The 123822-nt window shown below is 38.6% G+C and overlaps 2 protein-coding genes across 6 annotated transcripts; one reads left to right on the top strand and one right to left on the bottom strand.

Moving 5' to 3' along the window:
* Positions 1 to 8094: 8094 nt before the first annotated feature.
* FNBP1L (formin binding protein 1 like) lies at positions 8095 to 60264 on the top strand. 3 transcript variants are annotated; one of them, XM_054285779.1, is made up of 17 exons: positions 8095 to 8290; positions 32537 to 32652; positions 39180 to 39233; positions 40696 to 40843; positions 41255 to 41317; positions 42569 to 42673; positions 43904 to 44032; positions 46100 to 46246; positions 46903 to 47106; positions 49434 to 49592; positions 53051 to 53065; positions 55127 to 55236; positions 55797 to 55929; positions 56381 to 56475; positions 56971 to 57119; positions 57501 to 57659; positions 58705 to 60264. In XM_054285779.1, exons 1-17 carry the CDS (start codon positions 8267 to 8269, stop codon positions 58710 to 58712), a joined length of 1818 nt encoding a protein of 605 aa, XP_054141754.1. In that variant the 5' UTR covers positions 8095 to 8266; the 3' UTR covers positions 58713 to 60264. The 3 variants fall into 3 exon arrangements, with proteins under 3 accessions (XP_054141754.1, XP_054141753.1, XP_054141755.1); XM_054285778.1 differs by having other exon boundaries at positions 57501 to 60264; XM_054285780.1 differs by lacking the exons at positions 49434 to 49592; positions 53051 to 53065 and having other exon boundaries at positions 57501 to 60264.
* A 1137-nt stretch (positions 60265 to 61401) lies between these two features.
* Positions 61402 to 123133, bottom strand: BCAR3 (BCAR3 adaptor protein, NSP family member). 3 transcript variants are annotated; one of them, XM_054285768.1, is made up of 13 exons: positions 123047 to 123133; positions 121379 to 121493; positions 107495 to 107819; positions 94719 to 94758; positions 72822 to 72950; positions 71294 to 71736; positions 70616 to 70716; positions 68175 to 68809; positions 65388 to 65503; positions 64410 to 64581; positions 64092 to 64215; positions 63035 to 63247; positions 61402 to 62312 (listed from the first exon to the last, which is right to left on the bottom strand). In XM_054285768.1, exons 1-13 carry the CDS (start codon positions 123131 to 123133, stop codon positions 62125 to 62127), a joined length of 2688 nt encoding a protein of 895 aa, XP_054141743.1. In that variant the 3' UTR covers positions 61402 to 62124. The 3 variants fall into 3 exon arrangements, with proteins under 3 accessions (XP_054141743.1, XP_054141744.1, XP_054141745.1); XM_054285769.1 differs by lacking the exons at positions 121379 to 121493; positions 123047 to 123133 and adding an exon at positions 113991 to 114123; XM_054285770.1 differs by lacking the exons at positions 94719 to 94758; positions 107495 to 107819; positions 121379 to 121493; positions 123047 to 123133 and adding an exon at positions 82043 to 82120.
* Between the last annotated feature and the right edge of the window lie 689 nt (positions 123134 to 123822).

Raw genomic sequence — 123822 nt, 5'->3', positions numbered from 1 at the left:
AATGATCACTGTGAAACAGCCAAACCCTTACTCTGAAATGTGTACCTCATTTTCGTTTCCTAGGGTTGGATTGTGATTTTGTGTAAGCCATGCACCAAACAATGTGGAAGGAGGAGGAGGGGAGGTTTATATGAAAGATAAAGCATGCTATGGTGAAATTTACTTTTGGTATTATACTGTTTAGCTGTCTAATCTGGAAAAGTTGTACTCTGCAGCTTTACAGTGAGAGCACATCAGTGGGATGCTGGCCAGTGTTCAGATGGATTTTACTTACAGTCAGTACTGGCTCTTGGAGCCCTCAGACTTGTTAAAAGGACACTCAATACATGTGCCATCTGGGACTAAAGGATGCTGGATGGATGCAACTCACTGATGCAAAGGAGTGTCTTTGAGCCTTGCTGTCAGCCCATTAAGGTTTGCTTGCAATCAGGACCAATATGTTCCTTTTCAAAATACATTTGTGCTTAGTTTGAATTTTTTTCCTGATTTAAATGAGTGCTTTTTGTTTGGATTCCATGCCACCATTGCTACAGAAATCTGTAAGAATTTATTAATGGCTTTGGAAGTACTTGCTACAGTTGTTGGGTATGTGGGGCAACAAATGTGCTAGAGCTGTGCACTTCTGGAAAGAAGCAGAGTGAAAATGTTCTGTTCTGTGGTGCTGTGCTGTAATACAACTGAAGCCAATACCTGGGGAGTGGAGGTTTTGCAATAAAATAATTAGACAGTGAATCCAGTTGGATACACCTAATCCCATACATCAGTCATGGATAAATCCAATAAAGACAGGTTCTGCTGTGTGGGTGAACCTAGCAGAAACTTCAGTAATCTGGAAATCTGTAATAGATGATGCTCCTGCCTATGTTGGGGAAAGAGATGTTTCATTTTAATTTGTCACGGTCATGATTTCTTGTTGCATCAACTGCAGGAATACATGAAGACTTCTATCTCACAGCTTGAACCAAAAGTTCAGGTAAGGATGGACCATACTTGTTAAAACCAGTTTGGGTTTTTTCCTGCATTTTAATTGTGAACAGCTACTATGCTTTATATATCTGGGGTGAAGATTTATAAGAGGTATATTAAACTATGTAAAGATTACACTTAATTTTAAGGCTGAATGTTCATATGGTTAATTTTTGTAATACTTCAGAGATTTTTTTTGTCTTTTTTCAAAGGAAATAATTGGTTTCTCCCTCAGCCCCCACCCAGGGTGACTAACATTGGAGTAGTAATATTGCATGGTATAACTTTGAATGATTTCCACACTCATTTCAGTAGTAATTAGTCCAGTTTTGGTATTAGTTCAAAACTTACTAGTCAGTAATCATAAACTTTTACATCTTCAAAGCATAATACAAGTAGTAATCAGGTGTGGGCAATGTTACACTGTGCTTTGAAGTTAACACTTTCACATGCTACAGAACTAAAAGGTGCTGCACTATGTAAAGGAAAAAGATGTTATCTTCAGGGTTGGGTGAATCATCTAGAGAGCAAATAATTGGGAAAACAAACTTGTAAAAGTCATTGTCAGAGATGAAAACATTTATTTGTAATAGCATAATGCCTGGGATTTCTGGTTATGGACTAGGACTTGGTTTCATTAATGTTGTGTTCAAGTTTCATTCTGTCAGCTCAGAGTGAAAAACCACAGCTGAATTAGAAATCAAATTCAATGTTGTTTTAGTTTCAGGTAGTTTGTTTTCTCAGTTAGGCAGCAGTGTAATCCATGGAAGAGAAGTAAATTTGTCAGGGCAGTGGCAGTGTTACCAAAGCAAAATCTGACAGTCTTCACCATCCCAGCCTGCAATAAAGAAGACATCACTGTAAAAATTTTAGAAAATATATATGAAGGAGTCATGTGACCAACACATATAATTTTTTTTATTCTGCTGTAATGTAAACACCTAACTGGTGCCAGTTTCACACACAGATAATTAATATTCAAGCAGGTAAAAATCAGAATTTAAATTCACTTGCATCTTAAGTATGTACTTACATATATCTTCCATATTATCTGATTAGCTATTCTATACCTGTGGTAATTTAGTTGTCTGGGATTGTTGGGCAAGTTGTATGCAACTAAACTCATTAAATCATTAATAACTTGTTTTTGTTTTCAATATGTTCTAATGTTGGAAACAATAATATTTTCATTTCTACAAAAAATTTACAGTTTTTGAGATGCCTTTGTTTAAAAAAATACTATGCTAAAATTGTAAACAAAATAAAATGTTACGGACAAAAAATTAGTTTATCTTGGTACATTATATCATTCAAATGTAGGGACAGTTTTTGAATGAATAGGAAAAGGTATTTATCCTGTCTGCAGGATGTGAAAATGGGTCTAAACTCAATGTCACTTCTGTTAATGAGTTATCTTTTCCAAAATGTGTAAAAAATATTAAGTAGTATTTTACCTTTATTAAAAAGTGCTAGTGGATGTTTTGAGGCAAAGCTCAGTGCTCAGACTTTGCTCTCAGGAAGGCGATGGGCTGGCAGGGATCCCTTCCCAGTGGGAGGGTCTGGGCCATGAACCACACAGTGCTGTGGGAAGAACTGTGGGAGCAGGCAGGGCTGGAGGGGGACATTGCACTCGCTGTAGCTGTGGTTTTGGTTTACTTGTGTGCAAAAGGGATTGAGAATTCCCCCGTTCACTAAAATGAAATCTCTAGTATTGACTGCGTTAAAATAGCATAATTAAAAGTTTCACTTTTATGGACACAGGATAAAGCCTCTGAATGCTGAGTGTTTTCAAACACATCTGTGTTGGGATGTATTTCTGTAACCTGCTTCAGTGGTGTCTATATTCCAAGCCAGAGGGGCAATTTATTCCTCAAATTGAATCAAATTTTTAATTCGGTGCTGAAAATTGTGCATTTTTTAATGTGAAAAAGGACATAGGAAGTAGTGACATGATAACCTTTTTTTGTGGATTAGGTATTAAGGACACAAAGTAGCAGCACAACTCAACTCTTAAGTTCTGTGTCTTTAATTGTTTGAAATTTATCAGCTGATAAGATCTGAACATAAGGTAAGTTCTGTCTTTACTAAGATAGTGGTAAATCCAAAGGGAAAAGCCTTGGCTACTGGAAGATGAGTGTGTTAGGGAGGGAAAAGAACAGTCTCAGTAAGTTGTGTATATTCTTCCCTTTCATGTAACCCTGTCTCAAAGGGAAAAATGTACAAAGGGATGTGGAGGAAAAGTCTCTTACTAGGATGCAATTGGCTGTTGGATTTGATCTGCCTTTGAAATCCAAAGAGCAAGCATTGCACTTTGAATTCTGTTAAATAGAATGTGTACTGTCACAAAACCAAAATTCTTTAATCGTTAAGTGATTTATTTTTGGATTTGTTCCTCTGGGATTATTTGAAAATTTCTTTAGTTAGTCTCTGATCAGAATCTCACTTGGAACAAATGAGAGTGATAAACTGAGTTGTAGCTATCTTTACTAAAGTGATATGGAGAGATAGAAATGTAAATAAGGATTTGCTTAGTGGGATATCTATTCTGTGCACAGCACACTGTTCTCATTCCCATTGTTGATTTATTTCCTGATTCCTGTTCTTTTAATGTGATTAGTAGTGGGAAGGAAATATTTTTCTTTGACATGTGAATAACTTTTGAGTTTTCCTACAGATTGTGATCCTTTGGAATTTTTTCCACGCATCAATTAAATGTGGTATTATGGACATCAACTTTCTCATGAAAGGAGGAACCACCCCAGACATAAAATAAGGGAAGTAAGCGTGAAATTAAACCCCTGGGCACAGAAATGAAATCCTCTAAGGGAGAGAAGTGACGACGTGCAGTTGCATGGAAGGTAGGACGATCAAGGGGTCGCTGGCGCTCTCGGTTTCCCGTTCCTGTAACTCGCAGGCGTCCGGTGGGACGGGACCAGTGGTGGCAGCAGCGGCGGTGCCGTGTCCGTGGCGCTGCCGGGGCTGGCGCTGCCGGCAGGCGGCTGTCGAGCCCAGGATATGGCCATGGCTTTGGGCTGTGCGTGCCCAAACTGCTGAGGGTGACCCGAGCCGCTCTGTGCTGATAATGCTCGAACCAGTTCGAAACTAAAACTCGCTAGCGAGATTAAACAGTAACCTAGGATGCCGAGCGTAAGGCACATTTTGCACAACTGCGCATACATTTGTTTCTGATTGTAATTCAAAGTCAGATGATAGTAAAATATTGCTTAGCAAATCTTAAAATGGGTGGTGCTGATCCTTTGCTACACATTCATCCGCTATTCATTTTTCTACAGCTTGAATTGGTACCATGACAGTCTCCATCTTTCCTTATTGATATGTATGTCAATCCATACACTCTGCTTGGAAGCTGCTATTGATGCTGAGAGCAGTGACTGTTCAAGCTTTTGGTTATTATCTAAAAGCTATAATCTTTATGCCTGTAGATAATATGGTAATGAAAAAAAATTGAATATAGAATTCACCATGGCCATACATAACTCTGCACAACAGCTTGGTGTTCTTTTAATTTAAAGAAATATGCACGGAAGGGGTTGGTGGGAGAATGGAGAGGACATGGGTTAGGTGAACTGGAGGTAGCAGAAATTAAAGGTAGCAAAGCCATTTATGGTTATGTTTTGATATAATTCTGAAGGGATGTACAATGGAAGTGAATGGATTTATAGTATTCAAGCAGGCAATGAAAGCATTAGAGAGTTGAAAATCATATTTTAAAGTAATGATTTTTGTGTGTTCCCTGATACTTTGTGATTGTCCAGCCTCTGGGTTGGGAAACAGTTTATATTACCAAAAGGAAATGCTGAATTATCATGTGATAGTCTTGTTTCACTGGGACAAAAAATGGCTGTGAAATAAGGCTGTTTGTACTTATAATATTGCTAGTTGATGCTGATTGACAACACATTTTCTCTGCTACATATGGCAAGGAAAGATGTGCTCTTGGTTATAGTGCAGGCAAAAAAAAGTCAGCACAGGATGTTTTGTAAAAGCAGATGGAAGTTCTCATTTTTCCTCCTATTTATAGCTGATGTTTGTAGTGTCCTTTCAGTTCTGTTATCCAGTCAATGTTGATGTATTTCTGTTTGCTGAGATGAGAGGGAAAAGAAAGAAACAAGCCTTTCTTTTGCTATGTAAAATTCATTTCAGTACAGGAACTGGATTTAAAAAGATGGAGGGGTACAATTCTTCCCACAAAAATTCAGAGATAGGAGAAAAATTAGAATTAGGGCATTCCAAGCAGTGGCTGAGTTTGCACTATTAAATGAAATTTTCCTTCTGCCTTGAAGCAGAAAGTCTAACTAATGTGGTCTCACTAATACAGTTTCCTGGTAATTTTCTGCTTTAAATAAAAAACAAATCAGTACTTAGAGTAAAACCATAAGTTTACTTTGCCTAATAGTTGAACTAGGAACTGAGTGGTAGTAAGTCTCTAGGCAGATGCTGAGCTCCCAACACTTTGCATTCTGCTGGTTATGGTTAACCAGGCTCTGGGAGACACAGGAAGTCTGTGGGGAGCGGAGCACAAGCTGAAGTGTCAGGACACCTATTCTTTTGTCTCAGAGTATTTCCTGAGCTGTGAAGTAATGATTATCCACTCACCACATGGAAGTGTTATGAACATCAATATTTTTTTAAATTAGAGCACTTAGAGTGCTGGTGATGGGGGAAATATATGTGTAAAGGAAGAAGGGAGCTAAATTCTTTTGGTTTTGAAGCAGAAAGGGATAATACGGTTTTTGCAACCCTTCTTATTTTTTGTGAAGCAAAAATCCAATTTTAATATGACAAAGAGACTGCTGGCTAGCAGAGAAAAGGATTAATGGCACCTCACACTGAGACAGAGATATTTGGAAGTAATTTGTTTGGTCCTGCTGAGTTTTGTGGCAGTGGAAAGCTAAGCTGCTTCTGTCTTTAGAAAGTGCACCCACAGGGAGTGCCAGACAGCTTTTCTGCCACTCCAAATTAATGATTCAGATTATTTTTCTGCCAAGATAATATCCTTAGGTACACTTGGAAACTCAAGTAGATTCTGTTGAAAAGGGAACAGAATTAACAAAATACACAACTACTGTAATAATTAGAATTATGTGGATTCAGTCCAAATGCAGAATTGGGCAGTTTTCTTTAAAGCCTGCATTAATGAGTCAGTGTTGGGGTGAAACATCTAAATATAAAAGTAAATTTTCTAAGCTAAAAATAAGTTGTCATCATCTGTCAGAAGAAGGTAGTGGTTCACGAGGCTACTAGAACTATTCAATTTATCATGAAGCCTTTGCTGTGTTTAACATTACTTGAATATGTCTTTAATATGTTCTTGAGTCCCTTTGGTTGCATCCCCTCCTCCAAATGATGTTTTGAAGGATGTGACTAGAAGAGTAAAAATATTTAGGGTAATATTTGTTTAATTATTTCTAGGCTTAGGTCAATTGCATTCCCTGATAATGGAAACAATGTCACAATTCTCAGTGATTCATTTTTCTGTTTCTGGTAATGTCCCACAGAGATGTGGTAGACTCTTCCCCTTGTTTTACAGCTTGCTCATTTCACATCCTCAACTGCTAAACTGGAGGAGGGCTCAGAATTTATATGGGAATCTCCTAAAGCAAGAGTTTGCTTAAGCAGGAAAAGGGGGTAACAGTGACTGGTGTCAGATTTCTCACTAAGCGGAAGTGGTAAGTATTATGCTGCTAAGACTTCTGCTTCATTTTCAATGAATTAAAAATTTGTCTCAGTCACATGGTCTTAATATACTGTTCATGAATTCCAAATCTTGCAACAATTTGTCTAAATGCTTTTTGTCTCTTAACTCCAAATTCATTATCTATGTAGTTTATTGTGATCTATAATCTTTACTGATTGACTTTTAGGTAAGTAAAGGTGAAATGCACATCTCTATGTATGTACCTGATACATATATGTGTGTTTTTGGAAGTATGGGTTAAAAGCCAACTAAAAATCAGAAAGCAATCTTGAAAATAGTTGTGCCCATATTTAAATTCAAACACTAATAAAACTACTGAAATATGTTGGGAAGAAATAGGCCTTGCACTTGACTTTTTGGAATCTTCTTCATCCTTTGAGGCAGATTTTGTACTAATTATCTACAAAATGAGAATCACAATGCCTGCAGAAACACTAGGTTGGGTCCCAGAAACAGTATGTTACTGTGTACAGTTTTTAATCACCCTGATTTCCCAAGTCTAACTGCTAACCTCCAAAGATGAATAATTAGCCAGACTGCAGCAGTGCTGTGGTACAATGATAGTCTCCTATTCTGGTGCTAGCTTGTTCAAAGCCTGCTCTGGAATATCTTTTGGTTGCTCCTCTTTATCGTGTACATGTGCTCTCAAAAGGCAGGAACACCCAGAGCTGCTGTGCTAACACCGGTCCTATTTTAGAGTATTTCAGAGCAGCCCCTCAATCAGTTCAGGAGGTTGTGAAGTTACTCAGAATCTCTGGAACATCCCGATGCTTGCTTTACCTTTGTGTTTGTAAAGGTGTTTTTCAGGGAGAGCTACCTGGAAAGAAGGAATCCTGTTTATCCTGGGAAAACCTCTCATTGCTAAAATTAGGCTTTTTAAACGCTACTGAGTAGCTAAATGTTGTATTAATGTACCCATGATACAGGCTGTAGTTTCCGTCTCCTAAAATGTCTACAAATTACCAGAAAACATTTGATTTTGTTACATTGCCCTAAATAAATGCTCTAAATTCTGACTGTTTACTTCTATTTGCAGAAATTTGCACCTCACCTTTCCTACCATCTCAATTTGTGATTTACATATAGAGCTGTGATGTAAACAATACAAAAGTCGTTGTTTACGTCTGTGTGTCGGCGCGGTGCCCGGTGAGGAGGGGGCGAGCCGGGGCCGGGCCGCTGCCGGCCGTGACTCAGCGCTTTGGGGAGGCGGGGAGGCCTCGCAGCCGGCCAGGACAAAGCCCCGGGGCCTCGCCGTCGCCTCGTTAATGAGTAACAACGCGGGGCCGCTCCGGGCGCGACACCTTCGCCCCGCGGCCGCTCGGGGCTCCGGAGCAGCGCCGGCCGCTCCCGTCCCGGCCCCGCCGCTCCAGCCGGACCCGCCCCTCTCCCAGTCTCCTCCGCGGCTCCCCCTCCCGAGCCAGGCGGAGCTGGAGCTGGGAGCGACGTCGTTCCTCGCCGCCGCCGCCGCCTCTCCCCAGTGACCGAGGGCACCGGCGCTGCCTGAGGGGGCCCCGTTGTCCGGCCGGCGCCCGACGCCTCAACCCCGCCTCTGCCGGAGCCGGCACTGCCCGCGGAGCAGCCATGAGCTGGGGCACGGAGCTGTGGGTGAGTCCCGGCTCGCCTCTCATTGTGTCTGAGATTCGCCGCCTTCCCTTGTCTGCTCGGGCGGCTGCCCCGGGGAGGCGCGGAGCGGCCGGAGCCGAGGCGCTATGCTTTGTTCGGCGCAGGGGCGGCGGGCAGGGGCTGGGGCGGGGCGGGGGTCCGGCGCGGGCGGAGGGCGGCGGCGCTGGGCCGGGGGCCGCGGCGGGGCGGGAGCGCCGCGTCCGGGGTGCGGTGCGCGCGCCGCCTGCGCGGCCATGGCGTTCCCGGGGCGGCCCCTCGCCCTCCGCCCGCCCGGCGCGGTCACGGCGGGACGGGCGCTTTGTGTGCGCCGGGGAGCGCCGCGCTCGGGGCCCGCCGGCGCGGCCCTCACCGCGCTCCCGGCACGGCTCGGGGCGGGGTCCCGGCGCGGCTCGGGCAGCGGCCCGCACCGGGCAGCCTCGGGGCGGCGGCACTACTGCTGCTCCCACGAGAAGCGCCGGGCTGCTCGGAGCAGCGAAGCGTTTTCAGCTGCCGGCCCGAACTAGGCGCAGCTCCTGTGTAGCTTTGTCTTTAAAAGTACCGCAGAATATTGGCTAACACTGCATTGTGTTTGTTTTAAATACGAAAATTGGCAGCAACGAGACAGGCAGTTTCTGTCTCGCGTTGGCTCTTTCCTTAGAGCTCCCCTCTTCCCTCCGAAGGCTCCTTGGCCGTGCTGGGGACGCAGAGGGGCTTCTCCCGGGGGAGTGCCGGAGCGGGCACGGTGGTGTCTGCTCGCAGTGGCGGGGTGCTGGATCTCCTCTGCCAGGCTTCCTGCTGCCGGAGCTAACGCTGATCGTGGGAATGCTTAGGCGTGAAATAGAATAGTACCAAGGAGTGTTGAACGTCCCCGCTTTAAATGCCGCCTGCCCTGCATTTATTTGCTTTTAAAAACTGTGAAGCAGAGACTTGTGCTAAGAAAAAAAATACAGAAAGGTAAACGTTGCAGCTTGAAGTCTGGTCCAAGAATTCTTAATCTGGACCTAGCATTACAGGTGGTTTTTGGGCTTTTGGGGGTTTTTTTGGGTTTTTTTTTTTGGTTTTTTTAGCATTGAATTAAATACCTTTATCAGTATTTTGTAGTGCAGAGCCACCAGTCTCTAGAGGAGCCAGGATCTGCTCCGCACGCAGACAAGTGGTTGCCCGAGGAGCCGGGGCGGCCGTGGCGCTGCGGGCGGGGTGCCTGGGTGGGGCGCGGGACTGGGAGCGCCCGCGGAGCTCCTGAAGCCACCTGAATTGAGTTGTGTCTGATTATGCAAAATGAAGATGTAATAGCATCACGTGTACTACGCGGAGAAGCCTGATTTAGTAGTATTTAGGGGTTACTTTAATGTTTTGCATAGTACCTTGTACTTTACTAGGATTTGTAGGCACGCTGAGAATTCAGACAAAATATGCTTTTTAAGTACTGATGACGCTGCTGTAGCAGGCCTGAAATCTAAAACTGTTGAGACATTGGCAGTGAGCAGTAAGTAAAAGCTGGAATTTATATTGGCCACACAAGAGTGTGTGTGTAGCTCATGCCTGTATGAATTTCAGGTGAGGGGTGAGTGCCCCTTGAGAGGAGTGGGGTTGGCATTTGGGTGAGCGCTGACTGTAAGCACTCAAATATGTATTGCTGTAGAAAACAGAGCTTTAGCTTACTCAGATCTCATTTTTGCAGCCTCTTAATTGTTAATTTTTTTTTCTTTTTTTTTTGTTCAGCTTGTAAATGACAGTTGAAGGTTTTATACTCTGTCTTGTCAGTTTTGTGTGAAAGTGCTTGTCTTTGTCCTGTGTTTAAGAAACATATTGAAAAAGATGGATTTTGACCCCAGACTTCCTTTTTATGACAGGCATTTAACTCATGGTGTTATGAAACTAGTTGAAGTTTATTTTGACCTACTGTACTTCTTTTAAGTCACTAATTCTTATGTATTAATTGGAAGAAATAATGCCAGAATTTTAAGCTAAAAGTTTTACTTCAGTACTTTTCTTTTAGCAAAATTTAATGTCTTTTTTGCTTGATACCTGGAGATGGCCTGCAACTCTATACTGAGGTAACTTCTTGCATAAAATGGTCTGTTTGTAACTATGTAACTAGACTGACAATTCAAGTTTTTGCATTATGGGATACCTTTATTTTTTTTTTAAATTGAATTTTACCATACTTTAAAAAGTATACTCTGTTATGATTCAAACCAGTTTTTAGCTGGAAGAATATTCAGTGCTTCACTTACTGTAAAAAGCACAAAACTTTAATTGTTGTTAACAACTTGTGCTGGGCAAGTAAAGATTACTTTTTGGAGGTCTGGCACAGAACCAAATTCATTAAGAATTATCTTAAATCTAGGTTAAAAAACACAAGGAAAAGCAGTATTGCGAATCTTCAAAGAAAGCTCTGAACAAGATAAAAATAAATTCTTAGACATATGTATGTTCTGGTGTAGCAATTCCTCCGTCATTCCCTGTTGTGAGCATCAGTGGAGCTTCGGGAGGCAGCCTGAGCTGCTCTGTTTGCTGATGGCAGCAGGGCATGAGGTGTTCTGTCCCCAGCTGCAGAGAAAAGAAAACCTCTTCTGCTCAGGTTTTTTGGACACCTCATTGTGCCTAAAGCTCTCCTTCATTAGTGCTTTCAGCTCATAAAGGGTTAAGTCTGGTATCTAGATCACAATTTTTAGAAACATTTGCACTTATGTATGTATGCTTCGCTAATTCATTGAAGCAAATTTGATGATTCTGTATCATGCTTTTTTAATATCTCCTTAACTCTGCCTTCTTAAGTTGTATCTCTTTATGCTGTTTTTTGATATTTTATGCTGATTCACAGTTCTGAGGATTTTTTAAAATTGTTGTGGAGTTTTATACTGTGTACTATTTTGGATACAGTAAAAAACTGAGCATAGATGGATATAGAAACAAATAAGGAGCCAGAAGAAAATTTAGGAGATAAGGAAAGCAACTCATGTCTGGTTTTTATGTGGTAATTATTAAATATAGCAATTTTGTTATTGAAATGATACATATGCTAATTAAATGGTTACATCAGGGACAGGACAAAGGAAAGATTTTCTTTGATTGGCCAGTATTTTCTAATTCTTTTAATTAGGTAGCTGTTTGTTTCCAAGCAAGATTTTTTTTTTAATAGGTACACCACCATTCTCTGAAGTGAGTGTGCATTGTACCAAATGTGTATGTCTTGATTAGATTAAAGCATGTGGTGCTTTTCAGTGTGTCTTGGCCAAAAAGCATAGTCTTTGTTGTGTTTCTTTTGATAGCATTGTATGAAATAATGTAAATCAATAATAACAAAATAAATGTCAAATCAAGCCATCCTGTGATTAGAACTGTTTAATTCCACAACATTTTCTGTGCTGTGGGAAATATGCTCTCCTTTTCTGCTTTCTTACTACAATAAAAAATTTTGATTATGCTTTGAAAGTAGTATTCAACAAATAGTTTTATTCTAATTGGTGTGTGTATCTTTGTGGTTACTCTGTAGCATGTTCCTTATGGTATGACCACACGGGACGCAAGATACTTTAGTGAACTGCTTTGTAGAATATTCTCTTAAGGGTTAGAACAGGGTAGAGAGCACAGGAAAGTGTTGTCTAATTCAGTTGAAATGTATTTTAATATTGGGTGCCAAATTTTCCTATCTCTGATATATAATTTCTTTGTAGATAACATTTGTAAAGCAATAATCTGAAAAAAAGGTGGCAGGTAATTGCAAAGTAGCATTGCTGCCCTTCATTAGTAATACAAAATTGCTGCTGTTTATTTAAGTAGAGATACTTTTCAGAATTAACTTTTTGGAGTTTGTTGAGCTTTTTTCAAATACTGCACACTTATGTTCACTTCATGAGCAGTAGAAGGGTTTATACATTGAAGTTGTGGTTAGATTCACGTTTTTGCTTTATAAAGTGCCATGACTTCTATCACACTGTGCTGCAATATCCAAGGCAAGAATGGATAGATGGGACTAAAATTGGGGTGGACTTCAGTAACTTTAAATATTTGGAAATAAAAATGATAGATTGTGATATGTTTAAGAATCTTCTCAGCATGAGCATCTGTTCAGTGTGTATGTTTCTGTACATCTGGAGTTCTTTTTGTGGTGGGCGTGAAGTGTACAAATAGCATTAACACAGGATATTTAAAAGATACATCTGGTTATTGCCATCTTGGGGTATTGTGCTGTTAAATCGAATATGTAGTGCATTTGCTTTGATGCTAAAGGCTTACTAAGCTTTGGAGACCGGAGTGTAGCTGATAATGAAGTTCTTGGTGTAATGAGAGGAGACAGTGTGATTGGCACTCTGAAGTGGCTTCTTTGGAAATTAAAGAGTTTGTGTTGTCTCTTTAAAAAAAAAACAACCAGGAAGGATAATTTTTAACTTTGGATGCACGTTCTGTTGTTCCAACCTCTGTGAACTCCTTAATAGCAGTTGGCAGAAAAAGAGTTTGAATACCATGTCAGAACATTTTCAGTCTGTAGAACCAGTCTAGCCATCTGTTTCTCACCTCTTGATAAATATTTAAAACAGAAATTTTGCTGAGGGCTTTTTGTGCTGAGATTTCATGATTAAAAAGAAATGGCTGTAGAAGATTTAATGATACTATTGTTGTGAGCTCCTTGGGGCCAGAAGCACACCATCTTTTATAATTAAGAAACCACTGGCACTGTAGAGTAGTATTTTAGAAATTAGTTATGTTGGACCAAAGAAAGATCAAAGTATATTTGGTGGTGTGCTCTTTTTAATCTTTCCTTAAACAAAATTCGTTCTGTGCATAAACCCAAGTTCTGTTATTAAAAATATTAAATAGCTCGGTTGCATCAGTAGTTTTTCAAAAGCTGTTAAAAATTTTCTTATGCTTTCAGTACTGCTTTCAGACATTGTTTCCTCTTGCTTTAAAATCTTAGTCTTTTTTTGTAGAAGATAAATCATGTGGTGATGTTGCCTAATCTTAAAAGTTGTCAAGTGTAATTATATATGAAAAACATCCACAGAATGTAAATATGAAAGAGTTAGCTTCAAAAAGTAGCTAACTATTATGTAGCATACTTCTGTTGTAGTAATTTACTGTATTTTTGTTCACTAGATTAGAAAATTTATTTTTAGCTAAATATAAGGTTTTTTCCAAACCAAAAAAAGTTTCTCTCTTGAAACTGAGAAACCTTTCTTGTTAATGTGGATGTGGTTATGTAGTTACTAGCATTGTTAATACACATAAAAAACCACTGTAAATAATTCTAAATATCAAGCCATATCCCATATGGAAATTCTTAGGTGCTTTTGAATCTTAATATTTTGTACATTTACTTTCCAGTGTGCTAACATATACTCTGTTAAAGACAATATGTGGCTATTTTTTGTTCCCTAGATTTCCCCATCAACTTAATCCAAAGATTGTAACAGCACTCTGTATAGATTGTCTCTTCAGTGGGTACTCCTGCTGCTGTGGGCTGCAAATGTGTGCAAGGAATGTGTCTTGTGGCTGCAGTATAAGGTTACAGTGTTTTCCAGATGCACGGGATGGTTACACGTTTCCCTGTCTTGGGTGACATGCTGGATAAAATGCCTGATCGCTGGGAGGTTCCAGTCTTTCACAGGCTGTGTTGTGTGGCTCACCTCAGCCTTGGGAAGATCTGAGATATCCAGCTAGAAGGTTATGTAAGGATCAAATACTTGGTTATTGAAAGTAGTTACTTCTGGCTTTGGTGTGAAAACAATTGTACTGAGTTTTGGTTGGAAATGTTTGTCCATATTTTTCCAGCAATTGTCTGGTTCATAAACATCTGACCTTTTTGCTGTTTTTTCCAGGAAGGGGTGTGTCATTGTCATGAGACTTTATCAGTTTGGATTTGATGTTGAACATAGTTTAAGAATGCATACATGTGCCTTTGACTGTCTGTTTAGAAAGTGTGTTTTTTTGAGTTTTGAAAGCTTTATCATCTGATATCTATTAGAAAGGCATGTGTTTTTATTTATGGCCCCACTTGTTTACAGACTTGGAAGTGTATATGCTTTTCAGTGAAGCTTGTACAAACATACATGGGACTTTAGTAATCTGGAAATTCTGAACACTGGAAAAGTATTGCTGTCTTGTAAAGGATGTATGCAGTATCCTTGTTGATAGTACAAAATCTGAGAGTTGCCTGGATCAAGATTTTAAAGGCTGCAGCTCTCATTTGATTTCCTGAGTGAGAATAGTAAAAAGGTTATTGGAGATTGCAGGATCTTTATCTCAGCCAAGCTGAGGAGTTCTTTAAAATGTGTATCTGTCAAAGTAATGATCTCTGGAGTGGTAAATCCCTCAGAATTTGTGATGGAAAAAATCATGGGAAGATAAAAGTGTGTTGGCAATGTGCTCATGAGCTGAGGGTTGCCCCAGCAGGTATGATTGGTGCTTTCAGCTGTTTGCAGGTAAATGCTGGAAGACAGAAGGTTTGTTGTTATTGCTTGTGTAGATTAATCACTGATGCTGTAGATGTCCTGATATCTAAAAGTTAATTAGTGTTGTATTTATATTAGTTCTTACACTGGATTGATCTGGGTGAGACCCTCATTTGTTAATATAGTATCTTTAAATACTTGAGTCCTTACATTTGCAGAACGCTATTTAATGTTCTTGGTAAAGCTAGTAATTGAGTAACATAGGGTGTTCAATTTTTTTTGTGGAGGGGAAGTTACTTGACACAATTCAGATTAAATTGTCATTGTTCATGCAACACGTGTGCATACTTTTTAAAGAACTTGAGTTCATTTTGGTAGAGAAAAGAATTCCCTGAAGTCCAGATATGTTCAGCTTTTTCCTTGTAATGGTGAACAAACTGTTCAGTGAAAGCTGAAATTCCAGTCAGATTGTTTCATTTTGCCCCTAGTGAGTTTACGTACCCCAGTCCCAGTGCTCTCTTGGCAGAAGGTTTAGAGGTTTGTCTTCAGATGGATGTCAGTGCTTCAGTTGGATGGGACAAGAAGGGGAAAAAAGTATTATACTAATAAAAGCCTTCTGGTTTTCATTAAAATGCAGACCCTCTGCACTGACTTTGTTTATGGAATTATCTGCAATAAGTTTCTGTGTTGCTGCGGTTTTTTTCAGCTACAAGTTCTGGTCTAAGAGGAAAGTGGAAGGAGTATTACATTTTGTAATGAGCTGAATTGTAGGTGTACTGAATTTTCTGAAAATTTCTACTGTGTGGAAATTTGAAATAGTTACATGTATGATTCATTAATACCTTTTTTTTTTTTGTCAAAACTCTGCTTCTGCTTTGTCATTTGCAATGAACAGGACATTGGACTGATTAAACTGTTTTCTGGCATTGTGCTTTGTACGTTTCCCTGTAGTTTTATTGCTGTTCACATCTTTTGAAGGAGAAATGCAGTCTTACTGTGAGCTAAAAAGCTAATATTGCAGGACCTGAATTTTTCTTGGGCTTTAATGTGGAACTCTTGTGTCATCTTGGGCAAATAAACATTTTTGTCCCTGTTAGTTGGGTTGTACAATTGGATTATACTTCATTTGTTTTAATCAAATTAATATTGTAGCAATATTTGTAGAATACTTTATTATTCTTTATGTGTAAGGGTAATATGGTGTTTTAAAGTGGTGAAAGTAACCCGTGCACTTTTATCCTGGTTTTGGAGGGGGTAGAGTTAATTTACTAAGTAATAGCTGGTATAGTTGCTGTGATTTGAATACTCACAAATGTTTGTTCCAGAGGCAGGTACCATGTGAATCGCTTCTCCCTGGCTGGCACACAAAAATAGTACAACATTCTTTTTTGTAGTTCCATATTAAGTAAAAGATACTTTTTCAGTGTTGTACAACAACATTACATCCACTGGATTTGAGTTGGGAGTTATTTAAGTACTAAAGAACTTCTGAAATATGACATCAATTGCACTGGAGAGTTGAGAGGGAGCCTTAACTTTTGGCATGCTTGAGGTAACCAGATGTGGGTGCAGGTGATGAAGATGGGTGTGCCTTTTGGATCTCCATCTGCATTGTAAATCCTTTGTAAAGAAAGCATTTGATTGCTGGATTCTTTCTCATGGTGGATGCCCAATTTGAGTGGGTGTGAAAACCTCACTTTGTATATTCTGGTTGGTAGAGTAATTGGAGGATGTTTTCTTTGAATATGGGTATGCTTCTTGTACACTTTGTTTTTAGCCCAGATGCTTCATTTCTTTCAGAGGAGGCCAATAATAATATTTTCTAGTAATGTCTTCAAATAAGCATTTGGTCTAGGTGGCATGGGGTTTTTTGTGGCAGTGAGTGGGAAAGTAATTGATGTGTGTGAACCCCAGAGAACACCTGTGCTCCAATACAGTTGGCTGACTCTACAGCGGGGGAATACTCTGGAAGAGGAAATTGCAATATTTATTTGCAGATACTTTTTAATCCTTATGATTAATAGATAAGGTGTTCTTCAGCTATCGGTTATGGCATCTAATTGTCCTGCATTTTCCCCCTGTATTTATGTGATGCCAGTCACAATTAGAGGAATATTTAGGGTGTTTGACATATGAAATCAATCATGGGAGCGTATTTTATGTTTGTATTTACATAGAACCTACTGCTGTTAGTCACACAGTGTCCTTGTGTTGTGCAGCATTCTGCACAAACTCGGTATAAGGAGCATCCTCAGTGCAGTTAACTTGGGGTTCCTGCAGGGGCTGGGTGACGCAGTGCTGGTGCCCGGTGAGGGCTGTGCAAAGCCCGGTGTTGCTCGGCACAGTGGCTGGGCATTGATCGCAGCTGCAGCCCCCGAGCTGCTCCTTTGGTCAGCCTGGCAAGCCAAGGGTGCCAGTGGGCAGACCTTTGTCATGTTTGCAGGGGATGAGTGCCCAAACAACCTGAGAGAATGCAGGAAATACTTGTTGAAAAGTACAAGGGAGTGTTGGTGTCTCAAGTGAAGCAACAATAATCCTTTGGTATGATGAGGTAATAAGCGGGGATCAGCCAGCAGTGCCCTTGGAAGTGAGGTTAAGAAGCTAATGCGTGATGGGAGAGAGATAATGCACAGATAGGGCTGGGTGAAAAACATGTGGGTGAGAGGATAATCTCTCAGTACAGAGAACAGGATGTGGTGTGGTTGAGAAATGAGATGGGTAGAGAATGCCTAAAGATTGCTGATATTGGAATGGCTAGAAAGAGACTGATTTAAACAAAAAAGGGGAAATTGTTCACAAGTTTTAGGATGGACATAGATTTGAGATTCAGGAAAGAAGTCATAATCAGGTGAAAGAGAGGTTAAAATTTGAGACTTTAGTGTAAAAAGCATAAACCAGTAAAGTACAGTAGCTGCAAAGATATGATGTGCATGATATGCTTTTAAAGGAAATGTTTTATCTTAGTTTTTCCCTGAAAACAACTTCAAATTTGTGATTAGTAAGTGGAAAACTGTTTGAAGATTGGCTATGGATGACTGATGAAACAATTTTTGTTCTGGAGAGTCAAATGCGGGTTCCCTCATGCCCCTAATACCTACTTTATTTGGACCCTAATAATGCAGGTACTTATTTACATATTTAATTTTACCGATGCTTGTTCACTTTATGAGCAAAGATCTCACAGGATCAGTGGAACTCATTAATGTGTGTGAGACTAAATACTGTATTATCAGGAAATTTTCCAAGGCTTGTTTTGTTTTTGAGAAAGGGAATATTTGCAAACTAGCTCTACCAGTAGCTTGTAGTTGATGCACAGCATTATTTAAATCAGCAACAATTACTGATGTTATTTTCTTTAATTAATGGATCTTTTTCATGAGTTGACTATGAACTGTGAGTTAGAAGAATGAGGATATGTACTTGGATTTACAAATGGTGAAAATTATATTTTCAGACTATTTATAATTAATGAAAAGCTTTATCTCATTAAATGTGGTTTTTATTATCTGGGAAATTGGCTAAACAACAAATGATGACATTCAAGATCTGTGCAATATGGTCAAAGTGTTACAAATTTGTTTGGAGGAGGGCAAGAAAAGGATGAACTTGTCTTGAAAAGTTCTCCAGCATGTTGTAATAAAATGTTAAAAAAGACTGGAATATCTGGTTAGGTTTCGTTTCTAAGAAGATGACATGTTTAAAGAGGAAAAATTAATTTCTTGAAAATACATAGTAACTTATCAGGAAAATCCAAATGTTTAGGATTTTTCTACATTGTAGTAATGTGAGGGGAATGTAGACTGTACAGTTCCATGAAACTTAACTAGAAATGTCACCGTGTGAGGCAAGCTGAGCAGTTGTGTGAAGTATCCTGGCTCTGCATGATACTCAAATATTTACTCCTGCAGCTAGAGGTGTGGTGGTCTGATTAAGTGTTTAGGTTGAGATTGAGGAGACAGGGTTGTGGGTTATTTATTTTGGTTTATCTTGATTGCTTCTTTGTTTTGTAAAAGCTGTGAGGTGTTTTGTGTTATTTCTGCTGACATTTCGCAATCACATAAACTAGATCTTTTAAATTATCTCCCCGAGTTTGAGACCCTGTTAGTATTAAGACCTCTCTTAAGAACAAGGGTAACTTCTTTCCAAAATGGCTTTTAAGAAACGTGTTCACTTTGGTGTTGGTGGTAGGGAGAATAATTAATCATCTTTCCAGGTACAGCGTTGCAGTTCTTCCTGTGCTGGCCTGGCACTTGAGAGATCCCAGTGGATTTCCCCAAGTTCAGCTTTATGTTCTGCATTCTGAGACAGAAGCAGTGAGGTAGGACTAGTTGAGTGCAACAAGAAGTTTTTACTGGAAGAAATACCCACTTAGTGGATTGGAATAGGAGTTTTGTAAAACCAGGGATTGGCTCTGTGTATTAAACTGCAGTAGGTGCAAACAAACGTGGGGTTAGGCAGTGTGTGCTAGCTGCCCTTCCTGCTTGGATCTCGTAGCCCCCAGTGACTTCCAGTTATTTTGGTTCTGCAGGGTTGTCGTTCAGTTCCACTGGAATCTCAATCGTTGACCTGAAATAATTTTCTTAAGGGAGTTAAAATAGTCTTAAGTATGAGATACTGGCGGTATTTAAGCTTAGTGATTCTAAGATGAAATGGTTTTCCATGTTCTGTCTGCTTTATACTTCAAGGCTGTAATTGTGGGCTGTGTAATGAATACATTTTGGCATCATTTGTAGAAAATCCCTTGCAATTTTTGAGAAAACATGTAATTGTCTTAAGGTGGTTGTGCTGAACAGCCAGGATTCATGCTTTTTACAATAATGAGGTAACCATATCAGTGCTCCAAACTCAAATTTCAACCTTGAGTTTTAATTCTGAAAGGGGAGCCTCTACAGACCTTTATGCACACATTAGGTGGGAATACTGCTATTAGTTTATATATACTTGATGCTGGGAAATGTGAATTTTAAGACCTTATATATAAGTGTTTCTTATGATCTTGATAGACTATTTGCAGTACTTTGTACTTAGCATTTTAACTTCTAATCATGCAGGCATAATCAGACTGTAAGTCAAACCTGAAACTTGTGGCTTCCCCGACTGCTTTTCTTCATTATGTCATTGGAAAAGAGGTTTGATTTTTTTTTTTTTTTTTGCTGACTTGTGATCGTTTGTGGGAAGAGGATCATGCTCCCATATCTCCCTAGTTAATCTGACAGTTGCTTGGATGTTGCTTTTTTTTGGTTATCCTTGGTTGTATATGATATGAAAACAAATGCTGTTTTCCCAATTAACCTTGCAAATTTTTTTTAATGCAAATGGTGCATTCTGCTCCCATAAAAGAATAATAATTTTGCATATTCTTAAGCATTTTAGGACATCTGGGAAATGAATACTCCTTGTGACTGTTTTGTGATATGGTACATGATACCATAAGAAAAACACTCAAAATTTAGTCAAATATATTTTGATAAATTATCTTTCAAATGTTTTAAATATTTAGTATTTCTTTGAGGCCGATGGGAACAATAGTATCAAATAGTTTCCTTTCCAAATCATTCTCTTTAGAAAAAAAGTAGTTGACTGGTGAGTGTCTTTAATTTTCCACATATGCTAAAGATGCACTGAATTCAGAATGCTGTTACAAGTTAGTTACATTTAATTTTAGTTTCATTAATTTTCTTTCTAAAAGATATGGATGGTTTTACACAATGATATGTAATGACATAAAAACTAAAAAAAGAAATACCTGGGGAAAAGGCACTTGCTATAATTTTTTCTACCACAAAATCATGGTGGTTTTTTGATTACAAGTTGGCATGCTTTAATCACTGATTTTTAAATGTTTTTGCTAAGATATTACATGTTAAGGCTCCCCAGATATGAAACATCAATTTTCAGTGTTTTTTTAAATCAAGCTAGTAATGTTAAAAATAAAGTTGAAATTCCCATGTGCAATTAGATGGTTTCAGTTTTATACTCAATGTAATAAAATATATAACAGTTTTATGTACCATGGAAGAAATGGGTTTTGATTTTCTCATTATGTCACGTGTTATTCAATATTTGAGGCTGTTTGCCAGAATTTCTTTAGTGTTTCTTTGACAGTTCCTAGCCCATTGCTTATTTACAGAGATTTATCCTGGTGTTGGCCTCTCCTCCCAGCTTTGTGTCAGCAGTGAATATGCTGAGGAGGCATCTGCCCCTTCATGCAGCTCATTGATAAATAAATATAAATATAAATGAAAATACTGGGCCCAATTTTGAACCTTGAGGTCCAGTCACAGATAAAGTACTGAGATTTGGTGCTTGTTCATCTGTATTGTTCAGATTTCCACTGGATTTTAGTGTGAATACTCTTCTATTTGTATCAGTTTAGTCATGAAGGAAATAACTGCTGCTGCTGAAGTACCTTTTAATTTCTACATTGACTATTCATTTGACTCTCAAAAAGAAATTGGCTCTCAAACAAGAAATTGATGTGGTCTGCTGTCACTATTGCCAGTCTGACCCTGTGGTTCATGTTTATTTCTGTCCTGAATGTGAGTGTTGAATTGCTTCAGAAGTATGGACGCTGATTATGCTATAAATTTGCTAACTTTCAGTATGGAGCTCCTGAAGTGGTGCAGAATATATTTATGGACTTCGCTGTCTTTTTAATATGCTGGATTACAGAAACAGTATGAAAAATGAGCTGTTAAGAGTTTGGACTTTGTACATGTTTTTAAAGAATGAGGAGCCTAGCTATGACGGTTTAAAAGTGTGGATTTTCTTCTCAGAACACTGACGTTTGTACTCAGCTTTTGTGTATGCAACTTCAGTGTTCAAATATGCTGTAATAGGGTTGTTTTACCTTTTTAAAATGGTAACTTTTTTAATGGAGTGCACTTATGGTTAAATTACATCACTCCTCTTGTTTTCTTTGTAATTTAAGAAGAAATGCCTTGTTAACCAAGGGAAACAGTATGTGTTTTTGTACTATTTGATTTATCAGAGGAAGTACATTTCTACAAGAAATAAAGGTTTTATGAATAATGTTATTCCTACAATCCGGATTAGGATTCCAAAGGCTGTGGTGAAATATAGGGGGACTTTGCTGTGTATTTCTAGGCTCATATCTTAAAAACTCTGAGAGAAACTGATACACAGCACAATTGTGTTACATTTTAGTGTTATATGAATCACAAAATCTTGAAAAATTCCAGTGTTTTGGAGGTGCCAGTAATAACATCTGATTTTAGTTTAAATTCTTTATTCAGTTATGCTAATGTTACTATGAATTTTGCCTCAAAACCAATGAGTACAGTAGATTCCATTGCAAATAAAGGACATGGAGGGTGGTGGTGGTTTTCATTTTGTTTTGGGTTTTTGAATTTGGGTGTTGTTTTGTTGCTTTTGGGGTTTGTGTGTGTGTTTAGTTTGTTTTCTGTCAGGGTATTTATCTGTGTCTGAGATAATATTACAAAGAGTAGAGAAGGCTCTAATTTACTGCCATGTTAATTTCTTCTGAAGTGTAGGGATCTGGTTTTGTAATCAAGTTTGAGAAGTATTTACTGTTGTTAGCAAGATATTTGTGAAGGGAAGAAGATGTGGCTACTATAGTCTTGAGCACTGAAGTGTATTTACAGGTGACACTGGAAAGGGAAGTTCACTTTTCAGTAGGACTTGTTACAGAAAAATCTTCTTGTTCATTGGGTTGACAAAACAAACAGCATATGGCAAATCAGTCAACAGCCTTCCAGTTCTGTAACTATTTACGTAACTGGTCCCGTGATCTCTGGTCTTCTGAAGTACTGAGCAGTGTCTGCTCCCTTTTAGTGGGGAGTGTGCACAGAACAGTCCCTGGTGATTAACTCTGGGAGTATTTGCAGCCCTTCCTACACCATAAAAGGCTAATGATTTAATTCAATAAAATTGAAGGGCTGATCAAAATATCTATGTATAGGTATCTTACTCTGGTTTAGAAGAGCAAATATTTGTTTACAAGCTATGAAGTTACAGTTTTGTCTTTTGAATATCAATAGCAACAAATGTAGGGTTTATGCCTTTGTCTGAAGTTTGTCTGATGGGAGCTGTTACTAACACTAGGAAATACCTTCTCATATTCCAGCTGCATTCACTATAGCTTCTGCATGTAGGAGGAAAGAGTAGCTGAGACAGTTTATCAGAGCTATGCTGAATGAGGAATTTTGTCTGGGTCTCTGTGCTTGGAGCTAAAAGATTCATGTTACAAGAAGAATCACTGTATATTACTCCTGTACCAAGTTCTTGTAGGTTTACTGGGTATTTTAATTACAACTATTGTGAGAAATGAACTTAAAGTTGAGAGCAGGATATGTTACATTCTTGTGCTGTAAGTTTTATTTTACGAGTTCATTGTTCATTCCAGTTGCTGTGTAGAAATAGTGTCATGAAATGTGTTTTTAGGGAGCTGTTGACAACAGTTTAAGATTCTAAATAATGTGCACTTGCATTAAATACATATGAGGAAAGTTATCAGGAATATACCATGGATCTATACCTCGCTTTCTGTGTTAAAATGAAGTTCTACTGGTGATACACAGTGTCTGGATTCTCTATAGATATTTTTACACCATATTTGCCCTAATTGTCAGAATCATAAACAATATGATTCAACCCATAGGTTCAGTTCTTTCTCACTATTCTATTGAGACAAAGCCTAAAGATGCATCTTTTAAGAGTGAAACACACTAAATTCACTTGTCTGCCTGGGATTTCTCCATCATATTTGTTAAATAGTTTATAACTTTTAAGTCAGTTGAAAATGATATCCTACAGTCTACTTAATAGCTGAGCAGATAAATACAGGGAAGTGATATTTGGACGAGAGGGAAGTTGCCATTCTCGCTTCTTTTTCACCTCCCCCATCTGGCAGAAAGTACTTCCTTGTTTTAAATTTGTATCAGGCATCTTGGCTTCTTGATGAGTTCAGAGCTGTGACACTGGAATAGTTTTAAACTGTAGCAAAGTCTATAGAATAGCCTCTAATATGCAAACAAAGTTATTTTGAATGTCACATTTCAGTTCAGTAAAACTCACTAAATGGTGCAGTGTGAGGTGGGTCCCATGGTATTGCAGCTGGGCATGTTGTAATACAGTTGGTACAGAGTTTTGTGTGCACATGCAGATCTTGTTTTCTGAATTTGTGATGTAGGGCATCTCGGTGCTCTGTAATATTCCATGTGCAAACCTTCTGTCTTTCCCCTGTTGCCTCGCTTTGTAACATCCAGACTACTCCCTTCTTGTCTTGAGTGCACTGTTCACTCCCTTAATGTATGGAGAGGAAAAAAGCAGTGCAGACTCTGCTTGTTTGATGCTGTGCCAGACTGGCCAGAGCAGGAATTTAACCCTTCACTGAAGAAGTTGTCAGTGGGTGAGATCCCTTTCTTGTTTGTACAAGTTTGGAAAAAACAGATCCTCCAGAATGCAAAAACAGATTCAGTCACATGTGCAAGGACTGGGGAGTGTCAGAGTTGCTTGCTCAGTCAGTCTCCCATGGATGCATTTTTAATAATATTGTGGAAGTATCTGTAGTTGGTGGAGAGGCATTTAAAAGTTTTGAAAGGCTTCAGTAGTTTCATCAAGGGTTCTTTAGTCATACACTAAAACATTAACCTTGTACATAGAGTGTCAGGTCATGTAATAATATTTTGTAACTGAAGAACTAAATGGTTGTTTACACGGGTTTTGAAAGATAAAAGTCTTGCATTGGTGTTTTCCAAGGCAAATAATTTGTTCTTGCAGACTTTCTGCAGGCTACCATTAATCATGCAGTAAATGTGCTGGTTTTGCGCAGAACTTCTGCTTCACATGAGGCCTCACGTGCCTGTTGGTCATACAGCAAATTCAGTATTCTACTACTTGATTGATTTATAGCCTTACTACTTTATAATCTGTTATTCTAGTGTTACTGGAAAGATGGGATTTTCTCCAGATATTTCTTATAATGAGCAACAGCATCTCTAAGCATTGTACAAACAGTAGTAGCATTTTTTCACTGTGATGCATGATATCGCACTTACTTCATTTAGGGTTAAACATAGTCTTTCTGTCTCCTATTTCAAGTGACATAACTAGGACTAAAATGTACTTATGCTTCAGCCTGTTTATTAACAGCCTTCAGCCATTCCCAGAAGACTCAGGAAGTGCCGGTTTTCTGGCTTGGCTATGGTGAAAATAAGATTTCGTGGTGTTTAGGGGAATGGACATAATTATATCCTTTGTATATACAAGGCAAGTGTAATACTGCCCCTGTGTTAAGACGGCAACTATTTTAATCCAATAATGCTAAAAAATACATGGTTTGTGATCTGCTATTGTCTTGTATAGAGATGTTTGAATATGGTCTGTTTTAAGTTAGTGTGGGAATTAAGCGTAAAATAGAACGTGTTTCAGAATTAAGCTTTGGTTCAAATGCAGATGAAACTCAAGTATTCTAACAATCTCTATTAAGAACATATGTGAAAAAAATCTGACTAAGTTTCTTTTAAAAAGGATCTTCCCAATTAAAAGGTGAATGAAATTAAGGGGATGATTGAAAGCTAAGTGAGTGGGTTCTGATCCAGTTTACAAAGAAGGATTTCCTGATCTCTATTTTATGTATGCTTGTATTCTAGTGATACTTCATATGAGTGTGTGTGTGTTTGTATTTTCTCAAATGGTGGTGGTAAGGGAGTCCTTACTGACTGCTTGGGACGCAGTTCTTAGCTCCTTCCTAGCTTGTAGGTAAAGGTACACACCCACAGGGGAGAGCCTGTTCATTGACAAGCACAATGTGAACAGGCTATGATAGGTAGCAGAGAGGAAGGAGGCCTGGAGGTGTGTTCTGGCTATTACACACTGTGTTGGCAGAACTTTCTGGGGAGGAAGGTGTGGTGTGTTTAGGGAATAGCCCTCCCTGCCGTGTGTGGCAGGCTGTGGGACTACGGAGGGGGTCATTGAGTGAGGAAGAGAGCACACCTGCAGGTACTGCACAGAAGTACTTCAGTTTGCATCATGGTGCAGTGAGGCAGATCTGCTGTTCTAGTCCTTATGAATGTGACCATCTGTTAAGAATCTGAAGAATTCTGGAGATTATTCATTAACAGGGCAAATAGGAGTGGTCGTTGAGATACCCTCTGTGGCAGCGTGTTCCTTTCCTCCCTTCTTTTAACAGTGCTGTTCCTTGTCCCAGCTGGGAAATTTTTCAATCAGTTTGCTCTACTGGTAGGGAAATTGCTGGTAAAATCTAATGATTAGTCCAGCTCTGATCCATTCGATGGCATGGGTGAACTGGGGTGCACAGCTGCAATCTTTAATGTTTTTCAGCTGATCTGGTAATCTCTAGAAGCAGAACTTGATTCTTTTGTAATTATGGCTGCTCTTTTCAAAAGCAGTCTAAAATGTTTGCACACATATTGTGTCTGTGGCAGATTCCTGCTCTTTCCTGGAAACTAAATGTGTCACACCTGTGAAGTTGGTAGGTCTCAGACAAGACATCCCCTCCTGCCAGACCTGACTTTCATCTGGAGTTTCCAAAGCAGTTCCTTTGCTGCTGCTCTGGGGACATCTTTATGGAGAACAACAGTCTTTGTCTTTTTCTTCCTCAATTGCAGCTCTCCTTTTTTAGCTTTGCTTTAGAAAGCTGACTTGCTGTATGCATTCTCTTACAGCGTCGCTGCATCTCCAGTGGTTCAGTACTTTTTTGAGCTTTTTGCTCACTTTATCATGCAAATGTTTCTCTCTTCATAGAAATTGACTTTTTAAAATTAAAGTTGACAGTGATACTGCTTTTCAAAAATATGTACTAAAGCTTAACGGGCAAATAGATTTTTCATACTGTGTTGTTACTATGAATTTATTAATTCTTTATTAATCAGGGCAAAGTAGTCTTTTGTCCAGCTAAAAGTGATTTTGAAGTTACTGTTGTTTTCCTTTTGCATATTAAGCACTGTGCATTTCTAGCAGAGTTTCTCTTTTAAATATTTTCAAGCTATAACATAGTGTACTGTTAATACCAGTGTCTGAAGTTTTGCAAGCAAAATAGCTTCATGTCCTGAAGGTCAACCTACAGACTGTTTTCTGAAATTCTTTTTAGGAATTATTCCTCTTTTCATGACTCAAAAAGACTAGCAGATTTTCTTCATAAAATCCTGTACAGATGCCTGTACAATCAATAGTGAACTTCTGTTTTAATATGAAATTAAAATGTGAAGTACTGTTTTTGTATATGAATGTGTAACTCTTTTTCTCATCTTAATCTGAGTGCCTCTGCTTTATTTCCAGTGTCACTGTGACTTTTGATGTTGCCACCCTGAACCTTCTAATTGATATTAATCTTTTAGTGTGTAAAATACTTAGTGTTTAAGTTTGCTCACAGCACATTTTTCCTCTCTCAGCTGTAATACCTAGATTGTTTTCAGGGGGGAATGAGGTACAATTTGCAGATTAGTCTGGAGCTACAGTGCAGAACTCATAGAAAGCAGAAAAGCAAAACACTTTCTTTTTTGTTCTTGATATAGAAACAGCTCTTTGTTAGTTTTCAGATGTGAAGCTAACAGGGTGTTTTGAAAAGATAAAGTACTGTTTAGCTGGAAGCAGCTTTTGTCTGCCTGGTTAGAAGAGGCACATTGCAGTTGCAAGGAAAAAAGAAAGACCAGACCAAATTGATAATTATGAAAACAAACAGGCAGGAATACAGAGGAATGATAATCAGTTCATACAGTAAAATAAAAGAGCTATTCTCCAAAGATAGAAAAGGAAGCAGGAATGCATAAAGATAGAGACAAAAGTAGAAACCCAAAACAGACAGTGAAAACGTATCCACAAAGAGAAACTGAAATGTATTGTCAGAAGTAGATTAGTGTGACATGCTCTAATTAAAATACAGTTTTCTAATTAACTTGTCCTGAAGACAAATAGGGAAAGGTATACTATATTATACTGGTCAGTTCTCATTAATATATTCATTGATGATTATGATTCCCATAACTTTTAATGTAGCGCATCAGGTAGTTCTTTGTACAAACACTGCAAGATATTTATTTTGTTTTGTTTCATTTTTTGAAGTAAAACAGGGAATAATTTGAAGACCTTGATAATTATCTAAAAATAAAAAAAATAAAACTCAAGCAGCATAATGTTTCATAATTCAGCCATTTCATAAGAGTTTTATAAAATCTCAATATGTTAAATAGTCACTTAATAATGCTTTGTAACTTAAAATATTTAACTTCTTGAATAGAGTTGAGTGTTAAGAAGCAGTCTTTTTTGCCTGCATGAGCAGCACTGCAGAAGAAAAACAAAGACATTATACAGAATTTAACCTATTATTTGAATTTATCCGTAATTCAGGTTCATTTGATAAAGCCTCATGGGCATAAATTGAGTAAACAAGAACTGCTGAGATGGGTATTAAGTTATCTAATCACCCACATTTTTTCACTTGGCTTTCTGTGGACTTGTAGTTTTGTGGTTAAGTCATAACTTTTCATAAGGTGATAATAAAATACAATACTTATGTCCACAAATGCACTGGGGCTTTTTTGATGCCAAATGTTTTGATTTTTTTTTTTCCCTCAACCAAGACCTGGTTGCTGCTTTTCCATGCTCTGAACACTGTCATAGTACATATTACCTTATACCAACCTGCATAAGGGTTAAGAATTTAGAGAGCAAAAGACAGAATTGAGTTTTTAATCTCCCACTCACTGACTTGGAAGTTTAGACTGGCTGTGCTGCCTGGAGAACAAAGAATTGGGAAAAAATCTCATCTTGAGCCAGTGTTTCAGAAGTGCAAATAAGATCACTTGGGTAACTGCAGACTAAAATTGTGGTCAGATAAAAGTATGGAAGCAATGATGAGCAGTTGAGTCAATAGAGAATAAAATGATGGTAGAATAATTAATGCAAAGTATCCTAATTTCAAATAAAATGTTTTATTAAGTAGATATTGCAGATGTAATTAATTGAGATAGGTTTCTGAAATTGTAAGTCAATGTACTTCAGTGTTTAATGTGATTCTTAAAACTTTCAGCTGTATTGTGTGGAGGTCAGTGAAATGGGAGACTAATTTGAAAGCAATTCAATGTTAATGCAGTTAGCTAGTTTACATACTGTAAAGGAATAAATTAGTGAAACAGAAGGATTTTTTTACAGAATGATACCACAATCGTAGCTTTAAATGCAAGTAGAATTGCTTTTTGAAGTTCATGAAACCCTGTGAAAAGTTCATTAACCCTGTAAAAATCTCAATCTTGTTGAATGCCTTTTATTTGAAACTCCCACACTAGTCAGTGTCTGGACTGGTAGCTTTGGGAAGACTAAACATGCAGTATTTATGCTGTAGCATGCTCATCCCTCTGAAGAGATCTCCCATGTTTTTCTTTTTATTGGTTCTTAAGGCTTGTTTGGAGAAAAAACAAGTGTCAATAAGAGGAGGAGAACAAACCTTGAGTTTAACCCAGGAGAGTCTGTTTTGTCTTGGGTGCAGGTTTGAGTCAGGTTCACTCTTGCCTTTGTTGCTTCAGCTGCTAGTTTTGTAAAGCAGCTGGTAGCTGCAAACATGTGATAAGCTTAGAGCTGCAAACCTGGAGTGTTTATAACATTCATGTGTGGTTCCAGTAAATACTCTGGAAGTAGAATTTGGGTAGGTGACATTTGTTTTGGAATAGTCTGTTTTGACCTACTACAAACTTCTTGTCAAGTGTCAGATTTGTTTGTTTGTAGTGGAGAGGCTTTGGACTACATTCCACTTTTGAGTGGGCAGTTTCTATGTAGGGACACCATCCATTAACTGACCTTAATCAGTTTAATAATAATCAGCTGCAGTTTTAATAAAGTTTTTTACAAAAATTTTCTGCTCAGCTAGCAAGAGGTGTGGGCAGTTACTAGACAAACAGCAATATATATGTGCTTGGAAATATTGTTGAGAACATCATTATCAAGGTGTAGACAGCCAGATGTTGTAGGACGTGAATTTTTTTTTAAATAACATTTTGCTGATCTCTAGTTAATGCAGTTTTCGTATTTCTTATAAAGGAGGTAGCCAAATTGCTACACTGATGTATTTATTCTGAAATTACAGACCTAAATTTTCTTGAAACTGTTTGGTCTATTTTCTTATTTGTACAGCATTGCCTGGTTTTTGATCTTTTTTTTTCCATTGTAGACATCACTTGTATCTCAGTGCATTAGTTTGATTTCCTTTGTAGCAGTCTGGAAGATTTGCTGTTTCTGTTCAAAAAGGAAGCTTTTTGCTTTATTGAGGCCCAGAGCTCAAATGTGAGCTTCTGGAGAGAGATTGAAAGTAAATAAGTGAATTTGTGACTCCTCTCTGGAAGCCTTTCTGAAAAGGCCAGGCCTTTTTGCTTAATCTCTGATGTTGCCTTTAGCTTTTGCTCATTTATCTCAGTGGCTTTACAGAGCAATGTAAGGTGATTCTTATGGCCACAGACTTTAATTCAAAGGTTTATTGTTTATAGAGAATTTGAAAAATTGTGAAGCTTGTGGGATAATCCAACAAAGCTGTCTTTGCATAGAACATACTGTTTCTAGAATCACATGAAGAAGAGGAAATGAGGGGAAAAAAGAGGTTTTGTTGTATGATCAGTGGTGAAATCCTTGTAGTAAAGCATGATAGCTTGTCAAATGTAATTTTCATATTAACAGCAGACCTTGAAGGAAGTTTGAGCAGTGGAGTCTTTTTTTGTTTCAACAGAATATTTGGAAAGCCACTGTCTCTGGTTGCATGTTTGGAAACATAAGTAATGTGGTGTTCCCTAATGCTAATGAAACCTTAGCAGCAAATGAGAGCTTTGTGGTCTAAAGAGCTTAAGTAGGACAGCAAAGGCTTTGTTCTGCTGTGTGCTGAAGGAAGTCAGTTCTTTTTAATGGTATTAGGTATTGACTTCATGCCAGAAGCATCTTTTACAAACTACTTTTGGATGCTAGGTTAATTTTGTAAGAGTAATTACACAAATGAAGTGTAAAAAAGAAAGGCTGCTTGAGATTGACGGATTTTTACGCGTATTTGCAAACGTGGTTTGATGCCACAGCCTGGTCTCTGTCTGCCTATTCCCACACTCAAACCATGCATGTGCAGCTTCTCTAAAAGCAGTAGCAGAAATGTCACTTTATTTGACATAAGCTGTTTAGAGTGGAAACGTCCACTTGGTGCAAAGTGCACACATCAGAATAATGTGAGATACGGGCCATGGTTTCCCAAATACATGAAAATCTCATCTTCAGTCCCTCTCACATCTCTTGGCTGTTTCTGCGGTTCTGTGGTGAAACATGAGGGAAAGTGGTTGTGATTTTGGTGGAGAGAGTGGTGCAGAGGCTGGTAGAGCAGGATGGATGTTTGGTGGCAGTACTTGCATGCCATTGGACTGAAGTGTTCAAGGCACTAATGGCTGTGGCTGAGAGTCCGGGGTGTAGGATGCTGGCGCCTGCACGGCAGCATTGGAGAGCAACCTTAATCTTGTAATGTTACATTTATTTTTGTTGGTTATATAGCTGTGTTCACCTGGTATCTCTTTAAGTGAATATGTGTTCCCTGAGTCTTACAGCATTTTAGACATTTTTTGATTTAGCTGTAGATCATCCTGCTCATTGAAATTGAACTTAAGTGGGTAGTGCTAGAAGTCTACATCATTCATTTGGTTCAGGCAAGCCACTGAATCTGCAAGAGATAGCCTCTGATAAACAGCCTTCAGAGCTTTTTTTTTGCAAGTTAATTAAACTTTGAACTTAATTACTGCCTTAGCTTTTTTCTTTTTTTGATTTTTTTTTAAGTTTACTGTGAAGTGTATTTGGATTCAGCCTACAAGATGCAAACTTTGATGTTTCAGTTACTTGCCTTTTTGGATTATTAAATAACTGCTAATTTTAAATGCTATTGAAAGCTGAAAATCCTTGATTTTCTCACTGTGGTGGATTATTGTAACATAAAATGCAAATATTTGCTAGGTGGTATTTTATACCTTTGTTTTCTCCTGCCTAATTCTTTAATTCTTATCCCCTATATTTCCACTTGCTTTTTGACTTTTCAGCTTGTCCTAATTAGTGTATCCTCCACCTGTTGATCAGTACAGAGTGCAGTGAAAGATTGGTTTTGAAGATGGTTTAATGTATTAAAAATTCCCCAAGTTTTTCTTTTTCAGAAATGTTGTTTATTTTTTATTGTTTCTCCTTTCTGTTTTGTGCCTTTAGTTTGCTATAACTTTCTTAATTACTTAAGGACAGGTTTACTTTCTTTGGAATCTCCTGTTAGAGCTGATCATGAGCTGTGTATATAGTTTTGATTTAGTAAATGTTTTTGATATGCAGACTACCCCCAAATTTAATCATGCTGCTAAAATTTATGTTGTTTTTATTTCAGTGGGTAATCCTAAGAGTGAAAGTAATTTTTTGTATCCAATGAAATTATAATTTACTGTGTTTCAAAGCTACCAGACATCTCTTCCGTGAGCTGTCTCTTATTTCTCTAATAGAGATCTTTGGTTGGGTCTGTTATCGTGGTGGAAAAGATGCACTTTTGAAATAAAGGGTTTTGAGAAGAAAGAAAGAAAGATTTGCATTGTGAAAGTGATGAAAGGCTCCTTACAGCTTAACCTGCAAGTATTTAGAGCTGTTTTTATAGAAAGAGGTAGATCTGTTCCTGCACATGAAACCTACTGTTCTGGTATACATGGCTGATATGTATACACACATTTGACTGATTTATAACTTGAATGACTTCTACCCCAGTAGCAAGCATTCCCTCAGAGCACAGTTTACTAATAAATGATGTGTAAATCTGGTGCTGCTGTGATTCTTAGCTAATTCTGGGTAATTTTGTTTCCTTTTGTTTTTAAAGGATCAGTTTGATAACTTGGACAAGCATACACAGTGGGGCATTGACTTCTTGGAGAAATACGCAAAATTTGTAAAAGAAAGGATAGAAATTGAGCAAAACTATGCAAAACAACTGAGGTAAGGTTTTCTTTCTTTGCAAGTGGATCTTAAAAGTTACTTAAAATCACTGTATCACTTGGTGGGCAAGTATGAAATGTCATGATTAATGACTGTTTTTCATTTACAGAGTGAATTAGATCACTAGCTTTTTCACAGCAGACCAGTCCAAAACAAAATTATCTTTGGGTGTGCACTTGCTTGCTTGTTTTTGCCTTCTCTCTCACTCTTCTCTCCCACTCACCCTTCAGATCTTTGAACGAAAAAGGTTTAAGGTTTAAAATTAAAGATTCAAAACAAGGAAAACCATAGTGATTTTTTGCACTGACTATCAGCATGTTTGCTGTAAAGTGCATTATCTGTATCTACACTTGAGAGAGTGTGTGTGTGCCTCTGCTGCTAATTAATTTCTCATGTTGAATTGGCAAGAGCAACACTACATTGTGTTAAGAAATCTGATGGAAATAATTGAATTGAACTTGAGAAAACAACAAGACCTTCCTGTCCTTTCCATAGCAGGTCTTGTGCCTTTGGGTGAGACTGTAACCCAGCCACCCTTTGTCTTAGCTCTGTTCTGTAGCTGCCAAGTGAAACATCTTTTAGGTCCAATAGGAATTTCCCTTCAGGGATCATGCAAGGAGAGTAGCAGCCATGAAATGGCTGCTTCAGAATAACGTTATTTCTTCTTCATAAAGTAGGTTAATTTTTACCAACAGTGCACACAGTGCTTGAAGAATAAAATTGATAGTAAGACAATCTTGTGAACTTGGCCTTCACTGCCATCTTTGCCTTCACCTCATCTTTATTGTCCTGAATTCCTTTGGGTATTCAACTGAAGCTGCAAGCCTACCCTTGTCAGACTGAAACTGATAGCAGCTTCTCTCCTGTGGTTTCTTCCATCATTTGCAAACCAGATTGTCACTAGATAGAGAGCTGAGAAATCCTTCCTCATTAATACAGTAATGAGGTTCCCAGCTGAGGACATGGATGTTCTGTATCTGGGCTGCTCATTTCCTTTTTGATTTCTTTATCAGTTTCTTTTCATCCAGTTGTATATATTCACCTAACATAATAATCCATTGTTTTACTGAAGGAATTTTTTTCTTGGAAGGAAGAAAATAAGTACCACTTTTCCAAAGCTGGTATAGAAGAACTTGAGGAGGTAAAGGAAGGTTGGAAGCATGCACAGCACAGTTGGCAGCCCTGTTTTAATTTGTTTTCAGTTGTCTGTTAAAAAATAGAGATATATTTTGTTTCCACAGATCTCTGTCAAGATCTTTTCCTTAAATAGTATTAACAAATGCCATTTTGCTTAATTGTATTTAAAGGTTCATTCCACAGCTAGCAAGATGAGACAGCCCATTATTACTTCAGGATTTGACTAAAAATAGGAAATTTTCTCTGTTGAGCGTTTTACTCTGGGTAAAACTATTGATTTTTCTCGAAGTGTCTTTCAAAAATGAAAGAGTTTTGTCGAGTACCCGTTCTGTCAGATGGCTGGAGTGGCTGTCCCTGTGCAGTAAGTATGACAGCTCTAGGAAGCACAGGTCTTGCTGCACACACATTACACAGTGCACGTGCACTTCCTGCCTGCTTCCCACCAGGGGCTGTTCAGCACACACACCACAGGGTGACTGATTTTCTGCCAGTAGACCAGTTCATGAGTTACTCTTTGATACTCTTGCATATATATTCTTTGGGGGAGACTTGACTCTTTAGTAATGAACTGTCTCATGGTAACACCTTGATTTCAGCCATCATTGCTCCTGAGGACATGCACTATTTTTAATTATGTGACATAGTTGTGAGGCCCAGGGGGGAATTGAGATCAAGCAAAATTGTCACCTTCAGAAGAGTTAGCCAGCCTGCATCTTGGTCCTGGGAAGTTTTGAGAGAGAAGGTTTTGTGGGTTGGACTGTGGTTCTGGTAATTTTAATATTGGCAGCATATGGCCTCTGAGATAGATATTAATATCCCTAATAGAATTTCTAGTATATCACTGTTTCTTCCCTTTGTAATGGAAAACAATCTGAAAAAGTGTTTGAGACTCTTTTAATATTGAACTTTGTACCTAAGATTAATACTGCTCTTGGTTAGTAGAGTATAAACAGTACAGGAAGTGGTCACCTCTTGGTACTTCTGCAGCTCTCAGTACTGGGTTGGGAGACCAAGGAAAGCCAGGTTTAGTCAGGAGATACAGCTAGTGATGTGTGGTGGTATTTTTTTACTGTCTTGGTTTCAGTGTGGACCATGAACATCCTGTTGAGATCACTGATGGATCTTGTTCTCATAGACTTCAAGGATGAAAGCTTGAGTGAACTTTCCATAACAGGCTTCACTTACTAGCGTCGGTCTCCTGGCAGAAATTCACATTCACTTTGTGTATACCCTTGCATTTTGAAACCTTTGTTTTTCTTTATACTGTCACAGCTTAGTGATGAGCCTTTCCCAGGTGCAACAGCCCTTCCATGTTTTCTAGGAGAGGGCAGGTGATGCATGTACAGGATATGAGGGGCTGTTTGAGCTCCTCATATATTCTTACTGTATGCAGGTGTTGCATCTCATGGTTGCCAAGTAAGTCCAGAAGTGATAACTTTTCCAAATGCTGGTTTTAGGTTTAATTCTTTGCTATTCTTCTTTGATACTGAAAAAATTACAAAAAAATTGGGGAATCCTCAATTGTCTATGGGGGGAAAAAAACACCCTAGACAGTTTGTCTTGTCTTTGCCTGCCACATAATGTGTTCTGAAACAAAAAAGGATGTGTTATTTGATTTTGTTTGAGCTAACTTAAAGGAAAATCTAAACTTTTATGTGGTTAGGTCTCAACTAATGTATTGTGTTACCACAAGGTTTGCAAAGGTTTTTAGAGGCTATTACTGAGTTACAGGGATGTGAATCAGGACAAAGATATTGCAGGATACATTAACACATTGCATTTTAATGATATGACTGTTTAATTAGTTTTTATTTTGTAATTGGAAAAAAATGAGATTTAGTATATGCTAAACTACTGGGCTCTAGGCTGAATATTTAAATTGAATTCTCAGATGTTGTTTTTGACCAGCATTGTTTCCTAAAAGGGGCAATGCGAAGGTCAGTTTTGTTCCATATCATTGCACACAAAATAATTCTGGAGGTTCACTCCCTTTTCAGCCTGTCTAAAGCATTATGACACTTGAGCAGACAGAGGAGTTCCACTTTCTGTGGTGTTAGGCAGTAATACAAGTTATACCTGCTGCTGGAGATGAGACTGCTATGGAATAAAATTTCTGAATATGGTCAGCTTCTCTATTGTTGGTTTAAAGCAAATAGCTATGATTGCTCCTAAGCCATTTGTTGCCCAATAAAATTGTGCATTGTGGTTTCTGGATTTGGTTACTCTGATCAAATCTATTTTTCATGTTCCTTCTGCATACTGTTGTGTTCAAGTGATATTTGTATAAATACATTATGAATATATGCATATGTCTAGTCAAACTGAGACAGCTTCAACATTTTTATATGCATAATCTTGGAAAGATTTTTGAAAATGGGCGTAAGCTCAACTGTAAAGCTGGGTACACAGATTATCACCACATGTGATCATTTCTCAAAACACTCTTCCTTTGATTGGAGCTGAGATTTTACACTGCTCATTACTATTCAAATATGGTTGTGGCAGGTTTTTTTTATAGTCCTGTTGCTGTAAACTTAAACATGTGATTTCTTAATGATTCTAAGGATATTCAGCTTTGTAAACTTGAAATCTAGGTTACGCTTTTTTAAGGTTGATTGCTCCAGTGTTTCTGATGAGATGTTACTAAGCACAGTTAACTGTTATTGTTTTCACCCAGTCCATAATACTGATGTGCTGTCATTGAAGGCATCAGAATTGTATTGAAACTATTAAACAGAGATAGGAAATGCTTTTAAGTACTTACTGCAATTTTAGCTACTTATATAAGAAAAAAATTTGTGACCAGGCTCATTGGTAATATGATATAGGGGCTGTAGTGATTCAGTATGAGCAGATACGACAGTACCTGAGCTGCCACCTTCATAGAAGTTGTGCTGTGTTGATGCTGCTGCTTCTGTTCTTTATCTGCTATATTAATTGACTGAAGAAAACTTAGTTTTTGTTGATAAACACAATTTTTAACACATCTGTAAAATTTTGTGTGATGTTCTATGTACCTGACTGTAAGTCATTTTTATCAGCTGAAGTGCTTTTTGAAACTTCTGCCTAGATGGTTGAGGTGGTACTTCTCTTAAAAATCAGGTTCCTGTCTCACTGGTGTTGACCTGAGACCAATTTATACCAAGAAGTGAGGTTAGTAAAATTACAGGAGCAGCACAATGGGATGTGGTTATTCCTGTATAAAATCTGCCTCCAAATGGCTGGCTGTAAGACAGAGTGTGATAGAAGCCATCAAAACTTTACTACCAAAGAGGATTAGAGTGTCATCAGCTGCACTTTTCATAGGAAGCAGAGGCATTAATCTTATACATTTGTTTCTGTTCTGATGATCAGCAATTACTTGTACAATTTTCTTATAAACTAGTCCAGACCCATATCTGAATTCTGACAATTAGGCATGGATTTAGACTGAAATGTCAGAGGATGTTATCCTCCCTTATAAGTGTCAGCTGGCTCCTCTTTGAAAGAATGCTTCACTCTTCAAATCTGTGCTCATACTGGCTGCTTGTCAACCTGTGCTTTTCAACAATTCAGATTTAATATCTCTGTTTGATTAGGGGTTGGTATTCACTTATTGGAAAAGCTATCTGTGCATAATTATTCACATGAACACTGTCTTTTTCTTTGACCTTTAAAACCTGCATTTGCTTGTCATTTTATATTTATTGCCATTGATTACTGTACCTTGTGCTGTTAAATCCTGATCAGTGTCTCAAACCTGTGTGTTCCTTTGATCCAAAGGTAGATGGGATTCACTAATGAATCTGGCAGTTATTTGGAGAAGGGATTATATAATATTTATGTCTTTCTAGAAATAGTAAACAATTGCATTAAAGAATGAAACCAGAACAAAAATTAGCACAGTAGTAAATAATCTGTATTTATGACCCTTCTCTCCTGCTGTTTTTAAATGTGTGGCTTTAGTAAGTAATTTCTTTTCTCATTTTTAACAACTCTGAAAATCTTCCCTTGAAAAGGCTCATGCATGGTTGCTTAGCTACAACATTGTATGTGTGTTATGCATTTCACCTTCTGAATAAAAATAACATGAATTTTAGGAATTTCCTATTCATTAATAAGTGCTGAGGAACAAAGCAGAAATGTAAGGGAAAATGGAACACAGGAATGTTACTTAGTGAATATTTTTTCCCCTATTTTGTTTATGCATTTTCCTAAAAATGTCTACATTTAATCCCTCCCAAGTAGAATGCTACAATAGGCAGTGGGTTCTGGGGATAGAGAGAAGAAATTCTTACGTGAACTTCAATAAGCAGGTTACTGTAAAACGTGTAGGTAATTTTTTATGAAAAAGTCAGTGCTTATTCTCTTTCTTAGTACATATTGATATAAAAATGACCTTTCTTATAACAGTCAGATTTTTTTTGGTTGTAATCTCAGGGGGTATAGAAACAGGCAAAAGATCCAAGTTTACTATTTCTGCACCAACTGCCTGCTCATATTCTGGTGTATCCTCTGTGACTGTACATAATCTCACTATGTGGGCTTTTGTACCATAGAGAAGACTTCCAGATAAATGGATTTGAGAAATTGTACAAGGTTATTTTAGATGAAAGTAGAATTAGCACCTTTGTTTTAATGGTAAGGTAGTTCGTAATTAGTAACAACTGAAGTTACAGAGAGAGAGAGATGAAATACGCAACATGCATGCCAGATTTTTTTCTCCTAGAATCTTCTCTTAACTCCTCCATTCCTTTTTTTCCTGCGTTCTATGATAAGCTGGTCATTTCGTATCAATGTTTTCAAAAATTGGACTGTGATACTGTGCTAAGTTCTGGTCCTGTGGATTCTAGAGATTTGCTTGGTTTCTAAAATCTGGGTATTGGGAATGCTGATGGGAGGACAAAGTGTAAAATCTCTTTTCAGAAAAGACATGTTGCCTCTCCTTATCTGGGCATGTCCTTATTAAAGATTTGGAAATAGTGTGGTTAAAATCTTTGCCCTGAATCTGTTCTCAGAGCTTCCATCAGGGATGGAGCTATGTGCTGGTGGCACAGCACGGTGTGCACTCTCTGTGTGACACAGTGATCGTACATTGGCCTTGTCTTCGTCTGCTGCTGCCTTCTGCATGTGGCAATAGGATGTTAAATAACAAACTCTGCATTTCGTGTCTGCTCACTGCAGTAGAAGTTTTAAAATGTTTGCAAATTGCTCTAGGTCAGAGTGGTGTAAAACTTTGATAATACTGTAGATTTCAGCCTTGTGTTATCTGAAGGACCCTTATAAGTTGACAGAGGGAATAGATTTGTTTATAGAACATTAAACAGAAATAATTTGTTCATGAAGTTTTCTTTGTGTGTCTTCTCAAAAGAGATTCTAAAACAGGATCTTGTTTTTTTCTTCTTTAATAGAAATCTGGTAAAGAAGTACTGTCCTAAACGCTCACCAAAAGATGAGGAACCCAGGTAAAAATGTCCATTTCAAGTTATGTGTGTAAAAAGTGAAAACTAACTGTATATGCTGTCCTTTTATGGATTTTTTAAAGATAAAGTATTTAATTGGTGATGACAACAAAAGAATTGTGCTTGGCTTCTTGCAGTTCTGCTATAATTCTCAAGCATGTTTACTTCCATTGGTATTTTAATGTAGTAGACATGGCAGGTTGTATTTGCTCCCTTCCAAAATAATCTTTAGATAACTTAAATTTTGAAAGCAGAAGTTTAGCTTACTATGTACAGACTAGTATTGTTTTTTAAAGAAAAGCAAGTGTGTGTCCTTAGGCTTTAGTTTTTTGCTTAGTAATAGAGATTTTCAGTGCATTTTTATGGCAATACAAATGTAGCTATGCATCTCTATAGTGAGACATGAGTGTACACAAATTGTCATGTTATGGGCAAGAGGAGCTCTCAAAATGCTGATTTGCTTTGACTTTGGAGACAAAATAAGTGGATGTCTACTGGTGGAGGAACAATTTGTGCTAAACAACTTTATTTATCAAAAATGTGCTTGTTTTGCTGTCCATTCCACAGCCATTTAAAAATTTATTTGAAAAAGCACAGTATTTTTTTTTCTTTAGAGGTAAGTCTTAGGAAATAAAACAAGTGGACAAGTTTCAGCTTGCAGCCAGAGCACATACTGTGCAGAGTGCCTGAGAATTCACAGTAGGAATTCCTCTAGCTCTTTAAACTATGTAAAGATCCTGAGCCTGAGGGAATAGGCCTTCTAGTGCTAGAGTGGCATTTGAAATTCCCAAAAGCCAAGCCTATGGAGATGGCAGTATTCCACAATTAAAAGAGAGAAAGATGTATATTTTAATGTGGTGCCTGTTTTTTTTTTTCCCCTTTCTTCCCTTCCACACACACTTTCTACCCTTTGCCCCTCCTCTTCCCCCCTTTTCAGTGCCAGCCATAGTGGCACCTTACTTCCAGCCAAGAGGTGGGCAGGCACGCAGGCAGCTGTCTGCAGAGCTGATAGCAGCTTGTTCAGTAAACCCATCGGCATGCATAGCAGTGGCATGGTTGGCATGTTGCACCCGGAGAGCACCAAGCACATCATCTGCAGCAGGCTCAGCTCCCAGCCTAGGCACGGGGGTATCCCTTCCCAGGCTCAGGCCCCTCCTGGGCCAGCTTAGGAGATACCACTATACTACAGGGCTTGCCAGGTAGTATTCTTCTTCTTTCTTTTCCATCCACAAACCCCCTGTTCTTGTAAAACGTGTTTGAACAGACGTTGCAACATATAGTACATGCTAGGCTTAACTTAGGCTTTCCCAGCTTGTGTTTTACTCTAACTCAATTAGCATTAAGATAAGGTTTATTGTCAAATGTCTGTGTTTTTTTTAATTTAATCAGGAGTACAGGCTATACTAAAATAAGTATATTTTAAAAAGCTGCCTAACTCTGTGTGTGTGTGTGTGCTTTCTGTCAGGTTTACTTCGTGTATTGCCTTTTTTAACATCCTCAATGAGCTGAATGACTATGCAGGACAGCGAGAAGTAGTTGCAGAAGAAATGGGACACAGAGTGTATGGAGAATTGATGAGATACTCTCATGATCTGAAAACTGAGAGAAAAATGGTAATTTCTGTGGTTTTAAAGTTGAAAATAGCATATCAAAATGTATGCCTTTTAGTGAACTGATGTATTTGTTTACCCATTTTGATGAACATAGCAATACATAGGTTTTATGATACATTTATAAAACACATTTAAGGTTTTTATATAATATATAATGTTATATACTATAATACAGTTATTAAACCTAAAAATTTTTTTCTTGGGAAGACATTGTTTGCTAGACTTTTTTTTTTTGCCAGTGTACTACAGTATCTGGGATACAATTCTTGCATGTTGAGTAATATCTTCCAAAGAGTATGGGTAGCTTGTGGAAGATACTGCACATCATAGGCTGTCAACTAGAGCAGGGACTAATTATTGGTAATAATACTAAAAATATAGGCAAATTTAATTTATTTGTGGTGTTTTTAGCATCTTCAGGAAGGGCGAAAGGCTCAGCAGTATCTGGACATGTGCTGGAAGCAGATGGATAATGTGAGTTTGTGTTTGGATTTTATTCCTGTTGAACTTAAGTAAGATATACTGGCTGTAGTGGAATTGTTTTCATCTCTCTTGCTTAGATTTAATACTGAGGTATATTACTAAATATACAAATAATTTAGTAACATAATACAATTCAATGTATTTATAGTTCCCAGATTAAAAATCTCCTGTAAACAGCTTCTGTGTTTGTGTTTGAGAGAAGCCTTGGCTTTTATCCAGCATAACCAGCATAAAGGAATCTGGTTTTAGCATGGGTACAGACTTTTATTGCTTCTCCTTGGGCTACTAAAATTGATAGTTTATTTATATGAAGATGAAATCTTAAGTCACTGAATTTGACTTGAGCTTGAGGGCTTGTTCCAAGGTGTATTCAAGAATACCACTATAGACTATTGTATTTTTGGGAGATAGAATTACTGTTTAACAGATAAATGCAGGAAGTGAATGTCTCTAGGACAGACTATAAGCTTCTTTTTCTTGAAACAAATGCTTTTAAAGATAAGAAAATATAAAAATCAACCAAGTCTGTTCAAGATGCATTCTGATATTCTGGTTGTGTGTCTTAAAAAATTATTATACCTTTGATTCAGATTATTGTGAAGCAGTACTGCAGAAGTGAATTTCTGTTTTGTTGTTGTGGTCCCAGATGAGCAGGTTCTTGCTTCCCTATCATGTCAAAGAGTTCAGTTCATCATCAGAGGATCAGAATACAAGCATATGTGGTAGTTTTAGATGTTATCTCTTCACCAAGATAGTTCGCACAGTTCAGCTCAAACAATACAGTGCTGTATATTTACCTGAGTGCAAAGTCAGTCTTTTAAATACATTTAGATGCCTTTAAGGGACACACTCACCTCAGCTGCCTGACTTTGCTGTGAAGCAGGAGCTCAGTGTCTCAGTTGCAGTTTCTCTCTAGAGATGTGAAATTCTGCAACAGTTTTTCCTACAGCAGTTGTCTTGACAACAGCTGCATATAGAGAACATCAAGTATATTGAGTACTGTTGTCTGTGCTACCTGCAGCTGTGCCACTTGACATGAATACTGATGATGATTGTAGTGTAGATACGTCCTTCACACTGCCTTCAAAATAATTCAGTTGACCTAGTTGCTGTGCTAACAATGTGCTCCTTTAAAGGGACTTAGTGAATTTAAGGTACTTAAAAGGAAGCTTTGATATTTAGAATTCAGAATTAATGTTGGAAATAGTGGCTGTTGAAGCAGTAAGTTTGTGCCTTTTGTAGAGCAAAAAGAAATTTGAGAGAGAATGCAGAGAGGCAGAGAAGGCACAGCAAAGCTATGAGCGACTGGACAATGACACTAATGCGACAAAGGCTGATGTTGAGAAGGTAAGGGTGTGGTGGCTTTACTTTATTATCAATTGTATTTCATTTACATGTTAATCATCAGTACTGAAACAATATTCATTGACTGTGTGACATTGTGTGTAGAATATGGTTTCTTGTTATGTGCCAAATCAACGTTCCAATGAGATCTAAGCCAGCACATGAAAGAAGTGTGCTTCAGAATCGGGATGGTTTGGGTTGGAATGGACCTTGAGGACTCCCCTGCCATGGGCAGGGACAGCTTCCACTAGACCAAGTTGCTCAAAGCCCTGTCCAGCCTGGCCTTGAGCACTGCCAGGGATGAGGCATCCACAGCTGCTCTGGGCAGCCTCTTCCAGTGCCTCACCAACCTCATAGGGAAGAATTTTTTCCTAATGTCAAATCTAAACCTGCCCTCTGAGTTAAAAATCATTCCCCCTTGCCCAATCGTACCTGCCCTTTGAAAAGGCCCTCTCCAGCTCTCTTCTAGACACTCTTTAGGTACTGGAAGGGGCTCTGAGGTGTCCCCAAAGCCTTTGCTTCTCCAGACTGAAAATCTCCAGATCTCAGCCTGTCTTTATAGGAGAGATGCTCCAGTCCTCTGATGATCTTGGTCCTTGTTTGGACTCTTCCCAGCAGGTCCATTTCCTACCTGTGCTGAGGGCACCCCAGGTGGGCTCTCAGGAGGGCTGAGCAGAGGGGCTGAGGCCGCTCCCTTGAGCTGCTGGCCACGCTGCTTTTGGGGAGCCCAGGATAGGGTTGGCTTTGTGGGCTGTGAGTGCACATTGCAAGGCCCACAGTCCTTCTCCTCAGGGCTGCTCTCACCCCCTGCTCTCCCAGCCTGCGTTAGTGCTTGGGATCACTCCAGCTCACATGCAGGACCTGGCACTTGGCCTTGTTAAAGCTCATGGGAGCCCCTCTGGATGGCTGTGCTGAGTGTCTTCCTTTAACTGGCAGCTGTCTGCTGTTTGGTACCTCGTGGTTTATGGGATCAGTCACTTTTCTGGGTTTTAGGATACACATTTAGCAGTCTGCCTAAGGGAGCTACAGTGATCATTGCTTTCTCTGTATATAACAAATGAGGTTTTGGAGTATCAGTATATGTCAAGTCTCACATTCTTTATGTTTCAGTTATAAGGATGTTGGCTTTGATGACTTGTGACTACTGTTACTGCACAGTTGATAAAATAAAATGATGCTGTGTGTCACTGAAAAGTACAAGACATGTTTAACCTGGTAACACTTCCCTTCTAGGCCAAGCAACAGTTAAACCTGCGCACACACATGGCTGATGAAAACAAAAATGAATATGCTGCACAGCTACAGAACTTTAATGGAGAACAGCACAAACACTACTACATTGTCATTCCTCAGATTTACAAGGTAAAAGAATTAACAGATAAAGTATGTCTAATCCTTTTCTAATGAAGAAGTAGGCTTTAAAATTAAAAACTGGGTTTTTGGATGTTAGTGGATCATTTTATCAAGAAATTACCATAATCTTGAGACAACTTGTGTTTTTTCATGAGTCTGCTTACCATACTAATGCTTGGATTTCTAACTAAAATGCTTGGTTGCATTTTCTCCAAGATTTATACTTTATAGACTCTTTTTGTTTAAATATTTCTGAAAGGGTCTGCCAAAATAAACACTTGAGACGTCTGGGTGGCAGAAGACATTTAAAACAGTCATTCTAATGGGGGTTGGTCAGTAGTTCTGAGGATCCCTGTGAGTGTGTGTGATGCTCTGCCTGTGCTGAGGTGAAGGACAGCCCAGAGCTGACAGTGGCTGTGGTTTCATGGATCTCATGCATGGGTTAAAAAGGCTGCATTGGAAGCAGAAGTTCCAGCACCCTCCCAGCCCCCAGTTAGTCCTTGCTCCATCAGTGTTGCCAGCAATCCACAGGTCTCTCTAAACCAAGTAAAAAAGTTAAAGATCAATACTTTGCATCTAAAGTGGGGATTTCTTGAGATGCTTTATGTAACTATTAAGATTTTTTGTAACATTCTTTCAAAAACATGGACTTTGCAAAACTGGAAAACCAATTTGAAATAGTTGGGGTATCAGGTGAAGAGAGGTCGTAAGTGTGTTGGCATGTACCTTCTGCCATTTGGGAAATATGGGTGGGAACTGATACTGAGACAGGGAGTGAGGAAATGCAAGGTGAAACACTGGGTTTATTTGGAGGAATTCAACTTCAATATGCTTGATATTTTCCAGCAGCACAGGTCAGTTTGGTTTTTTTTGTTTTTTTTTTTTTTAATCCTTACTAGAAGGTCTAGGAAAAAATTACCTTGACTTATTAAAGAATTGTCTAATATTTTAACAGTTAAGCAGCACCACAGTAGGTCTGACTTCACACACTGATCCAAGAACTGCAGTCAGCTCCCAGCAGAGACAGATTGATCATCTTTGTAGCTTGCACCAGACTTGTGCTTTACTGCCTTTATTTCTCCAGGGTTAAGATCCATTATCATTGTATGATATTACTCATATTTTTTGAACACAGTAAGAGCAGAAAGGCCTAGTCCTGTTTTCTCTTGGGACTACACTTTATTACTTCATTGCAAGTATTTGGGGACATTCTATGGGAAAACCTTGGAGAAGTGTTTAGCATGTCTAGGTGGTTGTTTTGTCTTAGAGAGACAAAATTGAATATTATTTGAGACATCTGCCTCAGTGTAGATAGAGGAAAGATTCAACTTCTTATCCAGTTTTTGACAACCTGTTGGTATATGTTTTACTGATTTTTGGTTTTGTTTGGGGTGTTTTCCACATTCAGGTGAAAAGCCCAGAGCTGTTATCTTAATAGTATTTCTCTTGAATTTATTCTTTTTTGTTCTGTTCCACTAAACTTTGATTGCAAATCTTATGTAATGGTATTCTTCTCTTTATTTTCTTGCACACTGCTAAAGGAAATGGTTTGTATTTCAAATCAGTGTCTAAAGTGCCAATAATTTTAGTTTTTCTTATTTTTCCTATATTTTAAATAATTGGTATTGCTTGGAAGGTATAATAATAAAAGCGACATGGATATATTTATCACCAGAGAGGAATTCCTTGGAACTAGAAGGAGAGAGTGAGGAGATGTAGAAATCAGTAAAATTTCTTCAATGTGGTTCTCATTTTTGCATAAAACAAATACTTCAAACAGTTGCCTGTAAACACTGTACATGTGCTTTATAAAAGAAAAAGGAAAACAAAATCCCATCCATTACATGATTTTTAGAAATCAAAGAGCATGAAGTCTTCATAACTATTGTACTGGGCATCCTAAGACTGTGCCTGCAAGGACTTCTAAGTTCTGGTTTTTTAAGCAAATAAAAATACAGGGAAAGCATAGAAATTCTGTCCCACACTGTGGTGACCACAGTAACTGCATATGTCAGGATTGAGGAGGAAAAAAAACAGCAAATGAAAGCTTTATTTTATATTTCTTTGCACTTGCAGCAACTTCAAGAAATGGATGAAAGAAGGACTATCAAACTTAGTGAATGTTACAAAGGCTTTGCTGACTCTGAGCGCAAGGTTATTCCAATTATCTCAAAGTGCTTGGAGGGGATGATCCTTGCAGCAAAATCAGTTGATGAACATAGAGTAAGTAGAACTGAGTAACTTTTTAAATATGTGTGAGCAATTGAGCTGCTGCAGAAGCTGTGAAGAGGGGAAGGACTGACTTACCCTGTACAGTTATCTTCCTCTTATCAAATATTTGCTTCAAAGGTGTTGTGACTTCCATTTCAGCAGAAGGGACCACTTCTGCTTTTGTTGTCTGCTCTCTTTCTGCTTTATTGCTTTACTGTAATCTGAATATCTCTGACACATTCTCATTGGGTGTGATTTTGGACACATTATTTTGGTTATCTTAAAATATCCTCCAATACTGTGGCCATTATTTTCCCCTGCATGTGACATTAAAACATATAAAGGGTCTTCAGTTAACAAAGTATTCATTCTGTGTCCTGCTTGACTGCAGCAGGTTCTGTCCTATTTTATCTTACTACATCTAGTTTCTTAGTTCTGTCTTCATTTCAGTGCCAATGTTGTAAGATGAAAAGGTGGAAAGTAGTTTGGGCCTGTTTTAAATTTGTGGTAACCCTTGGGAAGTATTTGCTGGAATATTCTGAATAGCAGAGTATGCTTTGCTATACACTCATGAACAATGCTGAGATAAAAGAATGTTGTCTTCACTTGCTCTATCCAAAAGTGTGTGATGGGTTTGCTTTTTAAACTGCTTAATGTCGTGTGTTTAGGACTCTCAACTAGTGATAGACTGCTTCAAATCTGGTTTTGAGCCTCCTGGAGATTTCCCATTTGAAGACTACAGTCAGAATATTTACAGAACTATCTCTGATGGAACCATCAGTACACCAAAGCAAGAGGGAATGAGAATTGATACAAAAACTACAGTTGGCAAGGCTAAAGGAAAGCTGTGGCTATTTGGAAAGAAACCAAAGGTAACAATTAAGAAATTACTATTTGGAAAATTAAAATTTGAACATTGAGAGTGCATGGAAGCAGCAATTAATGTAGTTTTAAAACATCTTCCCTTTGCCTGCCCATGTCTTTTAAAGTATGTGTAAGGAGATCAGAAGGGTTGAGTAGGTTTGGGTGCTTACCATGGTAAAAATCAAGTTGTCAATGGGGAAGTTTTTCAGTTTTTCTTATAGTAATTTGTGTCTGGGAGCATTTTTAATAGTTATTTGATAAAAGTAGCTTCCCATTACTGTAATGTTTCTAAAATTCTGTAAAGACTTTCTGTAGTTGCATAGGAAAGGTATTAATTGTGAGTAAAAATAAGGAGAGGGGAGAGTATGCTTTGGAATTGGGCAGTCTTCAGATCTGTTACAGCACAAAAAGCAACCCCCTTCTCAATGTCACATTTATATGGAGAAGTGCTATACAGATTTTTAATGCAGCTGTTGCAAGTTTTGAAAACTCCCGAGATTTCTCTGAAAACATTAAAATTTATAATCTGTCACTGGTAAAACATACTGTGGAAGCTCCATAAAGGTAAATGTACTAGAAGAAATATTATTAGGAACTAGGTAAAAATATTCCAATGCTCAAGAAAAATTGAAAGCATTGAAATTACTACTTTGTTTTCTTACGAGTTACAGTTAACACTTCCTGTGCAAGATGCCTTTGTGGATCAACAGAAGATTGTCAGTACATGCATTTGCTATATAAATGAATGCAGCATGTACATATTTAAATTTATTTATCTTTATTTAATATTGGAGCATATCAGTGAGCTGTTTTAATGATTCCCACAAATTTTTGCGAGATTATTTTAATGCTCCAAGCCAGTTTCTGTCATTTATTACAGGAAACTATTCTTCGGGCTTCTTAATGGCAGAATTTATTTTCCACTTGATAGTATTCTGAGAGAGTAGGTATTTACAGAAAGGAAAGATCCAGCTGATTTTTTATTCCATCCTCAGTATATGCTGTAACTCCAGCTGTGTGTTAAAACTGATTGTTTCCTTTTCATGCAGTATAATTAATGATTCCTAGCTTGCACTAATACATGGACATATATATTGCATTTGTCTGCAGAGGTGGGTGAGATTCAGCCTGTTCTGAAATTAGTGACAATTGCCAGTTTGACCACAAGACATCTTTCTGAGAGTTTGGAGAGTTATATAAGTGTACCTTGGTTTCAGCCTGGACCTTGACATTTGCTGTAGTTTATAGGAAATCCCTTAGTGTGATGACAGCTGAAATAAGCTGACAAGACTTGCCCTACTCTTTCTTCTCCCCAGTTCACTCACTGTGTGCAGCATTCAGGGAGTCAGCCTTACTGGTTTCTCTGTGGAGTCACAGGTGTGACATGTGTGTGCACATACTACATGCATCTCTTCCCTAAGGACCTGCATGAAATGAAAGATTTTGTCCCTGATTTTCACCTGGTTTTGGGGAGGAGGGAGGAGTGCTCTACAAAACAGCAGCTGGAAGCAAAATATTTACTGAAAGTTACATATTTAATTCCAAATACTGATCACATGTTTTAAAATACATTCTTAAATTCTCTATTATAAAATCAGTTGGTTTACCACAGCTGGGGTATTCATGGGGGTCTTTGGACCTTCATTTAGCTGAAACTATGGCTGATCTCGACTTCCAGGTTTTCCTTTACCTATTTTTAATATTGTCAAAGACATAAAAGCCTTTTGTAAAGGGAATGAGTTGTGCAGCAGTGGGATTAGAGGGAAATTGAACTGGGCAAGAATAGCAGAGGCATAAGAGACAAAAAATGAGAGAAGCAATTTGAAAAAAGGGAAGGAGGTTCTTTGGGATGATATTAAGAATGCCATGCAGCCATTGTGTCAGTCCAGCTTGACTATAGAGTTTGAGAATACTTTTTGTTTTAGTCATTCCCCATAGATGGACCAAATATTTCTGTTCTGGCTAACCTGGTAGGGTGCCTCAATATGTAGGAGGAAGTAGTGAGCAGAAATGCTTGAGCTTCCAGGATTGTAACTAAACTGGCAATAGCAGAGCTGTTTTAAGAAAAGAGACAGGGAGCTTTGGGATCTTGTTAGGATCTTGTGCCAGTGTTGAGGCTAAAGCTTCCTTCCTTCTCTGCAGCAGCCCAGAACTCTGAAGATTAATTCATGACAGAAACCTTTTAAACCCAATACAGTTATAGTATAAATGTGTCTGGAATGTTACAACCTGTTTCTGTGTTGGATGGAAATTTTATTTTTGTAAGACAGAATTTTCATTTTAAAATCACTTTGAACATTTGGCTTATTTATTGCTTTCTTTATTTCCACATTAGCCACAATCCCCACCCCTAACCCCTACTAGTTTATACACATCCAGTACTCCTAATGGGTCCCAGTATCCCATACTCTCCATTGAACCAGTGCATTATTGCATGAGTGACATAAAAACAGGGAAGCCCAGAATTCCTTCTTTCAGAAGCCTCAAAAGAGGGGTAAGTTTGATAACAAGTTGAAATGCATGATGGGCTATGAGCAGTGTGTTTGTGATGTGGCTTTTCTAATGCTCTTCACCCTCATTATAAGGCTTACTTAGTTAAAAGTAACATGTCAGCCATAAGGTCAGTTTTAGGATACTTTGTTTCATACTATTCAGAAGTTGTCAACAGATTAACAAGAAATTAAAATAGAAATATTCTTTATCACATTTTAAATGCTTGTGCCTAAAAAAAAGGTGTTATAAAGAGGGTGCTCAGCATGTGTTTGATTTTCATTGTTGTTCACATTCACAAATGTTTTCCTACCATCATGTAACACATATTTTCAGTAATTGATCATTGGATATATGGTTACCACAAAAATCATCTGACAGATCCAATGTCTTATTTGCTGACTTTGAAAATAGTAGAAGTTGATTACAAGACACTGAACTAAGAAGGGAGAATTTAATTCCTTTTGTACATTAAATGCTATAGATTATGGCGATGGCAGATTTTGAAATACTGATTTTTTTAAAAAACATTACAGCATTAATGTGTTTTCTGATTAATTAGTTGCTCTTGTTTGTCCTGGTTTTTTTTGGTAGAATTATTGAAAAAATTACTACCAAATGCCACAGAGACTTATAAATTAATTTACTAATACAGTGGCATATTCTGCAAATAGAATTTGTCTGGAAGCCAGTAAAGAGAAATATGAAGTGGTTTCCTAGCAACATTTATGCTGCTAGTGATAAGTGTACTGTTACTTTGCTGTTGTGTCAGAAAAGCACAGGCTGCCCAGTTCATGTTGTTTAGTGGTATTTATTCATCCAAATAAAAAGGTAATTGGATGCATTTGGTTGTATATAATAAATAATGTTTTGGTATTTCAAGACAATATGGACTTGCCATCTCATGTGCATCAATAATGGTTGACTGTTGTTGTCATAATGTGGAGATCAAGGTACAACAATGCTCTCTTGCAGTAAAGATACAGTTCAGAGGCTCCCTTGTTGTCATTGTGAAGCAGAATGAGTTACAGTTAAAACTTATTCTGTTTATCTTAAATCATGTTGTGGCATCTAATTTCAGGCCCCCAGATACCTTGGAGAGAGCCTTCCTAGCACTGCCATTTTTTAGAAAATCCCTGTGTTCCTCTAAGTCTGTGTGGTGGGCAGGGTCTCCTTTCCCTTCCCAGCCATTAGATCATGATTGGCTCTGGCTGTGGAGGTGATGCCTTTTCTTCAGGGCTCAGGGAGGAGCTGCCTGGGTTAGGGAGCTGGTGGAATGGCACAGGCCTTGATTACACTTTGATTTTGTGGATCACTACAAGTACTGACTCCTGCCTCACCAATCATCACCCGGTAGTACCAGTAGTTCTAGAACCTCTTCTGAAAGGAACGATCATATAACTATAGAGTGCTAATGGAAAATGAAGCCATATCTTTATTGATTTTTAAATACATTCTTCATGTTGTAAAGTTGAATTAATAAGTTCTTTAAATAATTTAAATTTAATAATTCTTTAACATTAGGAAGCATCACTAGGGTCCTGCAGATCTAGACTCACTCCAATGTGCCATAATATTAAAGACTTTATCTCTGTAAAATCTTCAAAAATGAGCATTTAATTTACATATATTCTGAATTTCCTTGCAAGCATTTTAACAAAGACCACATAATTGCATATTTTTAACGTCTTTTGAACTTAAATGTATACTAGACTAGTAATGAATTTTTTTTTTGAATCTCATTGATCAGTCTTATCTTTATAATATACAATATTAAATGCTTAATAGTATGTGATGCTGTTTCCCATGTGTTTTGTCCCTGGAAAATTATTTCCAAGTGGTACTGAAATGCAGAAATACCAAACCATAGAATGATAGAAAGGTTTGGTTTGGAAGGAACCTCAAAGATCAACCCCTGCCATGGGCAGGTACCCCTTCCACTAGCCCAGGCTGCTCAGAGCCCCATCTAACCTGGCCTTGAACCTACCAGGGATGGGGCATCCACAGCTGCTCTGAGCAGCCTGTGCCAGTGCCTCCCCACCCTCTGAGTATAGAATTTCTTCCTAACATTCAATCTAAATCTATCTTCTTTCAGTTGAAAAATGTTCCCCTTTGTCCTGTGACCATCTGCCCATGTAAGATGGTGCTCAGTTTGCTTCTGCTGAGCTTTATCTGTGAGCTTTATCTGTGGCATCCATCAGCCAGTGAAGCATCCTGGTCATTTTATTTAACAGGCCCTGTACAGGATCTCAGTCAAGGTGCTGGAGATCACAGACCCTCCACTCTGTGCTTCACATAGTTCATTCTCCTGTCATTTCCCAGAGCAAGAGCAGCAAACAGTAGCTGTAGAGTAGGCATTTACAGAAGGTGTAAGCCAGTGTAGCTGTGTTAGCACTGCTGGTACCTGCTGCTGCTTCTCCTTTGAAATATTAACAATTCCAGACAGTGTTAGTGCTTAGAGAGGTCTGTGCTTGATACCACTTGGTACATAAAATATCTGCATTATCAGCAGTGATCTGTAGACCTTAACAGAGTTTTATTGGAAGACTCTTTGTGAAGGGAACAGGAAGTTTGTTGATGTAATTTTGCATCTCTGGACTTCAAGATTCCTACCAAAGTACTGTTTGTGAAGGTGCTTTATGTCCCTCATTGCTAGCAATTCTAATGTGTATGTACCCCAGGCAGCCGCCTTAAAAATTGCTCAGGGTCAGAAGTGGAGATACCTGTCTTCTAAGTTGCTTGGTGTTTCTCTGGAAAGGGTTGTCCAAATCTTTAAAAGCATGGTAGAGCTTCAAAATGCTGGGAATGTTAAAGCCAAGATTCAGCTCCTGGCACCCATGTTTTATTTGCTTCTTCTAAGGATAAAGGCTTTACTCTTTACATGTATTTATTTTTATCTGGACTAAAACAATTTTAGATAACAACAATGACCCAAATGCTGTTTTCAGAAAGTAAAATTAATTACTTCTGGACTTTAAAAATGTCTCTGTTTATTCTAGATCTGCTGTGATAATAAACTAAATACATTGCAAAAACTGCATTTATAAGAGTGAATGCAGTGGATTTTGAGCTATCGTTAAAAAAATTTTTGTATATGGCTGATCAGTCCATCATCATCAAATTCTGCTATTTTGTGTAATGTTGGCTGTGTGTGTGTTTCTTTTCCTACAACAGAAGGCTCAGCCCTTTATTCAGAACACTAAAATTCAAAAGTAGTTTAATGAAGTTGTGTGTTAAAATTTTTTAAGTTAAAAGTACCCATTATCACCTAGTATTTTTTAATCAGTAATTCTTAAAGCAATTATTTTATTGTGCTTACAGTAAAATGTATTTTTTATAAATGAAAACTTCAATCCTTAAGTGGTTTTAAAAAATACATTTTTAGGCATTAGTCACTTTGGTAACTGGTCATTGCATGTGAATAATTTCCCGTTTCTTTCTGTTTTCAAATGAACTGTGCAGTGGTCGGTGAAGATGGTAAGCCCGTGTGCTGATCTGTCTGCTGTACTTCTGCTGAGATAGCATGAAAATAATCCTCTGAAAGTGTTTCCATATCATAACTGCTTTAAGTCAGGTGCTGAAATACATCTTCAGATTTTCCACTCATATGCACAGTCTTCTTAATCATCCATGCTTAATGTAAGACTATTAGATTTGTGATCTGGCTGCAACTAAATCTGCAATTTTGGGACTTTTGAGTTGACCAGTATTCACAAGTTAGTCATGATGGAAATACTTGGTGATTTTTCTTTGTTAGGAAAATTGTTTGAGCAGCATAAAATATGTATATGAAAAGATTATGAAATTTGTCTAATGAAGAAATACTGAATACTACACTCCTTTGAATTTGGAAGAAAAATTTGCAGGGAAGGATCTTTATGCTTAGAAATACAGGACACTGTTATATTAAATAAAATCATGCCTTAATATTGTATTGCAGGGTAAATCAGTAAAAAGTCACAAAAAACCCCCTCTGTTCTTCTGATTCATTTTTAGGATACTCTGGTTTAAACCAACGTGTAAGGAAGAATGATAGAGAGGACATGATTGTATTTTTGTTTCTTTGTGGTGTATTCCACTTAGCAGTGTTTTCTTGGGAGACTTTCTGAAGGGAATAGGAAGTTTGTTAATGTCTTTTTTCATCTCTGGACTTGGAGAGTATACACAGTGTGTATTCTTCTTCCTCCAGAAAGAAAACCCTTGTTTTATTTTGAAAACCTATCTTGATTCTCCTTCTTTTACCATGTCTTGTATTCCCTTCTCAAAAAGTAATGAGATTGATTTTACAAGTGCAGAAAAGTTGAGAGGGTGAGAAGATCCAAAGGGGGGGTGTTGGAAACTTGGCATCTGAGCCCAAGGCTTATGTCAAAGTCTGAACAGTCAAGTTTCTGTAAACTTCCTTCTTGACAAAAGAAATGCTGGCCAGTTTGGTTTGCCTCCATGGAGGGTAAGTGGGTTTCGTAGGTTAAAACCAACTTCCTTAGGCAAATGGGATTACAGAAACCAACCAACCAAAAAAAAAAAAAACAAACAAACCAACCAACAAACCAACTCTTTGGTGAGTAAGACATGTACTGTATTTCCTTCTTAATGCTGTCAGTGTCTGTCACCCTGAGGGGAAGAGTTTTCACAACAAACTTGCAAGATACATTAAAAAAAAAATCTCTTCCCATGCATTTCATACCCAGGCCCTTCTATCCTGCTCATTATAATCCTGGCACAGGTTCGCAATCAAGTTTGCAAGTCTGGGTTCATAAAATAGGTGGTCTTAAATTGGCTGGTTTATGATTTTTTTTTTTTTTTTAAGTTTGGGAAGTAAGAGGGTTTTTTTCCCTCCCTAATGTTTTTGGTTGTTGGTTTTTTGTTTCTTTTTTTCCTGTATAAAAAGGTGACTTGGAGTATTTGAGCAAATTTTGAGTCAAATAAACAAATTTAAGTAATAATTTTGATATTACAAAGGCTTTTTTCTGTGCTTTGTGAACCAGTTTTACTTGAGGTAAAATTCATCAGAACTTTGTAAATTTTTATATGTTTTCTAGGATTGCTAAAGTTCTGGAAGAGAACTATAATAGTGCTTTGGAGTGAAGATCCAAATTACAGCATTTTTCTTTTGATACCATCCAAATGACCACAGAACACAGTCCAGAGAAAGAAACCATTTATATATATGTGTATATATATTATATGCACATCGTAGATTTTTGTTGACTCAAATTATTCTGTCCTTTCTTAATCTTCTTTAAGTGCAGTAGATGTAAGAGGAGGTATATGACTTCAGAAAAATAAAGTCTAGAAATTTTGAGTTACCTCTGTGAGCCAACTGCTACAGAAGGCAGAAAGCACCTTGAATGAGTGACTCCACTCTGGCAGCAAGAACATGCATTTATTCTGTGCAGTCTTTTGTAGAGCTGTCTGTCCAGTAGAGTTTTTAAGAAGGTCCATCTGCTTCCAGTGAGCACTGTCCATGTGTGGGTTTGTCAGTTCAGCTGCCCAGACCTGTGCATGTGGTAGTTTGTTTCATGGGATTTCTGCTTGCAGGGCCCTGCACTAGAAGATTTCAGCCATCTCCCTCCAGAGCAAAGACGCAAGAAACTGCAGCAGAGAATTGATGAACTTAACAGAGAGCTACAGAAGGAAACAGACCAAAAGTGAGTGCATTTTTTGGGGGGTTCTGTCATGGTTCTCTCTCTGTTTTTTTTGACATCCTCTACCTAAGCCAACAGTGCTCAAAAGCTAGGAGACAGGCTATTAATAACCTTTTAAAGTTCATGGTTTGTTGTGTGTAGGTTCTGTTAATATTGCTTCCTTCTGCTTTACTGTAATACTCATTTTGATTCTAATACTGCAAAGGGAGCATTGGCTCTAAAATGGTGTTTTAAAAGATGTGTCAGTTGAGCAAGATAGCTGCAACTTCATGCTTTAAGAGCAGAACATGACCAATATTTAGGAAATTGTATACAGCAAACAGTATGGAAACAGTACTGGGACTGGACAGGTAAGAGTCAACAGTTGGAGTCCTTGTGTGCCTGTGCACAGCACAAGAAAGGAAAGCAGAAGGCTGAGATGACAGAGTGGGAGAAGGATTTAGGCATGGTATGAAGACCAGCAGTTCTTCATTGACCACAGTTCAGGATCTCATGCACATTATTTTAGCTTTAATGAATCAATACTGGTATATTAATTTTTGTAATGGTTTGTATGTTTTTAGAGATGCCCTCATCAAGATGAAGGATGTTTATGAAAAAAATCCACAGATGGGTGATCCAAGCAGTTTGCAACCAAAATTAACTGAGACTATGAGCAATATGGACCGTCTGCGGATGGAAATACACAAGAATGAGGTTAGATTCTAAAACAGTTTCTTGGAAAATGTAAATGATTGGTACAATTGTACTTTGCCATACAGATTTTAAATGTAGCACCCAGGAAAACCACTTGATTGAAGAGTAGATGTCCTGATACAGTTTTTGTGGGGTGCTGTATTTTCAAGTATGTTCATCTAGCCAGAATAAAGATGTACATGATTAAAGATATAAACTGTTCAGAAGAATATATTATTATTCACTTATTCTGAAATTCACATGTAATTAAAGATTTTTTCCTCAGGCTAGTATGGAGAATAGGCTAAGCATAAATGATAGATTCATGCTTTGTGTGAAATAATTATGAGACTTGACATCTGACCGCAATCTCTGTGTGGCTGTGAGCTGTCTGCAGTATGATGCATTTGTTCAATGTGCTGGTTTAGAATCAGTTTTTCTTTGACACCAACATTTGCCTTTTTTCCCCAAGGCCTGGCTCTCTGAAGTCGAAGGTAAAGTAGCAGCCAGAAGCGACAGGCGGCACAGCAGCGACATCAACCACCTTGTCACCCAGGGCCGAGAGAGGTCACTATTCTGTCTCCACTGCTTTAGATCCTGTGCTAGTCTGTACAGCTCTCTGCAGGTTACAGGAGTGATGGCTGTTACTTATCCTCCCCGAGTGGATAAATTTCCTTTCCTTCTAAAGGACAATCTTAAGGGGTTCTGACTTCTAAAGGTCTCTTCTTGCCATTCTGGTAACATATAAAAATAGTCTAATTGAAACACCTGCTCATTACTAGCAGTGCCTTTTCAACCTGTCTTAATTCCATTGCACAAGGCTCACTAGTTTTCCATGTTCTGTGGAGACAGGTATGTCAAATTTATGTTTGTTTCTCGAGCAGAATATAGTGTAAGCTTTTGCTAGAGTTTTTTCAGTAATCACCTGACAGTAATATTGGAACTGCTAACAGGAATTGCAGTACAATATCCATGACCTGCCCTTTCTGTGATGCATCGATGTTGTGAGTTTTGGAGCCAGGAACTGCTCTGAGTCCTCACACTCCCATCATTGCATTGCAGCCCTGAAGGGAGTTACACGGATGATGCCAACCAGGAGGTTCGTGGTCCCCCACAGCAGCACGCTCATCCCAACGAGTTCGATGACGAGTTTGAAGATGATGATCCATTACCAGCTATAGGACATTGCAAGGCAATATATCCATTTGATGGTAAGGTTAACCACGTGCACTGAGATTCTTCGACTGTAAGGCATGGATGATTTGTTATAAAGACAGGTAAAAGGATTTAAACAAATTACATGTGTGAGTAACTAATTGATTAAAAGATCAATGAAGGTACTTTATAAATTATTTTGATTCATGAGCAGTACTTGTGCTGTTTTAAGATAAATATTAGCACAGCTGTTGGAAAATACTCAGCTTTACAAATTGGGACTGGATTTTTTTTCTAAGTCTGTTTGGCCATATGTTCTCTTGCACAGATTTTTCATGCTTCCTGTTTATATATAATTTGGAAACTATGCCTTGGGAAAAAGATGACTTGAAATTCTGTCTGAACAGTAAGAATTCCTTGCCTCTTGTTCTTCCCAGGTCATAATGAAGGCACCCTAGCGATGAAAGAAGGGGAAATTTTGTACATTATTGAGGAGGACAAAGGAGATGGGTGGACAAGAGCTCGAAGACATAATGGAGAGGAAGGCTATGTGCCAACATCATATATAGATGTAACGCTAGAGAAAAACAGCAAAGGTGCAGTAACCTATATCTAACAGTAAAACTGGCAGCTCTCAGTTGTACATTCCCCAGGGAAAATAGTGGAAAAATTGTAAGTTGTACAGACTCATGGAAAGAGTTACAGAATCAGAAGTCAGCAATGATCTGTTGTTTCCATGGGGAGTTAGCTGTAGTTCTTTCAGAGATGACCACATTAAATTATGCATCTAACACTGGTCTGTAATTTTGACCAATGTCTTCTGCTTTCCTGCTTTACAAAGCACTAAATCCAATTCAGCTATTGAAATGAAAAAGACCAAGATTCCCGCTTGTTCTGTGGAATTCTTAGTTTTTATAGAGAACTGAAAAAATACTTAAGATTTAAAGATCTCTAAGATTTACTGTTCCCACTTTTATGACTTAAACTGTATTCTTAAAACAGAGATCTTTTTCCTCTAATAACTAACTGAACTCAGTTACTGAAAATTATTAATTTCCTTCCTTAGCAAATACTTGGCAGCTTTCACTTCTTAAACAGGAAAATGTTTTCTGATTCTGAAAGTTCAACAAAAATACTCAGGAAAAAACATTATGATTAAGAAGGACAGAAAGTCCACTGACCTATCTCCTTCCTTTTCAGTACTTGTAATGTAGAATGTTCTGTATTGGACATGATGTCATTGTTTTAACTCTAGATACCTTGAACAAACAAAAAAAGATCACATGTAGTGCTTGATGTCTTACTGGAAACTCTGTGCTCCTGATGAGGGAATGATTTTATACTCTTAATCTGTGCCTGTAAACTAAGTCTTTGAATTGTATTGCGTTTAGTCTGAAGACAGTGTCTTAAATGTACAGTAATTATCCTCATTGTTAAATCACTGAGGATTGGAAGCTGCATTGCACAACTTGATTACTGGAAAAAAAAAAGCTGATTTTGTATTTCTAATGAGAATTTGTGGCATTAAGTAGAAGGCTAATGTTTAGCCACTGAGAATGGCCTGTTAGAACTGAGCACGCTTCTCTGTCTTCTAAAGGCCTTCAGTAACTTTGTTCTTTTCTTTTTCCTCTTGGACTGCAGGTTCCTGAAGCGGGTTTCTGAGAAAATGGGCGAGATCTTGAAGGAGGTTACATGCAGCTGCTGGGGGGGTGGGGGTGGGGAGGGGAGGGGTACTAGACTGGGAGGCCCAAGGGACAAGCTAGTTGCATGAATGCATGCAGACATACATTTAGTAGTCACTAACATCTTAGCATCTCCATATATAGGTAAGGATGTACTACAAAATCTTCAATTTGTGCAGGAAAATAAGAGTTCCATAACCAGAGCAAAAAGGCTACTGCTCCTAAAATTGCTTTATTTTCATTGTCCTAGGTTGTCCCAAGTGCACAAACTATATTTTAGCTTGTGCACCATTTTAATTTTCTCAAAGATGCTCATTTCCAACTCACTTTTATTGGCAGTCATTTAGAGCCCTGTGTCAGTTTTCAGTCTGCCTGTGCCACCTCCATGCTCGCCGTTAACCTCCTCCTGCATGCCTAGGACAGTCAGGCATGTTCTGAGTAACACTTTGCCATCATTGCTCATCTTGTTTTGTAACAAACCATTTTCTTTAAATATCTTCAGCACTAGAGTTTCATCCCAGTATCCATGTATGCTGCTATAACAATACCACTGCAACCATCATTACATTCCAGATGTTTGGCATAACTGATAAGCGACTGTAAAGTATTTTGTTAATTTGGGGGAATAATGCATCTCAGCTCTAGCCTACAATGCAATCAAGAGGAACTCCTAGAACTGTGGTCCACCTTCAGCCCTTCAGTAACCTGTTGTGAGCACTGACAGCCTGGAGCACAACCAGAGGATTCACCACTGCAAGTTAATGACTGTTTTCCAAAGTCAACCACTTGCCATTCAACTGCTGCCTTAAACTAGAGTGCCTAAATCTGTTGTTTGCCAACACTACCACTTACAGTATCCCACAAAGGGCTTTGTGTCTCAGCTCTTTCACAGTGCTGCAGCTGCTGAGGTAGCCACGGTAGGTGTTTTCTAGAGCTCTACTTTACTGGATACATGGTGCATCCATGAATTTTATACATTGAAACGTGTATCTCTTCATTTGACTTTAATATTTTTTTAAAAGATTTTTATGGAAACTGTCTCTTAGTTTTTCACTATGACGTTCCAATTTCAATTACTGCAGTGCTAGTCCATTTCCAGGTGATGCTTCATTGTATGGACCAGGTGACATTTGAGTGAAACTTCGTAATGATCTTTGTGCACTTTTACTTGTAAACAATTGAAATTTGGATATGTTTATACGTGTAAATATAGTTGTCTGCAGTGCCCCTATTGCTGATGTTGTCTTGCCTCCCATTTGTGGTTCTATTGATAAATACATCATATCTGATTGATTAGGGTGGTAAGAATTAGACTAGAGATGTTGGGGGGGAGGGACACTTACATCAACACAAGCTTGTCAACCCAGCCACCTGCTGTTTGGCAGTGTATTATGGAATAATAATTAAAACATCCTGTTTTTCTGGGGTCTGAAGCAATATGTGGATGCAGCAGTGCTGGATTCTTTTTCATTTCAGTGTTATTAGGAACTGTACTACCAGTAAAACTGAATTTGAGTGACTTGTGTAGAGGTTTATTCCTTTTGTTATGTATACCACTATTACACAGCTTGACCTAGTGTATTATGGGGCCTATTAAACTCTAAAGTTTAGATTTTTGGAGCTTGTATACAGGGTTATTTATATAATAATGCGACATTACTCAATACTGACAAAACTACTTAGGTAGTTTTTTGGGTTTGGGCTTCTTGCGGGGGGGGGGTTGTTGGGATTGGGGTTTTTTTCCTTGGTTTTTTTTTTCCTTTTAGTACTTTTTTTATTTTGGAGAAAACTCAGTGATCCTTGTGGGTCCCTTCCAACCCAGCATATTCTGTGATTCTGTAGTTCTGTGAAGAGGAAGAAATGTGATCTGTGTATTTTCTGGTTAAGGGCCTGTGGTCTGCCTGGCTAACAGCCTTGGAGGTCAGTAATAACACTTCCTGGTAAAAGACTAAATGTTCTTTTCACACTACTGTTTGTTTTTCTGAAACCAGGATTTGCTTCCTTTGGAGGCAGGTTGCTTTCAAGAGGGACAGTGCAACTTGTATGAGGGTTATTAAACATAGGAAAAAGCATTTGTACTTGCACAGCTTATAAATCACTTACTCTAAAATTTTGAACGTGAGTTGTCTTAAAAAATCAATCAGACATTTTCCAGTAATTTTTTAATCCTTTTTTGTGCACATGTTGATTTCCTAAATGTTAAATGCTTTGTTTAAAAATAGTGTTCTCTGTTGAGAATATTTTCATGGAATAAAAAATCTTTTCATGGTCTAAGTAATTAGCTTCCCCATTTGTCTTCTGTTAAGCTTGACAGGCACATGTTCAGTATGAGGTCTGTAAAGTCTTGTTCTGGAGGTAAAAACCTCTGCTGTGATTGTAGCTAGGAGGAACAGATCTGGGGCTGGTTTTGTTGTCATCCTACTCCAGTGCTGTAAGAAATAAGCTTACTGACAACGAGCACATGCAGCTCTGACTTAAATATTTGTACAACATCTCAGGACAACTCTCTGTCACCAGTTCTCTATATAACAAAGTGGGATTTGCTGCTAAGACTCTTTGTATAACGAACTGTGTGCATGGTGATTTCCTGTAAAAAAGTGGTAACACCTTATGCTTTGTCTTCATCCAAGGAAAAAGTACTTACTTACCAAAGTGATTCACCTCAGTAAGTGAAGCAAGTTTAATACATACATACACCCACATTTACTCATGTCTGAAAGCATTTTAATTATCTGGATTGTTTGTTCTTGCCATTTCATCATTCATTCCTGGCAGCATAGCTGTTGTGCAGGCCCCAGCAAAAGCTGAAGTACTACAGAGGCTGTCTTAAAAAAAAGGGGAAGTTGTCCCAACACATACACAGCCTGCTTTCATAGGCACAGTGAAGTCTGAGCCTTCTGGTTACAGATAAAGGATCATTTCTGCAACTTGCAGTGTTTCTGTGATTTGTAAATATGCAAATTATTTTCCATAAAGATACACTTCACAATTCTATCTACAGTGGTTTTTATATTCATTAAAGGACTACTATACAACAAATTTCCTGCCATGTCAGATAATTAATCTATCATTTTATTTACACTATATGCTTCATCTTAATATTAAGATGCCAATGCCCTTACTCCTTGGCATCATTAAAACTCCTTGGCATCACTTTGGGGAAATAAAGGGATAACCTATTTAGAGGGATCACTAAATGACTTGGTGACACAGTAAATAAATAATTTGTTTAGAAATCAGTAGTTTTAAAACAAGTGTGCATTGTGCAGTTAAAAGTTCTAAACATCTTGTGAAATGCAAGAAGTTTGTACAGTATCAAATTGCCATAAGAATGCTAAGGTTATTTCAAGTATATCACTTAAATAGTGTTTCCAGAGTCTTAAATACTTAATTGTTCCACCAGCCTCACTGGAGGAGGCTCCAGTTTTCGGGAAAGTGCAGTTAAGATCCGGCTGAATTTCTCGTATCTCTCAATTTGATTAACTTGCGCTCCTTTGCTGCCCCAGAGCAATCTCATTTGAAATTCTGTCTTGAAGATTTCACTCAGCTCTTCATCTGGCTGGAAACCTAGTAGGTAAAAAGAATCCCACAGTATCACCACCCGGAAATTTTTTTTTATTCTGTAGAAATGGCTTTTAAACTGTCTTCTCTCCAAATAAGCTGCACTGGGTTCTGTTTGCACAATGATTTTAACAAGCTCATTAAAAAAAACCTTTCCAGCTTTGACATTCTAGTAACACTGATGGCTCTAAGGACACTGGGATAGGCTAGCCTTGCTCAGTTCTAATGTCTAGAATTGTCATTGCAGGCAGACCCTCAATATCATTACTGATGTGTACATGCTGCCTGCAGGAATTGCTGTATTTCTCCCCATTCCCTTAACTTTTCCACTGCAAGTTTGAACAATAAAGTCACATTGTTAACATGCTGCTGCTTTCTGGCCACAATCTCAGTGCTGCAACTTGCACTGTTGTAAAGACTCTTAGGGGGTAGTGTTTTAACTGTAATAATCAGAGTAGGAATTTTATCTTGTACAGAAGATAGGAAGTTATCCTCAGTCTGCACTGTACTTCTGTTCAGTTGCCAGAAGGGTCAGCATATTGAGTCATGAGAACTTAGAGTATGTTTAGCAAAAATGCTTGCTGTAGTGATGAGTAATTTACTGTCTGCTTTTAAACAATATTTCCTGCAGGACACTTGGTGCTCTCTCAGCTCCTGCCAAAGAGCAGGATTTCTCTCTCTGACCTGCAGGGGCCCGTGGCAGGCAGCAGCCCCTCTCTCTCTCGTACCTTGCAGCAGCTGCTGTGCCCTCAGCCGGAAGGTCTCGGCGTGCTGCGCGATCAGGCGTGCTGTGCCCAGGTGCCTGAGCATTATTTCACCACTCTGGTCACTGCTTTCCCACAGCTCCATGCCTTCAAAAGTAACAGCTTGGCGCTCCAGCAGGGTAACAAGAGGCATCAGCAGTGGCACTGTTATGTTGTTCTGTGGAGCACTGATAGTTTCTGGAATAGAGAAATGATCATACATCTCATATCATCACACATTACTGTTAATTGAAGAAGGTATTGTAACTGCAGTGTCCTTTTTTAAGTTGGAAACTACTGTCTGTCTTCCATCTTTCAAATGGAGGACAGATAGCCTTCAAAAACCTTACCTTAAATATAGCTGTCATACCAAGTTCCAGTGAACTGGTTGGGGAAGAAGACCAACACCAATTGGTGTTGGAAAGCTGCATTTGCTAGAGGGGAAAGTCCTGCTGAATTACTAGACAGTGGCACAGATTTTAAACATTTTCAAAATTGGTCATCGCAATACAAAATATCCAAGCAGCTAAAAAGTTTTCGCTGTCTACCTGTTCTCTTGGAGAAATGTTCTGAGAAATTATTTTCTCTGCCTTGTGTCCCTCTAGAAACTAGAGCTACAGTGAATTTGGCACAGGGGCACCTAATGTGCCCAGAATTACCTAACCCATTCTTTTTATTTTTCATCTTTTTTATTGATCATCCTCTGATCTAACAGACAAAGCAAGAAGCAAAAGCTGCTAGAGGAGAGATTTTTTTTTCTGTTTTTTTGGCAAGATGATGCAATGTGTCAGTTTCTGTTTGACACAGAGGAAGTTGGGATGTGGGAAGAATGTTCTATTCTGCAGGGATACAGGCATTACAAACACATACTGATGTTTGGCTGGCACACTCTGCTTCTGTTCATAATCATATGGCATTACACAAGTTTACATAAGGTACAATGCACAGCTATGGAAAGAGCAGCTGCCTTATCTCCCCACATAAAAAATCAGTAAGGGGAGGGTTAACATGCCAAATAGAAACCCATGTCACTCATACTCACTAGTCCACTCATCTTGTCCTTCATGCAAAGCTTTGCAGGATGGTTTCAGCTGTTTTTCATACATGATGGCAGTCTGGGTGTAACAGTGTCTTAGAGCTGTCCAGGTTTGTTCTAATCTGCTGACCTGTGCATGCAAAATGGAGAATACCCATTACTGGGTCCACAGCAGGAAAAGTACACTGCTAGTCACCAAGTCATAAAATAGCCATGAAGACTATTCTGATGTTCTCTCTAGTCTTGAAGAAATTGCTCAAATTAAATTAAATAAGCCATCAAACAACTCCACATTTTGGAACATAAAGAGAAACAGATTTTTACCTGTGGCATTTCCAGTGCTTTCATAATAGCAGAAAATCCATATAAATCCCCTAGTGACTCCTTCAACTCCACAGCAACTTGGATAATCCTGTTTAATGTTGCTGCTCGATCTTCTACATTTCCTGTGCAACCCAAGATGTCAACAGCTATTCCTATTGCCATGGTATTGTGCCTGTAAGTGAAACAGTTCATGCAACCAATTATTAAATTTACATGTGTTCAAAGGTCAGTTGAAAGGTGAATTTTTATCTTGGCATGCCCAGCAAACTTAAATCTTGCCAACATTTTTGCACCAAAATCAATAATGACATATGGGATAAATGCACACAGTCTTTCAATTAATGTTGTAATAAATTTTCCTGAGATGCTATTAACTACACGAAATTCTGCTTAAGCACCGAAGGAATGAACACTTATGGGAAAATTGCCCCAGTTCCCTTTGTCCTCCACATTCAAATCCTGTGACTCTTGCCCCCCAGTATCTCAGCAATTAAATTACTACAATATGAAGCAGAAAATGTAGAATACCAGAACCAGAAACACCTTAAGTGCTCCCCTTTGACGTGTGCAGAGGTTTTTAAGAAACCTTTGCTAATAATTTTGTACTTTATTAGATCCTCTAGCCTCTTGCAGAAGGATACTACCTTTCAGTCTCCTCCACACACACGTACATACTCAGATAGATTAAAGGTCCCCTGAGTTTTAGTTTCCTTGAGCTTGTAAAGGTGAGCTGATGGCATTCAGCTGTTCCTGCTTTCAACACCTTTCCCCTTTCCCTGTGCTACATGGCACAGTTGCCTTACGACCTTAAGGAATCCTTTCCTAATCAAAACAAATGTACATACCATCCCAGAAATAATCTGTACATGTGAATTCAGGAAACATGCAGGAGAGCATTCTTGAAGGAAATGAGAACAGTGCAGCCAGGCTTTGAGCTTCTGGCCACCTGTCCTGGCAATGAGGAACAGGAACATTTACCTCTCAATCAGGTCAAGGCGCAGCTGATGTCCGTAAGGCAAGGTGATCAACTCAAGACCAGAGTTCCCTCCCATATTCCTCCTCATCTCTTCAGAAACTTCTACTATCCTTGCCACCTGTGAAATGCAAAAAACTCTGCATGAATTTTAAAACTAATTTAAAAACACCTAAAAAACTCTAGCCACAGAGAAGTTCTCCATGTAAGTGCATGGCATAAAGAGCTAAGTGTACAGCATGCAACACTGCAATACAGGCATCAGAGAAAAGCTTTATCCTATGCATGTTCAGTGCCTTACACAAAAAAGCCAAGGAAATGTTTTTTTTGAAGTGAGAAAGCCATCAGAAAACATAAAAGGTGTAACCACAATGCTTTATCAAACTCCATCCTCTGCTTCCAGAAAGGGATTATTGTGCAGGTTCCAGGAAATGCAGTGCACTCTCAACCTGATCCTTGTCAGGCACTGCTCTTCGCCTTAAGGACATACATGCTTGCTTTGCCTTTTTCCTTTCTAAAAAAACTACTGCTCAGAACATTTTTGGTTACATCACAGGGTCCTAAAGAAGAATTAGGTTCACAAAAGTTCATAAAGATGAAGGACAATGATGAGGGGCTAAGGAAGTCAGTGTGTGAAAGCTGACCCTTACCAATTTGTCTTTGCCTCTTAAACAGATTGCATTAGCTACTGGTTATCTCTATAGCAATTATAATTGCTAATAATAAGCAAAACCACATGAATATGATGGTGTAGGATTATCTGCTGGTTTAAGGCCTGTATGTTAACATAGTTACTAGCCAATCTGCCTGCAATATTCTGGTTATCACCCATCAGCAGGCTTTTTTGGCTGTGAAATGATGAAAGTGATCTGGGCTGCACAACAAGCCTCACCAGTACAAAACAGCACTGTAGAAAAACCTGTTTCACTTCTAGAGAAGCAGGAGTGATGTGAAGACCCTGGAGACACTGGTTGCTAGTGCATCACAGGTATGCAAGTGGCAAACACTCACCTCATCACTTACATTTGGGGGATTCCTTATTTGAAATGTCATTATTTAAAAGGCAAACTGAACTACTGATGACACACACAGAGGATACATGACCTTTAGCCTGGGATCTCAGTACAAAGCATTCATTCTGGCCCAATTCACAAGCCAATCCCATTGCATCATGCAGTTCTTATCAGAGCAGTCTACAGAACAAGTTGCCAGTAAATGACAGGCAGTGGCTCAGCATTTGGATGTGAACATCAAACAGACTTCTCTACCTGTCCCAGCTAGTTACTGTTCCTGCTCCAAAATCCAAAAATCTGTTTATGCAAAGCCCTCCAATAACTCTAATTGCAGCAGGCTACTCGGTGCCTTAGTTCCATTGCAAAGTTTACAGTATTTAAAATAAGTACTCTAATAATGAGCTAATTGAATATTATATACATGCATATAAACTCACTACTTCTCTAAGGCATGCATATCCTATGCCTTTAAGCAACATACTCTTTAACAATATATTAAAGATAAATTAGGGCGGGCAGAAGGAAGGAAAAGGTGAATTTTGGAACTAAAATGTTAGAGAATGCTGTTAATACTCTTGGAACCATAGTAAAGAAACCTCAATCTACCACTTCTGAGAAGAGTGAGGAGTTGTGGAGTTGAGTTTTTCTGAGTCACCCTGTCTGCATGAGGCCTCACTTAGCAGCAGCCCACAGTGCTACTGAGGAAGGCAGAAGCTGTGTTTGCTGTTGGCCCCCAGCAGCTGGCAGGGCTCACACACTCAGCTGCTCCAGGGAACTGCCCCCTCCTCAGACCTTCATCAGTGCAGCAGCACCAGCACAGTGCTACTGATGGGCTGCTTCTGGAGCATCACCACTGCCACTTCCCTTCCTGTCTGCAGTGCCCAGTAAGGAGCCTCGTGTTTTGCTTCTCAAACTCTTCTTAAAAGACTAAAACTCCCAAAGTCCAACAAAGCTTGAGGGTTAGATACCCACCATAGCATTTGATTCCTGTGGCTGCTCTGCAGCACGTACAGCACTCAGTCACGCCAGCAAAGTAATGCAGATTTTAATGCAGCTACATTCCTTTAATTACACAAAGTCATCATCTCATTAGGAGATGATTCTTCTGTCATTCTGTTCCATTAGCTGATCTCCTGGCAGCTGACCAAAGTCTACAATGTGAAGAACAGTTCTTTGTGGTTTTTTACATCTTTCTGAGCAATTCCACTAGCACAGTTCTCTAACAAGAGAGAAGAGCACAAGTCCTGATAGCTATTTTCCCACAGCACCTACCCAGCTGTAAGAGAGGAACTCAGACAAAGATTAGAAGAGCAGCTGGTTTTGGAAGTTTAAATATTTAATTCCACTGAACATTGTATATAATGACCATGTGTCATTATAAAAACCAAAAACATTACCAAACCAGGTAATGTCTCCCTGCTCTTTGCCCTAACCAGCATTTTCCTTTTGTGAGCAGTTCTCCCCACAATGCTTTACAGCACAGAGAGCTCTTCCTCCAATACAGGAGAAAGGCTGAATCACAGGTATGCAGCAACTGATAGGAGATTTAAAAGACATATGGAACTTAAAACCTTGAGTCTAAAGTCAAGCATGATGAGAGAGCTTTAGTCCAAGGTGTTTGTGAATATTCTTATTCTTCAAATGGAAAACAAACTAAAAATTCCTGCAAGCAATACAAACATTAAATTAGCTGCAAATCTACCCATTATTCTTTTCAAATCAGTTCTTTTAAAAGTCTAAACTGGCACAGTATAAAATAAAACACATGATTTTTTTTACCTTACAGTCCATTCTAAGAATATGCTGTGCAATAATCTTTGGGTTATTGTTGGTGAAGAGCTCCTTAACTCTTCTTAACATGGATGTTTCCAATGGCTTGTTTTCAGGAGGAAGTAGTTTGGATTCAAAATCATTCGGTTTAAAACTAGACTCTGTCTCATAAACAGGTGCAGAAAAGATGCTGTCTTCTTCAGCCATCTGAGCTGGAGCTTCTAAAGGATCTGCAGGGTTCATTGCAGGATCATCATCAAGGATCAAATAGCTTGTTTCAGAGTTCCTGAATGTTGCCCTCTCATTTTGTGCCAGATGTTTCACATAGCTGTTTTTCTGACACAAGGGTTGTTTTGCTGCTGTGGGATGTCTGGCAGGGTTTAGTTCACAGTAGTGTCCTTCAGAGCTGTGGGAAGCCGAAGGAGAATCGGGGGGCTTCATCAGGGGGGCTTTGCTGGGTTTAGGGGGAGGCTTTGGACAGAGCTGACTGTCTGATCCTCTAAGAGCCTCCCCTAGCTGTGACTCTGAGATGACTTTCTGAACAACTGTGGGGCTTAGAGATGGTTCACTGCCTGTTCTAAATGCAGGTGAGCTTGGACAGGAATTTGCATCTGCTTCAGGTAATCGAGATGGATGTCTTGAACCTGCAGGGGGAAACAGTGTTTTAGAAGGCCAAAATACATACAATTCCTGGTGCCTGTGCCAGGGTCCATCTCCTAATGCTATTTCCTAAGGATAATATTGACAGATCATGTCAATTATTTGCTGGCAAAATTGTGTATTTTGAGGAATGACCTAGCCAGCAAATTCCATTCACTTGCTGATCCTCCCAAAATCCCAAATACATGGAACAGCTGCACCATAGTATTATTCTGTGGTAATGCTGACAATACTTCCAGTCCCTGCTGCATACATAGGCTATCCTGTCAGAGCTGGATGGCCTCCATGGCTTGGAATAGGAGGTTTCTTTGTAACCTGATCCATGCTATAAAAACAGCAACTTCCAGCTGTGTCACATACAAGATGAGTCATTTCTGAGAATGACAAGCTTGAGATGAAAGCAAAACTTCCCAAAGTCAAGCCTGAACCTGAACTAAGGTATAGAAGGAATGAACTTCAGAAATGCTAATCTTTTTTGTGAAACAGAGCTAGTTTGAAGAGCTGGATCCATGTACTTCTGTGTATTTATGCCTCATCCTGTACCCTTGGCATCCGATACGGGATTGAGTCCTGTGTCAGACATCCCCAATCTGCAATTCTCAGAGCATTTGCTGGTATCTAAGCAAAGTGGCCAATTGCACTGTGTGGGTGTTACTGCTTGATTACAGATAGAAAACAAAAACTCCAAATCACAGGCTGTCACCACCCTTAAGCAATATGATAACAGGACCTGCTCAAAGGATCCTATAACAAAATGCACAGCAAAACTCTTCAGGCTGTTGTAGTACCAAAATAAAAGTATCTGCAGCTACAGACTGGAATAATCAATTCAAATAGAGGGACAGAAGCCTGCCTTATAAATGTCTGTCCATCCCACTGTTAAAACACAGGAGCACACTCTTTCTAACAAAATACAATCTCACTGTACAAATACTTAATGTTCTCTTTATCATGAGAACTCTTCCTACAATAGGCATGAAGAATTTTAACAAAGCACATTCAAAACAAGCAGCCCTGGAAGTCAATACTCGTTTGTCCACATGGGAAGAGATGCATTATTGCAAGCTTCTATACACAAGTTAGTATGGAAACAACTGCTTAAACCTTTGAAGAATCTGAGAAATGAAATGCCCCAAGTGTTATCACACCCTGGATCCCTTGCTTAGGATGGCAGTGGCCACAGAACCAAACAGCAGCAAAAGGAACAAAAAGCAAAAGGGATGAAGGGTAGAGAGATTGAGTGAGATGGAAGAACAGAACTGAGTACAAAAGCCATGAAAGTGTTTGTCTCCTAGTGAGGAACATTACCTCATCTGCATAGTTTACCCTGAGAAAAAGTGGTTACCAGAATTTCCATGAAACACCAGTTCTACTTAAAAATGTTTTGTCAGAAAGACATGAGTGAAACAAGCCAGTTCTTGTCAAGAAGAAGTGAGGAAAGGTAATACCATTAAAAAAGGTATTAATGCCAGCCAGTTCTTGTCAAGAAGAAGTGAGGAAAGGTAATACCATTAAAAAAGGTATTAATGCCAACCACAGCTGTCATTTCTTTGGTGTGGAAGCCTGCTGAGTTGGGTGCTAAGGTTCTCAACTACTTGGTGCATAGTAAATAAAAATCTTGTTCCAGTGGCTTGAAGAGAAGCAGTGTGTTAACACAGCTTACAGTGGCCATCAATATAATGTATTTACAGTACTCAGAACATTCAGCAGTCTCACTTTGGGCTGAAGGGTAACAGACCACCTGGACACACACCGATTCTAAGTATGAAACTTTTAATTACAAAACATACCTATTAGCAGATAGCTCTCTGACTGGTGAGCCTTTAAAGGGAATCTTTTCTCCAGAACGTGATCCAAACTAGCTGGCTGGCTACCACTTTTTTCTTTGTTTCTAGGGTAAACAAAAATGCAAACAAAAACATATCAATATATGCAGCACTTAAAATACATGTCTAACTGCCAGAATATATCATAACCAGTGCAAGGATCATTAGCTTTCCACTTGGACAGCTTATGATAATAAAAGGTACTTCATTTATTCATAAACTGCTGTTGTAGTGGCAGTGAAATGGGCTATACTATGTGTCACCCTGCAGCATTTATGAAGGTATTTCCTTTCTAATGGAACATTTGATTCAGACACTGATATTAGGATCCATTATCCCACACTTGGAGTTTTTATTTCAGGAGTCAACTATGGAAAAACAGACTGCTCTGGAGCAGCAGCAAGATGTTATTTTAATCCTTTGTCTTACATGGTCAGGATTTGCCAAGTCACTGCAGTGCTGTTGTGCTTCCAGAGTCTACATTTGTTCTCACTTTGTGGATTTGTCGATCCTTTGCTAACAATCAGCCAACCCTCATGCCCGGTATTCCATCTCAAGTCAGAGTGAAAACTCACATCACCTCCACCAGGAGCTGATGCACTTACTGCATTTCCTTCCACAAGGACAGCAAAATTAAGGTACCTCAGAAGATTTCCTCTGGGTATGCTCTGCTCCGGGGACTGCATGCTGGATGTACCAAGACTCAGCCTTTTTGCACTTTCTGTTTTTCCTCCAGGGGTGCTTGGCTCTTTTTGCTGGACTGGAGTTACACCGTATTTTTCTTCCAGACACCTGAGAGGCACAGTCCTGTTGATAGGCTGAAAAATAATTGCTCCGCTCTGCTTTGATATTGGTGTGCGGCTCCCAACATAGTATCTGACTAAGCCAGGGAGAGTGTCAAAACTTTCCAGTTCAAACTGATACTGAACACGACAGTAGGCTTCATTGAGTCTTAGAACTGTTTTGTTGATTTTAAAATGCTGAGGGGTATTTTTCCACTGACAGGTAAGAACAAAGTTCCCAGGACTGGAAAGAGAATCCCTAATCAGAAAATCTCCATCTCTCTGAACTAGGACTTCTGCCACCTTTGAGGAAAAAGAATTACATTAAAAAATTACTTCCAGAATCAGAAAACAATACATTACGACAAAATATTCTTAAACACAGGAATTAATTTGGCTACTCTGCAAGAATACATAAAGTCACAAATACAAAGCAAAGCATGAAGTGTGGTAGAACAATTATGTCTCCAATTCTTAGTTAAAAGCTCAACCCACAACAGAGATCTGAAAGGGCTTCTTGGAGGGAGCCAGCAGACAGAAGCTGACCCACTTTTGCATGTGTATTTCTTTTAGTTTGGTAATAGAAAATAAGGCATGAAGGGAAAGAAGTGACCCAGGATTTTAAGTTTAAAGCATCTGAATATAGTCACACTGAAATTTAGAAGCCATTAATACAAGATCCTGGATTCTGCCCTTTCATTGTTACCTTATGTGACAGAAGCTTTCATTTTTTTTTTTTTAATTCTTTGTGAACACTGCATGTAAATACTACTGACTAGGAAGAGTAAGAGACACCTTGTTTTTCTGAGTTATTCCTCTCATGAGTTAAAAAGGACGCCAAGAGCCAAGTGCCAGGGTGGCAGCTGAGCCGGCCCTGCCCCGGGGCTGAGGGAGGCCCGCAGGGGGAGCTCCAGCGGCTCCGGAAGCTCCGACCCAACCTCAGCCTTACCGCGTCTGTAACTGCATTTGTAAGGATCAAAATGTAAGTGATTGAATTGATTTTGCTGCAGTTCTTTCTTCCTCTCCCCCAAGTTCCAAGCGCAAGAAAGAAAATAAACATTTTAACTTTCATTAAGAATACTGGAACAAATTAATGTCAGTGTTCTCTAAACAATATGTGCTCATAGTATTCTTACACAAAGCTAAAATTCCATTTCCAGATTTATTCAGTGCACAAAAATCCTGAAATGTATCTATTTCCCACCAGGGTCTGCCCTGAACCCTTCCTCTGCCTCATTTTATGCCAAGCTCTGATAAATACCATAGCTTTCATACAAATAAGCTTTATGTTCCTACTAAATGAGCTCAGAGATGTGTAGAGCACATCAGTGAGATTCTGCTAGTCTGTAGAAGCTCAGAGCACACTTGGCAGAGCAAAGAGCACCTACCTGCCGGGGAATGCGTCCGTGGTACCAGGCATGGCTGCGCAAGTCCTCACTGCTCAGCTGCAGCTCTTCCTCCAGCTCCTTCTTCAGCTTTTCCGGGCTGTTGTCCATAACCTGCCTCTCCCTAGAAAACTGCAATAAAAGATTAAAAGCTTCAACTGTGCCAAGTTTAGTGATTAACATTTTACCTGGGTTATGACTTCCATCATATGACCTGCACTGGAATGCAGGTGCTGCTTTCAGCAGGCTGGCTTGGCTCTCCGGGCTGTGTTTGCAAAGCCCGGCATTGTGTGAGATAACGTGTGATTGTTCTACACCGCGTGGAACGGAGCACAGTGTTCTGCCTGTGCACCAAACTCACAGTGACACACCTACAAAGTCACTTCTCTTACTTCCTCTTTCCAATAAGAACCCTAACTATATCCAAAAATATGGAGCTGGACCCAAATGCCTGCTCCACTATTCTTCCTGTTCAAACTTCCGTTTTAAATTCAGATTCTTTCCCAGCAGCACCCTTTGAACCCATCCAGTTAAGAACATTCCAAATGCATCAAGACAGGCTAAGCTGGACACATTTAGTTGTTCAATATTTCTGTTGCCAAAGAACCAATTTGCCAAAGTAAAATTTCAATCTTAAAGGGCTTAGTCCTAACAGTCATTAAATCTGCATATCCAAGATATTCCCTTCCTAAAGGACAAAAGCTCTTGTTGCCCCTTAGCACAACAAGCATGAGTTTTGCTTGGAGATATCTCCATCACCACTTACAACTACACTATGCAATTTTCTGGAAAATTTCTATCTTAATTTCTTTTTGGAGCACAGCTTTCATGCTGGCCCACTCTGGCTGGCTAATCCTTATGGATGCAGTGTTGCTAGCAGTCAGGTGTAGGATCTTCTCTGGAGAAGCCACATTCTCTTTCATAAGTACTCAGAGGAGGGAAGTACTTTGAACTTCCTTTCATTCTCCAAGGGCTGGGACTCCAGCCCATCTTTGTTGTGCTGAAAAGTTTCAAAAGCCTCAGAACATGTTCAACTCTGATCAAAGAATCAGAGTATACCCTCTCTTCAGAGAAAGACCATTAAAAAAAAAAAAAGAGGGATAAGGAGAGAGAGAGGGGCCCTCCAGCAAAATGCAGCATTTTGCTCCTGTGCATTATGGATTTTTTTCTTAGGTCTGGATATGAGCCAAAGCTCATGGGTTCCTTTAACTGACACACTGATTCAAATGAGGAACACATGCATTATTTAAAAAAGAGCTGGGAAGGCTTGCCCACCAATTCCTGTTCTTTCCATGATTTTCTTCTTCACAGTGAATACTCACAGTACCTAACTGTGGGAACAGGTGGCACACATTTAACACTTCTTTCAATGGCCTTCCCTGCAATTTCAGGCAGACTGAATTACAACAGATTACCAGACAGCAGATTTTTAGTGGAATAATGCCAGAGGAGGCATCCTGCTGCCAAGATAATTTAAACATGCTGGGAGCCCACAGAAATTCTGAGATAAATTGTCCTCTTCTCTCCACTTTTCTCAGAAAAATCTAAGGCTTCTCTTAGGCAAATACTAGCAGCTAACATAGAAAGGCAGAAGATAAACACAAGCTGGTAAAGAATCACTTTTCACTTTAGCTTCCCTTCTGGGCACCAGAATAGGGCGTTATTTGTCCATACAAATCTGGTTTAAAATGGACAAGCACTTTCATCAAGGAGCAAATTCTTTGTGCTTTTGTACATTAAGGTTTTGCATCAACTCCCTCTATGCTTTATGAGAAGACTGTGCAGAAAGAAACCATGCCACTAGAGAAATAAGACCTAGACTGAAAGGGCTCATTCATAAACCCATGCACAACATGAAGAGGTGAAGTTACTAGATGTACAAGGAGCCACAGAAGAGGCTTGGTGAGGACTGAAGTCCAAAAGCATATTCAAGTGTCAAAACATAGTCAGGGAAGGGCCAAAAATGCCCCCTGCACTCCAATCCCTTGTGACCTATCAGACCAGCACAGTTGAAGGACCTCTGGCACACACCCATCACTTGTATTTCCCAACTCAAATGGCTGGGAACCCACTTAAAGCTGACTGGCAATGATTCTAAAATTAACGGTCCTTTCACTACCACATCTTAGAGTACAATAGCAAGTTTTGTAGCATCTACACAAGCTGTAGGTAGAGTGAAGAGCACACAAACTGAGCTGAGGCTTTTCTAAAGCACCTTTTCCCCTGACTGCACAAAGAAATGTCTGGGGAACTTTTAAAATACCCCCTCAAGGGAAAACAAAAACATCCAGCTGCAACTTAGTACTATCTCCTTGTTTTATTTCTTTGCTTAAGACACTCTGTTGGCTGCTACTCAATGACAGAAAGAAAACTCAATTTATATCTACAAATAGATAGTGAAGTGGATGGTAAAAAGAAATTTAAAAATAATATAGGGAAAAATGAAAGACTTCCATGTATTTTGCAACAAAGGGAAGCTTTCAGTTTAAATACTTTGAGATCTTTAACAACCCTGTCAGATATCCCTGGAATAAAAAAGCAAATCAAGTCAGCAGCCACTGTTTTCAAATACAGATGCTTTTCCTGGCCTACAAAGAACTCCCTGTAAGTGTGTGCTTTCCCGAACTGTTTGTTCACATTTTAGTTGCATTGTTTCCAGTCCTGGTGCTATTTTAAGATATTTCTGCCATGCTGAGCTTTTGTGAACAGACCTGTTTTGTGAACAGGTCCTTAAAATAAAAATACATAACTACCTAGTAATACAATATTATCACCCTCTGGCAAAAGCCCTCAAGCCTACTTACATACACTGTGGAAAACAACCTAGAGGGCCAAGACGTTAGAAGGAGGGAAAAAATTTCAGTCAATAGTTATAAACTAAGAAACTCTTTGGCAGTTTATTATATTTCACAAATGATTTCTCCATCAGGGCCATTAATCTAATAGCAAACTGTGCTTGGGATGTAACAAGCTATCCTTAATGTTACATATTATTTTACCTTTTTTTCCCCCAGGCAAATGTTAATCTAGCATACCAAAACCTGGAAAATATCAAAGTTTAAGGAAATAAAACATCAAACTGTGATCTCATTTAGGGTAAATTTGAAGGGGACTTTACCTACCTACCACAATATGCTGTGCCTCTGAAATTTGTCAATGTATTTTAATGGGAATTTCTCACAATAATCTGCTGCTTATGCATCCAAGGGGTTCCTTTCATGCGAGTGTTTGACACTCTTCGAAGGCAGCTTGTTATACCAAGCTCCTGTGTCAACCATCCTAATGGAATTTTTCACATTAGATTGTGCTGAATAATCTACTGTATGAGGCTGGTAGTAAACAAAGAGAAGTCCCACAGTTATTTCTGTATTGATATTAACTAATTACTCTCTAAGGTGATGATGTGTTTGGTTTATTTATTTATTTATTATGTATGTGTTTAAGGTTTTTTTGTTTGGTTGTGGATTTTTTTTCTTCTTCTTTTTTTTTTTTTCCTAAACCAATTTGAATTATGAGGGAAAGGCTTTTAATTTTAGACACTGTTCGGAAGTGGTCCAAAATCTGTCATGCTAGAGCCCCTCATTCAGCTGAGATGAAGCCAAAATTCACATCATCTCTCTCTGTATCCCTCTGGCAAAGCATTATTTACGCAAAGCACAGCCAAGGTCTGTTACGGGTACAAGACTAGAGGGGGCCACATTCCCATCCAGTCTCAATTACTTCCTGGTGCTTTACACAGCTCTGCCAGGTGACAGTTAAATGAGCCCAACAGGCAGCCTTGGAAACACCTGATTTCCTGTTGCCTTGAAGGTTTCAGGAAAAAAAGAAAAAGAGATGGTTATTGGGGATAAATGAGAACAGCTTTGTGAAAACTGAAGTGTGATCTGAGGAAGAAAGTCAAGTCCATACCTTAGCCAAAATTTTAGTACTTTGTTTAAAGTTTTAATAAATGTACTGAATCCATCTAAACCAAACATATTTAAGATTCCTCATCAATCCACCTTTTCTCCAGCACTGGAGGTCTGCTATGTTTGCTCAAGTACACCATGAATGCTGAACTGTGACTTTCTGACGGGGTAAAATCACTAGGTCCTATAGAGCTTCCAAACTAATGAGGAGATGGGAGAAACTTTGTGATTAATGAACAACTTAAATTTTGTGAGATTTACATATCTTTTAGCCAAGTGGATAATTTAACAGAAAGACCAATTGACAGAAAATATGAAGGGGATGCTGGGGCAAGAACAGGAAACACCAGGATGGAAGACAAACATATGAAACAGGAAAGAAGTGAGAGAACACACAGACCATGGACACCAAGAACATCTGGAAAAGTGAAAAAGAATGAAATTTCTCTAATTCCAAGCCACTAGAGAGCAGTGAACTTGTTTATACAGAAAATGAACATTTTATTGTCAAAGTTCCAATTCTGGATCAATATATAATTCACTGGCTGCAGAGATCCTTTCACAGTCTTTAATCCTGTGCCCTTGTGATCCTAACCAGACTGCCTATCTGTCACTATGAATACAAGCATTTAAAAATATTCAATTACATGAATTTATAATGAGTAAAATGTGTGTCATTTCACTTGTAACTCTACTAACTGGCCACCAAACACAACACACTTGCACAGAGCATTTACATGTAGAACCAAATGCTCCAATACTGCTCAAAAACATTCTTGTCAGTCTTATTTCCTCCTGCACAGAAAAGCAGCATCATTGGCCAAGGCCTCACAAAACAAAAACAGACAGTGATTTCTGAATAGCTTTTGTTTGAGAAAGAACTAACTGGAAAAATACAATTTGTAAACACAGGAATCCATTTTCTGATTGGAAATTGAACCATAGATCCCAGAACATTCTTCACAGAGGCAGCTTTCTGTGACCTTCCAGAAGGCACAAAGTTCACACAGGACTGCAGCAAGTGCTGTGTTAAGTAGGAGGAGGTACAGAATGGGTGATTTACTCAGAGGTGAATGAATACAGCAGAACAGCAATTTTGAAGCCACCAGGTTTCCGCAGGCTTCTTTAGGTAACTGGTGACAGCTTCTGAGGTTACTGATGAAAAGATAACAAATTATCATGAAAACTTCTCCCCAGGACTGCAATGGCTCTTTACAAACCAAATAAACTCCATCACGTGCATGTTCTCACTCTGCTGCTATGAACAACAGAAGTTGTTGCCTGAGTTCACAGGAAGGCAGCCAATTTTTTCTGGTTTTGGCTGTTCTAGAGTTAATTTCTTCTCAGTAGCTGGAATAGTGCAGTGTTTTGGATTCAGTATGAGAACAATGTTGATAACACACTGATGTTTTGATTATTGCTAAGTCATGTTTATCCTAAGTTAAGGACCTTCTTTGTGTCTCATGCTGTGCCAGTGAGGAGGTGCACAAAAAGCTGGGAGGGAGCACAGACATGACAGGTGACCTGAACTGGCCAAAGGGACATTGCACATGACAGAACACCATGCCCAGTATATAACATGGGGAATTACCTGGAAGCAGGGCTGATAGGAGTTCAGGGAGAGGGTCTGACATCAGTCAGCGGGTGGTAAACAACTGCATTGTGCATCACTTGAGTTTTTTTTCCTCTTTCACTATTATTTACTATTATTATTATATGTTACTTCATTTCAATTAATAAACTATTCTTTTGTCAGCCTAGAAGGTTTAGTTTTGATTCTCCTCTCCGTTCTGCTGGGGTGGGGTGGGTGAGTGGCTGTGTGGTGCACAGCTGCCAGCTGGGCTCAAACCATGACAACTAATAAGCAAGATACTTATTTAGAATGAGGGAACTAAAAAAAGACCTTTAGTACAAAGATCAGTTTAATGTTAAGTGAAGGTAATGGGAAAACTTAATTCTAGCAGATTCAACAACCATTTTCCAGTACACCATTACACTTACAACAAATCCTCACATTTCTTTGTAACCACATCCAGAGCTAGGAGAGCTTAATTTCTGGAATACAGACCCTGAGAAATACCGAGTTGAGTGTTATTCAAATCATAATCCTCCACCCAGTGACGCTAGAGATTTGCATTTCCAAATGTAAATTATATTAGCAATTATATAAGGTTTTTTGTTGTTGTTTTAATCTGAGACATACCTAAATAATAGGTAGTATCAAGAAATTAAATACATAAATGCCTACTGAAGAATATTCCCATTCCCATCAAACAGAAGTCACTAGCAGAGCACCAGTGGACCCTATGCTATCTATATATTTATGATAGAAGATAATCAAACTTTTACTGCAGTGTAACTATAAAATTACCATGGGAAATTGAGAAGAATTTCATAATATAAGACTCATCAAAACTCAAACTCTGCAACAAGACAATGGGAAATCAAAGCTCGGGGAGCTATACAAAATTTCACATAATTTTGAGCAGTCAGTCTTTTCACATCTGCCCCTCTCCAACAATAACAAATCTAACACTGAAAGGCAGACTGATAATGCTGACTGGTGATTCCATGTAACTCACGTGTTATCAAACCCAACTGCCTCCACACACATGCTGAAACTGGATATATGAAGCCTGAGGATGCCAGTGAACAGATTTAGATCACTGCACACTGAAAAAATATTAATTAAGATCTACTATCTATAAAAAGTGTTTGCAATTCACCCAAGATAAGAGATGGCACTAGAGTAAGGAGCTGCTTATAAAAGGCTTCTTACTCATGTCACATTCACAGCATTAGTGCATTACTCACTGATGTGCTACATCAGCCTGCTGTGAGTTCTAACACTTGGCAGTCCTGAGAACTGGAGTGGCTTTCCCTTTTTGTGCAGCTTCAGCTGAGGGTGAATCATAGCAGAGAATTAAGAATGAAAATACTTGAACTTCAAGGCCCTTCCCCCTCTGATCATGACAACCATACTGATTAGTACTAAAAAAAAACCCATCTTGTGGAAAAGTTGATTTCATTAATTTAGACCTCCACATTTTTTAAGTCACCATTTATCACTGATTTAGTCTTAATTTACTTCTCTTCTTCCAAAAAACGCAAATTTAAACAAAAATATTTTGGCTTGGAAGTGGCACAAGTCACAATTTAGTATTTTCTCTTCACTTTCTTCTTTTTTAACCACAAACAGGAGCCCCCTTGCCTTGAAGTTTCTCTATTTCCCTCAATGTAAAAGCTGACCTTGACAGTAAATGGCTATAACAAACCAAATGGGATCATTAAAGGTACTGGGACATCATGACAATAACGAGCTGATCCAAGTTCAGATGTTCTGCACTGATCATTATATTTTCTATTAATGCATGGGAAAATAACCCAAATATCTGCTGTTGAGACCTCAGTTTCACACACTAAAATGAGTGCTCAAGTGCTGTACTGCTTCCTGTGCTTTGGTGGGACACAACAAGGCATCTCTGACATTGGCCACATGCTGCTTTCAATTAAATTGGATAACATAAAAAATTTAGCTCAATGCAGAAAAATGTCTGAATCTCTCAGGGGTAGTTGAGAACTTCAGCCTGTTTACTAATGGATCAATGTGGTATTTCATTCCACTTGTAATTACTATTAAAACCAAGTATTAACTTCATCTAATTACACAAACTGATTTTGCTTGATTTTTTAAAAAGTCAATAGTAATAATAATAATATAAAAAAAATTTAAAACTGATGACTTTATTTCATACCATCTTATTGTTCATAGCATCCTACGCCCTCTAGCATTTCACAGAATCCATACCATGGGCCCCAAGGTTCAGCCTTTACTTGATTTGACCACCTGCTGTTTCTATACCTACAGCCACTTTCTCTTCAGCAAATGCACCCCAGTTCCCTACCATCCAAACTTCTTCAAATAGCAGTTCATCAAATTTAACTATTGCTAAATCTGCATACTGGAACACATGCATACAAATCTATTTTAAATGCTGCAAATCTCTTTAAATAGAACATTATTTTTGAAAGATCCCAACTGTAATTTGTTTCTACATAAAAGGTTTTATTTTTCACCCTCCATACAGCAAACACTATTAATGTTTCAGTTTCTCTAGAGACTATATGGATTTGACTAAATGGAAAGTTGCCATGACAACAGCACCGTTATTTTAGGTATTAGAAATTCATGCCAAGTTAAATAAAGGGCATCTGCATGGTCAAGAACAAGTTTTCTAACTGCTGTGACAGCCAACAATAAACCCCAATGTCATTTAAAAAGTTCTAGAACTGAAGAATTAAGCCTTAAAACAAGAATGAAAATCAATTACAGCACAATAAAGCATCTTTAGCATTCTATTGTGATGATAATTGCTGACATCTGTCCCAGTCAGAAGAAACAAATCTGACCAGAATCATTTTTTCAGAGTGCCCAAAAGGTCAAGCCCCACACCCCACTTTCAGAAATGGAAAGTTATAAGGCTAAATCACTGAAGGTAAGAGAAGGGGGACAGCTGTTCCCAACTTTTAAGTGCTTCCATCAAAGTTTGAAAGCCAGGGCGAGAAGACAGCAACCTTCACATCCTTCCTCACTGCAAGTGCTCCACGGTGTTAAAGAATTCACATGTGAATCTTAAATAAAAAGATTTAAAAGTGTTACTCACAGATCATCAAAAGTAGTTAGGTGCTCCACATGACAACAGTTCCCAAGTCACTTAGACACTTCTGTTAGTGTGACTTAAAATTATTATGAAGGCTTTTCCTCTACTTACAGGGCATATGGAGCATTTTTAATTAAAGTAAATTATGTCCCTGCCCATGGCAGGAGGATTGGACTAGATGACCTCCAAAGACTCTTTCCAACCCAAACCTTCTTAGGAGCACATGAGTTTGTGTATCTTGCAATTTAAAAATATCTAAAATATAAGGACAAATCTAAAATTATCTGAAGCATTTAAGAAACATCTGCAATCCTGAGCACAATTGCCTGTGTCTTCCTTATATAGGTGAAAAAAGTTAGGGAACCAAATGGTCTGATTAGTTAAACTCTGAAAACTTGAAAATTTGCTAAAATCCTCCTCAGCAAGTTCCTTAGAGGGCATTTTCCCTTACTCCGTAAACACAAAGACAGCCAGCTTCAGACTCACAAAACTGCAAGTTGTCCAAGCTTCTCTCTGAGACAACAGTGAATTGTAAAGGTGTTCTTTAAAAGAGAAACACTCTGTACCCAACCACGGCATAAAAACAAACACTTGTAAACAAAAACTGAAAGGTTACTGACTAGCACTGCAGTTGAAAAAGAGCACCTACCTTGACTCTGATAATAGACTTACGATGATAAAAGCAGCAAAGTGCTGCAATCAGCATTTGAAAAACATTATAATCCTTTGGCATTTTCAGTCCCGCTGCCTGTGGTTCCTCCAGACTGAAGATGAACAGTCACTACTAGCAGTGCTCTGAGGCTCAGCTCTTCAGTGTCACCACTGCCTACCGGTGCTGCTACACCCCCAGAATCAGTCTGGGACACTTCCCACTGCTGAAGCTGATCCCATCAATTCAGGGACTGCTGGCTTCCAGCATGCCATCCGGAGAGTGCCAGAATCCTCATGTGATCTGTTCCACTCACCAGTGAAATCCTACTCCTCTAGCTTGGCACCCCTGCCTCAGAGATATGTTTAAGGCATCAGCACAAGCCAAACTTCCCTTCTTGATGAGTTACAGTACCTGACTGTCTCCCAGCACTGAGAAAGGCTTAATCAGTTGCTCCAGCTCAATCAAGCAACATCTCTGCCTGCATCATCATTTATATACATGTAAAAGAAAAAAAAAAGAGGAAAAGCTGTTGATTACTGTTTGGCAACTGTAAGAACTGAGCTTTGGTAACCAAGGAAAATGGTAAGTCTGTTTATTTTTAATTAGGAAGCTTCTGGCAGAGAGTCCTTGAAAAACATAGCAAGAAACCAACCCTGTAAACATTGTCAGTGTCATTGTCAGGTAACCAAGGTACCTTCAGTATTTAAAACTCTCAGTGGACAGCTTTATTTTGGTGATAGTCCCATGGCATTGTGCAAACTGCTTGAGAAAGAAAGAACTGAAATCACAAACACGTCTGACTTGGCAAAGTAAAAGTAAGCACCACAACAAAATAAAAAGCACCAGTTTATTTATGCCTGTGATTCCATTCTCCTGGACAGCACAGTCCATAGCTTATTGACCAGTCAGCATACTGCTCATCAGCAAAGAATCTGCCTGACATACCTCAAGGCTCTCCCAAGAACCAGGACAAAAAAGAGGCAAACAACTTGGGCAATTACAACTGTAAGAGACAAGACATCACCTCCATAGCAGCCTAATTAACAGATCTGGTGAAAGGAAACCAAATGGACTGGACTGAGGAGTACAAGAGAGCCTGTAACACTTAAGAATGAGAAACTTTGAAGAGATAAATCAATTATTACTGGGGTGGTACCAAAAATTATGGAAATCACAGATATTCTAGATCTTGGATTAGGAATAAATTAATCCCAAGGAGTGGTTACAATGAATAGTTATTTGTCTTTTTCACCAGCAACAAGTATATGACATACTTAGGAGGACACAAATACTTATTGACAGCCTCAGGTATTACTTGCAAGGTACCTCTCACCTAATAACAGAGTACTTCCTTCCCACACTGACTGAACAATGGGAAGTGCCCTCAGTGCCTGCATCCAGCAATGGGATGCATTGGTGCACAAACCAAGCAGCAGCACTGAGAAAAGACATAAAATGTGCACTGCCTTTCAAGGAAAATGGGATGGCGTGCCTACCTGAAAAAAAGAGGAAACCTCAATGTTGATAACAAGGAAATAGAAGAGGGATGTGTGAAGTTCTCTCTGATCATGGAAGGTTTGCAGGTACCTACCACCAGGTGAAGCACCAAGCCCAGAATGCTCAGAAAGGTAGCCAGACTACTTGGCCATGTGTAGGAGATGTTATGCCAGAGACTCTTCTGAGAAAAGGAAAACAAGGTAGGAGTGAAAGAACAGAACATTAAATGGACTGCAAAGTAATAAAGCCGGCAAGAAAAAAGACTGGCCAGAAAAGAAACTGAAAATACTGACTTTGAAGATGAAATCCTGCTGAAGAGTACTTTATGACCAACTCAAACAATGAATGAGTAGATAATATAACAGGAATGTGAAAGTACCCTCCTTTTCTTTTTGCACTGTGCTACAGTGTATTTTAATTTACTTTGAGTTATTTTTCCACTTCGAGGAACTCCACAGGATTGCTTTAGCAAGTAGCCAGAGAAGAAAAGATTAAAAAATACCCTGCAAAACTTCAAACAAAAAAGCCTCAACTGTGATGTCTGTTTCTTGACTGAAATTTTCTGGCAGGACATCTCATAAAGGACTGTATTTTTAAAGAATATTAATCAAATGTTCTCATAGTAGCACCCCAATCCAATTTTAAAACTGGAAGGGCAGGAGGGAGGGATGATAAAAAGGGAAATGAAATTCAAGACTGCATGAGTCAAGGTGTTTTTGCTTTACAATGCTGGCAAGACAGTATTAATATCACACACTAAGGTTTCACTTGCAAGACCAAGAACAGAAATTATCAAGACAAGCAATGCAAACAGTAGGTGACAAGGAGGGCTATGAGGATGACTTAGCTATTTTGGCAGCAGAAACAGCTGACTTAACAGTGCAAATAAGGTGGATCACTTCTGCTCTGAAAAGAATTAAGAAGTTCCAAAAAGGAATCCTCTAATGGGGTTGGGAAAAAAAAGGACAGGAATACTATGACCTATCAATGTGTAAACCTACACTGAAATTTGAACAAAGGTTCTCATCCATCATCAAGAATAAAAGCTCCCAGTTTTTCAAAAAAAGGAGGACTGGAGTGGCAGGTCTAATAGAAATAGTAACTGCCAGTTCCTTATTTCCTGTCTGCAATGAAATAAAGAATCAAAAATTATGTATGTTGAGAGAATGCCAGAAATAATGAACCTTAAAAGTGAATGCTGTACAATTTCATACAGCAGCTGCTGATGCATTTTATCAACAGTGTGACTGATAGGAAAAAGGATACTTTATTTAAATAGTACATTTTAAATGGTTTAAAAATTAAACTAAAGGGATTTTCCTTTTTATTAAGGTCAGTATGACTTCTGCCTAGATAGCTCAATAAATGGATGACAACCTTTGCAAGACACTGTGATACAGCAGTATGAAAATTAATATTACAGGAAGTAATATACATAGAGTATGTCAGAAATCTCTGGGTGACAGTATGGTATGTCCTGCCTGATGGCTATCATGACTGAGGACAGCCTCCAAGCTGCTCCAATCATGCTTCATACATAGCTAAGGATTCACATTTTTAAATATTGACTGAGAGAAACAAAGGATGGCTTATTCATATATTCACTGCCCTGGCCTTAAATTTTTTGCTGGTACTTTGGGTTCTTGGTCTCTGCACCAGAAACGAACCTGTTTATTGTGCCTTAGAAACATCAAATACAATCCTTTTACTAAGTCATCTATTGATGTATTTTTAATGCTCTCCAGCACCAAAAGGTCAACACTCAGCTTTATTTCTGAGTTTTCAAAGATTCTTCCTAGACTCTTAAATTATCTGATAATCCCTTCATCTGTTTCTGTGGATGGCTGGCTAGATTATTTTTCATAACTTTGATAATGAAGCTTAATAAGAAAGGATTTTTAAGTTCATAAAAATCATGGCCAGTTCAAGGACACTTGAACATATATTCTGTGTTGAGCTCCCAATAGCCCATTAGGAACAGAAATTGAGGAGTCTCTGCTAACCCCATCTGTTATTACAAGGCCTCTGAAGTTATTTAGGACAGTTTCATGGTCTAGTTTAAATTACCCAGCGTTCCTTTGACACACCTAAACTGTGTCCAGCTTGCTCACAGCACATTGCATATGCAGGAGTTTGAGGTGCTCACACAGGATAGTGTGAACCTGATCATGGAGAACCTTCTTAGGCTGCCTTAATCCTACTGGACAAACAAGGAAAAACACCAAAGTGGCTTCAAGATTCTAAGTGGCTCAAGTAAAGCAACCACACTCCTTGAGAATATAAATGCTAGAAAACTCACAAGCAGTCTGAAGTTACCAAAACAATCTCCCGAGCTACAAGAGGTTATTTTGAACTAAATATCAGTCATGGTCATGAGAGTGCTTAGAATTCACATACAGAATGATGATGATTTGTGATTTCATATTAGGGAAAGAGAAATAATTTCAGACTAAATTAGGTGAGGGAATTGTTGGTTAGCCACTTTGCTTTGCAATGCTCTATTCATTTAAGCATTCAAATCAGCCTAACAATATTCAGTGAAACACATGTAATGCTTTACATTTGACTGCACTAAATGGAAGTAAACAATGCAGGCAGGAAGCCAGCTGTAAATGAAAGAAGCACTGTACAAGGGTCAAGAGCACAAATCTGATTAGATCCAGCCCAGAGCACTGCTGCTGAACGAGTGACGTCCCACAGACACGTCCCCATTACACACACAGGGCATGACCTATGGTCTGAGTGCCTATGGCTACAAAATGGCAGCTCTGCGCTTGTAGGAAAGCACAACAGGAATAAAATTTGAAAGAAAAAAAAACCAAAGAAAATGAAGTAACTTAAATCCTCAGTTGAAACATTTTTCATTTAATACATAAGAGTTCTTGCCATAACTAGTTGTTTGTTCTTTTTAATGTAAGAAAAAGTCAGGAAACGGGCAACAACTGATAAATAATTTGTCCTGCAGATATGGCCCATTGCCTCTAACAAAGCTCTGGGGGCAGATGCCTCCATATACAGGTAGTGCCCAACTTTACAGCTGAACACTTATTAAAGGGGATCACAACACTGTCAGAAGGCTTTTTATCTGTTCCTAACTCAAATGTCTACAGGCACACAAAGTCCCATCTCCCCGCTCATGTCCTACCATTCCTGTCTCAATTCTTAACAGAACTGACTCTTCCATGTTCTCTGAGATACCCTCACTTCCTGCATGCTGCTGTTGGTGCAGCTTCTGATCATAAACCAACAGATAGAGCTGCAGCTGTAATTACCCTTGTTTGCATTGCAAGGTGTGGTGTGGGAGAGGTCAGCCTAATTTCTTCCTCCTTTCTATCGTGGTTCCGTGAGGCAGCCTCAGAAATAAGCTGCAGTTGTACAGGAATAGTGAGAAAACAGAATTTGCATCTATTTAGTTTACACTGCTGTTTGAATAAATCTCTTTGAAAATCTGCCTTGTATAAAAACCCAGGTCTGCAGGTACAAGAAATAAATGCCCAACCTGCTTATGAGCTTCCTACTAGGTCTTAATTTGCATTTTAAGACATCCAAATGCCTTTGAGATTCCTATGTTTTAGTAATGAAAGATCAAATTTTTTCAAAGTAATCTGGCAGTAAGTCTGTCTTTCCTGCTAGGCACTTCCCTATGATGAATCCACCAGCAGGTTAATTGAGCCTACCAAAAACTAGCACACGTATTCTGGAGCTCCACCTACTGTCTGCCAACGCTCGTACAAACATGAAATAATTTTATAATGTCCCATCTATTATTCCTTCAATTTGTTCCCTGGACTGGGGAAAAAAAATTATGAAAATATATGAATTTCCTTTTCTTTCAGAATTACTTCACATTTTATGGGTAATACCTTCTTCTCTCTCCTGCTGACTTAGCTGTCATTAGTCTAACTAGCTTTGCTGGCCAGCATACCAGAGCTGTCTTGCATATAAAAATAAGGCATTAAGACAATTGTTAACTTCAGACTTCTTTATTTGAAAGTCACCCCAGTCCTGTCAGAGTAAAGTACTTGTTTGTGTGAAATTTAAACCAATTATAAGTATAATGGAAAGATGAAAAAAATGTGTTACTTCTCCAGGGTAAGCAGACACTTTAAAATATCAGCTTATTATCTAAAATTCCTGAATAGCCTAAAATACTTCCCTTTTATACAGAGGATGTATATTTTGGATGTGCAGCACTCAAAAAGAAAAGTCACAAGTCACTTGGGCTCTGTCAGAGCTTGGCTTTTCAAAAATCATTCAATGTTTTACTAACAAAAGGATTTGAGGACATGGGAGGTAAATGACCTCTAGGTATTCTAGACAAGCAACATAACATTATGCTTCATTATTTGTGCAGATGTTTATTTTCTACAAATATTTGACATACAAAAATGTCAGGCGAACCTGCTCCTTTGCCAGCACACAGCAGTAGATGACATCCCAATTGAAACCCTCCAATGCTCCTCCTGCTGCCCTCTCTGCAGGCTAAACTGTATCTCAGTGTGTCCCCAAAAACAGGCAGGACAGACACACACAATGGACCAGCCTTATTCTAATTATTATCTGTAAACACAGCTCTGAGAGATGAGGAGCTTTACCTCTCTAGGTTTTATCAGTAAGAGACCCAAAATGCTTAATGAAAAAAATTCATCATCATCGTCATCATCTGCTTTCCACACATTATATTCTCACTCCCCCTTGTGGCTCATGAGCTTACAGATAGTGAAAAATCAACAGTAAGGTTTGCATGGAGTTAAATATAAACAGCTGATAGGTTTTGTTATTAGTCCATCTTCAAAAAGATGAAAGCTATAAACCAGCCCCCTTTTTTCTATTTCTTTGGAAAATTAATGCACATCACCACATACCCACATTTGCTTTCAGTGACATGGACATTTTGACTTGGATATATTATCAAAAGGCCAGGGTGGATGGGGCCCTGAGAAATCTGGTCTAGTGAAAGGTGCCCTGGCACAAGGCAGGGGATTGTAACTAGATATCTTCTGAGGTCCCTGCTCACCCAAACCATTCTGTGATAACTCAGCATTTGAGAGCCACTAGGATTAATACTGTGGAAAAAACAGGTAATTAGTTTAAAACAAGTTTCACAAGATCACTAGAGATAAAATAAGACCAGTTTTTTGTACCCCAGGACTTCTATCCTGTGTTTCAGATTCAGACTTTTCCAGCTTATGTTTCTCATTTGTAAATAAGACCTGATAGTAGTCACTGATCCTCTAACAAAGGTATTGAGAAGTTCAACTAAGTAGCTACTGCCACCAGTGTTACTATTGGTGCCAAGGAAATTAGAGCAAAGTAATTTTATAGTTTTCAACTCAAATATCAGTGCATGTAGTGGTTTTCGAGGACTCTAGACCAGACATCACTTGAGAGTTAATGAGTAATACCAGAAGTAGAATACAGACATTAACTGGGTCAAATCCATGGTAAGATAACATGTAAGATTAACCATTAACATGCACAAAGATGCTCGCTGCTCTGAGAATTATCAGCATTTTATATTTACTAAAGCACCCTCAGCATTACAGAAGATGCTCCCATAAGCAAAATACCCTAAACTCAATTTCAGCATCATGAAAGGGGAACGTACTGCTAAATGACTTAGTAATGAAGGCCAGAATAATTAGAAAGCCACGATCCACTTGGCTCAATTAATATAAGGATTATCATTCACACACAAAAAAAATTCCTTCTCACAGTACACTAACTTCCCTCCACTAACCCCTGATCCACAAAACCCCAAAACCTCAACCAAGCAAGAGAACCCACAAACCCCACCAACGACAGAAAAACCCAGATCTTAGAGCCAGCCAAGCCATGCAGGAACTGGGGGCTGGGAAAGAGCAAATAGCTCCTAACAGGAACAGGCGAAGTTTGGGTTCACTGCTCTAGGGAAACATGAACTAGAACAGCAGACTGAAAGTGCATTGTCTTGCAGAGCTGCAGAATCCTACTTCCTGCATAATTTACTGGAAGCACAGCTTACATTTTATTCATCACTTTGCAGCCAACACATTACAGAACTGCTGACTCAACCTTATTTTCAGAGACCAGCCTGTTGGTCAAACAAAATTCAACATGAGAAAATACTGAAACTTGGGTGTTATATTACACAACTAATTATTAATAACTGCATTATCTCAAATAAGATAGACTCCAAATGAACAGGGCAAGATTCCCACCATGATTTCAGGGTAATTAAATACTTTAGAGCTTCTGAATTTCAACAATATATATAATTCCTTAAGCCCTTTTTAAAAATTTTTTCCTGGGCTGATGAAATTGTTTTAGGAACAATTATCATACATACTTAAAGAAATAGTTGCCCTCAGAACATCTATTCTGACAATCTGAGGGGCACCCTGACAAAAAAAAATTGTCAACTTTCCTCTAGGGGAGGACTTCTATAACTTAATGACAGGGAGAAGGGGAAAAATCCACCCCCCTTCTGATTCTGTGCCTCTTGAGAAAAAGCAACCAACTTCCAACAGTCAGGTTCCTACGAGAGTTACAAATAAATTATTATGAAATGTGATTTGAAAAACCACGACTCGATTAAAAATATCCAGTCAAGTGTTTCTTTTCCAGCAGAGGGCAGTGCACAACCAGCAACCACCCTTCAAAAATCAAACCGAAGGTTTCATTGAGACCGAAGACTACGTGCATTTAATATTAGATTGGCTCTAACAGAATCTTTTATGTCTGAATCACACAGCTTACATACAAGAAGCAACTGCTGTGGAGTGTTTGTGAAGCTTCTGTTCCTGCTATGCAAAGAAACATAAAAAAAGAGGAAATGTGTCTGTCTGAAGCCTTACTGACATCACTGATGATCTTTGAGTCAGATGACAAATCCGTGGTGACAGAGATGTGTAAAGTCCAAGTTGGCCACATGGGCATACTGCTTCTCTCCTCAAAAAACCACATTCCATCTGATAACTGCACCTTCTGTGATACTGCTGTCCTTGCTGCAGTTGCAAAATGTGTGGAAAAGAAGTCCTTAACCCACCCTAGAGGCTCAAAAAGAACCTCCTGATCATGTGATGCCTTAGTGCAGGCATTCCTCCAGTTCTGTTACTTAACGCTGTCAGCCAAGGCAGAAACCCAACAAGCGCTGTGCTCACAAGCCCCAGCTCGCATCGCGGCAGGCAAGTCTCTGCAGGATGTGACACACAGCAGAGAGCAGTGCACTGCACTTGGCAAGGGCTCCAGTGAGGTGGGGATTTCTCTGATATATTTCCATGTCTAAAAAAAGGCTGCTTGCAAGGAAATTTCACTGTCATCAGGAAAAATTATTTCCCAAACTGTGGCTACTTGTCATGCTGACACAGATTTTTTCCTAAACTTACATACACACATATAAACTACACTTTTGATCACACTCTTACCATAGTATCTTCAGCGAGCAAAATTGTGAGAGTCAAACACCCATGCCTATATTGGATTGGCATCCACAATATTATGAATTTGTGCAATTAACTATACAAACTTCATCAATAAATCTCATAGCTTGATATAAGTTCCCTGAAGTTGGATTAAATCCACAAAATACTGACCTAATTTGCAAAGCTAGAGATAATGATAACACACGGGAATGTCATCAGAATTTTATTTTCAGTTGCACTAACCAAATCCATCATGAATGACAGTAATTTCTATCACAGTTTGTTTTCTAACAAAACCAAGGAAGAGTAAAAATAGGGGAAAAAAATTAATACTGTGGGGCTGAGACAAGCAAGAATCCTTCAACAGAAGTCCACAAGACACTCTTTTTCTGCAGCTGGCACTTCCTTAAACCAGCAACAGTTCTTTCCAGTCTGAATCTAAATATAAACTTCCCTCATGACCATGCTGAGCAGACAGTCATATATTTTGCACGTTTTCCACTAATGGAATAAAATATAACTCCAAAATTTCAGGCCATTGTAATATTTATCAACTCACTGCTGATATGTATTTCTGTAATTATTAAGCACTATTTCCAGAGGAAATGCTTGAAAAGTTTCCCTGATAGGAAGAGAGAAATCTCTCTTTTTTTCTTTTCATCCTGATATAGCTTCAATGATTACAGCACAGCTTTCTATAAAAAGATCCTGAAGTATTTCTAGTGAATAGGAATGGGACAGAAAGCTATCTTTGGTTCACATGAATTTGATCAAAATGACTCACAAAAAGCTCTCTGACACACACTAATCTGCCAGCACTTGATTCTTTCTCCCTTACTGCAGGAATCTGTTCTGTCGATGTGCAGACTCAGGGTGTGGGAAGAACCTGCAGAGGCTACCAATGGATCTATTATTTGGTTCATAAAACTTGTAAAAATCTCACAGAATGTACAACGTGCTATTGTGTCCCTGAATCTCTTTCATGAATTGGGTAGCAGCCTGACTCAAAGCAGTCTGGCCTGTTTTCACTTCTACCATAAAAGGGTTTTTTTGAAAGAGCCATTTAACTGTGACCATGGTTTCAGCAGCACTGTGAATACAAAGGAAGAGTTGAAGCCATATGGACACTTCAGTATACTCAGACTCCAGCAAATCAGTACATTTTTCATCCCCCCTTAGAACCTGCTTTTGCATAATTAGCTCTCTTTATATCTTGAATGAACTAATACATCAATATTCAAGACGTACTAAACTCCAACTTGTGAGCAATGTAATTTAAAGAATTAGAAACCACAGTTCATCTATAGAGAACATTCTCTTAAAAAATTATGATCAGTATTTTCTGTCCTGCATCTTCAACAGAATAAAACAGCAGAAAAAACCAATTTATTTTGCCTTTCCTCTGTTCAGAGTATTTCTGAATACAAGGACTTATTTATACTACTTTCAGTCACCAGATTTCAGCAAGGAAAGGTTTGTTAAAAAGCAAAGTGCTACACTCAGCTCTGAAGTTTACCATCAGTCTATCTGCTAGTAGTCACTACAGAGATGATGATGTCCTCACTGCGAAGCAGTACACAACCAAAACCAGCACACTGGTCTGAGCCCAGGTCTTTCTGTAAAACTGCTTTTTAAATCCAGCTAGTTTAAAACTAGCTGTTTGTCTTGAAGAAGAGTAGGTATGACTGTGCAGCCTGATAAAGTGGGTGTGGGTGAAATCCCAAGTGAGGCTGGCCAGGACACCTGAGAACAATCAGTGCTCTCAGGGCTCTGACACGGTGCAATTTGCCTGGGACTGCAACTCTTGGGTAGAATTGCCAGCAGCCAAACTATCCTAACACAACTTAAATTCGTGCCATGTATTACTTTCACCATAATGTAATTCTTTCAAGGCAAATTAATCCGAAGTCTCTCTTCTCTTTCCAGCCTGAATAGCAACATGAGAGAAACAAGAATCAGTGTATCAAGACGTCACAATTACCATGTACAATTAGTTCCAGTGTGAGTTTTTTTTGTATGAGTGATACATCACACATGCTTCATACCCAAGTTTATATGTGTTTTCATTCAGTAAATCAACACTTCTCTGTTGAGAGACAACACTAACTATATTTTCCTGTGCACTAGAAAATATAAATGTGCTACTCAGAACTTTAATATCCTGAACCAGCAAAATATGACTCCCAAAAGTACTCTTGCTGTTTTCTCCCTCTTCTCTTACTATCCCTTTTTCATTTTAAGGTATTTTTTTTACTACTTAAGCAACATCTGTCAAAGCCTACCTGCTAGCTCAAACTACATATGTACAGATTACACACCAAAGAGACCTGTGCAAATAGCAATGGTGGTATAAAGACTGCTGCAGAAATCGATTTTTTCTGCTTCAGAAGGTTTGGGCTCGGCAGTTTATGCCTGCCGCCATAATGTATTTGAGGATCTGGAAAATTTATAACAGTTACCATACAGTAAGTTACAGAAAACATTGAACACATGCTTGCTAAAACTGAAGTCAATAAAGGGAGTCCAAGATCCTGTTGGTATGAATTCACCCACAATTTTTACAACTAAGGTTAACTCATAAAAAAAAGTAAGAGGCAACTGATGAGAGACCTCCTTTACTTATGATTGACTGATTTCTGTGTAAGAACACATTTTTAGAAGCACTTTTATTAGTAACCAAGACTTTTACAGACAAAAAGTGTTTTGGGGAGTTATATTTATAAGAAAGCAATTTCTGCATATTTTTCATAGTTGTAGTTTGAGATTTCTTGTCTAGAATTCCTGTTATAAAACCACTGAACTAGGATCCAAACTTGAAGTTCACTAAAGGTAAGGATAAGAAAGGAAAAACTGAAAAAGGAAGGGGAAGAGAAGGGATTGGTAACCCTTGTGTTCTCCCTTATAAGTCTCTTTTCCCCAGGCTGTCCTCCTCAACATCCAAGCTTTTATAACTAAGCTTAGCATCACTGCTATTGACAAGAGTCCAAGACAAGCTTCTACCAGGAAAGTTGAAAAGCCCAGAAACCACATTTATAATGCAGAACTTGCTGAAACAAGACAAGACACATATTGATGAACTGGCACATGATACCTCTGCCTTCCACTCAGTCACATTATTAAAACTGTAACAGCATATTCAGTACAGCACAGTGCGAGACAGTAAATTAAATACAGCAATTAACACGTCCACTGTTTCATTGCCTCTGGCATCCCCTCTTCCACAGCACTCCTGAGAAGGCTTCTGACCTTCTCTTTCCTACCATATCCCAACTTCAGGCTGGGACTGAGGCTAGGGACGTCCCAACACTGAACTACCTGTTCAGAGCAGAAATCCATCAGCTGTTCTGACAGTCTCCTATGGCAACCACTTCTTGGACCAGAAGTGAATTTTCACCTGTAATTTCAGTAAGTATAGTGCTAAAACTCTAAACCTAAATTTGACATTTTTATTATATTTTCAGATGTGTTTCTTTACTTCCCCAGAAATCCATAAGCAAAAAAGACAACTTCTTTTAATCTTCTTTTAACCAAAGCAAGAATTTAGGCAGTCACCATGTACCTGTAAAGAAGCCCCATGTAAAAATGCAAGCTACACTCAAAGTACAATGCCCACAAATATTTCACTGAAGTTGTAAGAAAACAGCTTGACATTCATATTTAGCTTCTCTGTACCAAAAGACAGACATCTGCACTATTTACCTACAAATAACTGGAAATGCTCTATCAGTGCTGGGTATAGACCAAATAAAATATTTTGAGGGTAAGAAACAGTACCTTACCTTGACATATTCCAATGTAGGATCCAGAATATTCTGATCTCTGCAAGGAAATGGTGCCAGGAGAGAAGGACAGAGAGAAAAACAAAAAAAATGGTAAGTCCAAATATAGCCTCATACTGAAGAGATGCATTAATATGAGCAATATGCTACTAGGTCACATTAAAATCCTTGTTAAAACTTGTTGAAGCTTTATAGCCTACACTATCTCATTTTTAACAAATATTTAAATCACTGGTTTCTTTTAGAAGGACATGTAGTGGAGCCAATAGTACTTAATTTGAGAAATAAAATTAATTACACCACTTTAAGAAAAAAAAAGAAATCTTGATATTTCAACAGATGGCTGGAATACTTACTTGCCACTCAAAGTATCTGAAATAAATTTAAAAGAGAGCTCTCTCAATTGCTTTTGAATTTATTTCTTTGCTTTTATGTCTTTCCATTTAAGCTACTGCCTCTGATAGCACTGGGAGGGCACTGCTCAGAGGAAGTGGAGAGTACTACATTCACTTTCTATACATACATAGAAGAAGTTCTCAAAATAATCATAATTTCAGCATCACAATTATTTGAACATCAGATAATCAAGTCATTACCCTAATCTAAAAATAAAAATCTCATCATAGGTTTTCTATACAGACAGATGGCAAAGGGCACCGAAGCCTAACTGAAGAGCCTTACACTGTTACAACTCTTTCCATAAAATACATGTTTATTTTTATTTCTATTTCAAAGCATTTTGTATATCTGTTTTTATTTGAGAACTGGCAGATTAATAGAGTTGGCAGGACATGACTGGATGTTTTCTAAGAAGCTGGGATGACACACGTGGTACTGCCCTTAACTACAAACATGAAACAGGCACAATGAAAACAGTGCAAAATTAGAGAGGGATCAGGCACTTGTTGCAGCAAACAAGTTTGCTACGTGGACAACAGATCTCTATAAATTTAGAAACAGGATCCTTTTTGGTGGTAGCTGTTGCAAAGATGTAACACTAGAAACCAAATAAGCAGCTTCAAAAATGTAGAATTTGGGTTACACTGGAATGAATCAATGCAGAAAACAGTCTCTGAATTCCCCATGTTGTTTGGAATGTAACTGCATATGATCTGAAACAATGTTATTATTTGATACTCAAATTTTAGTCTGGTTCCCTAACAGCTTTTAATCCAGAATACCAGAATACCGAGCCTTCCCCATAAAATGATGGTGCTCAACTCTTCAGGCTGTATCATGTGTTGCTGTTTCATATTATCTCAGAATTTATCAAGGGTCAAATTGCATTCTCAGCTGATGTTTTAAAGAATAAAAAGCTGGAGTCAATGGAAATAGAATTAGGACCATTTGAAACTTTTTCCTATGCAATATACAAAGAAGGATCAACTTGATAACTGTATGAGCATAAAGCATGTACAAGCATAGCAGAGAACACAGGGGTGAAGCACAGAGGAAAAAGAAAAGAAAGCTTTGAAACAGAAGAGATGTTTTTCTTCTCAATACTTTTTAATTTGACTGGGGAAAAAAAAAATCCCATTTTCAATCAGTTCAGCAAAGTCATTAAGCACACCTGATTTCTTCTCACGTTCAAATGATCTGTGGGAAGTTGTTCCAGTACCAAATGCTACTGAAAAACTTTTCAGTTTAGTTCTTCACTTGCCTGTGGAATCTTTCAGGACAAGGGGTCTACCAGCACAGCATATGCAACACACTCTGAAAGAACAAACCTGCTTACTCTGGCAGTGAATGTGTCTTGTTATGGTCTGCACTCCTGCAGAACAGCCTTCCTACTGACTCCACTGCTCCCTTCCACCTTCTGCTACCAAGCAAATGTTCTTAGGACCGATCAAACCAAAGCAAAAGGAAAGAGGTAGAAAAGCTTCAAGACAAAACAGTTTATTTACTGGTATATAAAGCAGGACATCCAGAAGAAACCAGAGAAAGTAGTGACCTGCATTCCCTTCAGCATCCATGTGACAGAAGTGCTTTGAAAATGTTTGGCTTTGGGAAATGGATGGTGTAACAAGTATCTGCACAAGAACTGTAGTATTTTATCTGGTAAGCAGACCCACAACAAAATGTACAAAACCCTGCCATTCATCCTGAGTCATATAGAAAGATGTTTATGTTGGAGCACTGTTCATCTCAGAGACCTGTCTCCAAGCTGATCTACTCTCTCTCCCCCATCTTCCCTTGTTCATCTTTGTGCAAATTTTTTGAAGTTATTTTCAAGGTATAGTAACTTTCATTGATGGGTAGTAACTAACAGTAAAGACTAACTACTGCATTTTCCTGTCATCTGACTCCACCTCAATACAACCACATTACATACAGAAAACCAGATTAAGCAGTTAGCCCAAATAACTAGAAGGTAACCAAATAAAACTAACTCCTGAATCTCAGCTCTCTGTTGGCAATGATGTTTCTTTATGCCATGGGCTACCAGTGAAGGACATCTATGTCGTCATGAAGATAAGAAAAATATAAGGTATGCTTTTTCTTTTCATTTTTCCTCTCAAAGAATCTTAAAAAAATTATGAACCCACATTCTCATTTATTATATTAGAAGATCTGTAGAAAAAAAATTAATACTTTCAGATAACTAACATCAGATGAAAGAGAGTACTAGCAGGTTCTGCCATCTCTTAGAATTGATTTAACTGAAGGTTGGTTTCAATAATATTTTCTTATCTTTCATTAGATTTTATTACCTTTCAAATAATGCTAATGTTTGTCTTCATAAAAAGCTTGACTTTACAGCTGTATTCATTTGCACCTGTTTACCTACAACATTTATGATGTATTAGAGTCTGCACATAAGTCAACCAGTCCTGTGTAAACTGTGGGCTCACAGTTTTATTATTACTGGATTTTATTATGCATTTTGGTTTCCTAATAATCAGATAAGACCTACTTACACTCAGATAAAAAGCCTATTTATAACAGAATGATGTCCCTGGAACAGAGAAGTTTTCAGAAGCCCTCAAGCTGAGGTAAGTATGCAGTAGGACACACAGTATTGGCTTCATGCTCTTTACCCATTCTGCCACAGAAAGGAATTTATGAGAGGAATGCAAGCAGACTCCCACATCTATTTTGGGTATTGCTATTGCTGCCACCTCTTGCTATCACCTCATTTCATGACAAAACAAAATCCCTTTCCAGCACATTTTTAATCACAGGAACAAAAAAGAAGAAAAAAAGCACCTGACTTGCTACATGCAATTAAGGCATTCTCCTGAGTAGTGTAAATCCTCTGTGGCCTCTTCCACACACACAAGGTCTGTGTGGAATCTGTGGAAGCAAAAACACCCCTCCAGTAATATCTGACCAGAATCTTAGCCCTCATGATTCTGAGGCTTTTCCTAGCCAGAAACACATTCTCTCTAGAGACTGACATCTGACAACCCCTTTTTCACTGCTGGCTGATCTTGCAGACATACAACCCTTTAATCTGTCCCTGGTCGTCCTTGGAAATGATCTCAATTTCTTTTCACTCCAGTTTCAAGATTCTTATCAAGATTCTTATGTGCTTTTTTTTCATGTATGGGTTTCTTGCTGTTACGGCCAAGAAAATACACAGAGCTTGCAAACAAGTGTGGTGCTTCAGCAAGCCCAGAAAGAGATGAAGGAGAGAAAACAAAAAACGTGAAGTTGCTCTTTTGCTTCCCTCTTCATCTCCCCATAGCAACATTTGCTGCAACAATGAAGTGTTTGGTGTCATCTTGGTTGGCATTGACTGTCTATGAGCAAGTAGTGAGACATTTGACCACTATGAGAAACAACATAACTTCTCAGAAAATAGGAATAATCATTGTATGAGGACCCCTCCAAAATATAACTAGAGCTGACTGAGATGAGACAGGGGGACAAAATTCAGCTGTTACTGTGCTATTTCTCTACTTCCCAACATATCTGAACAATGGCCAAATGTGTGGGGAGAATTCAAAGATTAAAAAAAAAGGCCCTTTTGAAGTTGTCACCATGAACAGTCACTAGCTAAAATGAAGGGGAAAAAAATCACTGTAAGCAACTTGAATCACACTTCTGGTATGGCAAACTAAACACTGTCATACTGCCAGTTTCAAATCCTGCATGGATTTGAAGACATTGAGCAACGAAACACGAAAATTGGGTAAAGAAAACCTTAACATCCTGGTAACTAGCCACTCTTCTAAAATATTTGATAAAATTCTTACATAATCACAATCAATGCTGGAACTGAAAAGCTGAATCCTGGTGTTCAATCCTAACACCCATTATTCAGTTCAGTGAGTGCTAGAGAATAGCCAGAATCTCAGTAACTCAGACATCATCTGTTTTTCACTCTGCAGTTTGTCCAACAGTTCTCTATAGGACTGCTTCAATAAAAAATCTTTAAGGAGACATGCTGTAATCTTTAGCTGTTTGATTCTATGAAAACCTCCATCTTTCTAACATTGCACATGACCTCCTCTCATTCTTGATGCTATAAAAAATCCTGCAGACCTTTACACACTAAGCCATATGAAGCATCTGCATTTTCCAGGCCCTTGGCATCCTCACAGAAAAATCAGCTACAATTATAAATTAGCTGTGATAACTTTAACAGAATTTCAGGGCAGTGCAGTCAGTGCAGACACAACAGTATCATCAAATTGCCCAAATCTTCCCTATCATTCAACTCCCATATAAATATTCTTACAGTGTTAGAAACTGATTAGCCCTGAGTCAGCTTTGTGCTACTTCACACTTTTATAGCTGTACCTGTGGGAAAAACATTGGGACACAGCGCCAGTATTTGATATATGAAAATATATTTGTCCATTTATTTTAAAGGGACTTTTCCTGGGGACATTTTATTTTCTACCCCATTGAAAGAGAAATAATGAGAACTATCTTCTCAATAGTTCCAACAAAAATAGTTCCAACACCAATAGTGCCAATGCCAAAACTGAGTAAAGACAATAGAGGCTCAAAGGGAGCCTGAGACCCTGAAAATGTACCAAGCTGTTGCACAGCTGCTAACACAGACAGAACTGCTGTAAAATGACCAGATGGATCACATGCCTTCTTCAGTTTGTGTCTTCGAAATCTCTCCATCTCTGTAGATGTTTGAAATACACACTACTGAAGTATGAAGGTGCAAGTCAGAGCATGCTGGACATGGCGTGTTTCAGTGTATGCAGCACAGACTGATTTTATTTGTACTGCAAACTGGAGCAAAAGATCCACTGATTTTATCCCCCAGCAGCTTCTGCTTCACACACGCACTTCTGCTGCATTCCTGAGGGCATTCCACCCTTCTGCCTCCAGCTGCACAGAACCATGGACATGACTCATTCCAACACCAGTGGAAACAAGTGCAAACTGCTATGACTAACTGTGTGATGACCTGCAGCTCACACAGGAACAGCAGGGACTCCAGTAATTAAAACTCCAGAAGAGATCCAATGTACTTTTCCTTGGAATAAATAAAATCTCAATCCTATTTGTTCAGAATGCCCCAGCAGAGATAATGTTGCAGCTATTTACATTTACCACTTCAATGTGGATCCCTCTAACTTGCTCCAGTTAACCTATTGCAGCAGAAAAATCGACACCATTTTTTTTAGCTTTTCCAGAAGAATTTCTCTTTCTGCACCACACACAGCACCAGTCTCTACAACCTGGTCAAAAGCTCAGACTAGCCATCTCCATTCTTTTTCCTCTATTTTCCTTAACATTTAGGCCTACCAAAGACAAAACTCTGTCCTTCAAAGCCCTTCTTAAATCTTTTATCCCAAGACCTATTCTATGAAAGTAATGGTTGGGCAGCAAGACTATTGCTTATCCAAAACAGACACTGTAACTACAAATGGATTATATATGTGCTGCTGCCTTTATGTATATGTATGTGCTGTTGACTTATATCTTCAGCTGGCAATTCTTTACAATGAGTGTTTCACTTGCTGTACAGTTATCCTGAATCCAGTGCCACAAAATTTTAGGTGTTCAAAATCAATATAAACTTACTAAATGAATATGGCATATTCAAAAAAACCCCACTGACCAACGTTCAGTAGAATCAGTGTCTTCACTATTAATCTGAAATGCATCTAACACTAGGTATACTTTTTTCACAAAGTATGGCTTTCCCCCTGCAAATAGATCTTTCAGGAATGTGTATTTGGACTGAAGCATAGGAATACTAATACAAGGTTTTAGCACTGAAGAAGACAATAGTGGGAGGAAGAATTGTCCTTCCTGTCTGTTCCCTCAGCCCACTTAAGAAAGCTCATCACATCTGCATTGGACATGGCAAGTCACCATTAGGAATATGCTCCCCTATGTAATATTTAACTACTGTTTAGAGCATAAAGGGGCAGAAATGAAACCAAATGCTGACATATGAACAGGAAGCAGGATGAGGAAGCAATATAGCCCTTGGTACAACTGAATAGGACACTCCATAACACTTACAAAAGAGAGCAGAAAACAGCAGAGGCAGGGAAGGAACTTGGGGTGTGACAGAAGGAGTAATTCAAGAAACTTCCCACCACATATAATGTCCTCTGCTCAAAGAATAAACAGCCAGAAAAAAAAAAGTTTTCAGGAAGTTTTTGAAAAACAACACTGACAAATTTTGATAGGGGCTTTGAGGGATTTGGGCTCAAATTTACCTGGCAAGTTGTTCATTAACAATAAGGTTATGATCCCACAATTAATTTCAAATGATGATACAACTGTGTTCATCCCATAAGGAACTTCAGTTCCTCTGCTCAGAAGCTGAAGGACTGTGGTTTAATTCATCTTTAATACTGGAGAAATGGTCTCTCTTTTTGAAACATTTAATCCTGTTTTCCTCATTTCCCTCTCTGAAGATCCCACATGGACAGATCTCCAAAATCCCCATAAAAATCTAGAAGTGGAGCTTGGTTCTGCAGGCCTATGTCTACCAAGCAAAGAAAGAGGATGTGAGCATCAAACGGGAACAAAGGGGTGAAGTAGAACTTCACAACAGAATAATGTGAACCCAACAAAGGCCAGAAGGGCTAAAAAGAAAAGGTAGACAAGCCAAAACAGAACAAAGCCCTGGAGTTAAAGGATAAGAGGATTTGAAACTGAATGTAAGCAGATAACAGTAGCTGTTCTCTGCTTATCCAACACAGCATTCCTTCTACCACAAACATCTCCCAGCTTCAGTGGGTAGCTCTGCTCCACCTCTGAGACAGCAGAGATCTGCAGGTGCACGTGTGATCAGGACAAACAAGAGAGAGAATGGGAAAATCTGTGACAAAAAGCATGAAGTACTGGCAACATCTAAGGAATTCTTCCATTGGAAAAACCTGTGCATGGAAGAAGTCAATGAGATATTCACTAGCCCCAAATTCAACACACTTGTGTTACTCCTATTAAAGAAACACAACCACATATAAACATTTTGGTTCAGGTTTTTTAAAAACAAAACTCACATTAAGAGGTAGTTTCAGGCCTTACACCAAAACTGTAACTATTTTTACTTTCAAAATTCTGTGCATTTATAAAAACTCCTCCAACCTTATCCTAAAATTTAAAAGGGAACCAAGACACTGGTCTTCTTCCTGGTAATCTTGCAAATATTTTCATACTTGAAGAACTACATTGAATTTCATAAACAAAAACCCCCCAGTATTACTCACTTTGCTCCCCACAGGAAACATACAAAATATTTATTTTACTTGATATATTAAAACATTGATAAAAATTATTTTTCATTTTCAAAGTGCACCAAATCATTCAAGTGTACATACAGTATTAATATAAAAAACGCAGCACAAATTCAAATTAAAATTATCCAACAAATCATGTTTTCAAAATCACTAATTAGAAAAAAATAAATGCTGTCCAAATACCTGATCCACCCCTTTCTCCAAATCCAAAGAAAAGCAGAATTTGCAGCATCTGGGGAAGCAAACAGGCTGCAAATTCTGACAAGGATAAAGCAAATTCCTGAATAGTGTTCTCCTCATCAAGCACAGCCTTGCCAACTCTTTTCCTTTATAATTCAACTGTGAGTTCAAGGACTTCAGCAGGCCTGATCTATTCTGGTAATACCACTAAGAAAACAGGAACAGTTTTGGGAATGCAGAATTCAGTCATTCATAGCTTTATACTACAAGACTAACACCTTGCCAACTTCCAAATGTTCTGCCCTCCAAGGACAAGGACAAGCACTCTAGAGAACAGTGAGCCTGCTCAGCTTTATGCTGATGAAGTTACCCTGTTAATGTCAGTGGCATTAGTCAAGGTTAAAATTGAACATATTTTTATTTTTTCCTTGAGAGTTACATGAGACAAGTATGTGAGGATCATCCAGCCAAACATGCAGAGCCTTGAAGATCAGAAATTCAGAAGAGAACAGAACATCCTAAACTACCAGATAAACTAATCTACTCTACTCTCTGCTACAGCAGTACAAAGTCCAGTGCTAAATGAGAGCACTTCATCTGAAGCAGCTGACGTAGAAAAACAAGAGGAAAAAACTCTGCTGACCAGTACTCAAAATAAGAGACCGAAGTCGAGCTAAATATGCAGTCACACACTTACCATACTTTCAGAACTACAGGAAACAACTGAATTCTTTGCACCTGTGTGTAGATAATTAGGGCCAGTCTATAAAATGCACTTCAGCTTTATCACATTTTGATCTTTTGCAATAAGGTTCAATGAGCTATGGAAGACATTAAGAGCTACTGGTCTGCCCATTTCCTTAGTGAAAGAATCAAGCCAAGAAAAATCTTGTCTCCCATGGCTCCTCACACCTGCCAGATTTATTTCTTTCTTTTTTAACATGCTTGAACCATGTCAAAAAAACTGATATGGACAATTCATGCTCGATATCTTGGCAGTGTAAAAAAAAGCTGCTATGCCTTGTCTGCCTACAAAAATGAATTGTTGGTAACCACATCAATAAAAACAGTAGAGTTGTAAGTATAATCACAATCAGGACTTACAGCATAGCCAGGAATTTAGTGGACTTGCGAATAGAAAATTAAAACAGAAGCAAAGAAGAAAAGATTAAAATTATAGCTCTGTAGTTACAACTCAACACTTCAAATTCATACACAGTTAAAACTACAGCTTCAAAAACAGGGGGAAAAAATTGAATTCTCACTAGTTGGTAGGTCAGGCCCTCTCATAAACAGTGATAAAACAAAGCACCCAGGGCATGTTACATTATTTAGAGAAATGCACGAAGTATTTTGATTCCAAGCCAGTTTGAACAATACAACCCTACTGTTTATCAGTGACTCAATTTTTTAAATGTCTGTATAGACAAAGAATGGAATTTGAACAAAAAATTGTCCTTACAAGTCCCAGCAAACGAAATGGCTACTGCAAAGAGAGCTAGTAAACAGAAATTAAACCAGCACATACTCACAAATGTCCTGTATAATGTGAAACAGCCAGTGTGAATTAATGTCAACTTTGTTTTAAAGCTTTAATTAGCACGAAAACTTAGAGGGATCATTTCTGGCAGATGGTGTGCTTCAACACTTCCTAGGGGTAGGCTCAGCAGAGGAAAGATAGTGATTAAATTCAAATGTGTGGCCACACAGTTTCTCCCAAAATATCCAAAATTCTATTCTAAAGAATCCTACACTACACATACAGGGCAAAGGCAAAATTAACTCATTTTTCTTTCTTTCAAATACTAAATTTCTAAGTGGACACTACGGCTATTGAAATACTAAGGGCTTTTAAAAAAGGCATGTAACTCTGCAAACTGCATAAAAAAATTAATAATCTTATTTCTAAGATATTGTGTCTAGCTTTGATTTTATTGCTGTCCTAAACTGTCCATCCTAAAACTGACATTAAATTCTTTCAAAGCATCATGGCCATCAACAGCATCAACTTTGTGCAAATCCAGATCCTATTTCTGACCTCTTAACAATTTAGAATTTCACACTGGAGCTCTTACTAAACTGAATTTCACTTAATTGTGTCACAAACCCTGTTTTTTTCAACACGAATACAAGCTATTTGCAGGCAATAGAGGAATTACCAGTACTGAGAAAGGAGTATCGTTGCTCTTCTTCACTGTCTTTTAACTGATTGTGAAGATCACATCTTTATTAGCCTGACTCACTGACAACACAATGTTGAACCCATCACACCACTTGCATTACTCCTCTCCCCACAAAACAACCTTGGAACCTGTTTGACAGCAGGGTATCAAAGATACATTTCTCTCTCAGAGCATTCTGTGATTCTTGTATCTTGCAACAGTACTAACTTCAACTCAAACCTCAACTGGAGAAAAAAAATCTTCTGAATTTGCCTCATGCCCCTCTCCTCTTCTTTCCCTGGTATGTAGTTTGGCTTAGCAATAAAGCAACAACTGTCAGCACGAAGAGGACAAGAGGAGATGGCCTCAAGTTGCACCAAGGGAGCTTTAGATTATTAGTAATACATTTATTAGGAACTTTTTTCCCACTAGAAGGGTTGTAAAGCATTGTAAAAGACTGCCCAGAGAAGTGGTGGAGTTGCCATTCCTGAAAGTGTGCAAAAAATGTTTGGATATGGCACTTGAGGACATCACTTAGTGCTGAATGTGGAGGTGATGAGTTTAGGAACAGAGAATACCAGAGCTGTCAGCTGACAGACAGTCCAAGAAGCAATCCCTTGTTCTGCACTCTTGCAATCACACTGCCCCATGAAACAGACAGCATGGTATCAATACTGGAATCTAGTTTTGCTCTGGGATATTTGCATGTCTTTGCCCTATTCCATCCTCTTTATAATGTCTCAGAAATTCCTTGCATCTCTACAATGAGATAACATTCAAGTATGTTTGTATCAGAGCCAGTACCAGACCCACAGAGATAACTACCTGAGTACTGCTGACATCCAACTGAAATGGCACAGGTTGTCAAAACAGGCCTTTGGTAGCTGCTTTATCACCACACTCAAACCCACTGTGACAGGGATAATTCTGCATTGCTTTTAGGTCCTGTTGATTTGAGGGACATTTGGCCGCATTAATGAAAAAGCATGAACATGCCACAAGTCTGCTAAACTGTAATGCCATGCATGAAGGACCAAAACCACCTGAATGTGGTGGAAATTTTGGGTTTACTGATGGCAGCCACATGACACAGGCAAAAAAAAAAAGCTACTGGTTCTAGCAACAGATGGGAATTTGAACAATTTTCCTTTAAGTAAAGGTACCATAATACAAGGCAGAGCTAAATAAAGATAACCCATGGACTAGGTCAAAGGGAAATTACAATTAAGCTTTATTTAGGTTTAATTATCAATGTCAGATAATAAAGAACATTACACACAAGCAGTTTTAGTTTAATATGCTAAAATGAGAATTCTCTTTTAAAAGAGAATTTTTTCACTTTCAAGAGTGAATTCTTCTTTAGCTAACAAAACTACCTTTCAAGAACTCAGCTGATTCTAACTCTGGGCATTTAATTATTTCCAAGAGACTCTAAAACTTGTCAGCTTACTCAAAGAAAACTTTTTTTCCCCCTTGAACTAACTAACAGAGATGTACATTCACAAATGAAGAAGAGAACACATTCTTATTGCATTGAAAATTGACATGATAATTTCTCCAAGTCATCAGAAAAATTTCAGAATCAGAAGAATTCCATTAGGGAATGACACAGTTCATTATTATTTTCCTATTCTCACCAGCTGGGCTTATTCTTTGTAAATAAAAGAAGCAAATGATGTTTAAAAGCTAGTTCATGAAAAAAATAAAAAGCTCACAGATCAGTGACAGAGGAGTACTATACCCACTTAGGTACTTTCTTCTTTTAAAATGAATAGGGTATAGAGAAGAAAGTCATTTTTTTTTAGGTGAGAAGAAAGCTTGATCCCATAAAGAACAAGCAAAAAGCATAAGAAAACCACTCTACACATACAACCTTACCTAATTAGAACTCTTCTTCACTCACAAGACTTAAAAACAAAAAAACCTGTAGTGATGGACACAGCAAGGCTATAAATCCTAATTCAGAACTTATAATTTGGGTCTCTTTTCTCAGCCTTTAACTCCACCAGTCAAGCAACCAAACATTCTCTCATTTCTATGTCTTTAACTGATCCATTGCATTACACTGAATTTTTCTTGTGTTAGCAGGTAATTTTTTCCCCATTTTATAGAACTTAATGTCAAAACAAAACAAACAAAAAAAGGACATTTACAAAATTAATTACTTTTTGTAAGCAATGAAATATCAGTGATGATAATAAGTTCCCAAAAGAAAGGATGGCTAAAAGAGTATGGGTCTTTCCCAAGAACTTTGCATATGTTAACCACAAAGTCAGGCAGGAATAATAAACAGGGATAATTTGTCATTAGCTCAGTGTACATTGGGTTCCACTGAGTTTTCATGAAGAAGGCCTACATGTAACTCAAGATCTGAGGCAGCTGGAACACCACTCTCCTTTTCCTCAGCCCTCCATCCATATTGCATTGAATACAAATCAAAACCAAGTTTGAACAGTTATGACTTCTTGTTTAAAATTGCTCTGTTACAATGCAAAGGGTCATACCAAAGCAATTCAGTAACTTAAAAAGATTTCCTCCATGGGAATAGTACACACAATATTATACCTTTTAAACATGCAAATGCAAGACACAGTCATTCAAAATTATTTAGGTCTTCCATCAAGACCGAAATTGAATACTAGGGAGAAAACCTAACTTAGTTATAGTTAACAGCTGCACCTATGACTGGGCCTTTAGAGGCCTAGAAGAATATGTAATAATCCCTACACAAGTAACATATGTAAATTAAGGTTTTACAACATACCTGGCATGGAGTTTGCTGCTCTTTCCATTTTCTGGAGGGTACTCTTCTATAACGTCCTGTCCAAAAGGTGGCTGCTGCCATGCTCTGGTGTAAGGCAACGTTCCCACGTGGCTGAACATATCACAGGACCTAGGGGGAACTGTTCCCCTCTTCTTCCTGGGCAGAGTGCCATGGATAGAGATGCCTTGGAAGGAGTTTGAGCGATGCTCAATTGGTGAAGGTTTTGTGGTCAAAAGATCCATGGAAGAAGCTAATGAGAACTGGTGGTTCACTGGGCCGTTTCTGGGAAGACTTGAAAATTTTCCTGCAGCTATCATTATTGGTTCTGGAAAAACAAAACCAAGATTGCTTACTGTATATCAATCATCAAAGCCTTTAAAGGAAGTTAAGTAGCATGACTAACAAAGGTATCTGAAACTGAATTTCTGCTTTGCATTGAGGCAGATACCTCAAGAGCCAGTCATGCTGATGCCAATGCACACCAAGCACACATGTATGTAACTTTATACATGTTAAAACCAAAAAACAACCAATCTGGACAAACATGCAAAAGCAGGCTATGAGCAATTCCCCATTTTTATCCATCAAGTTCCTCTTTTTTGCTTTTTCACATCCTCTGTAGATTCAGACATCAACTTGAATTACTGACAACAAGCAAAGCTTTAAGAATATTTGTCAAAAAATAAAGGACACTACAGCTTGGTTTGGAAGAATATGTTTTTTAACCCAGTAGCTGGCACACTGTGAGGAAAAACCTGTTGCTAAGGAGTCTTGCTCAAGTAATAAATCTAGCAGATACTGGTCACATATTTCTAACAGGCTGTAAACTAAACGGCTCTACCCAAGAGATAAGGGCAGGAGCAGATTACTGGAATTCTCTTCTTCAGCATGCTCAGCCTGCTAGCTCAAATGGCTGTTGACACACAGATTTGCAAAGCTGTCAGTCTCTGGTACAATCAACTGCAGTTTGCCATACAGTACAGGTTTTTCTGTTAGCGTGAGCAAAAGCTTTGTGAGACCAACACTTCAGGCTCATTAACAAATTACAGTTCTGTTCCTCCAAAAATGCTGCCCTGTGCTCAGTTTACAGTGTTGTATTGCAGAAGACAGACTGCTGCCTTATCCTATGGGGTTGTATTAGCCTGCAAAAGCCACTCTGGAACACACCACCAGACCTAAAGGGCAACCAGCCCTGTATTACTTAACCTAGGTGTTCATCAGCCAGGGGCTTCCCATAGAAACTGGAACAGCCACAGATGCTGCAGAGATTGATATGAACTCAGAAAGCAGAAGTGCTTCTGGAAATAACAGTTATGGACAGGGGGAATCTGTTCTGACCTCAGTCAAGTTCCATACTGAACAATAAGAGGAGCACCCTGAAGGCCCAGCAGCCTGGAAGTCAGCAGCTCACAGCTGCACAAGAATTCCTCCTGTTTTGGGGAATGCACAGGTGTTGCAAGGAAAACAGAGGTGCCTGTATAGTCCTCCTGCTCCACCTTAGCATCACAGCTACCATCAAAATGTTTCTGCACTGTTACTTCTACTCAGAGGTTATAGTAACAGGCTTAACTTTAACAGCAATGCTAAAGCTGATATCAAAGTATGTAAAAATTCTGCTTTTTCCTGTCACTTGCACTGCAGAGATTCACCAGCTGGACAAGGTTTTCAGACTTCGACAACAAATCCCCTCCCAATTCTCCTGTATTGAAAATCCTACAATAAATACTTAGTAATGCTTTTTTTTTTCTTTTTTTTACTTTTCAATTTGTGAAGCCTCTGTCAGAGCACAGGTACTATGCACTATAGTAGAAAAGTCTCTGGGAATAGCACTTTTGCCTAGGGAGAATCTGTTTGACTCTGGTCACATCTCTTGATGAAAAGAGTAGAAAAGATTTGAGGTGTTGGCAAAGAACTGACATTTTTTGTCATGCAGATCCAAATAAAATACAAAATCCTAAAGAAACCAAAATACATTCTCACAAAAATTCTGCCATAAATTATCACACTGATGTGATGTGAAAGACTAAATAATCTCTCCATTTATAATGTGGTTGAAGGACACAGCTTCCGCTAGTTTTGGCAAGTACTAAAAATATCACATAATTATTTTCACAATAATTGCTGTAAAGTTAGTTTTGCATGACAACTGTTCTAAGCAAAAGAACTGGCATAAAGATAGGAAGATTTAAAATGCAAATGCTTACTACAAACCTGCAACCTTCTCTAGCTAAATCAAACTCACTGAGCTTGTTTCTTGTAAATTCAGCGTCATTATTAGAATAAAATGATATAAATTACCTCTAACAATTGGGGGGAAAAGGCTTCTTATCATATACACAGTCATTTGAAACTCAACTTTGTGTATTCACTGTAGAAAAGCAAGAAACCCTCTTTATGGACTCTGAAAAATTGGAAGCTAGCTGGCTTATATGGCACAAACGGTGTTGCTCTCCTTTCAAGGCCTACCGAGAGTCTGTATTTAATTATTGTACTTACTTATTGGTTTATATAAAGGCCACCCCCAAACCCCTGAATTCCAGCTGGTTTGGTTCAGGCTATCCAGTGAGAGAGTTCTCCTTAGCCTTTCCTGCAAGGTTCCCATGGCTGTGCTGAAATGGAACACATTACCTGCAAGCAGGTGGCTAACCCAAGCTGTAATTAATGTAAGCACAGAAAGCTTTGCTTAATGATGAGTCCACAATAGGCTTACTGCGACATGAAATTGTCAACCTCTTCATGTTTGAGGATCCACAAAGAAAGCTGAGAATTCCCTCTCCTAAGCCAATCACAAGGTAATTCTTACAGCAACCCAGGTTTTAACCCAACAGTCTGAGAGTTTTCAACAAATTAACCACCCCCTGATGTATAGCACTTTCTATTTCACCCCTACTCCTAAGAAGCCCTTAAGAATCAAAACCAAACTCCCAGAGTTGACCTAATAGTTGCTTCTTTTTAGTAGTACTCACATGACTTACAAATTCAATACCTAATCCTCAAATTCATACCTGAGTATTGTTTTGAGGAATCAAGGTAGAGTTCCACAGTTAGCACAAAAATATCTGCACTCAAGAACTTGCAATACATGTAGCCACAAGTATGTGTGCAGCTTCGATAATATTTCTAACAACCCTCCCTACAAAACCTCTTTAAAACCCCCTCAAAAAATCCAAAACAAACAAAAAAGGTCATAAAACAAAACCCAAACAAATAAAAAACCAACCCAAACAAAAAAACCCAAACAAAACTGAGAACAACAGGCCTACTAGCTTCCACCACACGTTTATCTGCTTGCCTATGTGCTGTATTATATATTCTTCATAAATATTAACAGAGAACTTGCAATCAGCTTGGCAACAAAAGCTCCTGCCAAACCATCCATCCAGTTTTCTTTTATTGAATATAAATGCTGGAAAGTGGAAGCCTCTTCAGCTGAAGACTCTGGAATGTCTCAAATACTTTAGTATATGATTCAAAGAATGTTTGACTTTGCCAGATATAGAAACCCTGAAAATTTTACTCCCTAAGAGACAGTGTGCCTTGAACATTGACCATTATGCAATCAGCAACAGAAATGGTAGAAATTGTAACAGAACAATGGCTCAAAAGGAACTGAAATCTAACAGTACACATTCCTATTTGTCAAAATGCAGCAACTAACAAAACAGAACACTTCGGAAGTCATGCAAATTTCTCCTAACTAGGTGTTAACAAGATGGACTTGTGCCAATATAATGTTAAAAATGGCAAATGAATTTGTATTTATACATGAAGTGGCACTTCTCTTCCTTCAGTTTGTAATTTGGAAGAATAGATGGGAACAGAATTGTTAGGAGTCACATTGTGACTTCAGAGAAGTTGAAAGCATGAAAGGCTTCCAGGTAACTTCTGACAGGTTCTAATTTATTGTTATGACTGAGGGTGAGCAAGTACAAATCAACATGGCATTTAGGATAACAGTAGGAGACTGGACATAAAATAAAATACATATCTGGTAGATAAGTCCAAATAGCTGGGATTTGGTTTCTTCACATCATTGCTCAAAACAAAAATAAACATGAACAATGAAATAAATAACTTTCAGTTCCCTAAAACAACACACTAAATATCCTACTGCTTGTGCCATCTTTGGGGTGCAAATCCAAATTTTCTGGCTCAGCTTGTCCTCATGAAATCTTTGTGATGTTCACACAGCCTGAGGAAGTGTTCTGATGGTTCATTCAAAGTGACTCAGGTATAGGATTAGGTGTCCCTTCCACAGCACAAGATAATACAACTAATGGCAGTGGCTTCTACTTTTCTGTTTCAATATATTGGAGGAAGAGAAGTGAAAGAAAGGGAAATCTTCAGTTCGGCCTCAGAGATGCATGAATGGCATAATAAACATTCCAAGGCTGTATATACTCATACTAGTGGAAACCTCATAAAAGCAAAGAGAAAAACAATTTCAGAATTCCAAATCAAACTCCCAAGCTATTTCAAAACTCAGATCTAAATCAGTTTTGGACATTAAAAGACCCACATTTTTCTCACAGTCTTACTGACCTGGCATTTAAGTGATTCTCTTTCATAGATCAGAATCACTGGAGTTGATACCTAGTGTCATCATATACCAATCTTTACCATTATATAGGCTATGAAGCTAAGAGGGCTTGAACATGGTTTAAGATATTCACCTGTGTGTTCTCAGGTATTTAAGAGATGGAGTAAACTTTTGTGAAAACTCTATGTACTTTTGCCACGTGAAATCTCCTCACAAATTCCTCCCTCCCGTGAAGTAAGCCTCCTTTGAAATAAGCAACAATAAATTTCAACAACTGGAAGATCCATTACTCTCTTCTCCCTGCTAAGTTACTTGGCATATTTGCATGCACTATGCAGATGTGCACAAAAAAAAAAAAAGGAAGGGAACATTCTTAATGGTGAAGAAAGTCAAGGCCAGGACAAAATGGCAGATTAATTTCCTCAGAATTTTTTTGTGTGTGTGTGCAATAAGAAAATAAGGGAAAAAGAAAAAGCATGACTTAAAAGACTTTAAAGTGAACATAGGAATAAATACAATCAAAACTGTAGCCATTATAAATGCAACATGGATTTCATGTTCTTGTCTCCCTAGAAGCAGTGTAGCATTCTTCATTATTGTGACAAAAAAGAAAGGATTTCTGCTCCCCAAAATGCCTTAGAAGCAGCTATCTGCAACCTGTATTTTCTGCTTCTGTAATGAAAAAGAGAAACTGATGCAGTAGCTTGTCTAGCAAACATGTCACAAGACACTGAGAAAAATATTAAGGTCCAAGAACCTACAGTCTGTTATGATACAGAGACATAGACTGAGAAAGCACATGCAGTAGTTCAAAGGCTTTCAGCTACTATCAGAAAAAAACATGAGTCTGTCAAACATCAAACATCCCCACAAGATTAGTCAGGTCACTGCTTCCAAAGGGTCTTGGAGTGCTATCACAATGCTCATGCTATCCTTCTCTCTCTATATATGCCACACAATTTCCACCCTCCCCCCGTACATCCTTGAGCTGTATATTTAAAATGTTATTTTAAACGATTATTCTCGTGCAACAGCAAACACACAGCCCAGATAAACTATTTTTGAAATGTCTTTTTTTTTCAAGATGAGAGAAACAGAACAACCCCATACTTCTCTTCGTGAATTTTTATACATAGAATGACTTCATATCTATAAAAAATGCCAAGAAAAAGTGATCATTGAAGATTATTCAATAATAAGTACAGCTTTCTTCATTTGGCCATGAAATTATCTCTGAAATACAAGTGCCTAATCAGTTAGCTCAGTAATCCTGAACAATATGAAACCTTGACTTGAAATAAACCTTCTCTCCCCATTTTGCTGGCAGAAACAGAGAAGTTTACCAAGGTTACAGTCAAATCTAAGGGGTTTTTTAGCCAATGCTTCAAAAATACAACCTTTTGTTCCTTCTCTGGTAAAGGAAGCAATTTATTTTGACTGCTTCTCTGTTCCCACAAAAAAAAAAAAAAAAAAACAAAACACCAACAAAACAACCAAAACCCAATACAATTTAAATGAAAAACCTTTCCAGCATTACTATTTCGAACTAACACCGCCTTTCAGAAATCACAAATTCGGACGGAAAGAAGTCCTTTTGCGCCCTCTCCTCTTCAAATGACGGTGGGGGGGGTGGGGGGGGAAGGACACAGCGTTTCTTTCCTCTCTCCTCAGAGAAGTATCTCGGTATCCTGAGTACACACCAGTCTTTTATACCTGTTTTATATTTAACAGCTTTCCATGGGATCAGTGCCCACAAAACCTAAGCACTTGGATCCAACGTCTGGGTCGTCACTGTCACAGCTACGGCATTTCCAGCAGCCCGCAGGCCAGCCCTGCCCGGCTCCCGCGCCCCCTGCCCCGCAGCGGTGCGGGGACAGGGCGACACCCGGACACACTCACACCCCAAACCAGCTCTGCATCCTGCGCCCGACAGCTCAGCGCTGTCCCCGCAGTTACCGGCTCTGATCACGGCTGCTCCTCTCCAGGCTTCCTGCGGATCGGCGGGAGCGTCTGTCCCGGCCAAGCGCCCTGCGGGCAGCGAGTCCCGCCCGGGCCCCTCCCTCGGGGCCGCGGAACCGGAGCGGGCAGCCGGGCAGCCGCGAGGGGCGGCCGGAGGCGGGACCCGCCACAGCAGAGCTGCCAGAAAACGAGCCGGGACGTTGTGGGGGAGCCCCAGGTCTGGCCGTGCCGCGGCAGGAGCCGGCGCGTAGCCAGCACCAGCTCGCTCCAAAGAAGCGCAGTTCGCGATTACTTAAGGGTGACTCAACCGGAGCCTTCCCGAGCGCCCTATCACCCGCTGCCCGGTCCGCGACAGCCCGGGCCCGGTTCCGTGCCTCGCCCGCCCCCCGAGCCCCTGACGGGCGCCCCTCACCTGGGGCGGGGGGCGGCTCCGGCGGCTGCGGGCGCTGCGCAGCCCCGGGCGCTGCCTTCGGCCCCGGCCACACCCTCCGGGCCGCTCGGGCTGAGCCCCCGGAGCACCAGCTCCCCGCGGGCCCTGCCCTCCCCATGCACCTTTCCATGGATTTAACAACTTCGCCTCCATAACTGCGTCTCTCAAATTAGCACTACAGCAAAAATTAACAGTTCGCTAAACCCACCCTGTTCACGGGCGATTCAGCGCCTTTTACGTACTCCACACACACAATTTACTTGCGTTGGTAGGCGCCCCCTCTTCCTACCAAGCCGCGTGAAGTTATTCGCGCAACAGGTTGGTGGGATAAAACCCATCTTCTACAACAAAGGGTCAAATAGCTGTACAGATTCTGGAGCTCCTGCCGAACAGATGGTCACCTACCCTCCTTTTGTAAAATATACCTTCAAAACAATGAGATAATTATAGATACAATCTTCATTTTCAACTAATTACCTCGAGCACCGCCAGCTGCACCATTGCCTCAGCCACAGGGATTTTGCTTTAGTACAAACCAAGGCACACTCAGACACGATTCTTTAGCCATCACATAAGTTGCTCAAGTTGGTGTTAGGAGATAAAAATTCTTGGGAAAGTCTAGGAATTTTCATAGATATGAGTAGAATGTTTGCATAAGAAAGCTCAAATAAGATGAAATTTAGTGTAAAATAAGAGAAAGGAAAATAAAGGCAGAAAGTAGTGCTCCAGTATTCAGTAAGGGACAGAGCCAGAAGATTAGAAAATTAAATTTATTGAGTACACTATGGTAAAGGAGGCTCAGTAGCACTTCTGACTGGTGTTCCCCTTCCCATAGCAACACCAGTACCTTAAGGCAGGCATGAGCGGTAGGGAAGCATTATCAGTGCTGGTGTTGCCACACACTGTTTACAACAACTTCCAAAGCAGAAAAGTTGAGGTAAACGTGAAACACAACAGCTTTTGAAAAGATTCATTCACTGGTGCTGGAACATAAGTCACTACTTGTGGCATGCTGACAGACAGACTTCTATATTTTTCTCTCAACAAATTACAAAAAATTATATCATCCTATTGGCACTGAACAGTGCCTTGAAGTTAAGATCTAAATTCAAACTAATTTCACATAAAACAAGACTTAACTGCACACCAAAACCTCACTCTGTTCTTTTGTCAATTGTTTTCCCCCAAACGGAAAATTTGGAACCAAAGAACACCAGACTGTGATCTCATGTTGGACACCAAAATGCCTCACCAATATGTTCAGTGCAAGAAAAATGGCATTAGGGTGAGAATACAGAAAGAGGAGTTAAGATGCATGGATTTCAGATTCAGTTGTAGTATTCTGACCCACCTACTTCCTGTATGACATATACTAACATTTTTGTAACATACATCACACTGGTAGTTATTTTTCACAGGGAACACTGTATAGTACTCTATCAGCTTATCAAGTGGAAGATGCTACACAAGTGCAAACTATTATTTTCCTCATTAAATAAAGGAAAATGTCTTGCTCCGCTATCTAAACCACACATTCCGCAGTTCAGGTGAAAGACATTTCAAACCATGCCAAAACCTCTGATCGGTTGACACATAACATTGTCCCTACTGGCTGATTCTAATCACTCAGGAAATTTTTAGGCACTGTAGTTACATAGGAAGTAGTGTAATGCTTGTCATTTTTTTATGACTAAGAACCAGAAAAGGGGCGGTAACTTCCTCTGGAGCATGACTACGTGCTAAGTAATGGGATTGTAGCTGGGCAGCCCTCCCTAAACTGTGATTACTCTTACTTGCATGAGTCATTACATTCTTTTCCTAAAATTTTGTTTTGTCTTCAGGTGAAATTGAAAATTGGTCTTTGTCTTCACATTTAACAATTTACACAACCCATCCTTGCACATACTTGATGCAAAGTTGTTAAAGAGGATTTGCCTACAGGATGCAAGAGGGAAAAATTCACAGGACTGCCTACAATAGCCCCACTGGTTGCGAGTTACTCCAGATTAAACTAGATCAAATTCCTCATTGCAAAGCTTTGTTGTTTTCATACTTTCTATCTACTTTGGAAATGAGTTCACTGAGCTGTGGGATGGAGTCTGGAAGCATCAATGTCCTGAAAGGAGCACAGCACCTCTGTCAAGCCCTCCCCATCAGCATTCATTTTAACCTGCCATACCCTGAGCCATCTGTTTATCTATATGGCATCACGCTGTCTGTGAATCACCTTGCCACAGACAGGAGCTCTGGAGCATTGTCCTTGGTGACACCACCCTGAGGGAGGCTGAGAAAGCAGCAGTGTGCTGGCCACTGCTGGCCACACATCACACACATTGCTGGGGCCTCCTATGGCCACCGTTGACTTCGGCTTTCTGAAGGAGGGGAGTATGTACAGGTGCATCTTTCCACCTGCAAAGACACCCAGAAAAGCAGCTAACTGAACAGAGAAGTGAGGAGGAACACAACTGGGACACAGGTCCCAAGACCTGTGCTGCTATGGCTTGCATGCTTTAATTATGCCAAGAGTTGGCATAAGAGTACTTGCCAGTTCTTGAGACCATTTTCAAATGTGCTTGGCTTACAGAAACAAAGGAAACAATGGGACACAAGAAGTGAATTCACTGGGAAATTTAAATTTGTCCTTAAATGTCAGAATTCCAGTCTTCTTCACATAGCCAGGAGAAAACCCATTTACTCCAAAAGCACCGCTCTGCAGTGATAAAATGCAGTAGTAGCTACACATGATGAGGACGTGGCATGTGTGGATTGCTCACACAGCAGTCCATGTAGATGCCCTGATAAACAAAAGTCAAAGCAACTATAGACTTTATTCTAAGTCTATAGTTGCTACTATAGACTTAGAATAAAAAGGACCCAAATAAACAAAATACTACACTCAAGCCTTGACTCCCCACAGATGCCACATAGAAAAAGTAATGATCATAGCTGTTGGCTAGGAAATTAAGTTTATTTGCTGATAATTTTCAAGTTAGTCAAAGACATCATGGCAAATAAAAATGATTATATGACTTGAAAAATGCTTCAGCTCTCGGAATCTGACAATATTAATTTTGAAAACTATGAGCTATGGCAACTCTACTTTCTAATGTCCTCCCTTCGGCTGCCAGCTGAAACAGGCAAGTTTAGTCAGCACCCATCCAGACCTCCATAATTAATCTACCAACATGATCTCTTGCTATTTGATCTGTCTTGGGTCTGGAGACACAAGGTCCTTCAGAAACTCCCAAGGAGTTACCTGTTAGGAGTTGGTGTTCAGAAACCTTGCAATCCCCAGTCTCAGAAAAGCTTGCAAGCAGACACATCCCATAGCTGATCATTTTGCAAACAATGTTGTAGTACAGCAAGAGAGTTTCAAGAGTTACATCAACTCATTGTCAGATATAATACAAGAAAACAGTCATCTTGAACAAAAAATAATTAGTAATTAAAAAATTATTAAAAATAAACCACACAGATTCTGTGGCAATAATATGTTGTGTTCCTTCCCCCCTCTTTAAATTTGGTATTGAAAATCATGTGAAGCAACTTGTTCTGGCATTGATTAGACAGACCTGTTTCAAAAGTTCAAAATACACTGGTAAAATGGCACTAAATCCAGTTTTCTTTTATTGACTAGTTTTGGTAAATGATACCTTAAACTGGAAGGAAGCTGGACAAGGTCTTTTGGGTTCCTTTTTACCAGAGGGCCTGTTTTCCTCTTTGCTTTTAGCAGTGGTGGAATTGTTACTGGGGATCTAAGACTCACTCCGAGTTTCTGTTTCTCCATGTTTCTGTAAAAAGTCTCAGATACAGGGGAATTACCAGCCTCTCCTTGCCCGTGACAGATGTTTTTCATTTCAAACATTACTGATGTAGAGGCAAGAATAAACAGTGTGAGAAAGCACCAGTAAGCAAATTTGGAACTTTCAGTAGATGAAATGGTACTGTCAGAGGTGCTTGTTAACAACTCTGTAACAGCATTTACATTACTGACTTTCTCAAACAGAGAAAGCAAAAAACTCCAAATCCTTGTGTCTCTCAATAGGAGCAAAACAGACCACACAGGTAGCAATGCCACCTCTGTCATGCAGATCAAACTGTTCAAAGCTTCCTCTCCCTCTGTTGGCAAAGTTACCAGCATGCTTTAGCATGAGGTTGGAATCTGACAGGTTGACACTACATAGCACTGCCCCAAAGCACTCTGGCTGCATTTGTAATGTTTCAAAGAGCAAAAGCACTAGAATGTGTAGCTTCAATTACAGTCAACGGTACAGCAGCATTTAAGTTTTCTGGTACAGATCAAAAATATCAGAGCCCCATTATTCAAATCACTGATCCACTATTATTTTGCTGGGCTGAAGTGGAGTAACAATTTTGAATATTTATTTTCCTACTGATTAGCTAATGCCACTCAAAAATCAGTTGCCCCACTCACTTCCCTATCACTGACTGCCATAAAGATGGCATAAAAGCATCAAGCCAGTGACCTTTGTATTGTGTACTCAGCCTAATTCAGCAGATATGTGATCATGTGCACATGTTTCATCCAGCTCTAATGTGTTGCTGGGCATTATGTCAATGCACAGATCTTGGTATTAATTACTGTGGAAACACAGCCCAAGTTGCTAGAGTTAGACAGGATGAATCAAATGGAATCCAAATGTGATTGAGACATGTCCTGTTCAAAGTTGTTTCAGAATCAAGATATTTTAGAAAACAGGAAAATATTTTCACAAATACTCCCAAAATTTAATGTCACTTTTAACCCTGTGAAAATGCTTACTTACTAAAGTGACTTATCACTTGAAGCACTCTCTGGAGACTGTTGAACCAGCATCAAATACAATGTTGCTGTTTAGAGCTCAAAATAACAGCACACAGAGAAGATAGCCTTTGCTCTGATCCAAGTAAGTACATTAGTGGGACATTAGCATTTAATTACTAGAATTGAAAATTTTAGAAATTTTCTCTCATGTCTGACTACAGCAAAGTTCAGTGTTGGGAAACAAGTGTAACTGATTAGGCACTTTGCTCCTAGACACAGCATTCTGTCAAAGACAGACACAAAACAAAACTGTATCATAATAGGCTGGAGACCAGATAACAACCATTAGTCCCTACTGTGAAAATAAACCAGTCTGCACTCATGTATGACTGACTGAGCTGATCTGTTTTCAACCTTCCCAGAAATCCTTAATACAATAGGCAATGAAACTGAGGATGCAAATACCCTAGTGTAAACAGAACTTGGAGATTATTGTATCTGTATTTTTTTCAAGCACATAATTCAATTATACATTTAATTATCATTAGTCAAAACCCAACAGTGAATGGAGACATTGCTCAAGATAAAGGTCCATAAAAATATGAACCAGCACTAATTTTACTAGAATTTAGCTTAAAGAGTCCTAGCAATTAACTGCCAAAAGAAAAAACAAAACCAAAATGGCTTCATGCTGTCACCTTGCAAAAACTGTGTCTGGGGAGGGAAAAAAATTATATACACACATCATTTTAAAAGGAAAAATTTTGACTCAAATTCATATTCACTGAAGTCATCAGGAATACATCAAGATTTGATGTACGCTTAACATATCTGAAGCTGAACAATCATGTGTTGGAACATTCTGTTGAGTTGAATGAAATGTTGCATAACTATCTACAAATCAATTTACCATGTCAATGACAGTTTGAAAGTGTAGTGCTGCATTGAAAACCTGTAAACCAGCCCTGAAAAACAATGCTACATTGACAACTGTAATACATTCCACACTTCAGTACCTGAAAAGATTACAAAACACAGTCCCAATGCACACAAAACCAGATACCAATTGAAACACATCCAGTTTCACTGCAATCATCAACTGAAATAATTTCCTAATCTGTTCACAGTAGCAGTTACAAAAACGTCATATTTACATTCATATTTTAAGACAGTCAAACCTATGAGCTGTAGAAGTTGTGTAATTATTAAATCAATATTGAACTTGTCAGAAAACATTGAGGAAATACAGTGACCTACTTGTACACAATCAGTTCTAGCTCCTACTGAGAACTTCAGTAGCTAAACACATTTTATGAATAATCAATTCATAAAATTGATTATGCTTTTCTAAAACTGCTTTTCTACACTTGGTCTAGAAGTCTTATCTTGACCAAGAGAATGTAACAGCAGGACTGTTAGCCAAATAACTAAGTGCTTCACATTAAATTTGCAAAAACCTTTGGCAGTGATCTGAAGAATTATTGGACAGAATACACAATACTTATATCTCATTATCTTGTGAACAATTCTCAAAATACCCAATACAACAAGTCATAGCTGAATAACTTCTCACTATACCCTTCTACTCAGTCTAGAGTGTCTTACAGGGCTTGTTCCAACTCTCATGAATTTGAGTTGAATTTTGATACTGAGATGATAAAAACAACATATGATGCAGTGATCAAGTCTTAATTCACAGCAAAGTCCCTAATGGAAAAGAAGGGTCAGAACTGTGCAAGCACTTATCCTCTCCTCAGCAGGGATGAGGTGGGATGTACACAAATTACCTGGGTTTAGACCTTCTGATGTGATCTTTCCAAATGAGGAAGATATTTGTGACTCAGACTTCCACCAATTATGGTATGTAAACATTACCGTGTTTTGTTAAGATGAAGATTGTGAGAGCAATAGAAATGGAAATAAAAGTGAAACCTTTTCTAAATGACAACTTTTATAAAAAATACAGGGTATATTATTTTGTAAATCCATGCCAAAACGTGGATGTTTGATTTTTGTTAAACTAATGTTTAACAATTCCTCTTATTGTCTCTGTAAAGTCCCCCTGTGATCTGCATTCAGAACAGTATCCCAGGCTGAATCAGGGCATTTGTTTATCATCCTTTGGGACAGGGAAGCTCGGGTTGCCTTAGCTCATTCCTCAATCTTTAGGAGACAACACAGAACTCTTACCTCTCTTTTGTTTTACCTCCTGAAGCAGCAGGATATTGGAAATGAGGTGTGTTCGGTGGCCTTGATTTTCAATTCCCAGTTTTCTAAGATCAACTTCTGTAAGATGGAATAAGTCCTGTGGCAAATGCCAGAATAAGGAAAATATTATACCGTTAATACTGGAGAATTCAAGTGTCTTTCAGATATGTTTGCTGTTTCTGGTACCATAAGTTACCTAACAACAAATGTCAGTATATTCATATTTTATATGAAGCCCCTTGTCATGATAAGGTACATCATGGTAGGAATAAGGCATTTTACTTTTAAAACATAAAACCGAAAGACAAGGACTTATTCTCTAAACAACTCTGGTCAGCTTAGCTGCAGAGTTCCTGAAAACGATGACTCCTTTGAGTAAAAAAAAAAATTAAAAAAATCCCCAAAGTGCTAGTATTCCAATTGCATTAATTAATGAAGGAAGATAAATCTCAGCATGAACTGATAGGAATAATGATTTTAGAAAGGAAGGTTTTGTATAATAGGATATTCACTGTAATAATAGATAACAGAAATTGTGACACCGTTTTGAAGAACAAGAATTTCCATATAATGCATTTGAGTAATCAAACTTGAACTGTTCTCTTTAATCCACCTTCTCTCCAAAAACTCATTACTATTTTACTTTCAAAATATGCTGCTGAATAACTCCAGACATTATTTACAAAGAAGTACCGAATTTCAATTTGATGTCCATTTATAAGTGGGTACAAAACTTCCCTTGATGATGACAACTTTCAGAGCAAATAGAAAATATATCAAAATACATTTCTTTATATTTTTACTGTTCTGTATTTTCACTGTAAATAAGATAAAGAGAGGTGCATAGAATGTACAGTTTTCTGTTACTAGCAAGTCATGTTACTGGAAGTGGCTTTTTCTAATGGAGATTTGCAATTCAGATCCCAAAACACAAAATGAGATTGATTCACTGTGTAAATAATAAGACAGTTGACACAGAATTTCTAGCGTGAACCACTATTTCTGAAACTGTAATTTAAAAATCTTTCTTTCAAACTAAAACTGCTTCAAAAGCCCGACATTATTTGCTTTAGAGTGAGTAATGGTCAAATTACTGAATGTCTCAATTTCTTAGGCCACTAGCTAATACTGTTTTAAAAGAAAAAAAAGTTCTTCCTGTTGGAGACCTAAAGTCATGCCTGAGAATGTAATATTCTTTCTCAAATGGTAACTCATATGTAACTAATAACATGAAAGTAGAGAGTTGCATAATTCTTACTTCTAATTTATTCCTTTCTTGGTTTGCCCAAATGCAAAAGCTGGTACTAATGTTGAATTCACATGTCAGTAGAAATGATTTTTCAGCTTTGGCAACAGTGACAAAGGGTCCCACTGGTTTTCTCAAAGACTCAATATCTTCCAAATCCCAAAATCATTCTCCAATAAAGACAACAAAGGACTGCAAATGCAATATGCTTGCTCTTCAGACTTCAGCAAAAAGGTTGTAAGAAGGAACACAACTAAGATTGTTGAGAACTCCAGTACTGAACAGCAGATGCTTAGGGTAACACAATAGAAACTTTTATAGGCACATTTTGGTTGGGGTTTTTTAGTAGCTTTAAAGATCTTAACATTTTCTCAAGAATTTTATTGAAAAAGGACAATTCTCACCTCTATGCCATCATATTGTTCAAAGAGCGTGCAATATTCTGCAAGTCCAAGCTGGGCCAGCCAGTTAGAAATGGGTAGATACTTCATTATCTATTCCTTCCCAATGCCTATGACTCTGAAAAACAAAATCAAATTACAAATAACATTGCTTAGGAATGTTAAACTGAACTCAGAAAGCACTTCACAAATGCAAGTTCCACTATTATGGCCTTTTTCTGGCTGCATGGTAAGAGGTAGCTATCGGCGCATTAAGATTTTTACCTTTAATTCACTGTTTCATTGCAATCCTCATACAAGCAGGGAATGTTGAATACTATATTTTGTTTAGCTCTTGCAGCTGAAATAATCTTTTAGATGAATCAACAGAGTCACTTGATACTGCAGTATCAATTAAAATACACTCAGCCTTTGTATTCAAAGAATGTTTCTCAGTACTCATTCAGTGGCAATGTCATTCTTCTTACATGTGTGACACATGAAGAAGACATTAAATGAAGAGGAATGGCAAAAGGAACAATGTTTTCTGTAAGAATATGAGGGGTGTGAATGAAACTGCATTCTCCGTAAGACAGTCAAAATGACTAAGATTCTGTGGTGGGTGTTTGTCCAAGATGGGGACATAGCTAAAGTCAACCTGTTACAGAATATTTCTAAGGAAAAAAGCAACTGAAAGACTTTTACAGTTTGTTCTCATTATGCCATTTGAATTTGAGTTATCTGTAAATTAAAATATTTTTAATTACTTTTTTCCCCAGTTGCTAAGATGAAATAAAAGA

Source organism: Melozone crissalis, unplaced genomic scaffold, assembly GCF_028551555.1.
Source record: "Melozone crissalis strain CALT ecotype California unplaced genomic scaffold, PUWL_Pcris_2 ptg000045l_1, whole genome shotgun sequence".
NCBI lineage: Eukaryota > Metazoa > Chordata > Aves > Passeriformes > Passerellidae > Melozone > Melozone crissalis.
This window is presented reverse-complemented; position numbering and strand designations above follow the sequence as displayed.

Excerpts from the sequence above, each read along its gene's own strand:
- BCAR3 (XM_054285768.1), bottom strand. The coding sequence starts at position 123,133 with ATGAAGTATCTACCCATTTCTAACTGGCTGGCCCAGCTTGGACTTGCA. Across the intron at positions 72,951-94,718 it reads CTACATTGGAATATGTCAAG|TTTTCTAGGGAGAGGCAGGT; the intron begins GTAAGGTACTGT and ends CTTTTATTGCAG. Across the intron at positions 64,216-64,409 it reads AAGCACTGGAAATGCCACAG|GTCAGCAGATTAGAACAAAC; the intron begins GTAAAAATCTGT and ends TTGCATGCACAG.
- FNBP1L (XM_054285778.1), top strand. The coding sequence starts at position 8,267 with ATGAGCTGGGGCACGGAGCTGTGG. Across the intron at positions 42,674-43,903 it reads CAAAGGCTGATGTTGAGAAG|GCCAAGCAACAGTTAAACCT; the intron begins GTAAGGGTGTGG and ends CTTCCCTTCTAG. Across the intron at positions 46,247-46,902 it reads AATCAGTTGATGAACATAGA|GACTCTCAACTAGTGATAGA; the intron begins GTAAGTAGAACT and ends TCGTGTGTTTAG.